Here is a 139149-nt window from a genome sequence, read left to right on the forward strand (position 1 = left end):
TCCCCTTCAATAAAGGCAGCAATCTAGGAGTTTATAAATGGTGAATACTTGTGAGCTATTATTAACCTCTTGCCGACCGCGCATAGCCGAATGACGGCTTCACCGCGGCCGGCCAGTTCTGAGTGGACGTCATATGACGTCCTCCCAGAACGCGCTCTCCTGCGCGCCCCAGGGGACGCGCACCCGGCGATCTCCGTGATCACTGTGTCCTACGGACACAGCTGATCACGTGATGTGGTGAAAGGCCGATCCCACCGGCCTTTTACCACGTGATCAGCGGTGTCCAATAACACGCTGATCACAGGGAAATGCAAGTGCCGGTTCTCGGCTGCACTTTCCTCACGCTGTCAGATCGTGAGGAAAGTACTGCCGAGAACCGGCAGTTGTCAGAGCGGGGATCGGTACCGATCATCAGGGCACTGATGATCAGTGCCCTGATGATCGGTGCCCAGCAGTGACACCCGCAAGTTCCGCCCAGAAGTGCGCCCACTAGCCCCGCCCACCCGTTCCCAGCAGTGCCCCCACCTGTGCCCAGCAGTGCACCCACCTGTGCCACGCTGCAGTGCCACCTACATGTGCCCAGCAGTGCCACCCACCTGTGCCCACCCACCTGTGCCCACCAGTGCCACCCACCTGTGCCCACCAGTGCCACCCACCTGTGCCCACCCACCAGTGCTGCCCACCAGTGCCACCCACCAGTGCAGCCCAGCAGTGCTGCCAGTCAGTGCCACCAGTCAGTGCCCAGGGGTTGTGCCAGTCAGTGCCCAGGGGTTGTGCCAGTCAGTGCCGCCAGTCAGTGCCCAGAAGTGATGCCAGTCAGTGCCGTCTATCAGTACCCATCATCAGTGCCGCCTATCAGTGCTGCATATCAGTGCCGCCTATCCGTGACCCCTAATTAGTGCTGTCTATCAGTGCCGCCTATCCGTGCCACCTCATTAGTACTGCCTATCAGTGCCCTTTAGTGCTGCCTATCAGTGCCCATCAGTGCCGCCTATCAGTGCCCATCAGTGCCACCTCATCAACGCAAATCAGTGAAGGAGAAAAAATACCTGTTTGAAAAATTTTATAAAAGAAACAAATAAACTTTTTTTTTTTTTTTTAATTTTTTGCACATTTTTAATTTATAGCGCAAAAAGTAAAGCGCCCAGTGGTGATTAAATACCACCAAAAGAAAGCTCTATTTGTGAGAAAAAAATGATCAAAATTTCATATGGGTACAATGTTGCATGACCGCGCAATTGTCAATCAAAGTGCGGCAGCGCTGAAAGCTGAAAATTGGCCTGGTAAGGAAGGGGGTATAAGTGCTCGGTAGGCAAGTGGTTAATGAGGCATTCAGTGGGTGGTATAAATATATCTGCTGATTTAATGTGCTAGGTGCGCTGGCTCTTGCACAGACTCACTTGCTGGTGTATATACAATGTTATAAATATAAAGTGCCGCGCTCCTATTTGCTTATATATATATATCTTGATCCTAGGGGTATATGAATTAATATATGAAGCAATCTATCAATCACTGTGACTAGTGCATAAAATTAATCAATATTAAATAATAATCAATCACTAGTGAATCACTATAACCGGTGAATCAAATACATAAACAGCCTACATATTTGTGACTGATAACAATCAATCCTTAATTAGATGTGATTAAAAAATTAAATATAAATCAACACAATTTTTAAATTCCGTGCCCCTCTGATCTGCTGTGATCACTCCATCTATATAGTGCAACAGCATACATATAAGTGCAAGTGCAAATGCATATAATATATAAAACAATAAAAAAGTCTTTGAAATAAGTGCAATGTGCAGGTGGGTTCCTTAATCCCTCTCGCCGAGTGCTTAGTGGTCTCCCTATGCGCTCACCTTAATATTTGCCTGAATAAATTCAGGCAAATACACTTTTAATCCTTCCAGGATTGATGGGATGATACTCTTGTATAGGCTGTTCCAGAAGGTAGGTATGGATTTAGAGGGATTCTCCTGTGCTCTCCTCTTTCCCTTTTGCAGCTGCTCATGAATGAACTTCCTGACCAGCTCTCTAGGATTCTCCTACTTCCCCTCCTGGGGTCACCACCTTCTCCAATCCTCCTTTCACCAGCATATGGAATGTGGGTCAATTTAGAGAGAGAAGAAAAAAGACTATGGTGCCTTATCCTTGTGTATAAAGGAAATTTATTGCTGCCAGTTGCGGTATTACACGGCTTTAATGTGATCCAGGACAGCCTTGATGGTTACACACAGTAATACTCTGCCTCTGTAGTGCTGTCTGCCTCCGTCTGCACTGGAATCACCGAGCCTCTCCGATGCAACATCGTGACGTCAGAGCCCCTCCCCTACGCGTTGCGTCACAGGGTCACGTGACTTCATCAGGGGGAAATGATTGGAGGCAGACAGCACTACAGAGGCAGAGGCAGAGTATTACTGTGTGTAACCATCAAGGCTGTCCTGGATCACATTAAAGCCGTGTAATACCGTAACTGGCAGCAATAAATTTCCTTTATACACAAGGATAAGGCACCATAGTCTTTTTTCTTCTCTCTCTAAATTGACCCACATTCCATATGCTGGTGAAAGGAGGATTGGAGAAGGTGGTGACCCCAGGAGGGGAAGTAGGAGAATCCTAGAGAGCTGGTCAGGAAGTTCATTCATGAGCAGCTGCAAAAGGGAAAGAGGAGAGCACAGGAGAATCCCTCTAAATCCATACCTACCTTCTGGAACAGCCTATACAAGAGTATCATCCCATCAATCCTGGAAGGATTAAAAGTGTATTTGCCTGAATTTATTCAGGCAAATATTAAGGTGAGCGCATAGGGAGACCACTAAGCACTCGGCGAGAGGGATTAAGGAACCCACCTGCACATTGCACTTATTTCAAAGACTTTTTTATTGTTTTATATATTATATGCATTTGCACTTGCACTTATATGTATGCTGTTGCACTATATAGATGGAGTGATCACAGCAGATCAGAGGGGCACGGAATTTAAAAATTGTGTTGATTTATATTTAATTTTTTAATCACATCTAATTAAGGATTGATTGTTATCAGTCACAAATATGTAGGCTGTTTATGTATTTGATTCACCGGTTATAGTGATTCACTAGTGATTGATTATTATTTAATATTGATTAATTTTATGCACTAGTCACAGTGATTGATAGATTGCTTCATATATTAATTCATATACCCCTAGGATCAAGATATATATATATAAGCAAATAGGAGCGCGGCACTTTATATTTATAACAATCTAGGAGTTTACTTGGGTATGGTGGTTACTCAAACTGAGGAGGGTGAGAGCAGACTTCAGCAGAAGTATGTCCCTTTAGTGTGAGATTTGACTGGTGGAACTTTGTGTAGAACAGGCCGGAGGTAATATGATTTTACTTTTTTCCAGTTCCTACCAATCAGGCCACAGAATCTATTAGGGCTGATATACTGTGTGTGATACTTCAATGGGCTTCTGGTGTAGATAGGCCGCAGCACTGATTGGGCTACAGAGACTGTGTCTCTATGTGGCAGTCTGTATTGTAAGAATCCTGGACTTTAGTAACCGGCAACAACAACTATGGAACCTGTATCACATGGTGGTGTGGTGTGGGTTAGGAACTCTCTCACCAGTCCTTTGAGGTAGTGGTGTGAAATGATGTCCTTGTTGCTGGGGGGCCCCTTTTCTGGCTGTCTTCCCATGGAGATAGTGGTGCCGATGACTCGATACACCTACATGCAGGATGGACTATCCTGCCTCTCTGAACAATCAACAATCTGGAAATTCCCTTCTCCATCCTCTGATTCAGTCTGATCCAGCCTGAGGCCTCCTGGATCGGCACTCTGTTCTCACACGCACCCTGCCTCTCTTCTCCTCTCCTCCTGGGCTCTTCTCCTTTTATACACTCCAGCCCCTTTACTCACTGACTTGGGATCTGTAGTTCTATGTCAGCTGAACTGAATGGAGAAATCCTGCTTGCAGCATACAAGTCCCAGCATTCTCAGCGTTCCTGTACAATTTCCGGTGTCAGCTGAACTGCAGAGCACAGCCATCTTGTGGCCATTTAACAATCTGCAATTAGTAACAATGCAGTGTGTTACATACATAAAAAACTCCAGTGGTGATCAAATACCACCAAAAGAAAGCTTCATTTGTGTGAAAACATTATATAAATTTAATTTGGGTTCAGTGTTGCATGACCGAGCAATTTGCCGTTAAAGTAGTTCAGTGCTGAACAGCAAAAAATAACCTGGTCATAAAGAGGTAATACCTTCTGGAGGTCAAGTGGTTAAACTGTGTGTTAGGTTCTTTACTGTTAGAGTGGTAAAGATGTGGAACTCCCTTCCACAGTTGGGGTGTCAGCGGGGAGTGTAGATACATTCACAAACCTTTTAGATGTGTTTCTTAGGGAACACAATGTAAGGGATATGGAAGAGGATGGTGCCATAGACACGCAGATACACACAATGCAGCTGAACTGGAGGGACGGGTGTCTTTAGTCAACCTTACCGACTATGTAACCATTTATCATTCCTTGTCTGCAGATCTAAAACTCATCAAAACCAGTTCAGAGACCAAACAATCCCAACAGAGAAAAGGGGATTTCTGATCCAGCAGACCAAGAGAGTTCTGGGGTCTAAACACTAAACAGTCTAAAGTAAACGTGTTCCCGTGGGGGGCGGTAATTCTTAAGGTATAACTAAAGGTAAAACTTTTTTTTTTAGGTTTAGATTAGAGAGGAATTAGAGCATCTGTCAGTTTTTATTGCGGTTTGTGCCCCCATTTGTCCCGGTGACCATTATAACCAAGAGTGAAAGAGAGCCCCAAATTTTGGGTTGACATCAGAACACTAATAGAGGGTAAATCCTCCAATGGGGAAACTAGTTCTGGTGACACCAGAATTCCCTCACTTTTGGTGGGGATTTCCTCTCACTTGTTTTGGCTATGGGACAGGAAGTGAAGGGAAATATCCCCAATGGGACACAGATGGCAAAAACAACTGACAGAGGTTATAACCCTCCCTTACTCTATCCAAAATGAAACAAGTGGTTTGTCTTTAGTTACACTTTAAATGTCCAGCAACCCTCCTATTCCCCCCTCACATCCACATCCTATTATTGTGTGACCAATACCATCCAAATCATTCTTACTTTCATTTCCCAAAGTTATCTGTCTACAAGGAGACCTGTATAGATCACATGATGGCACCAATGAGGATGGAGGAGGACCGGAGTCACATGACTGAGAAGATACTAAACCTCACCCTGGAGATCATCTACCTGCTGACCGGAGAGGTGAGGAGGATTCTGGGAGGTCACATGACATCACTCTCATCTCTAATAATAAAACACAGACCTGACCGGAGAGGTGAGGAGGATTCTGGGAGGTCACATGACATCACTCTCATCTCTATTAATAAAACACAGACCTGACCGGAGAGGTGAGGAGGATTCTGGGAGGTCACATGACATCACTCTTATCTCTATTAATAAAACACAGACCTGACCGGAGAGGTGAGGAGGATTCTGGGAGGTCACATGACATCACTCTCATCTCTATTAATAAAACACAGACCTGACCGGAGAGGTGAGGAGGATTCTGGGAGGTCACATGACATCACTCTTATCTCTATTAATAAAACACCAACCTGACCGGAGAGGTGAGGAGGATTCTGGGAGGTCACATGACATCACTCCTATCTTTATTATTAATACACAGACCTGACCGGAGAGGTGAGGAGGATTCTGGGAGTCTAACATGATATTCCTATTGGTTCCTCAATACAGAGATTTCCTCTTCTGAAGTCAGGTGATCATATGACCATCACAGTGCCTCCATGTGACTCCCTAAACCCTGAGAGACACAACATGCAGAAGATTCTAGAAGTCACCAAGAAGATGATGGAGCTGCTGACAGGAGAGGTGAGCGGTGCCGGGAATTCTGGGACATTCTCCAGTAACAGACAAGGGATGTGTCTGGATGGTGACTGTATCATTGTGTGTGTCAGGTTCCTATAAGGTGTCAGGGTGTCACTGTCTATTTCTCCATGGAGGAGTGGGAGTATTTAGAAGGACACAAGGATCTCTACAAGGACGTCATGATGGACAATCAGCCGCCCCTCACATCACCGGGTAAGAGGAGACTTTATTGTAAAGGAGATAGCAGTACGGAGGATCCACCTAGATCCCCCATCATCTGATAAACACATAGAAACAATGGATTCAGTCAGTGTGTGTGTTTCCTACAGATGGATCCAGTCATGGGAACCCACCAGAGAGATGTCCCCGTCCTCTGTATTCCCGGGATTCCACACAGGAAGGTCACACCATCCCTCACCATCATCAGGTAGATGAGGAACAATCACTGATAGTATCATTAGGATCTGTACATTATCTGCATTGTTACCATTGATGTCATTTTATTATATATTCAGAGTGGAAACCTGAGAGAATTTGAGGTTGAAGAAGAAGAGGCGTATGTGAGGGATGATCAGCAGTCTATGGAGGAGGATGGAATAACGGGGACATTTATAGAGGAGGACACTCCTACAGAGATCAGCACAGGTGGGTCATGAACACTAAATCCATTCCTCCACCCATACTGCTCACTGATTGGTCCAGAGTAGGGCGGGGACTGGGTGATATCAGCCTGTAATCCCCTGGTCACTTTCCTGAGCTGTGTTCCCCGTCCTGTATTCCTGGATTTCTCTCGGATAATCTTCCTTCTCTGTGCTGCAGACACAATTTATGTATCTAGACTGGATTTATGGAGGTTCTGGGGTTCAGCTTCCAGAAAAATGTTGATTCATAAGCTCTGCTCAACCTCTTTTTTGTTCCCCCCATTTCCTAGCAGCTGGACATTTTATATGGGATGATGTGATTGGAGCACAGACTTTTACATGGTGATAATAATGTGATAACATCCTCCAACTTTGCACCCTTAAACAGAAAGTGATAATGAGGGAGGAGTCAATACCCCAATGATGGTGGTCTTCAGGATCAGTCCAGTCTTCATCTTGGTTGTTCTCCCCCCATCCTCACTCTCTGACCTCTGGTGGGGCTCAGCCCCGCTGTTCTTCATAACTAAATCATGGAGTAAATAAGGAAGTGCAGTACTTCTTGTGTTGGGAAGATGGCGATGAGTGATAGAGGGGGTGGGGCCCCTCGTCCTATAATCCCCTCATCACTGTCCCTCCTATAAAAGACAGTTCTGGTTGTTTCCTCACTCTCTGACTAAGGTCCATGAATAAAGAAATGACCTGGTAGGAGATCAGAGGAGCCATTTCCTAGTTCCCTTGAGGGTGGAATTGTAAGCTCCTCAGAGACCAAGCTGCCTGATGTGGGCGGAGTCCTGGTTTGGGGGAACCAATCCGCTCCTGTCTAGTAATCCTCTTTGTCTTTGTATTTTAGTCCATGGCCGGGAGATGAGGAAAACCTCCGAGGATTGTCTCACTTTGTCTCCAGACTGGAAAGTAGAAGATAAGGACATCACACAGTATAGTCCAGGAGAAAACCCGGCTCCCTCCAATGTCCATCCGGCACCACCCAGTGTAGATGGACCATCGGATTCCTCGTATCCTAAGGAACCTCAGACTGTGCGGGACCGGGCCGGCCTTCCAACAGGGAAGAGCTTCTCCTGTCCTGAGTGCGGGAAGAGGTTCCATTCTAAATCCAAACTTAATGTGCATAAAAGATCTCACACAGGGGAGAAGCCATATTCCTGTCCTGAGTGCGGGAAATGTTTTTCAGTGAAGTCCAATCTTTACAGACATCAGGGATCCCACACAGGTGGGAAAATATATTCCTGTCTTGAGTGTGAGAAATGTTTTCTACAGAAGTCTGATCTTTACAGACATCAGAGATCTCATACGGGGGAGAAGCCATATTCCTGTGCTGAGTGTGGGAAATGTTTTTCACAGAAGTCCAATCTTGACACACATCAGAGATCTCACACGGGAGAGAAGCCGTTTTCCTGCCCTGAGTGTGGGAAATGTTTTCCACACAAGTCCCATCTTTACACACATCACAGATCCCACACAGGAGAGAAGCCATATTCCTGTCCTGAGTGCGGGAAATGTTTTTCACGAAGGTCCAGTCTTTACAACCATCAAAGATGTCACACGAGGGAGAAGCCACTTTCCTATCCTGAGTGAGGGAAATGTTCCTCACTGAAGTCCTGTCTTCCTGTACATCAGGGGTCCCACACAACCCTGGAGGTGTATTAGTGCCTTGAGTGTGGGAAATATCTTCTAGATGAATGTTGCTGGACATCCCAGCTCTCATGTGGGGAAGAAGCACACCCTGATATACACCTCAGATATACTCCATGGCTAATCTTCATCATGGAAGGAACAGTTCAAAAGGAGATGAGAGGTCCCCAAAGACATGGATGAAGTGTGGGACCGGGTTGGCCATACATATCATGAGGAGAATAAAAATGTCCTGACCTGTCATTGGCTGAGAACATTTTGTGGTGGGAGATTTCACAAACACTTGGAGGTTGGTTTAAAAAAAGAATGAGTTGAACGAATGTGACCGGCGTTCATCCAGCTGTGATGAATATTGGCCATATTTTATTTCATACTCTAATTTTCTTGGCTCTACCTAGTGGCCATAATGCAGTATTGCACTACTTTTACTGATTGAGGTATTTCATGAATAATACCTCATTATGGTCACTAGATGGAGCTGACGGTCATAGGAAATCAATGTGTTACATTACAGCCAGAATCTGTAAGGGCTCCATGAATTTGTGTCACATTTGTCCAATTAATTTCTATCAGCAGACCCCTTACTCTCCTTCTTCAGGCATGGATTCATACTAATACACTTCTGACTACAGTAGACATGGAAGGATAGAAGGTGATCTGTATGTAAGTCTTCACCTTGTAATACAATCAGATCTGGTAAACATAAAAAGAAAGGCAAAGCGTTTGTGTATAGATAGAAACACATTAGAAATACATTTTCCCCTTTTTATAAGTGATCACATTCCCTCTGTTCTCAGCTGTATATGGGAAGGAGAAACAACAGCACAATTGACTTCTGTTTACTGGTCTTCCCAGTGAATGGCTGGCTGAGCAGGGGGGTGTCAGGACAAGTCTTATTATTGGAGGAGAGCAGGCTTTGTTTTCAGCATGGATGGAGAACTGACTACGATAGTGACAGGGAAGCAGAGGGACTGGCAGGATCACCGGGGATCTCACACAAAGGAAGCAATACAGAGAGAACTTTAGATTGTACGCCCCTTGAGGGTTAGGGACCTTAGATTGTACGCCCCTTGAGGGTTAGGGACTGATGTGAATGTACAATATATATATAAAGTGCTGTGTAAATTGAGGGCGCTATATAAGTACCTATAATATATATGTAAATAAAAAACAGGAGACGTCTTCATACCAGGACATGGGACAGCCGGCAAAGATCAGGAATATCACATCGACCCCCCCAAGCCATTTCTGACACTTTGTTTCCATGTAGCAATCAGTATTTTTGCTAGAAAATGTCTTTGAACCCGCAGTGCGCATGCGCTGGACCGGGACAGGTTATGTGCTGACCGCGCTCTGCATGTCCTCCACCATCCGAGATAAATGAAGCAAGTGGGGCAGAGGAGGGGTCCTGGAAACAGCAGCACTAGCTGGGGGAACACAAGATGTACAGTCGGTGCTAATGGTGAAAAAGAAGCCCACACAGGAACCTCAGTCAGACCGCCAGTCCCCTCTTCTGCAGCGAACTCCTCCAGCCAAGATGGTGCTGGTACAAAAAGTCACAACACACAGCAGCCCACCACTGCAGCAGCCCTCACCTCCACCACAGACAGCTTCTCAGGAGGACACACTTGGAGACCCATTTTCTTGAGGTTGCCTGTGGGTTTCCCTTTGTATCCCGAACAATTCTTCTGGCAGTTGTGGCTGCAATCTTTCTTGGTCTAACTGACCTTGGCTTGGTATCAAGAGGTACCTGAATTTTCTACTTCTTAGCGGAAATGATGACTGGCATATTCAAGGCTTTGGACATCTTTTTATGTCCTTTTCCATCTTTATAAAGATCCATTACCTTGTTACGCAGGACTTTTGACAGTTCTTTTCTGATCCCCATGGCTCAGTATCTAGCTTGCTCAGTGCTTCCACATAAGAGCTAACAAACTCATTGACTATTTATACACAGACACTATTTGCAAATTAAAAAGCCACAGATGTGGATTTTAGTCTCTAATTGCCATTTTAACCCGTGTGTGTCACCTTGTGTGTCTGTACCAAGGCCCAACATTCTAAAGGGGGAGGGAAACCTCTGATCCGGGGGTGGGGACTTCTGATCCGAGCCATTTGGGTGATTTCTGTTATCATTATGCTTTAAAAAGGAGCCAAACAACTCTGTGATTATAAATGGCTTCATATGATCACTATCCCTAAATAAAAGACAGTTTTTTGGCAGATCAGTCATATTTTCTGTATCAATACCAAATGTCATGATTTCTGCCAGGGTATGTAAACTTGTGAGCACAACTGTGTATACTGTATATGTGTGTTTGTGTGTATATATATATAAAACATGTATATATAATATATAATGCCCAGTACATGACTGCTATAAAATAATGATGTTGATCACTGAAATGAATAATAAAAGTATGAATACAAATAGTAATAAATCCATGATTCAGCTTTACCTGTACATTGTGATCAGAGCATATGGATCTTTTGCTGAGTGATTTGCATTAAATCCATGTTATTAGAGATCGTAAAATGCTTCAGCAACTCTTCAGAACTCTTTCCAAGTGATCAGACGGGTTTAGAGGAATATTATGAGGAAGTATTGTGTTCGATGTGTCAGAATTGTAACAATGGCAGTGGAGAGAGGAACTTCAAACAATCAATCAAGAGCAGAGGCTGCTCAGATGGCGGTGGAATGCACGCCGGTATGTAACCACTAATGGGTGCCTGCTCAATGCGTTCCAGCCGCCATCTTTACTTGTCACTGGAGGGTATATCACAGGAGGTGCAACCGAGAAGCCGCTGAAACCGCCCATATGTACATCCGAACAGACGGAGGGCGGCTGCACACAGCCACAGTCTACTGCTCACTGCGTCGTCACTTGCGGGACGGAGAGCCCAGGAACCAACGCTATCATCCCACAACACAATCGATGGAGGGGCACAGCGTCCACCTTGCACTAGATGGAAGAGTTTATGGATTATGATCCAAAGGAGGAAGGAAAAAAGGGGGAAATTATGCAAATAACTTAAAAAATAAAATAAATGATTAACTAACAATTGATGGACCACAACACTGATAAATTGAATTGATGAATAACGATAATGAAAAATATTGGAAAATATTTAAAATAATGATAAATATATAAATATATATATATATATATATATATATATATAAAAATTGAATAAATGATAGTTAATGACTGAATAAATAAAAATGAATGAATGAATAGAAGGGAATGAAACAGAAACTAGTATATACAGTAAATATGAAAAATAAAGACAAAAATAAAACAGGAAGACCATAATAATAATAAATTAATTAAATAATTAATTAATGAATTTATGATGAATCATAATAAATGATGAATGATAAAAATGAATAAAAGACCAAAAACCGAGAACCTTCCAGGCCTCTATGAATTTTGGGGATAAATGAATAAAGAAATAAGAAAAGACATTGGGCTGGAGATAAATTGTTCATGAAAAGAATGGGTAGATTTCATGTGATGTAACTCCTGTTTAAAACAGATGGAGACTTTTCATGGACTATATCAAGGCATGTGTTTCAAGATCATCATTCAAACCTTTTGGGGATAAAGTATCTAGTGTAAAAATCCAAGAGCTCTCTGTGCTGCAGAGTCTTTGGTGTCTCCTGCCATTGTCCAGATCTTTCGGTATGGCCTCCACCCCAAAGACTCTGATACCACAGTAACTACCTTGGGGGACGTCTTTAAAATGATGGGGGACAGAGCATTTTTTTTTACCATTTTTTGATACTGCTTTTATTTCACTGATGTGAATTCTCAAAGGACAGGAAGTACAGCCTGTATAGAGTAAGCCGCATGGGCAAAAAAGCCATACACAACAAAAGAAGTACTACATTTAATGATCCCAAGTGATCTCGCAGGTGCCACAGTTGGAGACACCACATCTATAATTCCCTTTTTGGTCAAAGAGACCAGACCATGGGCCTGGAACAGATTTAGGGAGGCTCATAGTCTTGAGTAGCCTACTGGGAGCTAGGATACTTCTAAGGTATGAGATTCAGTATGGTTCTGTACGAGATTTAATAATAGATCCTGGGCCATCAAACAGATTCTTTCCAAAAGTTGGAACATTTTCAAAACTGATCCTGCCCTGGGTCACTCACTTCCACAGAAGCCGAGCTTGATCTTTAAGAAACCCAGAGACCTTAGAAATAATTACTTTATTATTAATAATCCTTAATAAGGGCATCAATGTATTTTCCAATTCACTCCAAGGGTCCTTTAATGGCTGAGATGATGGGCCTCCCTGGTGGAATAACCAACCTCTTATGTACCTTGGGGATAATGTAGATAGTGGGGATGTTATAATCCTCCACATGTAGATAACTGTATTCCTTCTTGGTGATAAGGCCCACCTCACATGCCAGGGATAGTTCATGATTAAGGAGCGAGACCACCCTGGGAAAAGGATTCCTCTCTAGTTTACTGTATGTAGAAGTATCTTGAAGCTGCCTTTTGATCTCACATTCATAATCATCCGTAGACATGAACACCACATTACCACCTTTGTCACAAGGTTGGGTGCTTCCTTAAGTTCCCTGAGTGCCTGTCTCTCATGCTGTGAAAGGTTATCAACATCACTTGGTCTCCAATCAAGCTGTGCCAAGTCATGATGAACCAGATCAAGGAATACTCCCAGCCATCGATGTTTCTGGATCTGGGGTATTTTAGTAGATTTTATAGGTAGACAAGCCTGTCTTAACCCCAAATTGCAAGGATCCTCCTCAGTATAGGACTCGGAGGTTACATCCTCCATCAATGAAATGAGATTGTCCATAGCCTCCTGATCCCTATCCTGTAATATAGGGGTAATATACAGGTTGGAACCAGTTCCTTCCTGTCTTCCTTCCTATAGTGACCTCAGGTAGACCTTTCTGGGTGAATTGGAAAATACATTGATGTCCTTATTAAGGATATGGTGATGGCACTTCCTTCATATGTTCAGGACACACAAGATGTACTGTCAAAGATTGCTCAGATTCAGGTACAGCCAGGTACACTTTTGGTGGGTATTGATGTAGAGTCTCTCTATACCTCTATCCCCCATGATTGGGGGATTAGAGCTGTAGCCAATTTCCTAGATAAAAGCTACCCAATGATGGGAGCTCAGAATGAATTCCTTATTGAACTGCTAGAGTTTGGCTTAAATCAAAACATTTTACAATTTCTAGGTACATCATACCATCAAATTTGTGGGACTTCAATGGGAGCCCCCTGGACACCTGCGTATGCGTGCTTGCACCTTGGCTGGTGGGAGGAACAAATTGTTTATTCACCCCCCCTGTACATCGATGATGTCCTCATGCTATGGGAAGGCACTGAGTCGACGCTTCATGTGTTTTTGTCTGAACTCAATAATAACAATCATAATATCAAACTCACCTATACCTTTAACTATAGGGAACCTCGTTCCTTGATCTGTCAGTATGGATTGAGGGTGATGCCCTCCATACTAAAACATATAGGAAATCTACAGCTGTCAACTCCTTGCTCCTCACCTCTAGTCCCCATCCACATTCTCTGATCCGGGGTATCCCCACTGGACAATGTCTGTGTATTTGCAGAAATAGTACCTGTGGTGACGACTATGAACAAGAAGCAGATGGCCTCTATAACAGATTTCAGGAAAGGGGGTATCAACATAGTACTCTTAGACAATCCAAAGTGAAAGCCTCTAAATGTAAGTGGGAAGTTATTACATACATGTACTGACAATTCTGTCTCTCATGATCTGTCTTCTGTGCGTATTATTACCCGGTTTGGGATCCAGTTGGAGGCGGTACGGGAAATTCTTACTAAGCATTGGCACATCCTTACTCAGTCCCCTGAATTATCTCAGATTGTAGGCCCTAGACCCCTTATGGTCACTAAGCGAGCAATGAACCTGAGGGACAATCTAGTTAAATCCGAATTCACACCAACAAACAATTGGCTAACAGATTTAGCTCCACTCATCGGAATGTATCTGTGTGGATGATGTAGTATATGCAGGTATGTTGAACGGACAGACACATTTACTGCTGTCAACAGACAGAAGGTTTATCATATCAAACAATTCATGAACTGTGCCACCACACGTGTGAAATACATGCTCCAGTGTCCTTGTGACAAAATATACATTGGAAAAACAAAACGGCAATCACGTGTACGTATAGGTGAACATTTAGGACGCATTTGTAATAAACATGATCGAACTCCTGTAGGTGAACATTTAGGACGCATTTGTAATAAACACGATCGAACTCCTGTAGGTGAACATTTAGGATGCATTTGTAATAAACATGATCGAACTCCTGTAGGTGAACATTTAGGACGCATTTGTAATAAACATGATCGAATTCCTGTAGGTGAACATTTAGGATGCATTTGTAATAAACACGATCAAACTCATGTAGGTGAACATTTAGGAAGCATTTGTAATAAACACGATCGAACTCCTGTAGGTGAACATTTAGGATGCATTTGTAATAAACATGATCGAACTCCTGTAGGTGAACATTTACGACACATTTGTAATAAACATGATCGAACTCCTGTAGGTGAACATTTAGGATGCATTTGTAATAAACATGATCGAACTCCTGTAGGTGAACATTTACGACACATTTGTAATAAACATGATCGAACTCCTGTAGGTGAACATTTAGGATGCATTTGTAATAAACATGATCGAACTCCTGTAGGTGAACATTTAGGAAGCATTTATAATAAACATGATCGAACTCCTGTAGGTGAACATTTAGGATGCATTTATAATAAACATGATCGAACTCCTGTAGGTGAACATTTAGGATGCATTTGTAATAAACATGATCGAACTCCTGTAGGTGAACATTTAGGATGCATTTGTAATAAACACGATCGAACTCCTGTAGGTGAACATTTAGGAAGCATTTATAATAAACATGATCGAACTCCTGTAGGTGAACATTTAGGATGCATTTGTAATAAACACGATCAAACTCCTGTAGGTGAACATTTAGGACGCATTTGTAATAAACACGATCAAACTCCTGTAGGTGAACATTTAGGATGCATTTGTAGCAAACATGAGCGAACTCCTGTAGGTGAACATTTACGACACATTTGTAATAAACACGATCGAACTCCTGTAGGTGAACATTTAGGATGCATTTGTAATAAACACGATCGAACTCCTGTAGGTGAACATTTAGGAAGCATTTATAATAAACACGATTGAACTCCTGTAGGTGAACATTTAGGATGCATTTGTAATAAACATGATCGAACTCCTGTAGGTGAACATTTAGGAAGCATTTGTAATAAACATGATCGAACTCCTGTAGGTGAACATTTAGGACACATTTGTAATAAACATGATCGAACTCCTGTAGGTGAACATTTAGGAAGCATTTGTAATAAACGTGATCAAACTCCTGTAGGTGAACATTTACGACACATTTGTAATAAACATGATCGAACTCCTGTAGGTGAACATTTAGGATGCATTTGTAATAAACATGATCGAACTCCAATAGCTGAACATTTTGCTAAATTCCACAATTCATCTCCTGTTGGTTTGCATGTGAAGGCCATTTATGCACTCAATTTGCCCAATTGTAGGGGTGACTTTGATACAATTCTTTTACGTAAGGAGAAGGAATTGCTCTTTAAAATTGGATCCCAGCACCTAGTGGCTTAAATACTGAATTCAGTTTACAGGTCTTTCTTGACCCATAACTGTCCTTTTTGCCCCCTACTCACTGCTATAACTCCCATTTGTTAACAATCGGTTATATATGCTGACTATTCCTATCTCTTTCCTGTTTGGCCATTTGGTTCCTCTGGCTCACTATGGCACATACTGTACTTTATATGGGGTTCTAGTTGCCCCTATGTATGGGAATGTTTGCCCCGTTATGTATATTTGAATCCCCTCTTTTTGTTTTAATTATATGATGATTTGTAGCATTTTTGCATTGCTGGAATGACTTTTCTGTAGTGGCCATTTTTCCTGTGTGACGACTGTGTCCCCTATAAATGTCTTCAACAATATGGCCGCTACATCCTGAATAAGCTCACGTGACTCAATGGGTGAAATGCATTGACATCACAGCGTTGTAACGCTCACTTCCTCGCCATCCAGTCCTCCTTGGCGGCTCTACAATCTGACCACACCGGACCATCTGACAGACTCTCCATCCCTGGACAACCACATGGCATGCTCCTGCAGCTCTCATGTTGCAGCAAGTCAAGATCACCATAGATGTCGGTATATGGTTGGCTGAGCGGACATTGTTTTCACATTAAGGCATCAATATATTGGGAACATTCCCCACAATAGCAAATTGCTGAGTTACTTATTGGATGTATTTATCCTTATGGCAGGAAAGCGATTCATTACAGATCTGTACAACAGCTCACCCCCCATCTATTGTATCCTGGATACTGCCAATCATACTGAGATTATGGCCATTTACATCTCCAATCAAGGATGATTTAGTGGACTGTCCTCTATGGGAAGTATATGGGTCTGTCATGCATCTATGGCCTCAACAACCATCAAGGGATTGATCCATGTGGTCTAGTAAATGATAACCGTTTGTCTCCCCATTTCTATATATTGCTTCCGGTTGTTTTATCATTTCCCTCTATTGGGGGTCCATCTACTTGGTTTATAGGAGCAACGGGCTGTATTCCTATCCTTACAATTATCTTTCACACATGTGAGTGTTCTGGACTGCCTTCTATGGATATACCGGGATTCATATACACCTACACAAGGACTGCCTGAGTCTGTTTTATTGTGTTGAAGTTTTTTGATCCTGCCACAATCTACATTTGGCTCCACTGCCTTCTGTGATTACTCTACTTCCAATTTTTTTTTATTATTTTTGATCTCCCTTGATTTCTATGTTTGATGTGGAATGACCCTCTTTGGGTTTCACATTCCCTCATTATATTGGCCAATCTTAGTGCTGTATGTGTGCGTGTGGCGTGGACCCGGGTGCCTAGGTGGGTGTCTCTCTGTATGGCAACGTTGTCATGATTTTATTGTGCTGGGTGGAGGGCAATGTCAGCTTTCTATTGTTGTCATGCCAATTTCACTACAAATTGTGTTTCAAGCCGCAGCTCTGTTCTCTTGAGGACTTCTCTTCCAGTGAGTCCTTTACTCGTGGGTTTCCATTGTTATTTCTGGATTTCACCTCAAACAATAAAGACTTTGAATTCTGCGTTTCACACCTCAGTGTCTGAATTGCATTATTCCCAGAGTACTTTGTATCCGGCGTGATTGTATGGAGGGTGCCGGCATGAAACCGATCTATCCTAACAATGGCCAAAACTCATCACAGCTGGGGGAAGGATCGTCACATTCATTCAACTAAGATTTCTTAAATAGATCTCTAAATAGTTATGAAATCTCTCACCACAAAATGTACTCAGCCAATGAAAGGCAATGACTCCATTTTTATTTTTCTACTGTTATCAATGACCAACAATTTTGGTGTGCCCACAGTGACAGAGTCTGACAGCCCTGCACTAGATGGTCATAGGAAACCACTATATGAAATAAAATACGGACAATATGTGCTGAGCTGAGCAAACACATTTCATATTTATTCCACTCATTTTATAAACATAGACCTCTAAGAATTTGTGAAAGATTACACTGAAAAATGGCTAACCCGGTCCCACACCTTCATCCATGTCTTTGGTGACCTCTGATCTCCTTATGAACTGTTTCTTCCATGATGAAGATCAGCCATGGAGTATATCTGAGGTGTATATCAGGGTGTGCATCTTCCCCACATGAGAGCTGGGATGTCCAGCAACATTCATCTAGAAGACATTTCCCACACTCAAGGCACTAATACACCTCCAGAGTTGTGTGGGACCCCCGATGTACAGGAGGACAGGACTTCAGTGAGGAACATTTCCCTCATCCAAGACAGGAAAGTGGCTTCTCTCCCGTGTGAGACTTCTGATGCTTGTAAAGATGTGATTTCCTTGAAAAAAATTTCCCGCACTCAGGACAGGAAAGTGGCTTTTCCTCTGTGTGCAATCTCTGATGTCTGTGAAGATGTGATTTCCTTGAAAAACATTTCCCGCACTCAAGACAGGAATATGGCTTCTCTCCTGTGTGAGATCTCTGATGTATGTAAAGATTGGACTTTCTTGAAAAACTATTCCCACACTCAGGACAGGAATACGGCTTCTCTCCTGTGTGAGATCTCCGATGTTTGTGAAGACTAGACTTTTCTGAAAAACATTTTCCACATTCAGGACAGGAGTAAGGCTTCTCCCCCGTGTGAGATCTCTGATGTGTGTAAAGATCAGATTTCTGTGAAAAGCATTTCTTGCACTCAGGACATGAATATGGCTTCTCCCCTGTGTGAGACCTCTGATGGATTTGAAGATTGGTCTTTAATGAAAAACATTTCCCGCACTCAGGGCAAGAAAACGGCTTCTCCCCTGTGTGAGATCTCTGATGTCTGTAAAAATTGGACTTACCAGAAAAACATTTCCCACACTCAGGACAGGTATATGGCTTCTCTCCTGTGTGAGATCTCTGATGTATTTGAAGATTGGTCTTTAATGAAAAACATTTCCCGCACTCAAGACAGGAAAATGGCTTCTCACCTGTGTGAGATCTTTTGTGCATGTTAAGATGTGATTTAAAACAGAAACCCTTCCCGCACTCAGTACAGGAAAACCTCTTCTCTGTTGGAAGACCGACCCGGTCCTGCACAGTCTGAGGTTCCTCAGGATACGAGGAATCCGATGGTCCATCTTCACTGGGTGGTGCCGGATGGACATTGGAGGGAGCCGGGTTTTCTCCTGGACTATACTGTGTGATGTCCTCATCTTCTACTTTCCAGTCTGGAGACAAAGTGAGACAATCCTCTGAGGTTTTCCTCATCTCCCGGCCATGGACTAAAATACAAAGACAAAGAGGATTACTAGACAGGAGCTGATTGGTTCCCCCAAACCAGGACTCCGCCCACATCAGGCAGCTTGGTCTCTGAGGAGCTTACAATTCCACCCTCAAGGGAACTAGGAAATGGCTCCTCTGATCTCCTACCAGGTCATTTCTTTATTCATGGACCTTAGTCAGAGAGTGAGGAAACAACCAGAACTGTCTTTTATAGGAGGGACAGCGATGAGGGGATTATAGGACGAGGGTCCCCACCCCCTCTATTACTCATCGCCATCTTCTCTTTTCATGTGACAACACTGAAAAAAACTTTGCTACAATGTGACGTAGTCAGTGTACAGCTTGTATAACATATAAATTTGCTGTCCCCTCAAAATAACTCAATGCAGCCATTAATGTCTAAACCACTGGCAAAAAAAGTGTGCCCACTCCTAAGTAAAAATGTCCAAATTGTGCCGAAAGTGTCAATATTTTGCATGGCCACCATTATTTTCAAGCACTGCCTTAACCCTCTTGGGCAGGTGTGTTAAATTTGTTGTTATCGCTCTCACTCTCTCATACTGGTCACTGGAAGTTCAGCATGGCACCTCATGGCTAAGAAATCTCTGAGTATCTGAAAAAAAGAATTGTTGCTCTACATAAAGATGGCCGAGGCTATAAGAAGATTGCCAAGACCATGAAACTGAGCTGCAGCACGGTGACCAAGACCATACAGCGGTTTAACAGGACAGGTTCCACTCAGAACAGGCCTCGCCATGGTTGACCAAAGAAGTTGCGTGCACGTACTCAGCATCATATCCAGAGGTTGTCTTTGGGAAATAGACGTATGAGTGCTGCCAGCATTGCTGAAGAGGTTGAAGGGGGGGGGGGGGGTCAGCCTGTCAGTGCTCAGACCATACGTCGCACAATGTATCACATTGGTCTTCATGGCTGTCATCCCAGAAGGAAGCCTCTTCTAAAGATGATGCACAAGGAAGCCCACAAACAGTTTGCTGAAGACATGCAGACTAAGGACATGGATTACTGGAACCGTCTCCTGTGGTCTGATGACACCAACATCAACTGATTCGGTTCAGATGGTGTCAGGCGTGTGTGGTGGCAACCAGGTGAGGAGTACAAAGACCACCGTGTCTTGCCTACAGTCAAGCATGGTGGTGGGAGTGTCATGGTCTGGGGCTGCATGAGTGCTGCCGGCACTGGGGGGCTACAGTTCATTGAGGGAACCATGAATGCCAACATGTACTGTGACATACTGAAGCAGAGCATGATCCCCTCCCTTCAGAGTCTGGACTGCAGGGCAGTATTCCAACATTATAACGACCCCAAACACACCTCCAAGACCACCACTGCCTTGCTAAAGAAGCTGAGGGTAAAGGTGATGGACTGGCCAAGCATGTCTCCAGACCTGAACCCTATTGAGCATCTGTGGGGCATCCTCAAATGGAAGGTGGAAGAGAGCAACTCCACCAGCTCAGTGATGTCGTCATGGAGGAGTGGAAGAGGACTCCAATGGCAACCTGTGAAGCTCTGGTGACCTCCATGCCCAAGAGGGTGAAGGCAGTGCTGGAAAATAATGGCACAAAATATTGACACTTTCGGCCCAATTTGGACATTTTTACCTAGGAGTGGGCACACTTTGTTTGCCAGCAGTTTAGATATTAATGGCTGTGTTGAGTTATTTTGAGGGGACAGCAAATTTCCATGTTATACAAGCTGTACACTGACTACGTCACATTGTAGCAAAGTGTCATTTCTTCAGTGTTGTCACATGAAAAGAGAGAATCAAATATTGACACAAATGTGAGGGGGGCTCACTTCTGGGAGATACTGTAGCAGAGGGTGGAGAGAAGTCAGGACTATGGAATGTACAATATATTGTATAAGATACAGCAGATATGACTATATAGTATCAGAATGACGTAATGTACAATATAGAATATATAGTGCAGGGGTCAGGAGTATATAATGTACAACATAGAGAATATAGTGCAGGGGTCAGGAGTATATAATGTACAACATAGAGAATATAGTGCAGGGGTCAGGAGTATGTAATGTACAACATAGAGTATATAGTGCAGGGATCAGGAGTATGTAATGTACAACATAGAGTATATAGTGCAGGGGTCAGGAGTATGTAATGTACAACATATAGTATATAGTGCAGGGGTCAGGAGTATGTAATGTACAACATAGAGTATATAGGGCAGGGGTCAGGACTATGTAATGTACAACATAGAGTATATAGTGCAGGGGTCAGGAGTATGTAATGTACAACATAGAGTATATAGTGCAGGGGTCAGGAGTATGTAATGTACAACATAGAGTATATAGTGCAGGGGTCAGGAGTATGTAATGTACAACATAGAGTATATAGTGCAGGGGTCAGGAGAATGTAATGTACAACATAGAGTATATAGTGCAGGGGTCAGGAGTATGTAATGTACAACATAGAGTATATAGTGCAGGGGTCAGGAGTATGTAATGTACAACAGAGTATATAGTGCAGGGGTCAGGAGTATGTAATGTACAACATAGAGTATATAGTGCAGGGGTCAGGAGAATGTAATGTACAACATGGAGTATATAGTGCAGGGGTCAGGAGTATGTAATGTACAACATAGAGTATATAGTGCAGGGGTCAGGAGTATGTAATGTACAACAGAGTATATAGTGCATAGAGTATATTAGTAATCAGTGGCAGTTTACATTTTTACAAGTTGCAGAGGTCCCACACCGCTGCCTCCCATCTCCTGAGACTGCACTCAGTGACTTGGGACTGAGACTATACAGACATATCCCTCCACCCGCAACAGCCAGCAGACAACAAAGTAACCCTGGGAGAATTGCTCTGTCACAGAGCCTTTTAAATCCAGGATATGGGGAAGAAGACCTCAGGTACATTCCCCAGGTACCTAGGTCATAGAATGCCTATGAAGGAGATCAACATTTTCCTGCCAGCTGAACCCCAGAACCTCCATAAATCCAGTCTAGATACATAAATTGTGTCTGCAGCACAGAGAAGGAAGATTATCCGAGAGAAATCCAGGAATACAGGACGGGGAACACAGCTCAGGAAAGTGACCAGGGGATTACAGGCTGATATCACCCAGTCCCCGCCCTACTCTGGACCAATCAGTGAGCAGTATGGGTGGAGGAATGGATTTAGTGTTCATGACCCACCTGTGCTGATCTCTGTAGGAGTGTCCTCCTCTATAAATGTCCCCGTTATTCCATCCTCCTCCATAGACTGCTGATCATCCCTCACATACGCTTCTTCTTCTTCTGATTTTACCTCAACTTTTATATCTATCGGATCTTCACCCTAAACCAAGAAAAGTAGAGAAAATATCACATGTAAAATAAAAGCTCACACACAAAATCCACACTTCATCTCTATGAATTCATGTTCTAGATTCTCCATCCCACCAACCTTGTAATAGTGAGGGATGGTGTGACCTTCCTGTGTGGAATCCCGGGAATACAGAGGACGGGGACATCTCTCTGGTGGGTTCCTGGTATTAGGTGGCTCCATCATATCCTTGTGTCCTTCTGAAAACTCCTCCATCACTCCATACTCCTCATCCTCCTCTTTATACTCTTCTTTAACATCAATATTATCATCCCCGAGGATTCCACTCTGAAAGATATAATAAAACATTCATTGTAACAAACATGCTGTGTATAAATCACAACTACCAATAATTGTCATCATCTACCTGATGATGGTGAGGGATGGTGTGACCTTCCTGTGTGGAATCCCGGGAATACAGAGGACGGGGACATCTCTCTGGTGGGTTCCCATGACTGGATCCATCTGTAGGAAACACACACACTGACTGAATCCATTGTTTCTATGTGTTTATCAGATGATGGGGGATCTAGGTGGATCCTCCGTACTGCTCTCTCCTTTACAATAAAGTCTCCTCTTACCCGGTGATGTGAGGGGCGGCTGATTGTCCATCATGACGTCCTTGTAGAGATCCTTGTGTCCTTCTAAACCATGTAGGCCAGCTTTGGGAGCAAGATATATTATCATCAACTCCTCCCCCTGAAGGAATTAATCTCAGTATTACCTCCTTTGCTGCCAGATCCAGGAATGTCTCCTCTCTGCTTCCTACTTACTCATGTTTCCCCTGGAACTTCCTGTCTGTACCTGATATCACTTCCTGTCTGTATCTGACATCACTTCCTGTCTGTCTTCCATAGAGACTTCCTGTCTGTACCTGACATCACTTCCTGTCTATACCTGACATCACTTCCTGTCTGTACCTGACATCACTTCCTGTCTTCCATAGAGACTTCCTGTCTGGGTAGAAGTGAGATCCCCACTTTGTGGAGCTCAGAGGAACTGCAGCCCCGAGAAGCGTCTGGTAGTGTGACCCCGGCCTTGTGCTGGGTGTGTATGGACTGTAGATCCTTATAGAGGGGTCACCTCCACTCCCACCAAGGGGGACAGAAATATATGACTCCTCGGGGGAGGGGTTTTGGCCCCTTTGATTTTGCAGTAACATTGATTGCAGATTTAGTCCTGTAGAACATCTGGTATATGGATACAAAGCCCCCCAGCTGGGAGTAAAGGGTGGAAATGGCTGGTGACCCCCAGATTTGGGCAATGATGTCATCACTATAAATGGATAAAACCCGCGCTATGTGTAACAACTCCAAACCTACAAAAACCTTCTAGCGGACTGCTGCTGTAACAAAGGGAAGGATTCCCTGTCATCTAGAAGAGCATTATGTGTCACAGCGCTGTCCTATTGTGTGTGCACAGAAATCATCACAAATACACTACAAATATGTGGAGACATTCAGAGATAAAGAGCTCGGGGCTCCAAATCCTATTCTCTGCACATCCACTGCTTCCACTTTACACCCACTTCATTGGTCTTATGGGGTTTATCAATAAATGAAGGAAACTGAACCGTGTGCAAATCCATCCACAACATAAAGTGCTTTGTGCTCAAGATGCTGCTCCCTGCACATCCACTGCTTCCACTTTACACCCACTTCATTCATCTCATCAGATTTGCTGCTATAGGAAATCATCTCAAATCCTGTGCAAATCCATGGAGACCTCTGCAAGTCCACCGCTTCCACTTTGCATCTACTTCAATCCACTTATTATACTCCAAAAATCCACCAATCAGTGAAAAGTTGATAAGGTGTGAAAGTGCTCCTCCCTCCAAACTGTGTCAGCTGTAGTGTAGCCCCGCCTTCTTCCACCTCTTGTACACGGGATGGTGAGGGCGCCCCCTAGTAGTGCTTCCCCCTCACCACACCAATAGGACTCCCAGCTTTTCAGCTCCCAGAGTCACAAACATCCTTCACACTCTCCTCATCTCCGATGGTAAAGGAACCGGATCCTCCTCGCTCACTCCTGCAAGTCTGCTGCGGGTTCTGTCAGTCTCCCTCCTAGACTCCGCCTCCGACCGCCATTCCAGCAGGAGCTCCGCCTCTAAATACACACTCAGGGAGGAGAGAAAGGGGAACCCGGCATCTTGTGACACCTTTTATTACATGGAAATACGAAAATCAACGGGACTAATGCAATCACATTTACTGCAAAATCAGAGGAGCCAAAATCCCTCCCCCGAGCAGTCAGGCTGCAGGAGATCTGCTGAGACATAGAGAGGGAAATGGGCGCTAATAGGCTGCAGGAGATCTGCTGAGACATAAAGAGGGAAATGAGAGCTAATAGGCTGCAGGAGATCTGCTGAGACATAGAGAGGGAAATGGGAGCTAATAGGCTGCAGGAGGTCCGCTGAGACATAGAGAGGAAAATGGGAGCTAATAGGCTGCAGGAGATCCGCTGAGACATAGAGAGGGAAATGGGTGCTAATAGGCTGCGGGAGATCCGCTGAGACATAGAGAGGGACATGGGAGCTAATAGGCTGCACGAGATCCGCTGAGACATAGAGAGTGAAATGGGAGCTAATAGGCTGCAGGAGATCTGCTGAGACATGAAATGTGTATGAAATGGATGGATGTGCAGACACTCCCAGAAGATGATGTCATTATGAGTGGATTGATATATATTTTTGCATTGTCCCCCCAGAAGGATCAGGTTTGGCGGGATCGCTCTCATTAGCTATACATTTGTATTTTGTGTTCTGTGTTTGTAAGACTTTTCTATATGTAATAAGAGATGTTTGTTGAACAGTTGGTTACATAAGAGTTACATTTATTTCTTCTTCCTTTATTCAGTAATGTTTCATCTCCCGTAGTATCCCTGTAAGGTACATATTATACAGGAAGGGGGATTATGGGATGGATCTCGGGGCTGCAGTTCCTCTGATCTCCACAAGGTGGGGATCTCACCTATACTCACACAGGAAGTCTCTATGGAATGCAGACAGGAAGTTATGTCAGGTACAGATAGGAAGTGATGTCAGATGCAGACAGGAAGTGATGTCAGGCACAGACAGGAAGTGATGTCAGGTACAGACAGGAAGTAAAGAGGAGACGTCTTGTTGGTGGAAGTGGCAGCAGAGGAGGTAATAAGATGTTATGTTCTATTTACACCCAGTAACCCCCGTCATGTCCATCCTCTTCCTCCATAGTCACGTCCGTCCCCTTCCTCCATAGTCACATCCGTCCTCTTCCTCCATAGTCACGTCCGTCCTCTCCCTCCACAGTCACGTCCGTCCTCTTCCTCCACAGTCACGTCCACCCTCTTCCTCCACAGTCACGTCCGTCCTCTTCCTCCACAGTCACGTCCGTCCTCTTCCTCCACAGTCACGTCCGTCCTCTTCCTCCACAGTCACGTCAGTCTTCTTCCTCCACAGTCACGTCCGTCCTCTTCCTCCACAGTCACATCCGTCCTCTTCCTCCATAGTTATGTTCATCCTCATCCTCTTTCTCCATAGTCATGTCTGTCCTCTTCCTCCATAGTCATGTCCTTCCTCTTCCTCCATAGTCACATCCATCCTCTTCCTCCATAGTCATGTCCGTCATCTTCCTCCATAGTCACGTCCGTCCTCTTCCTCCATAGTCACATCCATCCTCTTCCTCCATAGTCACGTCCATCCTCTTCCTCTATAGTCATGTCCATCCTCTTCCTCCATAGTTATGTCTGTTCTCTTCCCCCATAGTCGTGTCTGTCCTCTTCCCCCATAGTCGTGTCCGTCCTCTTCCCCCATAGTCGTGTCCGTCCTCTTCCTCCATAGTCATGTCCGTCCTCTTCCTCCATAGTCATGTCCGTCCTCTTCCTCCATAGTCATGTCCGTCCTCTTCCTCCATAGTCATGTCCGTCCTCTTCCTCCATAGTCACTGTGACGTCTTTTATCTCCAGCAGATGATGATACACACATATATAGTGTGGGAACCCAGATGAACCCCTTCAGGGGCAGAACATTCCCCCACTTCCGGAGCCGGAACATTCTCCTCATTGTGGAGATAAATTCTAGTAATATGGTCCTCTAAACAAACAGCACTGACAATAAATAGACAAGACAAGGACCATCCTGACCATACATGGCCTACAAAGGGCAATGATGACACTACACAGGCAGCCAATGGGCAATCATTACACTATGCAGCCAACACAATGATGGAGTGCCGGGGTCAGGAGTATGGAGCATAGAGCCCCTTACATTGCTGCTCAGGAGGAAGGAAACATTCCTTTGTAACAGAAAATGTATATAAATCTGAGGCTCTTTTAGGAATGTTGGGGGGTTTCAAAAATGAAAGGGGCTTTATAACGACTAAAACATTTCATATGTGTAACATTGCGCTGTTTATCTCCTCTTCCCTTCCCCCGCCTGTCTCCAGCACTGAACCTGGGGACTAGCATGGAGGGGAGAGACCTTGCAGTGTAATGAGAACTGATTGGCTGCTCCTCAGGAAAGGGGAGTGTCCTGCTTATCTTTTCTCCCTTTCACTCCCATTTTTTGCACGTTTAAAAATCATTTTAGGCCTGAAGATGACACAAAACCCCCAAAATATAAATTTTCTGAAAGTAGAGACTTTAGAGAATAAAATAGTGGCAGTTCTAATTTTTTATGTCACAAAATATTATCACAAAGTCTAGGAAATGCTAAATTTCAGTAAAAAATACACTGAAGTTAATTTCAGGGCACAAAAAGCAATAAATGACCCATTTATGTGTAAAAATATAAAAGCCGAGGTTGCAGCGAGTAAATAGATATCCAACATGTCAAACCTTAAGTTGTGTGTGCTGAAATGGTGACAACCTTTAGTCCCCGGTATTATCTATAGGGGACACATTTATAGCCCCTTCTAGGTCATCAGTATAGAGTACGGAGGAGGTCTGCTCCTAGAATTATCCTCTCATTCTGGCGTGACCGGCGATATGTAACGTTTATCACGTGTAGGCCCTCCAGCGTGTGCTCTTACGTTTGGGTTTGCATATATGTGGGGGTGGGGGGGAGGAGTTATGCACTTTAGTTTAACTTTCATTCTTTACAATTAAAAAACACATTTTTACTTAAGGGGACAAAGTCCTCTATGAGATGACTTTTGATGACAGGTTCTCTTTATTGAGACATCCAGGGTCTAAAAGACCCCCAATGTCTCCCCTGTACTCCATTGGATGTAATGTAGTGCACATCGCACCGCATTACATTCTTTGCCGGCCTCGATGGTCGGGAAATCTGTCATAACATCACTTATGGGTCAGGACAAGAAGGGAGTGAACGTGTCCGCTCTCCTCTGTTGTTACTTATCTGGTGTGAGAGGCCAATGGAGAGAGGGCTTCCCTTGCAGTTAAGTTCCAGACTCCCCTGATAGTGGGACAGCAGGAGTCAGGTGCAAAGTTGCACAGGTCACCTGTAGGAGTGCTTGCTGGTGGTCCACCCTGGAGCACAACTGATGCACTGAGATGAGGTCTGCAGACAGGAGGTGCCTGTGCGAGGTATGCAAGCCCTTCCGGGGAACAGAGGATTACTGGATAGCCAGTTCAAAGCCAAGGTCCGGTACTGGGTGGAGATCAGAACAGACGTAGTCAGATGGGATAACTGAAGTCATACACAGAGGAGCAAGAGAGAATATCCGTTAGCCAAGCCGAGGTCAGGTCAGGGTTTAAGCAGAGAAGACAGGTCCAGGAGCAAGCCAAGTCGGTAACAGGAAATCACAGATCACAGTAGCACAGGAACAGGAAATCACAGTTCACAGTAGCACAGGAACAAGGTACCGGGGAGCCAGAGATCAACCACCACCTGAGAGTAGTGCAGGGCTTCCTTATAAAGGCCGTTAGCTGCCAAATTTGAGCCAATGTGAACTGTAGCCATGCAAGGTACTGGAGGGGTATCAGGTCTCCTAACACCTCTGCTGAGGACAGAGCCCTGACAGTGCCCCCCCCAAGGGCAGCCTCCAGATGCCTACTTGGGCCATCTTGTCTGGATATTTGGAGTAGAACTCCTGGAGAAGTCTTGGGGCATGTATGTTGTCTTTGGTTCCCAGGAGCCTTCTTCAGGTGTTATCCCTTCCATTTGATCAAGAACTGAATCTGCCTTCCTCGCTTCTTGCAGTGCAGGATTGATTCTGTCTCGTATTCTGCATCCTCCCCAACTGTTATTGGCGGCGGAGGAGGTTCTACTCTTCCAGGAAATGGATCCTGAACTGCTGTCTTGAGGAGAAAAACATGGAAGACTGGGTGAATCCCATATGATTCGGGAAGAGATAGCTCATATGCCACTGGATTGATTACTCATTGGATCTGAAAGGGCCCAATGTATCTTGGTCCCAACTTCCACGATGGGCAAGGAAGTTTTAGGTTGGCTGTTGATAACCAAGCCTGGTCTCCAACCTGCAGAGAAGGATTTCCCCTCCGTTTCTTGTCATAGTATCTTTTGTAGTCAGTTTGCAATCTTTGTACGGATTCCTGGAGAGCTCAATAGTTGTCCTGTATCCTACTGATTCTGTCCTGAACTGGAGGTACCGAGGTTTCGAGTATGGTATCCGGCAGGCATGACGGGTGGAATCCGTAATTAGCCCAAAATTACTACTGATTCGTAGCGGAATGGACGGAATTATTGTATGCAAATTATGCTAATGGTAATAGAGATGTCCAGTCATCCTGGGAAAAGGCGGAGAGACATCGTAGATATTGTTCCAACGTTTGGTTAGTTTGTTCAGTTTGTCCATTACTTTGAGGGTGGTAGGCCGATGATAGGCAGAGTTCCACTTTCAGGGTTTTACATAAGGCTCTCCAGAACCTGGAGGTAAATTGAACCCCTCGGTCAGACACGATATTGCTGGGCAGTTCGTGTAGCCTAACGATTTCCTTAATAAAAATATGTGCCGTCTCAGGCGCCAACGGAGTTCCTATCATTGGCAGAAAGTGGGCCATCTTGGATAGCCGATCTATCACTACTAGGATGGTAGTAAACCCCTCAGAGGGCAGCAAGTGTACAATAAAGTCCATTGTGATCATTTCCCAGGGATGATTAGGAATGGATAGGGGCCTCAGCAACCCCCATGCCTTGGCTTTGTCTCCCTTGCTACGTAGACATACTGTGCAGGATTTTACTTATGTTCTGCAGTCCTGACTTAAGTTGGGCCACCAAAATGATCGCTGGATCAGGTCCATTGTTTTTCAGCCAGTTGATGGTCGTGGAATGTCTTGAAAACTTGGGATCTTACCTCCTGGGGTACAAAGATCTTATCCTGGTGCCACAGAAAGCCATCCTGCCTTCTTAATGAGTTCTGCTCAGGTTCGGCACACCGTGCAGATGCCTGTTCAATCAAAAGCTTCAGACTGGGCTGAATCAACAAAAAATTTTGGGCCGACAGGATGGTATCGGGGGCAAAGTTTCAACTGAATCTGGGAACATACGTGATAGAGCATCTGCTTTCCTATTCTTGGATCCTGAGCGGTAGGTCATGTGAAAATTGAAGATGGAGAAATATAGGACCCATCTAGCTTGCTGCGGTCTTAGGCGCTTGGCAGATCTTAAATATTCTAGATTCTTATGAACTGTGAAGATCATGATTGAGTGACTAGCTCCTTCCAAAAGGTACCTCCATTCTTTGAACGCCATTTTGATCTCCAAAAGTTCCCTGTTGCCTATGTCGTAGTGCCTTTCAGCTTGGCTTAGTTTCTTAGAGCAAAAAGCTACCAGATGGAGAAGAGCTTTTGGGCCTTGGCTCCTGTAGCTACCTCTGGTGCATCCACCTCCAGGATGAAGGGAAGTGTTGGCTCTGTGGCTCTGGGTGTTGTAATACAGGAGCAGAAGTGAACTGCTTTTTTAACTGCTCAAAGGCTGTCTGTGCTTCTTGGCTCCAGAGAAAATGTGTATGCTGGCTAGTGAGTTGGGTAATGGGGGCTATAATGGTTGAGAAGCCCTTGATGAACGTCCAATAAACGTTGGCAAATGTTGGCTGCCCCTGGAAGCTGCTCAATAGGGCAATCATATAATTGATGAGATGGTAAAGTGTCAGCCTTCTTTTTATCAAATACATCAAGGAAATGGTGGTAGGCAGGGGGAACGGATTGACTGGCATCTGATGTAGGCTGAACTGAGAGGCACACGGGGAAATTGGTGGGTGTGGGAGTGCCACAGTGCTGAATACAGTAATTTGATGGGATGGTGACTTCTTTCTTGAGCCAGTTGATTTGTGGATTGTGAGCTTGCAACCAAGGTATTCCTAGGATGGCTGGAAACATGGGAGATCTCAGGATGTCAAAGCAGATGAATTCCTGATGGACAGAGTCAGTTGTGGCTAGGATGGGAATGGTTTCTTGGGTAACAGGTCTTGAGCTAGGAGCGGTGCCATCTGCTAGGAGTACATTAAACCTTTGTGTTTTAGGATGAAGAGGAATACCTAGGTTCTGGGCAAGGTGGATGTCCAAGAAAAAACTACAGGCTCCCGAATCAATGATTGCCCACAACTTGACTTCCTTTCCAGCCACCTGTAATGACATGGGTAGAACGACATGGGTGGTTAAGGTTCTGGATAACTGGAGATATGAAGGATGAGGCTGGCTGGACTTACTTGGTCGCACTGGGCAGTTGCCTAAGAAATGGCCCATGGCCCTGTGACATAAATGTAAGATTTGAGTAGTTGAGATGTGATCAGTAGAAATATGTCATTGTAAATTTAGTTTCAGTCCATGTTATTAAAGATAAGTGTTCAGTATTCAGTATGAGACATATGTTCACCAATTAGCATCTGAAAGGACAGAGAATGTCAATAAAACGTTGTCACCTATGTAGCCAGAGATTGCCACCTTCTTGAAATCTAAAAGAAGAGCTCCAACCATTTCAGCTTCAGGAAGCAGCAGGAGACCAGGAGAGGGCTCCGCTTTGTCTGCTAGCTGTGATTTATATCCACAGATCAGAGGAATATATTTCATCTCTCATAAAAGATACAATATTAGTTGCAGAGAGATGAAAATACTTCCTTCTGATTGGACACACTGTAAGCTACATCTGCATGTAAAACTGTATTTATAGCCTCTGTAGAATCCCAGAGAAATGCAGAAAACAGGTATATGGCACCTGATTGCAACAGCTGAACAGTGATTGGTACTGTCGCGATCAGATTGATGCGCTGGTGTCGGAAATTCTATCCCTGACTTGGTGATTCAAACCGTTCCTGGTCCAATCAACTTTGGGTACTTCAGTACCCAGAACGTCCTGTGGGCTGGTATAGGGTTGATTGGCCAAGGGCTAATGTCCAGCCTATGTCCATATTTCAATAAATTGAGGACCCTGAGATATGGCAGAGCCATTTCTATGTACAGAGCCATTTCTATTTTACTGGCGAATCACAGACTTTCTCTAACTTGCTCCAGTCACAGGATAACTCTTAGTAAAAGTTTTATTTCTGTTTTTATTACCTTTTATTTTATAGTCAATAGCCAATTGTGTGTCTTTTTGTATTTTCTGTATTATTTGTAACTTTTTATACTTTGTACATATTCTATGCACAGCCCACTTTCAGGATATTAAATCATAAAGTTAATAAGTGATTTCTGGATACTTAAGCTCGGGCTCATATCTCCGGAGAGATTATTGTATTACAGTGTCTATATATGCTCGGTCTAAGTTCATTGCCAATCTGTATGTAATTGCACTGCGTGTTGGCAAATTGCATGCAGATTGTAAAGTAGCAGATCTGCCAGATGGAGATCTGTGTGTGTGGTGGCCCAGCAGACCAGTCTGCCGACAAACTGTTGGATGGTGGCAAGCTACCGTTTGTTGTGTGACTGGTGTGGGGGGGTGTGGACAGTGGAATCGTCATTCACTCCGGGGTTCTAGCTTGTAGGATAGCTGGAGGAATGCTAGAAGTGTGTGCCAATTGCTAGACTGCTCCCCAACCCTTAGATTGCACCAGATTGTATATAAGATTTGTATCTGCCTGTGTGTGGTCAGCCAGCTGGATTGGAGTGGAGTCTCCCTCTAGTAGTGGCCAGATGCAGTGCGGGCTGTGAATGCGTATCATGGCCAGTCTTATATGCTCAAAGTAAGACCCCCTCATCCCTCTTTACCCCAAGTCATGGCCGGACGTGCATACCTCGGTTAGCTAGGCGCCGTGGGCATGTGTGTGCGGTGTGGATCCATGACAGCCCCGCAGTAAAGGCATAGGTTGCCTTGCCGTCTGCGTAATCTTTCCTCTGGAGATAAGGCAGATCGGGGGAAGGCCAATTTGCATGGGTTTTACTTCAGGAGTGCTGATAGGCAGAGAAATAGGGACAGAATCCACTGGTCTTGGAACCCTTGGCAAAGGGTCTGGGTATGTTCAGAATGTCTCTCCTGTAGCCGTTGATCCAATTAGGTAGCGAGTTGAATTAGATTCTCCAAGGAGGAGGGAGCCTCCACCCTAGCTAATTCGTCCTTGAGGGACTCAGACAGACCTAGATGGAACTGGTATTTTAGGGCTGCGTCATTCAACCCGGTATTGGCGGACCATTTGCGGAATTCCACAATGTAGTCCTCCACATGCCGTCGGCCTTGTTGTAGAGCATGAAGGGTGGATTCAGCAGTAGAGGTCCTCTGGGGGTCATCATAAAGAGCTTCCATGGCTTCAAAGAATGTGATCACTGAGTTTAGCGCTGGTTCTTTTTGTTCCAGAAAGCTGTGTGCCCATGACTGAGGTTCGTCAGATAGGAGAGAAATGATGAACCCCACTTTAACTGTCTCAAGTGAGAAGGTCCTGGGTTTCAGTGCAAAATACAACTCACAAGCATACTTGAAGGCTCGGAATTTACGTCGGTCCCCAGGAAGCGTTCCGGAATGGTAACCCTGAGTAGTACCACAGCGGGTGTAACAGTGGAAAGTGAACTGGCTGGTGCCACTGTAGGGATAGGACTAGGCAATGGATTCTGGTCTGCAGAAGTCGCAGCAGTAGTGAGTGAATGAAGATGTCCCTCCAGCTGAAAATATTCCTCCTGCAGATCCTTGACCACTTGCGTAAGTGCCGTCATCTGTTGGCACAGGGCCTCTAATGTGGAAGCACCTCTCTCGGCCTAAGACATAATGGCTGATTGATACTATCACGTACCTGGTGAGAGACGCCAATGGAGAGAGGGCTTCCCTTGCTGCTAAGTTCCAGACTCCCCTGAGAGTGGGACAGCAGGAGTCAGGACCAAAGTGGCACAGGTCACCTGTAGGAGTGCTTATTGGTGGTCCACCCTGGAGCACAGCTGATGCACTGAGATGAGGTCTGCAGACAGGTGGTGCCTGTGCGAGGTATGCAAGACCTTCCGGGGAACAGGATTACTGGATAGCCGGTTGAAAGCCAAGGTCTGGTACTGGGTGGAGATCAGAACAGACATAGTCAGATGGGATAGCCGAGATCATACACAGAGGAGCAAGAGAGAATATCTGTTAGCCAAGCCGAGGTCATGCACAGAGGAGCAAGAGAGAATATCCGTTAGCCAGCAGAGGTCAGGTCAGGGTTTAAGCAGAGAAGACAGGTCCAGGAGCAAGCCGAGTCGGTAACAGGAAATCACAGTAGCACAGGAACAGGAAATAACAGTAGAACAGGAACAAGGTACTGGGGAGCCAAATATCAACCAGCACTTGAGAGTAGTGCAGGGCTTCCTTATAAAGGTCGTTTGCCACCAAATTTGAGCCAATGTGAACTTCTGCGGCCATGCAAGGTACTGGCAGGGTTGCCAGGTCTCCTAACACCTCTGCCAAGGACAGAGCCCTGACATCGGTCCCCTCTACCCTCTGGCACCCGCTGAACTGTGCCCACAGATGGGCAAGCAGAGCCAGAGAAGCATAGTAGGTACAGGAGAGATTCACACACACGGGGTGGCAGAGGCTGGCACCTGAAAGGAGAGCCCTGTGGCTTGCCCACAGCAGGAATAAAGAATAAAAACAATACTTGCCCGGCCCCCAGAACTACATGTCCCGGGCGTCGGGTGATGTAAAGTGAACATCCCTGCATGATGAGCCGACATTGACCTCACAGCACTGCCTCAGAGCAAACTAGTCAAAGGAAGGATCAGATTTATCATTCCTTGTCTGCAGATCTAATACTCATCAAAACCAGTTCAGAGACCAAACAAACCCAACAGAGAAAAGGGCCCCGGAACTCAAAATTGTAGTAAACACTAAACAGCCCAAACAAAATGTGTTCCCATGGGGGGAGTAGTTCTTCACTGTCCAGCAACCCTCCTATTCCCCCCTCACATCCACATCCTATTATTGTGTGACCAATACCATCCAAATCATTCTTACTTTCATTTCCCAAAGTTATCCGTCTACAAGGAGACCTGTATAGATCACATGATGGCACCAATGAGGATGGAGGAGGACCGGAGTCACATGACTGAGAAGATACTAAACCTCACCCTGGAGATCATCTACCTGCTGACCGGAGAGGTGAGGAGGATTCTGGGAGGTCACATGACATCACTCTTATCTCTATTAATAAAACACAGACCTGACCGGAGAGGTGAGGAGGATTCTGGGAGGTCACATGACATCACTCTCATCTCTATTATTAAAACACAGACCTGACCGGAGAGGTGAGGAGGATTCTGGGAGGTCACATGACATCACTCTCATCTCTATTAATAAACCACAGAGCTGACTGGACAGGTGAGGAGGATTCTGGGAGTCTAACATGATATTCCTATTGGTTCCTCAATACAGAGATTTCCTCCTCTGAAGTCAGGTGATCATATGACCATCACAGTGCCTCCATGTGACTCCCTAAACCCTGAGAGACACAACATGCAGAAGATTCTAGAAGTCACCAAGAAGATGATGGAGCTGCTGACAGGAGAGGTGAGCAATGCTGGGAATTCTGGGACATTCTCCAATCACTGATCATTATCAGTATCATTAGGATCTGTACATTATCTGCATTGTTATCATTGATGTCATTTTTATTATATATTCAGAGTGGAAACCTGAGAGATCCTAAAGTTGAGGTTAAAGAAGAGATAAAAGAGGAGGAGGATGAGGATGGGGGGATGGAGGAGTCAGATCTTCTAAGAGAACACAAAGATCTGTACCAGGACACCATGGTGGAGTCATCCAGCTACAGGAACCCACCAGAGAGATATCCCCGTCCTCTGTATTCCCGGGATTCCACACAGGGAGGTCACACCATCCCTCACCATCATCAGGTAGATGAGGAACAATCACTGATAGTATCATTAGGATCTGTACATTATCTGCATTGTTACCATTGATGGGTTTTGTATTATGCATTCAGAGTGGAATCCTCGGGGATGATAATATTGATGTTAAAGAAGAGTATAAAGAGGAGGATGAGGAGTATGGAGTGATGGAGGAGTTTTCAGAAGGACACAAGGATATGATGGAGCCACCTAATACCAGGAACCCACCAGAGAGATGTCCCCGTCCTCTGTATTCCCGGGATTCCACACAGGAAGGTCACACCATCCCTCACCATTACAAGGTTGGTGGGACAGAGCATCTAGAACATGGACTTGTGGAGACAATATTTGGATTTTTCATGTTAGCTTATATTTATATATTATGTGAAATTTCTAATTTTCTTGGTTTAGGGTGAAGATCTGATAGATATAAAAGTTGAGATTAAAGCAGAAGAAGAAGAGGCGTATGTGAGGGATGATCAGCAGTCTATGGAGGAGGATGGAATAACGGGGACATTTATAGAGGAGGACACTCCTACAGAGATCAGCACAGGTGGGTCATGAACACTAAATACACTATGTACTCTATGTTGTACATTACATACTTCTGACCCCTGCACTATATACTCTATATTGTACATTACATACTCCTGACCCCTGCACTATATACTCCATGTTGTACATTCCATAGTCCAGACTCCTGCTTTCCCCCCTCCCCACACTGCTATATATACACATAATATGGATTCTCTTTTGTTACACCCATTTCCTCCCAGCTGGACATTTTATATCGGATGATGTGATTGGAGCACAGACTTTTACATGGTGATAATAATGTGATAACATCCTCCAACTTTGGACCCTTAAACAGAAAGTGATAATGAGGGAGGAGTCAATACCCCAATGTTGGTGGTTATAAGGATCAGTCCAGTCTTCATCTTGGTTGTTCTCCCCCCATCCTCACTCTCTGACCTCTGGTGGGGCTCAGCCCCGCTGTTCTTCATGACTAAATCATGGACTAAATAAGGAAGTGCAGTACTTCTTGTGTTGGGAAGATGGCGATGAGTGATAGAGGGGGTGGGGACCCTCGTCCTATAATTCCCTCATCACTCTCCCTCCTATAAAAGACAGTTCTGGTTGTTTCCTCACTCTCTGACTAAGGTCCATGAATAAAGAAATGACCTGGTAGGAGATCAGAGGAGCCATTTCCTAGTTCTCTTGAGGGTGGAATTGTAAGCTCCTCAGAGACCAAGCTGCCTGATGTGGGCGGAGTCCTGGTTTGGGGGAACCAATCAGCTCCTGTCTAGTAATCCTCTTTATCTTTGTATTTTAGTCCATGGCCGGGAGATGAGGAAAACCTCTGAGGATTGTCTCACTTTGTCTCCAGACTGGAAAGTAGAAGATGAGAACATCACACAGTATAGTCCAGGAGAAAACCCGGCTCCCTCCAATGTCTATCCGGCACCACCCAGTGTAGATGGACCATCGGATTCCTCGTATCCTGAGGAACCTCAGACTGTGCGGGACCGGGCTGGCCTTCCAACAGGGAAGAGCTTCTCCTGTACTGAGTGCGGGAAATGTTTCCAATCTAAATCTGATCTTAATGTGCATAAAAGATCTCACACGGGGGAAAAGCCATATTCCTGTCCTGAGTGTGGGAAATGTTTTTCAAGGAAGTCCAATCTTCACACACATCAGAGATCTCACACGGGGGAAAAGTCGTATTCCTGTCCAGAGTGTTGGAAATGTTTTTCAGTGAAGTCCAATCTTTACACACATCAAAGATCTCACACGGGCGAGAAGCCGTATTCCTGTCCTGAGTGCGGGAAATGTTTTTCAGAGAAGTCTGGTCTTTATAAACATCAGAGATCTCACACGGGGGAGAAGCCATATTCCTGTCTTGAGTGCGGAGAATGTTTTTCAGAGAAGTCCAGTCTTCACAAACATCAGAGATCTCACACGGGCGAGAAGCCGTATTCTTGTCCTGAGTGCGGGAAATGTTTTTCACAGAAGTCCAGTCTTCGTAAACATCAGAGATCTCACACGGGGGAGAAGCCGTATTCCTGTCCTGAGTGTGGAAAATGTTTTTCAGATAAGTCCAATCTTCACAGACATGAGAGATTACACACGGGGGAGAAGCCATTTTCCTGTCCTGAGTGAGGGAAATGTTCCTCATGAAGTCCTGTCTTCCTGTACATCAGGGGTCCCACAAAACCCTGGAGGTATATTAGTGCCTTGAGTGCGGGAAATGTCTTCTAGATGAATGTTGCTGGACATCCCAGCTCTCATGTGGGGAAGAAGCACACCCTGATATACACCTCAGATATACTCCATGGCTGATCTTCATCATGGAAGAAACAGTTCATAAGGAGATCAGAGGTCCCCAAAGACATGGATGAAGTGTGGGACCGGGTTGACCATTGATTGCAGGAGAAGAATAAAAATGTAGTCCTGACCTAGAGCACTGGGCTGACTTTTGGGGTGCAGCCTACAGTAAAGGAAATGTGTATTTTCTCCCCCCTGATGCTGAATGTTCGCCCCTCACACAGAAATGATTGGTCTAACAATGGAATGTTCGGTGTAACACTGAGAGACAGAATACAACAACAAATTCAGCAGAAATGCGTCTAACAAATGATGACTGATCTGCATGTTCATGAGGGAAAGAAGGATTTGATCCCCTATCATTCAGCAGGATTTCTGGCTCCCAGGTGTCTTTCATACAGGTAACAAGCTGAGATTAGAAGCAGTCTCTTAAAGGGAGTTCACAAATGGAAGAAACACAAAACAAGTGTCAGTCTCCCTAGGTCTGGTGCACCATGCAAGATCTCACCTCGTGGAGTGTCAATGATCATGAGAACAGTGAGGAATCATCCCAGAACTACACGTGAGGATCTTGTCAATGATCTCCAGGCAGCTGGGACCACAGTCACCAAGAAAACAATTGGTAACACACTACGCCGACAAGGACTGAAATCCTGCAGTGCCCGCAAGGTCCCTCTGCTCAAGAAAGCACATGTCCAGGCCCGTCTGAAGTCTGCCACTGAACATCTGAATGATGCAGAGGAGGACTGGTGGGAAGTGTTGTGGTCAGATGAGACCAAAATCAAGCTCTTTGGCATTAACACAACTCGCCGTGTTTGGAGGAGGAGGAATGCTGCCTATGACCCCAAGAACACCATCCCAACTGTGAAACATGGTGGTGGAAACATTCTGCTTTGGGGGTATTTTTCTGCTAAGAGGACAGGACAACTGCACCACATCAAGGGGACGATGGACGGGGCAATGTACCCTCAAATCTTGGGTGAGAACCTTCTTCCCTCAGCCAAGGCATTGAAAATGGGTGGTGGATGGGTGTTCCAGCATGACAATGACCAAAAACATACGGCCAAGGCAACAAAGGAGCGGCTCAAGAAGAAGCACATTAAGGTCCTGGAGTGGCCTAGACAGTCTCCAGACCTTAATCCCATTGAAAAATCTGTGGAGGGAGCTGAAAGTTTGAGTTGCCAAACGTCAGCCACCAAACCTTAATGACTTGGAGAGGATCTGCCAAGAGGAGTGGGCCAAAATCCCTTCTGAGATGTGTGCGAATCTGGGGGCCAACTCCAGGATACATCTGACCTGATTGCCAACAAGGGATTGGCCACCAAGTACTAAGTCATGTTTTGTGAAGGGGATCAAATCCTTCTTTCCCTCATGAACATGGAGATCAGTCATCATTTGTTAGACGCATTTCTGCTGAATTTGTTGTTGTATTCTGTCTCTCAGTGTTACACCGAACATTCCATTGTTAGACCGATCATTTCTGTGTGAGGGACGAACATTCCATTGTTAGACCGATCATTCCTGTGTGAGGGGCGAACATTCAGCATCAGCAGGGGAGCAAATACACATTTCCTTCACTGTATATGCTAGAGATGGTCTGCACATAAATGGAAGGGGGTCTGCTGTGCTGGGGGAGGGGTTTATGGGAAGGCTGGATGAGTATATAAACTAGGATGGAGGGGGGAGGGAGAATTCAGTTTTAACGGAGTAGACAGATCAGACGGGGTCAGTACTTGTTGGTGTTACAAACAACCAGTGGAATTGGTACCATTTGTATGAAAATAAAAAATACACAAAATCCTTGTGAACAAGGTGTCGGTGAATGGACAAGGTGTCAGTGAATGAAGGAGGTGTCGGTGAATGTACAAACGTGTAAGTGAATGGACAAGGTGTCGGTGAATGAACAAGGTGTCGGTGAATGAAAGTGTTTGTTCACCAATGCCAGAAGTCCGCCCAGCACAATAGGTGAGTTGGAAGGTTTGGTGCATGAAGAGAACTAGGATTGAATTGGTATTGCTGAATCTTGGCTTCATTCCTCACATGACTGGGCCATTCATATTCCTGGCTAGGTTCTCTTTCGGAGAGACGGGGGAAATAGGAAAGGGGGTGGTGTCTGTCTCTATGTGAGAAGTGATCTCAGAGCGAGTGTGAAAGAGGACCTAGTTGATGGAGAGTGTGATGAGGCTGAAGTATGATGGGTGGAACTGCACATGGGGGGCGGTACTACAAAGGTCATCATTGGAGTTTGTTATAGGCCTCCCAGTGTTAATGAGGAGGTGGAGACTCAGCTCCTCCCACAGATGGAAAGGGCTGGGACAGTGATAATAATGGGGGATGGTAACTACCCGGAAAGTGACTGGAGTAATGGTACTGCGGGTCTAAACACAAAACAACCCCTCCTGCCCTCTATGGCCCAGAACAAGGGTGGATAGATGGACCCGAACTTGAAGAAATTCCCCACCAAGGCATCAAAGGTTGTGCGGCTCTAAACAAGGCTGGGGAAGTCCCACCAATACTGGAAAGTGAAACAAAAAGCGCACCAACCTTGCGCATTACCTCAGTAAAATGTGATTTTATTGGATGTGAAAATATCCTCACAAACAGAGAAGTATAAGAAGCGTGTAAAGTCCTTAGTGAGACTTGACCAATCAGAGACCAGCCGAGTCTAAACACGAGGGAAGGTTCTCAGAGTCAGGCTGACGCGTTTCGAAGGGAGTCCCTTCTTCATCAGAGCTGACTTGGCAATGACAGCCCTCTTCAATATATACCCTGGGACAGAGGTTGGACCCTCCCACTTGGGTTGGGCAGTCCCGGGAAAGGAGGCGGGACAAAGGTGACATCACAACATGCTCACACAAGTAACAATACATTAAACATCAAAAGGTATAGTAAGAGACATTAGAAACATTCACCGGCATTAAAGCTGTAAGAAACGCAGGGCAGTGTAATATATACATGAGGAGGTCATATAGTCTGTGTATATATATATATCCCCATATAATAAATAATGACATATTGGGAATGCTGCATTGGGGTTCATGGGGATAATATTGTTGGATCAGCAGAATGTATAAAAAGTAAAAATGAATGAATTGAATACATAATTCCTTTGGATAAAAGCCTGCTGGTTCCTCAATTGTTGGCTTCTTTCCATGGAGATAAATGTGAACACAAAGTAAGTATACACATACATTTCAATGGCAGCCAGAATGTCCTTGCTTTGTGTGGGCTGTCAGTGGGGTCATTGGGCAGATCTTTGTCTTTAGATGTATGGAGTATTCATGAGTAGTGTTACTATACTGGCAGCAGAGGGAGATCAAGTGCTGCCATTGCCAAATATGGCTTCTGGAGGTGAATTGGAATGCACGCCAATAGGTGCGTGGCTATGGGGGCGTATGCGCAATGAGGTGGTGGCACACCGGAGTAGTCATGGAGATGGGCCTCCGACGGGCCATCGCACATGCGCAGTGAGGCGACGGCACACTGGAGTAGTCATGGAGATGGGCCTCCAATGGGCTATCGTACATGTGCAGTGAGGCGACGGCACGCTGGAGTAGTCATGGAGATGGGCCTCCAATGGGCTATCGTACATGTGCAGTGAGGCGACGGCACGCTGGAGTAGTCATGGTGATGGGCCTCCGACGGGCTGTCGCACATGCGCAGTGGGGCAGCGGCACGCTGGAGTAGTCATGGAGATGGGCCTCCGACGGGCTATCGCACATGCGCAGTGAGGCAGCGGCACGCTGGAGTAGTCATGGAGATGGGCCTCCAATGGGCTATCGTACATGTGCAGTGAGGAGACGGCAGGCTGGAGTAGTCATGGAGATGGGCCTCCAATGGGCTATCATACATGTGCAGTGAGGAGACGGCAGGCTGGAGTAGTCATGGAGATGGGCCTCCGAAGGGCTATCGCACATGCGAGCCAAAGTCAGCTTATCATTTACCTAGTGGAGTGCACTCCGGACATCCCGGAAGGATGGCTGTGAGATGTGTTCCAGCCGTGGCTGTAAAGTTGGACATCTCCCTACAACTCTTGGGACAGATAGCCTGCATGTGACCTCGCTGTCCCCATCTACAGCATCAAGTCTGGGGTGCGCTTCCTTTATGTCTCCACCTGTTTTCCAAACCAAGAGATCCCCCCCTAATCCTTGGGGTGTTGGTGGGATTGACCTGAGCCTTTACATAGTTAACAGGGTAGATCCGTGATGAATTTGCATCTTGCATCAAGCCTGTCCCAGACTTGTGTTCTACTCCTAGAGCTCTGGGTCACACTCCTTAGAAACAGACTATTAAATTCTCACAGGTCATTCCCTTGGAGAATGTCAACAGAAAGTCCTGCCATTACCCCAACAGAAGTAATTCCCTGTAGAATTCACCTCACAGGGATCAATGATGGTCAGGAAAGCACCTGTATCACAGAAACCAATGACTTTTTGTACATCTATGCAGAGCTCCTGTAACTGCTGCTGCCTTATCTTGGGGTAAGTGGCTGGACTCCATAAACTCCTAGAAGGGCACCAGTTGTTGTTGGAAGCATCAATTCACTTTAAGATGGTGAAAGGCTCTTTCCTTCTGGCACCAGAGTTACACTGGGATCAGGGCAGGTGTTTTGATTCCGGGGAGGGTGAAGTTCCTTGGGCATCTAGCCTGGAGATGCCTGGGTTGTCCACATCTGTAGCATGGATGGTCCAAGGGTGACACAGAGGGCTGGGGTTGGAGTGGCATTTCTTCAGAAGCTTGGTACATATCCACATAGTGCACCAGCTTGGGAGAGGTGGACCTCAGAGTCTTTTTCTAACAGGGCAGCTGGCCTGGCAGTGACCGGTTTGTCCGCAGCCAAAGCAGAGTCTCTCTGTAGAGATAATGTTAGTGGATCAAATTATCCTCCCAGCACAAGTGTGTCCCTAAGCCAACCGCTTCCATACCCCAAAGTGATGTCCTGCTGGAAAGAGCATTAATACCCATGTGGCCCTCAGATGAAAAGCCATCCCATGGATACTTTTGTAGTTTTGCTGCTGAACTGGGACATGTACTTTGCAGAGGCATGTTGAGGCCTCTTGCTGGTACATGTTTGGAAGGGGCAGGGGTTATAACAAAGGGCAGAAGTATTTTTTTGTGTGTTGTTTGTTGAAGCACAGACAGCATTGTGTCCTGTAGCTGGATAAAGCCAGATGGGCCAGCAGCAGGTTTGGATGCTTAAGGCTTGGCTGAACTCAAAGGACAATATAATAACCCTATGCTGGCAGAAAGGGTCAGACGTTTCTGAGTTTACTTCTGTGATGGATACACCGGACTGAGGGCTGCATGTCTTCCTAGAAAGAGGTTACCTGGTGCACAGAGTTGCTGAGACAGATAGCTTCCTGGACACTGGGACTCTGCTCTACTCTCTGATCTTCTGGAAACGTCTGTCTGTGTGGTCTGAATGCTACGGTCAGGACACGCAGCCTTCTGAGGACCCGTGATGTGCATATGAAGAACCTCTGCCCACCAGACCTCCTGTTCCCTGCCAAGCTGCCTGGACTTCTGTTGACTGGTGAGTCCCTGAATCTATGTTGTGTCTATTGCTGCTCATCCCTCATAGTGCCTGGACTCTGGACTAAGTGGCTGCTGGATCCAATTGCTGCAGTTTGCCAGTCTGTACCCTTGATGTGCCATACCATGCTGCCCTGGTCTCTGCCCTGTGCTTGAAACACCCCACTTGTCTGTCCAGTTCCCTATACTGTGCTGACTTAGCCCCTTGTCTGTCCAGATCGCTGCCCTGTGCTGGACTCAACCACTTGTCTGCCCAGATTCCTGCCCTGTGCTGGACTCAACCACTTGTCTGCCCGGATCCCTGCCCTGTGCTGGACTCAACCACTTGTCTGTCCACATCGCTGCCCTGTGCTGGACTCAACCACCTGTCTGCCCAGATCCCTGCCCTGTGCTGGACTCCACCACTTGTCTGCCCAGATGCCTGCCCTGTGCTGGACTCAACCACTTGTCTGCCCAGATCCCTGCCCTGTGCTGGACTCAACCACTTGTCTGTCCAGATCCCTGCCACTTGTCTGCCCAGATCCCTGCCCTGTGCTGGACTCAACCACTTGTCTGCCCAGATCCCTGCCACTTGTCTGCCCAGATCCCTGCCCTGTGCTGGACTCAACCACTTGTCTGCCCAGATCCCTGCCCTGTGCTGGACTCAACCACTTGTCTGCCCAGATCCCTGCCCTGTGCTGGACTCAACCACTTGTCTGCCCGGATCCCTGCTGTATCAGCTGGATTTGACCCTTGCTATATCCTACACTGGTCGGCGTAGATCACTGCCTTGTGTGCTGGACTTAACCACTGCTATGCTGTATTCACCCTGTGGGCTGGGTACATTCCCCTTGCCATACCGTCTGGTGGCCTGGTGTACTGGTTCTCCATTTTGCTTGGCCATCCTACATGGACTATCTATGTGGTATTACATTGCTACCTGGTGGACTATTTTGTTGTGCTGTCTTGTTATCCGTACTGTGCCCTCACATTCCCCAATATACCCCGTATGTCGGGTTTTGTGTGATCTGCTCTGTGTGCTCTCTCTCTGCACTTCTAGTTTATCACTAGTGATGGGCTGAACACCCCCCGGTTCAGTTCATGGTAGAACATTCGAACAGACCAAAAGTTTGCCGCCAACATCGAACCTATGGGACTCGAACGTGAAAATTCAAAAATGCCCATTTTGAAGGATTATATGCTAGGTGTTAGCAATAAAAGTGGTATGGGGACTCGGGTACTGCCCTGATGGACATGAATCAGTGGGAAAAAAATTCTAATAGTACAGTTTTTAAAGGGGCAGTCATTTCTCATTGCTTAAAGTAAAAAAAAAAAAAAATATTCATTTAAATATCATGCCTGGGGGTCCCTTAAACTACCTGCAAAGTTGCACATCTGTACAATGTATAGAACCTGCTGCAGCAGGACTGACACCGTAACCCTTCAGAGTTATTCTTGACAAGTGCAGGATTGGACCCGGCTCTAAAAATTCTAATTATATGTAATGCACCTCTCATACAGGTATAGAAAAATGTGGCCTTCAGTGTTGATGGTGCCTGAACACTGTATCCCCTCACAGTTACTATTGCTGGGTGCAGTCATGGGCCCTGCAGTTAAAAACGTAAAAATTATAGAAAAATTATCCAGGATTGATTCATGTTGATAAATGTCAGCTGGTCAGCGGAGTCTGTGGACAGACGCACTCTTATTCATCACAAAACCTCCAGTAGCACTGAATGTCCATTCAGAAAGCACACTGGATGCAGGACAGGCCAGTACCTTGATGGCATATTGAGCAAGTTCTGGCCAATGATCCATCCTCAAGACCCAGTAACCCAGTGGATGCTCAGTTGGAAAGGTCTCCAAGTCTGTTCTTGCCCCTAGATAATCCTGCACCATATGATGCAGACCCTGCCGATGGGTGCTTAAACCTAACAGCCCTGGGCGCTGAGGACTAAAGAACTGTTTAAAGGCATCGGTCAGCTGGCCGCCTTCTCCACCGCTCTTCCTTTGACAGAATGAAGCCTCAGAAACACGTTGTCCAGGAAATGGTGACCTCCCAGTGTCTGGAAAGGTGTTACACAATTTCAAGGCATCCTCAGGATGTTTCATCCTCTGCTCCCTCTGGGAAGACTGGATGAGCTCTGCACCTTGACCCTTGTAACGTGGATCAAGAAGGGTTGCCAACCAGTATTGATCCCTCTTCTTGATAACACACATCCTCAGGTCCTTACACAGACTTTGCAGAATCAGGGAGCCCATGCAGTGTAAGTTTGAGGAGGCAGGAGATTCTGAGTCCTCTGGGTGACTGAGGATGACATTGTCAGGAACTACCTCCTCCCAGACATGTACTACTCCTGGCTGGGTTCTGGGGACTGAAAAGTGTCCCTTGAAGACTGCTCTATGTGATCCCCTACTTCCATGCTGCTGCAATCCTCCTCCTCCACTTCCTCCTCCTTCTGTGTGTTCTGCGGCCCCACAGGAATGGTTTCTGCATAAAGGGGGCCTTGAGAGGACAGGAAATCCTCCTCTTCCTCCCGATGTTCTGCCTCCAGTGCCCTGTCCATGATTCCATGCAGCGTGTGCTCCAGCAGGATGAGTACAGGGATAGGGTCACTGATACATGCAGTGTCACAGCTCATCATCCTTGTGGCCTCCTCACATGGTGACAGGACAGCGCATGCATCCATTATTAGCAGCCACTGGTGAGGTGAGAAGAAGCCAAGTTCCCCTGAGCCTGTCCTTGTGCCATTCTCACACAGGTACTCATTGATGGTCCTCTGCTGCGTGTGCAGCCACTGCCGTGTTACCAAAGTGGAGTTCCACCGAGTGGACATGTCACAAATGAGGTGGTTGGTGGGCAGATTGAATTCCTGTTGAATTTCTGCCAGCTGAACACTGGCCGTGTATGACTGCAGGGAATGGCCAGACTTTTCTGGCCTGCCTCAGAACATCTTGAAAATTCAGGACGTGTACCAAGCATGGAACATGTACCAAGTGTCCCTGTAAGAAGGCGGAGAGAAGGTTGGTGCCATTGTCACATACAACCATTCCTGGCTCAAGCTGCCATGGCATCAACCACCTCTGAGCATGCCCCTGCGGAGCTGACAGAATCTCTGGCCCCGTGTGGCTCTTGTCTGTTAGACAGACCAGCTGAAGCACCACATGGGATCTTTTAGCCTGACTGCTTATGTAGTCCCTTGGATGCTTACGGAGCACTGCTGGTTCAGAGGACAATTCAGCAGAAGAGGCCATAGAGGAAGAGGAGGGGGTGGAGCAGACAGATGTGGCAGAATCACCACTAATCTGATCCCCCTGAAGGAGATCTGCTGAGACATCAAAAGGGAAATGGGAGCTAATAGGCTGCAGGAGATCCGCTGAGACATAGAGAGGGAAAAGGGTGCTAATAGGCTGCAGGAGATCCACTGAGACATAGAGAGGGAAATGGGCACTAATAGGCTGCAGGAGTGTGCACAGGGTGTTATGAATGTGTCTGATTACACCCTAATCACCCCGTTCACATTGGCATTTTTGCTGTCTGTGGCGGTGGGGGTGTGGCAGGCGCAGCACCCTTTGGTGCCTAGTGCGCTGTGGCATTAGAAAAATGATGCAATTGCTGTTTCTTTGTTTGATTAGACTGACTTTACTCTGTAATTCCTCCAATGCCGCTCTATGGATGCAGTAGGTTTAAAGAGCACACCGAATACTTTAGTTAACTTCTTTAATAACTTCAATCTTCTTCATATAACGGCTTACAATGGCTTGTTTTGTTTCATATTACAATGGTTTAATTCGTATTACATTGGGTTGATTCAATATCTTATCTCAATAGGTTCAATAGATTTGATAAATTTGTTCTGTATATTTCAATAGATTGATAAATTCACTTGGATTTATAAATTCGTTAGATTACTCTACAGTGACTTGATTCATAAGTTCGTAAGTTTGGTGGAACTACAAGTAAACACATACAACAGTTTTACACACAGATCTACCAGCACTGTTAAACAACAGAGGAACACACAAGTGCATTAAATACCTATTTGGCCTGCTCTGCCTCCATAAAGCTCTTCTGATTGGAACTTTGTCTGTTTCCTCTTCTGTCTGGTGAGCATGTGTCTCTAGAACAGCGTTTTTCAACCACTGTGCCGCGGCACACTAGTGTGCCGTGAGATATTGTCTGGTGTGCAGTGGGAAAAATTGCAATTTCATCCGTAACATAGACCTTTTAATCCGGCCCGCGGAGCGTGATACTGTCAGGATGATCTGTCCCCCTCGACGTATCTGCGCATGTGCCGGAGATCGCCGATCGGCTGCTAATGCCTGAAACTGGCATATGCGCAGATACGTCGAGGGGGACAGATCCTCATAGGAGACAGATTTTCATGCTACACCGGAACGGCGCGGGAAGACGGCGAGAGGAACGCGCGGAGCAAAGGTAAGTGAATTGACACAGGGGGGGCTTGGGGACTTAATATGGGGGATGAATTAATATGGGGGATGAATTACTATGGGGGATGAATTACTATATGGGGGATGAATTACTATGGGGGATGAATTACTATGGGGGATGAATTACTATATGGGGGATGAATTACTATGGGGGATGAATTACTATATGGGGGATGAATTACTATGGGGGATGAATTACTATATGGGGGATGAATTACTATGGGGGATGAATTACTATATGGGGGATGAATTACTATAGGGGGGATGAATTACTATGGGGGATGAATTACTATGGGGGATGAATTACTATATGGGGGATTAATTACTATGGGGATGAATTACTATGGGGGATGAATTACTATGGGGGATGAATTACTATATGGGGGATGAATTACTATGGGGGATGAATTACTATATGGGGGATGAATTACTATGGGGGATGAATTACTATATGGGGGATGAATTACTATGGGGGATGAATTACTATATGGGGGATGAATTACTATGGGGGATGAATTACTATGGGGGATGAATTACTATATGGGGGATTAATTACTATGGGGGATGAATTACTATATGGGGGATGAATTATTATGCTTACTATGGGGGAATATTACTATACTTACTATGGATGACACATACACATCATTCATCTACTCTTGGTCCGGCCCCCGGGTCCAATTATAAAATACTTTATTATTTCATAATAAAGTAATTATAAAATAATTTCTTTGTGTTTGATTCCTATTCAAGAGAATTACTTTATATATAGTCAATATAGGCACAGAGGTAAATTTTTTTAACATTTTCTAATGGTGGTGTGCCTCGTGATTTTTTTCATGAAAAAAGTGTGCCTTTGCACAAAAAAGGTTGAAAAACACTGCTCTAGAAAATCCTAGCAGGGAGTTTTACACAGGCATAGATGTGAAACTGGCTGGGATTGGTTAAGGCTCTGTACAGTGTGAGGCTGTCTGTGATTGGCTCACCTTATACTAACTCTTAAAGGCATATTTTCCTTTTCTGCTTCTGCTAACACAATGAATATATAAATGTCATATAACAATCAAAGACATAAATCACAGCAATGATTCTGCTTTTGGCTTTAACATATGTACATATATACTGTACTGAGGTTATTGGCAGGTTTGGTATACACATATATGTGAACCATATTAGCAACCTAGGACTGGTCTTAGCTGGCCAGCTACAGGGGGGATGGGAAAGATCCTCCAATGAGCAGCTGATAAGTGTGGAATATTTGTCCTTCACTCTGAATCTGCAGGCAGGGAGATCACGTGTCGGGGGAGGGGATCAGAAACATCTCCTCTGTGAATGGCAGAGGGCCTCCATGTATGTATGAAGATTGGATTGTCTGTGTCCCACCAATCATTAACAGAGGAAACATCTCTGGAAGTGGAAACCTCCGGAAAGAGGGAAAGTCAACAGAAATGTTGGCCTATCAGATGCGGGTAAATACTCTAAGCCACACCTCTTTTCCTTAGATAAGGGGGTTTTGGATATAAAAGGGGAGGGGCTCTCAGACAAGGACTGACGCTGGACGGTGCACACGGATCTTCACAGACACTCATCTGATCCTCATCTCCACTCTCCACCAATCCAGACTCTCCATACCAGAACAGATTCTATGGGGAGCAGCCATTGGGAATCCTCGGGGGCGGTCCTATCATCCACCACAGCTCCCCTCACCTGGTAAAGTATAAATGAATCTCTCCTCTGTGAAATGTCATCTCATTTCTGAATCTGAGGGAGTTTGGACCTTCATAGTTTGTCTGATAGACATTTGGGGTTCAGTCCTCTTCCAAGGTGTCATCTCCACTCCACATCTCCAAGTCATGGAGTGGGGCAGAGTCAGTGGGAGGCGTCATCTAGACTCCATCCTGGTATTCTGCTGCAGAGACTGGAAGGTGACGGACTGATTGGGGGACCTTGTTGTCTACCAGTAGAGTCTGAATGAAGAATAGGGAACCTAAAAATTGTCCTGGGCAGGAAGGGGGTAAAAGTGCCCGGAATTGAAGGGGTTAAAGGGCAAATATGACAAGAAAACATTCAAAATGCTGAACACAGCACAAGGCCGTGATCACACCTTGAGACATTTCTCATGGCTGCAGTTCCTCTGAGCTCCACATGGTGGTGATCTCACTTATACTAAACAGGAAGTCTCTGTGGAAGACAGGAAGTGATGTCAGCTACAGACAGGAAATTCCATGTGGCACAAAGAAGAGGAGACATTGCTGGAAGTGGCAACAGAGGAGGTAATAAGATGTTATTTCCTATTTACACCCATTAACCCCCCATCACGTCCGTCCTCTGCCTCCATAGTCACGTCCGTCCTCTGCCTCCATAGTCACGTCCGTCCTCTTCCTCCATAGTCATGTCCGTCCTCTTCCTCCATAGTCACTGTGACGTCTTTTATCTCCAACAGATGATGATACACACATATATAGTGTGGGAACCCAGATGAACCCCTTCAGGGGCAGAACATTCCCCCACTTCCGGGGCCGGAACATTCTCCTCATTGTGGAGATACATTCTAGTAATATGGTCCTCTAAACAAACAGCACTGACAATAAATAGACAAGACAAGGACCATCCTGACCATACATGGCCTACAAAGGACAATGATGACACTACACAGGCAGCCAATGGGCAATCATTACACTATGCAGCCAACACAATGATGGAGTGCCGGGGTCAGGAGTATGGAGCATAGAGCCCCTTACATTGCTGCTCAGGAGGAAGAAAACATTCCCCAGCCGGCCATGAAGAATATGTTCCATCATTGGTGTCAGAGGGAGGGAAATACTGAGGGGTCTGAGGGAAGTAGAGGAGGTGAGGGGCTGTGAGGGTTTAGTAAAGCTGAAAGACTTTAGGGCCTCTGAAGGGGGAATCTGGGACCTTTTAAGGGGTAATCAGGCTGCAGGGCTTTGGGGGGAATAGGGGGCTGGAGGGCTCAGGGGACTCGGAGGGAGGGGAGGTCTCTGGGTCTGTGGTGCCCCCCCACCTGTACTTATTTTTCCGACCTTACAGAACCGGCAATCTTAACCATCTTATTGTCTCACTGGTCATGTGATATGTTCTGGAATATCAAGTAACATAGAGAAGGACATTCCTTCACTCAGTGAGCACTTGTTCTTAGAGGAGTCCTGATTCAGCTGCAAACCAGAAACAAAACAAACCCAACAGAGAAAAGGGGATTTCTGATCCAACAGGACAAGAGGGTTCCAGGTCCTTCAAGATGTAACAAACACTAAACAGTCCAATGTAAATATCTTCCCATGGGGGGAGTAGTCCTTACATGTCCATCAACCCTCCTATTCCCCCCTCACATCCACATCCTATTATTGTGTGACCAATACCATCCAAATCATTCTTACTTTCATTTCCCAAAGTTATCCGTCTACAAAGAGACCTGTATAGATCACATGATGGCACCAATGAGGATGGAGGCGGACCGGAGTCACATGACTGAGAAGATACTAAACCTCACCCTGGAAATCATCTACCTGCTGACCGGAGAGGTGAGGAGGATTCTGGGAGGTCACATGACATCACTCTTATCTCTATTAATAAAACACAGACCTGACCAAAGAGGTGAGGAGGATTCTGGGAGGTCACATGACATTACTTCTATCTCTATTAATAAAACACAGACCTGACCAGAGAGGTGAGGAGGATTCTGGGAGGTCACATGACATCACTCTCATCTCTATTAATAAAACACAGACCTGACCGGAGAGGTGAGGAGGATTCTGGGAGGTCACATGACATCACTCTTATCTCTATTAATAAAACAGGCCTGACCGGAGAGGTGAGGAGGATTCTGGGAGTCTAACATGATATTCCTATTGGTTCCTCAATACAGAGATTTCCTCTTCTGAAGTCAGGTGATCATATGACCATCACAGTGCCTCCATGTGACTCCCTAAACCCTGAGAGACACAACATGCAGAAGATTCTAGAAGTCACCAAGAAGATGATGGAGCTGCTGACAGGAGAGGTGAGCGGTGCCGGGAATTCTGGGACATTCTCCAGTAACAGACAAGGGATGTGTCTGGATGGTGACTGTATCATTGTGTGTGTCAGGTTCCTATAAGGTGTCAGGGTGTCACTGTCTATTTCTCCATGGAGGAGTGGGAGTATTTAGAAGGACACAAGGATCTCTACAAGGACGTCATGATGGACAATCAGCCGCCCCTCACATCACCGGGTAAGAGGAGACTTTATTGTAAAGGAGAGAGCAGTACGGAGGATCCACCTAGATCCCCCATCATCTGATAAACACATAGAAACAATGGATTCAGTCAGTGTGTGTGTTTCCTACAGATGGATCCAGTCATGGGAACCCACCAGAGAGATGTCCCCGTCCTCTGTATTCCCGGGATTCCACACAGGAAGGTCACACCATCCCTCACCATCATCAGGTAGATGATGACAATTATTGGTAGTTGTGATTTATACACAGCATGTTTGTTACAATGAATGTTTTATTATATCTTTCAGAGTGGAATCCTCGGGGATGATAATATTGATGTTAAAGAAGAGTATAAAGAGGAGGATGAGGAGTATGGAGTGATGGAGGAGTTTTCAGAAGGACACAAGGATATGATGGAGCCACCAAATACCAGGAACCCACCAGAGAGATGTCCCCGTCCTCTGTATTCCCGGGATTCCACACAGGAAGGTCACACCATCCCTCATCATTGCAAGGTTGGTGGGATGGAACATCTAGAACATGGACTTGTGGAGACAATGGATTTTGTGTGTGATGTCACAATCATAAATCTTACATTTTTCAGATGATATTTTCTCTCATTTCCTTGATTTAGAGTGGAGATCCAATCGATATAGAATTTGAGGTGAAAGCAGAAGAAGAAGAGGCGTATGTGAGGGATGATCAGCAGTCTATGGAGGAGGATGGAATAACGGGGACATTTATAGAGGAGGACACTCCTACAGAGATCAGCACAGGTGGGTCATGAACACTAAATCCATTCCTCCACCCATACTGCTCACTGATTGGTCCAGAGTAGGGCGGGGACTGGGTGATATCAGCCTGTAATCCCCTGGTCACTTTCCTGAGCTGTGTTCCCCGTCCTGTATTCCTGGATTTCTCTTCCAGGGGACCTTCTCTGTTATCTGCTGGCTGTGCCGGGTGGAGGGATATGTCTGTAGTGTCTCAGCCCCAAGTCACTGAGTGCAGTCTCAGGAGATGGGAGGCAGCGGTGTGGGACCTACATAGTTACATAGTTAGTCTGGCTGAAAAAAGACATTCCATCTAGTTGTACCATTAAAAATAAAAGTTATAATCCGACACCCACAGCTGATCCACCAGAAGGCAAAAATCCAGCAAAGCACGATCCGATCTCCTCCTGCAGGGGAAAAAATTCCTTCCTGACCCCCCGAGAGGCAATCGGATATTCCCTGGATCAACTTTCCCTATAAATGTTATATCCAGTTATATTCTGTGTATCCAAGAAAGAATCCAGGACTTTCCTACAGCAACCCCCCCTTATGTATTATACATGGAGATCATATCCCCCCCTTATGTATTATACATGGAGATCATATCCCCCCTTATGTATTATACATGGAGATCATATCCCCCCTTATGTATTATACATATAGATCATATCCCCCCTTATGTATTATACATGGAGATCATATCCCCCTTATGTATTATACATGGAGATCATATCCCCCCTTATGTATTATACATGGATATCATATCCCCCTTATGTATTATACATGGAGATCATATCCCCCCCTTATGTATTATACATGGTGATCATATCCCCCCTTATGTATTATACATGGAGATCATATCCCCCCCTTATGTATTATACATGGAGATCATATCCCCCTTATGTATTATACATGGAGATCATATCCCCCTTATGTATTATACATGGAGATCATATCCCCCCCTTATGTATTATACATGGAGATCATATCCCCCCTTATGTGTTATACATGGAGATCATATCCCCCTTATGTATTATACATGGAGATCATATCCCCCCTTATGTATTATACATGGAGATCATATCCCCCCCTCATGTATTATACATGGAGATCATATCCCCCTTATGTATTATACATGGAGATCATATCCCCCTTATGTATTATACATGGAGATCATATCCCCCCTTTATGTATTATACATGGAGATCATATCCCCCCCTTATGTATTATACATGGAGATCATATCCCCCCTTATGTATTATACATGGAGATCATATCCCTCCTTATGTATTATACATGGAGATCATATCCCCCCCTTATGTATTATACATGGAGATCATATCCCCCTTATGTATTATACATGGAGATCATATCCCCCCTTATGTATTATACATGGAGATCATATCCCCCTTATGTATTATACATGGAGATCATATCCCCCCCTTATGTATTATACATGGTGATCATATCCCCCCCTTATGTATTATACATGGAGATCATATCCCCCCTTATGTATTATACATGGAGATCATATCCCCCTTATGTATTATACATGGAGATCATATCCCCCCTTATGTGTTATACATGGAGATCATATCCCCCTTATGTATTATACATGGAGATCATATCCCCCCTTATGTATTATACATGGAGATCATATCCCCCCTTATGTATTATACATGGAGATCATATCCCCCCTTATGTATTATACATGGAGATCATATCCCCCCTTATGTATTATACATGGAGATCATATCCCCCTTATGTATTATACATGGAGATCATATCCCCCTTATGTATTATACATGGAGATCATATCCTCCCCTTATGTATTATACATGGAGATCATATCACCCCTTATGTATTATACATGGAGATCATATCCCCCCCTTATGTATTATACATGGCGATCATATCCCCCTTATGTATTATACATTTAGATCATATCCCCCTTATGTATTATACATGGAGATCATATCCCCCCCTTATGTATTATACATGGAGATCATATCCCCCCTTATGTGTTATACATGGAGATCATATCCCCCTTATGTATTATACATGGAGATCATATCCCCCCTTATGTATTATACATGGAGATCATATCCCCCCCTCATGTATTATACATGGAGATCATATCCCCCTTATGTATTATACATGGAGATCATATCCCCCTTATGTATTATACATGGAGATCATATCCCCCCCTTATGTATTATACATGGAGATCATATCCCCCCTTATGTATTATACATGGAGATCATATCCCTCCTTATGTATTATACATGGAGATCATATCCCCCCCTTATGTATTATACATGGAGATCATATCCCCCTTATGTATTATACATGGAGATCATACCCCCCTTGTGTATTATACATGGAGATCATACCCCCCCTTATATATTATACATGGTGATCATATCCCCCCCTTATGTATTATACATGGAGATCATATCCCCCCTTATGTGTTATACATGGAGATCATATCCCCCTTATGTATTATACATGGAGATCATATCCCCCTTATGTATTATACATGGAGATCATATCCCCCCTTATGTATTATACATGGAGATCATATCCCCCCCTTATGTATTATACATGGAGATCATATCCCCCCCTTATGTATTATACATGGAGATCATATCCCCCCCTTATGTATTATACATGGAGATCATATCCCCCCTTATGTGTTATACATGGAGATCATATCCCCCTTATGTATTCTACATGGAGATCATATCCCCCCTTATGTATTATACATGGAGATCATATCCCCCCTTATGTATTATACATGGAGATCATATCCCCCCTTATGTATTATACATGGAGATCATATCCCCCTTATGTATTATACATGGAGATCATATCCCCCTTATGTATTATACATGGAGATCATATCCCCCTTATGTATTATACATGGAGATCATATCCCCCCTTATGTATTATACATGGAGATCATATCCCCCCTTATGTATTATACATGGAGATCATATCCCCCCTTATGTATTATACATGGAGATCATATCCCCCCTTATGTATTATACATGGAGATCATATCCCCCCTTATGTATTATACATGGAGATCATATCCCCCCCTTATGTATTATACATGGAGATCATATCCCCCCTTAATCTCCTCTTCTCAGTAGAGAATACATTCAGTTCCTCTAATCTTTCCTCATAGCTGATCTCCTCCATGCCTCGTATCAGTTTGGTTGCCCTTCTCTGTACTTCCTCCAGTTCCCCAATGTTCTTTTTGTGAATTGGAGCTCAAAACTGAACTGCATATTCCAGATGAGGTCTTACTAATTATTTGTACCCGGGGGGGGGGAGGGGGGGTGATATCTCTCTCTCTGGAGTCTATACCTCTCCTAATACAAGAGAGGATTTTGCTCGCTTTAGAACCCGCAGCTTTTCATTGCTGCCATTATTAAGCTTGTGATCTACTAGAACCCCCAGATCCTTCTCCACCACTGACCCCCCCCCCAGATCCTTCTCCACCATTGCCCCCCCCCCCCAGATCCTTCTCCACCATTGACCCCCCCCAGATCCTTCTCCACCATTGACCCCCCCCAGATCCTTCTCCACCAATGACCCCTACCACTCCAGATCCTTCTCGACCATTCTCCCCCAGATCCTTCACCATTGACCCTCACAGAGCCTTCTCCACCATTGAACCCTCAAGATCCTTCTCCACCATTGACCCCCCCAGATACTTTTCCACCATTGACCCCCCATATCCCTCTCCCCCATTGAACCCCTTCAGATCCTTCACCATTGACCTCCCCTGATCCTTCTCCACAATTGATCCCCCCAGATCCTTCTCCACCATTGACCCCCCCAGTTGTACCCCCCTAGTATGTATGATGCATATTCTTAGCCCCCCCAAGTGCAGAACCTTACATTTATCACCATTATCCCTCATTGGCCCCATAGCCCCCCAATTACACAGAGCATTGAGGTCGGCTTGTAAGTTGGAGACATCCTGTAAGGACGTTATTCCCCGGCACAGCTTGGTGTCATCTGCAAAGACTGGAATGGGATTTATAATCTCACACCCCATATTGTTTATATATATATTAATAAGTAAGGGTCCCAACACTGAACCTTGGGGTACCCCACTAATAACACTGAACCTTGGGGTACCCCACTGATAACACTGATCCCTGGCGTACCCGACTAATCACACTGAACCTTGGGGTACCCCACTAATCACACTGAACCTTGGGGTACCCCACTAATCACACTGAACCTTGGGGTACCCCACTAATAACACTGAACCCTGGGGTACCCCACTAATAACACTGAACCCTGGGGTACCCCACTAATAACACTGAACCCTGGGGTACCCGACTAATCACACTGAACCTTGGGGTACCCCACTAATAACACTGAACCCTGGGGTACCCCACTAATAACACTGAACCCTGGGGTACCCCACTAATAACACTGAACCCTGGGGTACCCCACTAATAACACTGAACCCTGGGGTACCCGACTAATCACACTGAACCCTGGGGTACCCGACTAATCACACTGAACCCTGGGGTACCCCACTAATAACACTGAACCCTGGGGTACCCGACTAATCACACTGAACCCTGGGGTACCCCACTAATAACACTGAACCTTGGGATACACCACTGATGACACTGAACTTTGGGGTCCCCCACTAATAGAACTGAGCCTTGGAGTACCCCACTAATAACACTGAACTCTTGGGTACCCCACTGACACCCCCAGAGTATGAATCATTAACCACTACTCTCTGAATACGATCTTTTATCCAGTTTTCTATCCATTTACATTCAGATTTTTCCAGTCCGTAGACTTTACCTTACATATTAGCCATCCCTCTGTCCACGTATACCACGTCCACCGCCACCCCTCTGTCCATGTATACCACGTCCACCACCACCCCTCTGTCCAAGTATACCACGTCCACCGCCACCCCTCTGTCCAAGTATACCACGTCCACCACCACCCCTCTGTCCAAGTATACCATGTCCACTGCCACTCCACTGTCCAAGTATACCACGTCCACTCCTCTGTCCGAATATACCATGTCCCCCGCCACCTCTCTGTCCATGTATACCACATCCACCGCTACCCCTCTGTCCAAGTATACCATGTCCACCCCCACCCCTCTGACCACGTATACCACGTCCACCGCCTCCCCTCCGTCCAAGTATACCATGTCCACCGCCACTCCTCCGTCCAAGTATACCACGTCCACAGCCACCCCTCTGTCCAAGTGTACCACGTCCACAGCCACCCCTCTGTCCAAGTATAGCATGTCCACAGCCACCCCTCTGTCCAAGTGTACCACGTCCACAGCCACCCCTCTGTCCAAGTATAGCATGTCCACAGCCACCCCTCTGTCCAAGTATAGCATGTCCACAGCCACCCCTCTGTCCAAGTATAGCATGTCCACAGCCACCCCTCTGTCCAAGTGTACCACTTCAACAGCCACCCCTCTGTCCAAGTGTACCACGTCCACAGCCACCCCTCTGTCCAAGTGTACCACGTCCACCGCCACCCCTCGGTCCAAGTGTAGCACGTCCACCACCACCCCTCTTTCCAAGTGTAGCACGTCTACCGCCACCCCTCTGTCCAAGTGTACCACGTCTACCGCCACCCCTCTGTCCAAGTGTACCACGTCCACCGCCACCCCTCTGTCCAAGTGTAGCACGTCTACCGCCACCCCTCTGTCCAAGTGTAGCACGTCTACCGCCACCCCTCTTTCCAAGTGTAGCACGTCTACCGCCACCCCTCTGTCCAAGTGTACCACATCCACCGCCACCCCTCTGTCCAAGTATACCACGTCCACCGCCACCCCTCTGTCCACGTGTACCACGTCCACCGCCACCCCTCTGTCCACGTGTACCATGTCCACCGCCTCCCCTCCGTCCAAGTGTACCACGTCCACAGCCACCCCTCCGTCCAAGTGTACCGCGTCCACAGCCACCCCTCTGTCCAAGTGTACCACATCCACCGCCACCCCTCTGTCCAAGTATATCACGTCCACCGCTACCCCTCTGTCCAAGTATACCATGTCCACCGCCACCCCTCTGACCACGTATACCACGTCCACAGCCACCCCTCTGTCCAAGTATAGCATGTCCACAGCCACCCCTCCGTCCAAGTATAGCATGTCCACAGCCACCCCTCTGTCCAAGTGTACCACATCCACCGCCACCCCTCTGTCCAAGTATATCACATCCACCGCTACCCCTCTGTCCAAGTATACCATGTCCACCGCTACCCCTCTGTCCAAGTGTACCACGTCCACAGCCACCCCTCTGTCCAAGTATAGCATGTCCACAGCCACCCCTCTGTCCAAGTGTACCACGTCCACCGCCACCCCTCTTTCCAAGTGTAGCACGTCTACCGCCACCCCTCTGTCCAAGTATACCACGTCCACCGCCACCCCTCTGTCCAAGTGTACCACGTCCACCGCCACCCCTCTGTCCACGTGTACCACGTCCACCGCCTCCCCTCTGTCCAAGTGTACCACGTCCACCGCCACCCCTCTGTCCAAGTGTACCACGTCCACCGCCACCCCTCTGTCCAAGTATACCACGTCCACCGCCACCCCTCTGTCCACGTGTACCACGTCCACCGCCACCCCTCTGTCCACGTGTACCACGTCCACCGCCTCCCCTCTGTCCAAGTGTACCACGTCCACAGCCACCCCTCCGTCCAAGTGTACCACGTCCACCGCCACCCCTCCGTCCAAGTGTACCACGTCCACCGCCACCCCTCTGTCCAAGTGTACCACGTCCACCGCCACCCCTCTGTCCAAGTGTACCACGTCCACCGCCACCCCTCTGTCCAAGTGTAGCACGTGCACCGCCACCCCTCTGTCCAATTGTACCACGTCCACCGCCACCCCTCTGTCCAATTGTACCACGTCCACCGTCACCCCTCTGTCCAAGTGTACCACGTTCTAAGCCACCCCTCTGTCCAAGGATTTGGTCACCTCCAATCTAACCTGTTTCATGATGGTTTAATCCCAGATCACCTCTACATGTTGTCTACAGTAAACATTTAAGCTTCCACTGATTACAGAATACTAATACTGTGAGTCCTGACCCCTTATACTATATAACTTGTACATTACATACTCCTGACCCCTGCACTATATACTCTATGTTGTACATTACATACTCCTGACCCCTGCACTATATACTCTATGTTGTACATTACATACTCCTGACCCCTGCACTATATACTCTATGTTGTACATTACATACTCCTGACCCCTGCACTATATACTGTATGCTGTACATTACATACTCCTGACCCCTGCACTATATACTCCATGTTGTACATTACATACTCCTGACCCCTGCACTATATACTCTATGTTGTACATTACATACTCCTGACCCCTGCACTATATACTGTATGCTGTACATTACATACTCCTGACCCCTGCACTATATACTCCATGTTGTACATTACATACTCCTGACCCCTGCACTATATACTCTATGTTGTGTATTACATACTCCTGACCCCTGCACTATATACTCTATGTTGTAGATTACATACTCCTGACCCCTGCACTATATACTCTGTTGTACATTCCATACTCCTGACCCTTATACTATATAACTTGTACATTACATACTCCTGACCCCTTCACTATATACTCTGTTGTACATTACATACTCCTGACCCCTGCACTATATACTCTATGTTGTACATTACATACTCCTGACCCCTGCACTATATACTCTATGCTGTACATTACATACTCCTGACCCCTGCACTATATACTCTATGTTGTACATTACATACTCCTGACCCCTGCACTATATACTCTATGTTGTACATTACATACTCCTGACCCCTGCACTATATACTGTATGCTGTACATTACATACTCCTGACCCCTGCACTATATACTCCATGTTGTACATTACATACTCCTGACCCCTGCACTATATACTCTATGTTGTGTATTACATACTCCTGACCCCTGCACTATATACTCTATGTTGTAGATTACATACTCCTGACCCCTGCACTATATACTCTGTTGTACATTCCATACTCCTGACCCTGCACTATATACTCTGTTGTACATTACATACTCCTGACCCCTGGACTATATACTCTGTTGTACATTACATACTCCTGACCCTGCACTATATACTCTATGTTGTACATTACATACTCCTGACCCCTGCACTATACATTCGGTTGTACATTACATCCTCCTGACCCCTGCACTATATAGTCTATGTTGTACATTATATACTCCTGACCCCTGCACTATATACTCTGTTGTACATTACATACTCCTGACCCCTGCACTATATACGCTATGCTGTACATTAGCTACTCCTGACCCCTGGACTATATACTCTGTTGTACATTACATACTCCTGACCCTGCACTATATACTCTATGTTGTACATTACATACTCCTGACCCCTGCACTATATACTGTATGTTGTACATTACATACTCCTGACCCCTGCACTATATACTGTATGTTGTACATTACATACTCCTGACCCCTGCACTATATACTCTGTTGTACATTACATACTCCTGACCCCTGCACTATATACTCTGTTGTACATTACATACTTCTGACCCCTGCACTATATACTCTATGTTGTACATTACATCCTCCTGACCCCTGCACTATATACTCTGTTGTACATTACATACTCCTGACCGCTGCACTATATACTCTATGTTGTACATTACATACTCCTGACCCCTGCACTATATACTCTATGTTGTACATTACATACTCCTAACCCCTGCACTATATACTCCATGTTGTACATTACATACTCCTGACTTCTGCTCTCCCCCCACTTCTATATTTACACATAATATGGATTCTCTTTTGTTCCCCCCATTTCCTACCATTTGGACATTTTATATCGGATGATGTGATTGGAGCACAGACTTTTACATGGTGATAATAATGTGATAACATCCTCCAATTTTGGACCCTTAAACAGAAAGTGATAATGAGGGAGGAGTCAATACCCCAATGATGGTGGTCTTCAGGATCAGTCCAGTCTTCATCTTGGTTGTTCTCCCCCATCCTCACTCTCTGACCTCTGGTGGGGCTCAGCCCCGCTGTTCTTCATGACTAAATCATGGACTAAATAAGGAAGTGCAGTACTTCTTGTGTTGGGAAGATGGCGATGAGTGATAGAGGGGGTGGGGACCCTCGTCCTATAATCCCCTCATCACTGTCCCTCCTATAAAATACAGTTCTGGTTGTTTCCTCACTCTCTGACTAAGGTCCATGAATAAAGAAATGACCTGGTAGGAGATCAGAGGAGCCATTTCCTAGTTCCCTTGATGGTGGAATTGTAAGCTCCTCAGAGACCAAGCTGCCTGATGTGGGCGGAGTCCTGGTTTGGGGGAACCAATCGGCTCCTGTCTAGTAATCCTCTTTGTCTTTGTATTTTAGTCCATGGCCGGGAGATGAGGAAAACCTCAGAGGATTGTCTCACTTTGTCTCCAGACTGGAAAGTAGATGATGAGGACATCACACAGTATAGTCCAGGAGAAAACCCGGCTCCCTCCAATGTCCATCCGGCACCACCCAGTGTAGATGGACCATCGGATTCCTCGTATCCTGAGGAACCTCAGACTGTGCGGGACCGGGCCGGCCTTCCAACAGGGAAGAGGTTCTTCTGTACTGAGTGCGGGAAGGGGTTCTGTTCTAAGTACAATCTTAATGTACATAAAAGATCTCACACGGGAGAGAAGCCATATTTCTGTTCGGAGTGCGGGAAATGTTTTTCACATATGTCCAATCTTTACACACATCGGAGATCTCACACAGGTGATAAGTCGTATTTCTGTCCTGAGTGTGGGAAATGTTTTTCACACAAGTCCCATCTTTACAGACATCAGAGATCTCACACGGGGGAGAAGCCGTATTCCTGTCCTGAGTGCGGCAAATGTTTTTCACGGAAGTCCAATCTTTACACACATCAGAGATCTCACACGGGGGAGAAGCCATATTCCTGTCCTGAGTGTGGGAAATGTTTTTCATACAAGTCCTATCTTTACATACATCAGAGATCTCACACAGGGGAGAAGCCGTATTCCTGTCCTGAGTGCGGGAAATGTTTTTCACGGAAGTCCAATCTTTACACACATCAGAGATCTCACACAGGGGAGAAGCCGTATTCCTGTCCTGAGTGCGGAAAATGTTTTTCACAGAATTCCGATCTTTACATACATCAGAGATCTCACACGGGGGAGAAGCCATATTCCTGTCCTGAGTGTGGAAAATGTTTTTCACGGAAGTTCCATCTTTCCAAACATCAGAGATCTCACACGGGGCAGAAGCCACTTTCCTGTCCTGAGTGAGGGAAATGTTCCTCGCTGAAGTCCTGTCTTCCTGTACATCAGGGGTCCCACAACACCCTGGAGGTGTTTTAGTGTCCTGAGTGTGGGAAATGTCTTCTAGATGAATGTTGCTGGACATCCCAGCTCTCATGTGGGGAAGAAGCACACCCTGATATACTCCATGGCTGATCTTCATCATAGAAGAAACAGTTCATAAGGAGATGAGGCCCCCAAAGACATGGATGAAGTGCAGTAAATGTCGGGGTGCAGAGTGGTCAGTAGATCCTGGAAATGAAGGACACAACTTCAGCCCTTCTTGGGTGTCGGAGTTGCGTTTCCTGATAATGATATAGCGGGTTACAGAGCTAGAAGCCGGGAGAGCCCAGATCTCGTTATCGGGGAACTTTACACAGACAACAAGAACTTCTGAAGTTGATGTCCTTCATTTCAAGGCTCTACAGAACAGTGGTGACCCCGAAGCATCTCTCTGTCTTCAGTCCATCCTTCTCCCATCCCCCAACAGGAGGGAAGGAGAACTCCGCCCCAAACTAGGGGGGAACTTTCCTCTCATTATTTCCCTTGGCTTTTGTGTGGGTTTGTGTGGTTGGAGGAGTGCGGCACGAGATGGAACACAGCTTGTTGTTCTATGTCTACATATGGGGTCTGGGTAGAGGGGATCCACCGGAAAATATTTCTACTCTTTGATTTTGTGCAAATCGTTTCTGTTTTCACTTTGAAGGTCGGTATTATGTGTGGTTTGTAAAAGGGATTGGCCCAATAGATACCGCCCCACTTAGAGAATAGATGAACTAATATGACCAGCATTCATTCAGCCATGTCACATGTTGGTCTTTTCATACAGTGATTTCCTATGATCATTGGCTCAAACTAGTGGCAATAATGTGGTATTAAACTGTTTTTCTTGATTGAGGTATTTTGGAAGTAATACATTATTATGGCCACTAGAGGGAGCTGACGATTATAGGAAATCACTGAGTTTATTAAAATATGGCCAGAATTTGTCACAGCTGGACACATGCTTGTTACACTCCCCCAATATATTTTTTGCATAGTCCCCTTAGTTTACTATGTTAGGGGTAATTTCGTACAAAGACCTGAGATCATACATTTTCAAACATTGAAGATATAAATTACATAAAACCACAGAATTAAACCAACCATTGATTTAAAACCAAAAATACCTCATTTGGCCATTAGATGACGCTAAGTATCCTAGCAATTAGCACCATCTAGTGTCCAAAGTGTCAGGGAACACCTGAACAATTGATTTAGCTGACTAAATCAATTGTTCAGGTGTTCCCTGACACTTTTGGACACTAGATGGTGCTAATTGCTAGGATACTTAGCGTCATCTAAAGGCCAAATGAGGTATTTTTGGTTTTAATCACAGTGTCTCCAATACAAAAAATGATTTATAAAAATAACTTAATCTGAAAAATTCTTTAAGAACTCAAACAAGATCTGTGTAGGTATAGACTGCAGAGTATGAAAATCAATATTTATTTACATAAGTCACTTACAAACACCATAAACAATAGTCAGATTGTGATTTACACTGACACTAAGATGTTTCTGTAAAAATTCTAAAATAGAGTGAATTAAATTCAATAATTAGTCTCCCTGTAAACATCGTAACCAATAAAAACGGACAATAATCTGTCTCCTGCAGAAGGAATAAACTATGCAGAATAGTCCACCAGTATGGCCTAAGAACAGGAACATTTTTATAAATGACTGAACTTGAAGTGATGTTATCATGGGGAGAGTTATTAGGTTACAAAGGAATGTGGCAATTGACTTACTAGTCTAAGCAAGCAAACTCAACAGAAAATATACAATTACCCTCCAAGTATCAGGTCATCTTTTTGGAGAACTGATGATCAGACTCAAAGATGGCTGCCAATTAATGGTTGGGATTGAGCTTCCACAAAATGGTGTCTTTTCTTCAGTTGATGAGTGTCTTTAGATGATCTGAGTGTGAGATGATGTCTACCTTCCAGATGGCTGTGTAGATGGTCCTCCCTCTGTGAGTGTTCCTGCCGGTTTTATCTAGTTATGACTTATACACTCATCAAATCTGAATAAACCTGACCAGGAGGTGGAACCTCCTCTGTGATTGGGGAATCTGATTATCTAACCCATGTTTACTCAAGTATTACCTCCCATGGCCACTGGGTGTCATCCTTGGATAAGAATTGTCTGGTCTGAGTTTATTTGGGGTCAGAAGTAACTAATCTGTGATCAGGAAAAATGAATATTTCACTATAACAGATTGGCCCTTGTGAAATCTATAGAATGCCTTGGAGAGTAGATATTATTCCTCATTTACAATCATTACGTTTTGGTGTAACAGTGATTAAATGGAGAATTGTAACTATCAGGAGGTTGGATTACATAAAGCAATTAGAATAATAGTTGTACACACAGAGGAGAGATAATAAAATAATAATTTGTATACTGATCTACTGATTGATTACGGCTTTGGTAGCATGCATACAATATTCCTAACAATACCGATAAACTCCAACACACTAAATATATATCATGGGATTACAAATCAGCAAACATACCATAATATACGTCCTACATTCTTATGAGACAATCTGGTATTTTATCCCCATCACGTCTTTTCATATAGCATGAATTATATGGAAACAGGGAGGTTCCTTTTTGTACCTTTTCACCAAAACGAAATGAGTCTCAGCAGTGTTACTGGAGTCACCTTGTTACATAGTTACAGAGTTCATCTGGATGGAAAAAAGACACCAATCCATCCAGTCCAACCAACAGAAAAAACAAAAATGTATGCAGTAAGTAGTACAAGCGCCTAAGTATATAGGTAACAAGCTGCTATGCACAAAAAAGGTACCAATATCACCCTAGGAAATAGCAATGTATATATAAAGTGCAGCGCTTGATGTTAAAACCAATGTGTGTAAAGAAATGAAAATAAATCCTTATTAAATTGTAAATATATATAAATAAAAGTTCAAAAGCCGAAGAAGATAGTCCAGCAAATCAATATAAAGATATAAGTGCTCAGGTGACTTAGAGATCCGGTACCCGTGTGGTAATGATAAGGCAATGCGCACTCACTGGACGCGCCTAATAAATGCGGTTTTGTGTATAAATAATCCAGATGTCATCTGATAGTGGGTGGTCCTCCCTCTGTTGGGTATGAGGCTGATGGTCCTCTTCCACTAGGGGTCCCCCTATGAGCTCCTGGTAGGTGGTATCCCTCTGGTTAGGCTGGGTAGCAGTAATCCATCCCAGGAGTGTGTCTGTGGACTAAAGTACTCCCCCTTCTCGCCAGAGATTCTGGGCAGCAGCACGCAAATGTCATCACAGCTGGCTTTCCACTCTAATGCAAGGTGGATCCGTTTACCCTGAGTTTATTCTTGATCCAGTGCTGTGCTCTGCTGCATCTCTTCTTTCTTTTCCCTGGTCCCACTAGAGCAGTGGTCTCCAAACTTATTGGTTGATGGGTGGAGGGAAGGGAAACATAAAAAACAAAACACACAAATAGAACAATACATGAGGAAATGCACATCTTACTGTAAAGGTCTCAGTAATCTATAAACAGAAGAATCCAGAAAAGAACTCTCACAGATCTGCAGCTTTGTAGAGTTAGCATTCATAATACACGGCTCAAAAAATGAAAGAAAGACTTATTAATCAGAGTCTAGCATCAAGTCAATGAGACTCCTGAGATACTGATCTGGTCAGTGAAGTCGCAGAGGGGGCTGTTAATCAGTTTCAGCTGCTTTGGTGTTAATGAAATTATCAACAGGTGCACTAGATGGGCAACAATGAGACAACCCTCAAAACAGGAATTTACAGGTGGAAGCTACTGACATTTTTTTCCCTACTCATCTTTACTGACTGTTCTTCACTAGTTTTTCTTTTGGCTAGGGTCAGTGTCACTACTGGTAGCATGAGGTCATACCTGGACCATACAGAGGTTGCACAGGTAGTCCAACTCCTCCACGATGGCACATCAATACATGCCATTGCCAGAAGGTTTGCTGTGTCTCCCAGCAAGAGCATGGAGGAGATTCCAGGAGACAAGAGCATGGAGGAGATTCCAGGAGACAAGAGCATGGAGGAGATTCCAGGAGACGAGCATGGAAGAGATTCCAGGAGACAAGAGCATGGAGGAGATTCCAGGAGACAGGCAGTTATTCTAGGAGAGCTGGAAAGGGTCATAGAAGTTCCTTAACCCACCAGCAGAACTGTATCTGCTCCTTTGTGCAAGGAGGAACTTCATGAGGGTGGCCTGAGGGCCCAACATCCTCTAGTGGGCCCTGTGCTCACTACCCGGCACCATAGAGCTGGATTGACATTTGCCATTGAACACCAGAATTGGCAGGTCCAACACTAGTGCCCTGTGCTTTTCACAGATGAGAGCAAGTTCCCCCTGAGCACATGTGACAGACATGAAAGGGTTTGGAGAAGCCATGGAGAATGTTCTGCTGCCTTTAACATCATTCAGCATGACAGTTTTGGTGGTGGGTCACTGATGGTCTGGGGAGGCATATTCATGGAGGGACGCACAGACCTCTACAGGCTAGACAATGGCACCCTGACTGCCATTAGGTATTGGGATGAAATCTTTGGACCCATTTTCAGACCCTACACTGGTGCAGTGGGTCCTGGGTTCCTCCTGGTGCAGTGGGTCCTGGGTTCCTCCTGGTGCATTGGGTCCTTGGTTCCTCCTGGTGCACGACAATACCCGGCCTCATGTGGCAAATGTGTGCAGGCAGTTTCTGAAGGATGAAGGAATTAATACCACTGAATGGCCCCCATTCTGGCCTGACCTAAATCCAATAGAACACCTGTGGGATGTCATGTTTAGATTCATCCAAGCTGCCCGGTTGCACTTTAGACTGTCCAGGAGCACAGTGATGAAATCCCCCAGGACACCATCCGTGGTCTCATTAGGAGCATGCCCCAACATTGTCAGGCATGCATGCAAGCATATGGGGGCCATACAATCTACCGAGGACCATTCTGAGTTGCTGCAATTAAATTTCGGTAAAATGGACTCGCCTGCTGCATCATTTTTTCTTGATTTTTGGGGTGCCTTTGAATTCAGTTCTCTGTAGGTTGATCATTTTCATTTCCATAAAACAATGGGGCATCCTTACATTCCTAACACATTACCCCCTCCATGTCAGTATAGATATCCAGCAGGAGATTTTTCCTCATTGAGATCTGATGGGTTTTCAAAGTGTTCCTTTCATTTTTTGGAGCAGTGCGTAACATAAATGTAAGGGTTGGGTAGCTGAGATGTGAGGTGATCAGTAGAAATATGTAATTGTGAATCTAGTTTTATTCCATGTTATTACAGATAAGTGTTCAGTATTCGGTCAGAGACATATGTTCACCAATTAGCATCTGAAAGGACAGAGCAGCTTCTAGGGTAGAGGTGTCACCTGGATGCCAATACAATGTTGTCACCTATGTAGCCAGAGTTTGCCACCTTCTTGAACCTAGAAGAAGAATCCTAGTCATTTCGGCTACAAGAGTCAGCAGGAGACCTTGAGAAGGCTCTGAAGTGTCTGTCAGCTTTGATTTATATCCACAAATCAAAGGAATGTATTTCATCTCATAAAAGCTAGAATATTTGTTGCAGAGAGATGAAAATACTTCCTTCTGATTGGACACACTGTAGGCTACATCTGCATGTAAAACTGTATTTGTAGCCCCTGTGAAATCCCAGAGAAACACAGGAAACAGTTCTATGGTGCCTGATTGCAACAGCTGAATAGCGATTGGTTCTGTTGTGTTCGGACTAACACACTGGTGTCGGAAATTCTATCCCTGACCAAGTGATCCAAACCATTCCTGGCCCATTCAGCTCTGGGCACTTCAGAACCCAGAACATCCAATGGGCTGCTACAGGAACACCCCCCAGGGTTGATTGGCCAAGGGCTAATGTGCAGCCCACATCCATATTTCAATAAATTGAGTACCCTGAGATATGGACGGGGTGATTTGTACGGAGCCGGTTCCATGTGACTGGTGAATCGTGGACTTTCTCTGACTTGCTCCAGTCTCAGGATAAATCTTGGTAAAAGTTTTATTTCTGTTTTTATTCCCTTTTATTTTATTGTGAATAGCCAAATGTGTGTCTTTTTGTATTTTCTGCAACTTTTTTTCTTTGTACATATTTAATACACTTCCCACTTTTGGGATATTAAATCATAAAATGAATAAGTGACTTCTGTGTACTAAGCTCGGGCTCATATCTCCGGAGAGATTGTTGTATTGTAGAGTCTATGTGCTCGGTCTACGTTCATTGCCAATCTGTATGCAATTGTACTGTGTGTTGGCAGATTGCCTGCAGATTGTAACATAGATCTGCCAGACGGAGATCTGTGTGTGTGTGGTGGCCCAGTAGACCAGTCTGTGGACAAACTGTTGGGTGGTGGCAAGCTACCATGTGTTGTGTGTCTAATGTGGGGGTCTGTGGACAGTGGAAGAGTGATTAACACCGGGGTTCTAGCTTGTAGGATAGCTGGAGGAATCCTAGAAGGGTGTGCCAATTGCTAGACTGCTCCTCAATCCTTAGCGTGCACCAGATTGTATATAAGATTCATATCTGCCTGTGTGTGGTCAGCCAGCTGGATTGGAGTGGAGTCTCCCTCCAGTGGTGGCCAGAGGTAGTGCAGGCTGTGAAAGGGTATCCTGACCAGTCTTATATGCTGAAAGTCCCCCTCATTCCCTCTTTACCCCAAGTCACGGGCGGACCATGCCTTGGTTAGCTAGTCGTCGGGCATGCATTTTATCCGTGACACAGTGTATAATCCATGATGTGGGACTTCTCTTGTCCTCATTACATTGGAGGACAGAAACTCTTCCATTGTGACATTTATTCCCGAGCTCTCCCAGAATCCCTCAGCTTGGAATAATGGTCCCTGTGTCTGCAGAAACGTAGAGAATACTTCCATATACCGCGTCTCTTCATCTTGTTCATCCTTCTCGTTGGTAGAACAATGACATCTCAGCTAGACTAGAGGATGTGGGGACCACCACGGGATTATTTGGTGTTTGTAATCACCTCCCCCCCTTGTTCCTGCACTGAGGGGTCCCGGCTTCCATTCCTTCTCTATACACAGAACTAAATACTTCAGTTGGGGAAAAGTGTGTCCCTTGCGGGACTTGAGACCTGAAAATGACCCTTGTCTATTATTTGGTATAATAACTCCCATGGTTCAACCCGGGGAAACGATGAAAATATGATCTTCCTCATAGAAATTCTAACAAAAGGCAACATTTTCCATTTTAAGTCAAAAATCATTTTAAATTGTTCCCCATTCACACAGAAGGAATGTACATGCTTTGTCACTGAGCGGATTGCTATACAAATGTTTTTATGAATAGACCCCTAAATGTAAGGAGATATAATATATTCTATTGTATTATATTATGTTATGTTAAATTATATAAAGACGGGAAGTATGGAGCAGATAAATGAACAGACCTCCTAGTAATGTCATTACCAGGCTGCAGCTAGGGGGAGCTCTAATGTTTGAAGTGTTCCCACAGGAGAGTGATTCCTTCTAGCTCACATATATTTTTTGTATGTCTAGTAAAATTGGACTTTTGAGGTAGAAGATTATACATTGTAGCGCCCTCCTAGTTCAGCCAGGGGGATCTACACCCTAATGGTTGGTCAGAAGCTGCTTAGCAGCTCAGGTGTGATAGCCAGAGGGGTCACAATGTGGTCAGGGGGGCTGAGATGAATATATAGGTAGTGCAGCGCTAGACAATAATATCACAGAGACAAATATAATGGAATAATACAAATAAACTGATGTGAGCACATATAGAAAACTCTTACAAGGATGTGATAGAAACACATAAGTGTATAGAAGTAAATAGAACCCCAATATTCCAGATGGCCTATAAAGTGCAATAGTCCTTGTGTCCCTCAATACATGCTACATGGGGGCATAAACCCCTTCATAGTGTGTGGCATGCACAACACAATAATAAAGTGTCCTTAATGGAAAAATCAATTCATGATAATAATTATGATCTTCATGCCGGTGTGCAACCAATCAGTGACAATCCTCAGTGGCTGGGGTGCCCCCTCACCTTCCTGCCCCGGCCCCACAGGGCCAATGAGCCTTGCAGTATTGCTGTTCCACAGGAAAGCTTCCTTGTTAGTAGTAATGTTGGGACTCTCTCCTGTACCGGGGTCTCCCCTGAACTCTCCTGCTTCTCAGGGCCAATGACCTTCCAAACTCGTCCCCAATGAAGTAAGAAAATCCGATATAGTGTGAAACCTTTTATTGTTAATATATAAAGACTTGGATCTACTCACATCTGTAGATGTTTTCACAGCATTAGTTCCACTACAGCATGGGTGTACTGCATGTGTGGATATATCCGGGTGCACCAAGATGGCGTCGATGCTGGATATGACGTCATTGCGCTGCCGCTCGAGCTCCTCCTACTGGCGTATCTCTGACTGATAAATGTCCTCTGTCATCTCACACAGACCTGTCAGAGCAGCACTCATGCTTTCCATAGCTAATTCTGGCATCTCCAGCTGTTCTCTAATAGCTCTGGTCTCAGTATTTAGCAACCCCATGTCCTTAGAGGTCCTCTCCAGTATATCATCAATAATGTTTGTGTAATTATTTATCATGAGTGTTATTCCCCATCCCGTGTAGGTAGGGAACCATGACCACACCTTATTCCCCATCCCGTGTAGGTAGGGAACCATGACCACACCTTATCACCCATCCCGTGTAGGTAGGGAACCATGACCACACCTTATCACCCATCCCGTGTAGGTAGGGAACCATGACCACACCTTATTCCCCATCCCGTGTAGGTAGGGAACCATGACCACACCTTATTCCCCATCCCGTGTAGGTAGGGAACCATGACCACACCTTATTCCCCATCCCGTGTAGGTAGGGAACCATGACCACACCTTATTCCCCATCCCGTGTAGGTAGGGAACCATGACCAAACCTTATCACTCATCCCGTGTAGGTAGGGAACCATGACCACACCTTATTCCCCATCCCGTGTAGGTAGGGAACCATGACCACACCTTATCACCCATCCCGTGTAGGTAGGGAACCATGACCACACCTTATTCCCCATCCCGTGTAGGTAGGGAACCATGACCACACCTTATCACCCATCCAGTGCAGGTAGGGAACCATGACCACACCTTATTCCCCATCCCGTGTAGGTAGGGAACCATGACCACACCTTATCACCCATCCAGTGCAGGTAGGGAACCATGACCACACCTTATTCCCCATCCCATGTAGGTAGGGAACCATGACCACACCTTATCACCCATCCCGTGTAGGTAGGGAACCATGACCACACCTTATTCCCCATCCCGTGTAGGTAGGGAACCATGACCACACCTTATTCCCCATCCCGTGTAGGTAGGGAACCATGACCACACCTTATCACCCAGCCAGTGCCATTAGTACAGTGTCAGTATATAGAATGTTTCACTGATCACTGTATTCCTGCCACTAGTGACATCACATAGTGTCAGGGTCAGTAAGCCCCTCCCAGCCAGGGTCAGCTGGCGTTAGATTGGCCGCACACTGTGGCACTCACGCTATAGGTCGCTGATCACCGCCATTACTAGTATAGTGTTTGTATGGATCAATATATTGATCATGAACAGAACTATACTAGTGCCGGCTTTGTATAGTGTCCCCAATACTCAGTGTTAGCCGGATCGGCCCGGTCACTGCCAGCACTAGTGTTCAGCCCCTCCACTGTTCTTCACAGAAGATTTGTACCAATTGTGGGCCAAGGCAATTTATACACCACAATACATGGCCGCCCCCCAAATTCAGCTCTTGTCACACAATTCACATGGAACTCTATCACCGTTTATGAAATTAAAACATTTCTGGGCCGAACCCCCAACATGGACATTACAGAAAAGAATGAATTGCAGTCATATTGGTCCGCAGACCCGATTCATCGTATGTCCGTGTTCTCTGCTGGTACATATATGTCCAACATGGACCAGCAATGTACTGGAACGTCGCTGGACTTGGACTGGTTATACCGGGAGGATGCTTGCAGCTACAGGCATCATTCTAGTGCTGGTTTATTAGCTGGTGGTCGGCTTTCATGTAAAAGTAATCCTAGTGGCCAATTAGCTGCACAATTGTGTTTACAAACAGCGAGATGGGACATTATTTTACATGATTTCCTATAGCAGCAAATCTGATGAGATGAATGAAGTGGGTGTAAAGTGGAAGCAGTGGATGTGCAGGGAGCAGCATCTTGAGCACAAAGCACTTTATGTTGTGGATGGATTTGCACACGGTTCAGTTTCCTTCATTTATTGATAAACCCCATAAGACCAATGAAGTGGGTGTAAAGTGGAAGCAGTGGATGTGCAGAGAATAGGATTTGGAGCCCCGAGCTCTTTATCTCTGAATGTCTCCACATATTTGTAGTGTATTTGTGATGATTTCTGTGCACACACAATAGGACAGCGCTGTGACACATAATGCTCTTCTAGATGACAGGGAATCCTTCCCTTTGTTACAGCAGCAGTCCGCTAGAAGGTTTTTGTAGGTTTGGAGTTGTTACACATAGCGCGGGTTTTATCCATTTATAGTGATGACATCATTGCCCAAATCTGGGGGTCACCAGCCATTTCCACCCTTTACTCCCAGCTGGGGGGCTTTGTATCCATATACCAGATGTTCTACAGGACTAAATCTGCAATCAATGTTACTGCAAAATCAAAGGGGCCAAAACCCCTCCCCCGAGGAGTCATATATTTCTGTCCCCCTTGGTGGGAGTGGAGGTGACCCCTCTATAAGGATCTACAGTCCATACACACCCAGCACAAGGCCGGGGTCACACTACCAAACGCTTCTCGGGGCTGCAGTTCCTCTGAGCTCCACAAGGTGGGGATCTCACTTCTACCCAGACAGGAAGTCTCTATGGAAGACAGACAGGAAGTGATGTCAGACAGGAAGTGATGTCAGGTACAGACAGGACTTTCCATGTGGTACAAGGTGACATTCCTGGATCTGGCAGCAGAGGAGGTAATATGTAGATTATCCCCTTCAGGGGAGGAGTTGATGATAATATATTTGCTCCCAAAGCTGGCCTACATGGTTCAGTTTTATCGTTCAGCCAGCGGGATGACCATAAACCCTGAAGTGATTCCCCCATCCACACATTGGAGGTGGATGGGGGAATCCTCCCCGCTGCACTCTTGTATTCTGACAATGGAGGGACTCCTCCGCTCTCAGAATACACAGATCAGCACTGAAGCTATTGGCTGCAGCCGCTGGGGGAGTGGCTTTTATCCGGCAGTGGCCACACATGGATGGAAATGTGAGCGATCCCTGCTGAACCAGCTGAATTTCCATGGATCTATGGTCACCTTCAGTGACTTCCTCCCCTCCCCCTCATCTCCTTCATGATGGAAGTCATGCTGAGATCATCTCCCATTGGCTGAGCAATATTCTCATTTGTCTCTCAGCTCCTTCTTGCTATTCCTCGTCCTGCCTGTTGTTTCCTTGGATTGATTTTCTGTGTAGTGACCCCGGCTTGGTCTCTTGGATGCGCTCGTCTGTTGCTTGCCCTGACCTTTCTCCTGATTCCTGGATCTCCTCCTCATCTCTCTTCCATATCCTCTTACACAGCTTTTCTCCACACCTGCAGTGACCCTGGGGGGAGGAAACTTGGCACCAGCACGCCGCCAAATCCATCCCCACCATTAGGGGCTCTGGAGACAATTGTCTGCAATTTACACTCCGTTCCTCCGCACATCACCTGATCACATGACAGCTTACTTCCACAGATTCCGGACAGATTTCTGGATGGTAAAGGTCAAAGGTCACTCTTCAGTTTAGGAGAGGTAGGACGCACCCAGGAACTAGGATTTGGTTTGCATGGGAGCCTCATATAGAGGACCCCTCAAATCTCCCCATCCAAATGTCCCTCCATCCAGAGTCTATACGTCCTATGACATCACACTGACCTCAAAGCTCCTCCTCCCAATGTCCATCTATCCAGAGTCAGAGAATCCTATGACATCACACTGACCTCACAGCTCCTCCTCCCAATGTCCCTCCATTCGGAGTCAGAGAATCCTATGACATCACACTGACCTCACAGCTCCTCCTCCCAATGTCCCTCCATCCGGAGTCAGAGAATCCTATGACATCACACTGACCTCACAGCTCCTCCTCCCAATGTCCCTCCATCCAGAGTCAGAGAATCCTATGACATCACACTGACCTCACAGCTCCTCCTCCCAATGTCCCTCCATCCAGAGTCAGAGAATCCTATGACATCACACTGACCTCACAGCTCCTCCTCCCAATGTCCCTCCATCCGGAGTCAGAGAATCCTATGACCTCACACTGACCTCACAGCTCCTCCTCCCAATGTCCCTCCATCTGGATTTTTTCTGATGCTCTTAGGATGTGGGGCCCCTTGGTATCCTCACATGTAAAGTGGGACTGTTGGTCCTGCGTTGTATGTAATGACATCAGAATGCTGCAACAAGCCTATACCCTGCGTAGTGTGGGGGTCCTGTGGGGGGGAATTATACCTCAGCCTGAAGTGGGGCTTTAATAAAATGGAGACCTGAATGGAGAGGTGAGGAGGATTCTGGGAATATCATTTGATGTGACTATTTGTGTTCAGATGTAGAGTTTTCCTCCTGTGAAGTCTGGAGATCATATGACATCACATTGCCTCCACCTCCCTCCCTGATAGAAGAGAGAAAGAAGAAGAAGATTCTAGAAGTCACCAGAGAGATCACTGAGCTGCTGACAGGAGAGGTGAGCGGTGCCGGGAATTCTGGGACATTCTCCAGTAACAGACAAGGGATGTGTCTGGATGGTGACTGTATCATTGTGTGTGTCAGGTTCCTATAAGGTGTCAGGGTGTCACTGTCTATTTCTCCATGGAGGAGTGGGAGTATTTAGAAGGACACAAGGATCTCTACAAGGACGTCATGATGGACAATCAGCCGCCCCTCACATCACCGGGTAAGAGGAGACTTTATTGTAAAGGAGAGAGCAGTACGGAGGATCCACCTAGATCCCCCATCATCTGATAAACACATAGAAACAATGGATTCAGTCAATGTGTGTGTTTCCTACAGATGGATCCAGTCATGGGAACCCACCAGAGAGATGTCCCCGTCCTCTGTATTCCCGGGATTCCACACAGGAAGGTCACACCATCCCTCACCATCATCAGGTAGATGAGGAACAATCACTGATAGTATCATTAGGATCTGTACATTATCTGCATTGTTACCATTGATGGCATTTTTATTATATATTCAGAGTGGAAACCTGAGAGATCCTAAAGTTGAGGTTAAAGAAGAGATAAAAGAGGAGGAGGATGAGGATGGGGGGATGGAGGAGTCAGAGCTTCTAAAAGAACACAAAGATCTGTACCAGGACACCATGGTGGAGTCATCCAGCTACAGGAACCCACCAGAGAGATGTCCCCGTCCTCTGTATTCCCGGGATTCCACACAGGAAGGTCACACCATCCCTCACTATTACAAGGTTGGTGGGATGGAGCATCTAGAACATGGACTCATGGAGACAATGTGTGGATTTTGTGTGTGATGTCACAATCATAAATCTTACATTTTACAGATGATATTTTCTGTCATTTCCTTGATTTAGAGTGGAGATCCAATCGATATAGAATTTGAGGTGAAAGCAGAAGAAGAAGAGGCGTATGTGAGGGATGATCAGCAGTCTATGGAGGAGGATGGAATAACGGGGACATTTATAGAGGAGGACACTCCTACAGAGATCAGCACAGGTGGGTCATGAACACTAAATCCATTCCTCCACCCATACTGCTCACTGATTGGTCCAGAGTAGGGCGGGGACTGGGTGATATCAGCCTGTAATCCCCTGGTCACTTTCCTGAGCTGTGTTCCCCGTCCTGTATTCCTGGATTTCTCTCGGATAATCTTCCTTCTCTGTGCTGCAGACACAATTTATGTCTCTAGACTGGATTTATGGAGGTTCTGGGGTTCAGCTGGCAGGAAAATGTTGATTTTTACTCTAAGCATTGCATAATGTAGGCACCCAGGACATGTGACTGGGGTCTCCTGCCTTGTGCCTGACTCCTCCAGGGGACCTTCTCTGCTATCTGCTGGCTGTGCCGGGTGGAGGGATATGTCTGTAGTGTCTCAGACCCAAGTCACTGAGTGCAGTCTCAGGAGATGGGAGGCAAGCAACCCTTTAAGGACCTTTAATTACTGAATAACAATATCATAAGTCCTGACCATTAGACTATATATTCTGTGTTGTACATTACATACTCCTGACCCCTGCACTATATACTCTATATTGTACATTACATACTCCTGACCCCTGCACTATATACTCCATGTTGTACATTACATACTCCTGACCCCTGCACTATATACTTTGTTGTACATTACATACTCCTGACCCCTGCACTATATACTCTATGTTGTACATTACATTCTCCTGACCCCTGCACTATATACTCTGTGTTGTACATTACATCCTCCTGATCCCTGCACTATATACTCTATGTTGTAAATTACATAATTCTGATACTATATAGTCCAGGGATGTTAAAATTAAAAAAAAACTCCTTGACCACGGACTAAATTGGTCTCCAATCTACTTGTCCCTCATGACAATCTACTTGTCCAGATAAAAAAATAAAATGTAACCCAAACCGTATTGAAATCTGAGGAGCTTATAGGAATGTCGGTTATACAATCAAAAGGGGGTTTATGGCAATTTAAATGTGTAATATTTTTAACATTGCGCTCTATATCTCCTCCTCCCCTCCCTGACTGTCTCCAGCCCCGCCCCATGGGACTAGCAGGGAGGAGAGAGACCTTTTAGTATAACGAGCACTGATTGGCTGCTCCTCAGGAAAGGGGAGTGTCCGGCTTATTCTTTATCCCTTTCACTTCCAGAGCCGTTTTTGTGTTTTTTCTTCACAAGTTTAAAAAATCATTTTACTCCTGAAGATGACAAACCCCCAAACATGAGATATTTTCTGAAAGCTGAGACCCCGGAGAATAGAATACTGGTAGTTTCAATGTTTATGTTGTATGATATTACCACAAAAGTTGAGTAAAAATACAAGTAAGTTCTTTTTAGGGCACAAAAAAGCAATAAATGACCTATATTTTGTAAAATATGAAAGACGAGATTGCAGCGAGTAATTAGATATCCAGCTTGTCAGACCTGAAATTTGTGCGCACTCGTGAAATGGTGAACTTCAGTGCCCTATATTATCTATAGGTGACCCTTTCAAAGCCCCTCACAGGCCATCAGTATAGAGTACGGAGGAGGTCTGGTGCTAGAATTATCGCTCTCATTCTGGTGTTCGCGGTGATATGTAACGTGTATCGCAATCAACGTTTTCATGTGTAGGCGCTCCAGCGTGTGCTCTTACATTTTTTTACGTGCGTGTATGCGGGGGGGGGGCTATGTTTTTTTTCTTGAAGGGATGTTATGTGCTTGGCTGTAACTTTAAATTTTTTACAATTAATAAAAACTACTTTGATGACAGGTTCTCTTTATTGAGACATCCAAGGTCTGAAAGACCCCCAATGTCTCCCCTGTACTCCCCTGGATGTAATGCACTGCGCACCGCACTGCATTGCATTCTTTGCCGGCCTCTATGGCTGGGAAATCTCTTAACCAGCACCCAGAAGTGACATCATAATGTCACTTCTGGGTCAGGATAAGAAAGGGAGGGGAGCAGATGTGTCTGATCTCCCCCCCAACCAATGGCAGTGAACTGGTCCTGGGCCGGAAGATGGGCAAGTGGAGCCTGGGAGACAATAGGTGGGGGGAGGTTCATGGGGGGGGGGTGGGAGGCTAGTATTATAGGATGTGTGGAAGCTATCGGCGGCAGCTCTGCCACCCAAATACTTTCACCTGACAGGTGAGCCCTGCTGCTTGCCAACAGCAGGGCTAAGGGTTAAACAAAACTACCTGTCTGGCTCCCGGAACTACATATCCCAGCATTGGGAGATACAATTTAATTCCTGTAGTCTTATCAATTGTATCTTATACAATATGTTGTATGTTACCTCCTCCTGACCCCTGCACTATATACTCTGTTTACAATACATCCTCCTGACCCCTGCACTATATACTCTGTTTACAATACATACTCCTGACCCCTGCACTATATACTCTATGTTGTACATTACATACTCCTGACCCCTGCACTATATACGCTATGTTGTATGTTACATACTCCTGACCCCTGCACTATATACGCTATGTTGTACGTTACATACTCCTGACCCCTGCACTATATACTCTATGTTGTACATTACATCCTCCTGAACCCTGCACTATATACTCTATGTTGTACATTACATAGTCCTGACCCCTGCACTATATACTCTGTGTTGTACATTACATACTCCTGACCCCTGCACTATATACTCTATGTTGTACATTACATACTCCTGACCCCTGCACTATACACTCTATGTTGTACATTACATACTCCTGACCCCTGCACTATATACTCTATGTTGTACATTACATACTCCTGACCCCTGCACTATACACTCTATGTTGTACATTACATACTCCTGACCCCTGCACTATATACTCCATGTTGTACATTACATACTCCTGACCCCTGCACTATATACTCCATGTTGTACATTACATACTCCTGACCCCTGCACTATATACTCTATGTTGTACATTACATACTCCTGACCCCTGCACTATATACTCCATGTTGTACATTACATACTCCTGACCCTTGCACTATATACTCTATGTTGTACATTACATAGTCCTGACCCCTGCACTATATACTCTGTGTTGTACATTACATACTCCTGACCCCTGCACTATATACTCTATGTTGTACATTACATACTCCTGACCCCTGCACTATACACTCTATGTTGTACATTACATACTTCTGACCCCTGCACTATATACTCTATGTTGTACATTACATACTCCTGACCCTTGCACTATACACTCTATGTTGTACATTACATACTCCTGACCCCTGCACTATATACTCCATGTTGTACATTACATACTCCTGACCCCTGCACTATATACTCCATGTTGTACATTACATACTCCTGACCCCTGCACTATATACTCTATGTTGTACATTACATACTCCTGACCCCTGCACTATATACTCTGTTGTACATTACATACTCCTGACCCCTGCACTATATACTCTATGTTGTACATTACATACTCCTGACCCCTGCACTATATACTCTATATTGTACATTACATACTCCTGACCCCTGCACTATATACTCCATGTTGTACATTACATACTCCTGACCCCTGCACTATATACTCTATGTTGTACATTACATACTCCTGACCCCTGCACTATATACTCTGTTGTACACTCCATAGTCCTGACCCCTTGTGACAGAACGCAGGCAGGACAGAACACACAGAGCAGATGATAAACACACAAAGCTTTATTGAAAGATGACAGTCACACAATTGGGGTCTGAAGGTAGCGTCCCAGTACCCAGTGTGGGGAAAGAGCAGGGATGGGGGCCCAAAACAATTGTAATCCGGCCCCAGGGGGGGCAAAGTTGGAGTCTCTGGTAAATTGTAATCCAGACAGGGAAAAGGAAAGGGGGAGAGTTCATGGACAGTCCATAGAGGGATATAAACAGGGGTGCAGACACTCCTGGCTCACAGCAGATGACAGCGGGGGGGCGACCCTTCTCGGCACACAGCAGAGGGTCCACACAGCAGGTGCTAGTCCTGATACTCCAGCCCACAGCAACACAAGAAATCCTGGCCCCGCAGTATTTGGCAGTATAGCAGCAGGTACTCCTCCTGAGCCCCGAGTATTACCAGAGTGTTCAGCGGGTGATAGTCCCCAATCTCCCTGGTCTATTGCAGAGCGCTCAGCGGGTAATAATCCTCTGTTCCCTGGTGTATTGCAGAGCGCTCAGCGGGTAATAATCCTCTATTCCCTGTGTATTGCAGAGCGCTCAGCGTGTAATAATCCTCTATTCCCTGTGTATTGCAGAGCGCTCAGCGTGTAATAATCCTCTATTCCCTGGTGTATTGCAGAGCGCTCAGCGTGTAATAATCCTCTATTCCCTGGTGTATTGCAGAGCGCTCAGCGTGTAATAATCCTCTATTCCCTGGTGTATTGCAGAGCGCTCAGCGTGTAATAATCCTCTGTTCCTGGTGTATTGCAGAGCGCTCAGCAGGTAATAATCCTCTATTCCCTTTGTATTGCAGAGCGCTCAGCGTGTAATAATCCTCTATTCCCTTTGTATTGCAGAGCGCTCAGCGTGTAATAATCCTCTGTTCCTGGTGTATTGCAGAGCGCTCAGCGTGTAATAATCCTCTGTTCCCTGGTGTATTGCAGAGCGCTCAGCGGGTAATAATCCTCTATTCCCTGTGTATTGCAGAGCGCTCAGCGTGTAATAATCCTCTATTCCCTGTGTATTGCAGAGCGCTCAGCGTGTAATAATCCTCTATTCCCTGTGTATTGCAGAGCGCTCAGCGTGTAATAATCCTCTATTCCCTGTGTATTGCAGAGCGCTCAGCGTGTAATAATCCTCTATTCCCTGGTGTATTGCAGAGCGCTCAGCGTGTAATAATCCTCTATTCCCTGGTGTATTGCAGAGCGCTCAGCGTGTAATAATCCTCTATTCCCTGGTGTATTGCAGAGCGCTCAGCGTGTAATAATCCTCTATTCCCTGTGTATTGCAGAGCGCTCAGCGGGTAATAATCCTCTATTCCCTGGTGTATTGCAGAGCGCTCAGCGTGTAATAATCCTCTATTCCCTGGTGTATTGCAGAGCGCTCAGCGTGTAATAATCCTCTATTCCCTGGTGTATTGCAGAGCGCTCAGCAGGTAATAATCCTCTATTCCCTGGTGTATTGCAGAGCGCTCAGCGTGTAATAATCCTCTATTCCCTGGTGTATTGCAGAGCGCTCAGCGTGTAATAATCCTCTATTCCCTTTGTATTGCAGAGCGCTCAGCGTGTAATAATCCTCTATTCCCTGATGTATTGCAGAGCGCTCAGCGTGTAATAATCCTCTGTTCCTGGTGTATTGCAGAGCGCTCAGCGTGTAATAATCCTCTGTTCCCTGGTGTATTGCAGAGCGCTCAGCGGGTAATAATCCTCTGTTCCTGGTGTATTGCAGAGCGCTCAGCGTGTAATAATCCTCTGTTCCCTGGTGTATTGCAGAGCGCTCAGCGGGTAATAATCCTCTGTTCCTGGTGTATTGCAGAGCGCTCAGCGTGTAATAATCCTCTGTTCCCTGGTGTATTGCAGAGCGCTCAGCGGGTAATAATCCTCTATTCCCTGGTGTATTGCAGAGCGCTCAGCGGGTAATAATCCTCTATTCCCTGGTGTATTGCAGAGCGCTCAGCGTGTAATAATCCTCTATTCCCTGGTGTATTGCAGAGCGCTCAGCGTGTAATAATCCTCTGTTCCCTGGTGTATTGCAGAGCGCTCAGCGTGTAATAATCCTCTGTTCCTGGTGTATTGCAGAGCGCTCAGCGTGTAATAATCCTCTGTTCCTGGTGTATTGCAGAGCGCTCAGCGTGTAATAATCCTCTATTCCCTTTGTATTGCAGAGCGCTCAGCGTGTAATAATCCTCTATTCCCTTTGTATTGCAGAGCGCTCAGCGTGTAATAATCCTCTGTTCCTGGTGTATTGCAGAGCGCTCAGCATGTAATAATCCTCTGTTCCCTGGTGTATTGCAGAGCGCTCAGCGTGTAATAATCCTCTATTCCCTTTGTATTGCAGAGCGCTCAGCGGGTAATAATCCTCTGTTCCCTGATGTATTGCAGAGCGCTCAGCGGGTAATAATCCTCTGTTCCTGGTGTATTGCAGAGCGCTCAGCGGGTAATAATGCTCTATTCCCTGGTGTATTGCAGAGCGCTCAGCGTGTAATAATCCTCTATTCCCTGGTGTATTGCAGAGCGCTCAGCGTGTAATAATCCTCTGTTCCTGGTGTATTGCAGAGCGCTCAGCGGGTAATAATCCTCTGTTCCCTGGTGTATTGCAGAGCGCTCAGCGGGTAATAATCCTCTATTCCCTGGTGTATTGCAGAGCGCTCAGCGGGTAATAATCCTCTGTTCCCTGGTGTATTGCAGAGCGCTCAGCGGGTAATAATCCTCTATTCCCTGGTGTATTGCAGAGTGGCTGCGGGGGGTCTAACCTCAGCATAGACCTCCCAGCAGCTGGCAGCGGACAGAACAACCAGGAGAGCCCTGCATCAGCCTGCTTAAGGCTTTGTATAATGCTCCCTGTTGTCCTGGCAACGTTGGGTGGCGTGCCTCTTTGCCCGGCAATGAGGCATGCCCCCTTGACACGGGCCGTGCTCTCAAGAGCGTGGCCTTTGTCTCCAGTGGGTGCAGGTGCGGGAAACCTTATGCCTCCCTGCACCCGCCGGGGGGGCACGTGGCGTCAAGCCGGCGCCCCTGTCCTGGAACCTCCCAGTGGGAGGTCACCCCTCTCCAGGCTGTATGACCAGGAGAGGTGTGAATCTCGCCGCAGGGGGGTCATCTTCCTCCCACCCGAGTGCGCGGGGTTGGGGGGAAGATGACCCTGGCAGGGTGTGAGAAGTAACACTTCTCATCCTGTGTGGCCCGGCTTCAAGGGGCCGTGACAGGATGAGAAGGGGGGGTGTAGTGACACAGGACATGGGCACTAGGAGGGGAGGTGGGGGGAAGCTTCTGCAGGCACACCGTGACAACTCCTCCCCCTCCATTTCACAAGTGCCGGCAAGGGAGACCCGACCTGGTCCCCTTGAAGGCACTTGTGGGCCCTAAATTATCTATTGTGGGTCTTGCTGGCAGGACAGCCCGTCTATACTGAATGGTGAAGTTGTAGGGCTGAAGGGCGAGGCTCCATCTTAGGAGGTGCCCATTGTCCCTGGATACTCTATTTAACCATGTGAGGGGGTTGTGATCTGTGACAATGGTGGACTCCCGGCTGTACAAGTAGGTTGCAATTTAGCTCCCAGACTATGGCCAGGCACTCTTTTTCTACGGTGGTGTAAGCGACTTCCCTGTCTAGCAGTTTGCTGCTGAGGAAGGCAACGGGGTGTTCCTCCCCAGCCTCATTTACTTGGCTGAGAACAGCCCCTAGGCCGTAGATGGAGGCGTCGGTCTGCACCAGGAAGTATCTGCAGTGTTCAGGGGCAGCCAGGACTGGGTTGCTTGCCAGGGCCGACTTGAGGTCATGGAAGGCGTAGTCACACGCCAAGGTCCAGTTCACTATTCTAGGGCTGTTCTTCCGGGTCAGGTTGGTCAGGGGTTGGGCCACGGAGCTAAAATTAGCTTCAAATTTATGATAGTAACTGGCAGTACCAAGAAACACCATCACTTGTTTCTTAGTCTGGGGAGTTGGCCAGTCATGGATGACTTGGACCTTGGCAGGCTTGGGTTTCAGTTTCCCCCCCCTACTCTGTGTCCGAGGTACTTTACCTCAGCCATTTCTAGCTGCCATTTGTCCAGCCTCACCGTCAGCCCGGCCCCTCATATATGCTATCCAGGATGGTCCCCACATGTAACAGGTGCTCCTCCCACTGTCACTGAAGATGGCCATGTCATCTAGGTAGGCGGACGCAAACTCTTAGCATCCCTCTAGTAGCTGGTCCACGACCCGTTGAAAGGTGGCGAGGGCGTTTTTCATGCCAAAGGGCACAATGAGGAATTTGTACAGGCTGAACGGGGTAATGAAGGCGGAGCGCTCAGTGATCTCCCTGGTGAGGGCGATCTGCCAGTAGCCCTTACTGAGATCCAGGGAGCTGACGCACTGAGCCCCAGCGAGACGGTCTAGCAGGTCGTCAATTTGGGGCATGGGGTAGGCCTCACTGATGGTGTAGTCATTCAGTCTCCTGTAGTCAATGCAAAAGCGGGTGCTCCTGTCCTTTTTTGGCACCAGCACCACCGGGAGGCCCAGGGACTGCTTGAGGGCCGGATGATGCCCAGCTGGAGCATCTCCGAGAGCTCTGCCCAGATGGCCATCTTCACGGATTCGGGGACTTGGTAGGGGGCCTGCTGGATGGGTTTTTGACCGTGGGTCTCCACATGGTGGAGGGCTAATCCAGTGTGGCCCGGGGCGGCCAAGAAGGTGACAGGCCATTCCACTAGCACGGCCCACATTTGAGTCGTTTGGCAGGGGCTCAGCCAAGCCTCTGTGGAAATTTGGTGGGTGATGGCTTCGGTGGCTTGTAGGAGGTTGGGCAGGGCCCCCTCTTTGGCCTCCCCCATGGAGGTGGGGCAAATGGCTAGCACAGGCAGGGTCCTATCATGATACTCTTTCAGCATGTTGATGTGGACCGTGCGCTGCTGGCGGTTCTGGGCATCGAGGCTAATGACATAGCTGGTCTCCTCTATTTTACGAAGGACCTTGTAGGGTCCTTCCCAGGTGTTCTGGAGCTTATTCTGGGGGTGGGGGACTATCTTAAGGACCTGTTGGCCCTCGGCGAACTCACGTCCGCGCACCCTGCAGACGTACCACGCTTTCTGGTGAGTCTGGGCCACGGCAGCCAGGCGGGTTAGTCGTTCCTGCAACTTGAGTACGTAGGGGATGACCGGGGTACCCGTGTCCTCTATTTTTCCCGGAGCAGGGACAGGGGACCTCGGACCTTCTGCCCGTATAGGAGTTGAAAGGAGGAAAACCCCGTTGACTCCTGCAGTACCTCCCGGTATGCAAACAGCAGATGAGGGAGGAGCCTCTTCCAGTCCACCTCCCCATCAACAAAGGACCTCAGCATGCCCTTCAGGGTCCCATTAAAGCGCTCACAGAGGGCATTGGTCTGGGGATTATTGGGCGTGGTCCTGATTGCCCGTACCCCACACGTGCACCATAGGGATTGGACTACCGTCGGACATAAACTGGGTACCCTGGTCAGTCAAGATCTCACTGGGGAAGCCTACCTGGGCAAAAACAGTGACCAGAGCCTCTGCCACCTTAGGGGCAGAGATTCTGGACAGGGTGACTGCCTCTTGGCAGCAGGTTGCGTAATCCACTACCGTGAGGATGTATTTTTTCCCCAACTTACTGGGGCGGGCCAGGGGTCCTATGATGTCTATGGCTACTCTCTGAAAGGGCTCCTCAATGATGGGCAGGGGAAGGAGTGGGGTTCTGGGGTGGTCCCCAGGGTGTCCCTTCCTTTGGCAGGTGTCACAGGTCCGGCAGAAGTGAGCAACTGACTGCGAGATGCTCGGCCAATAAAAGGCTTGGGTTAGTCGCTTCTCTGTCCTCCTTTTCCCTAGGTGGCCAGCCAACGGAATGTCATGGGCGATCTGGAGCAGCGGGAAACTAAACAGTCTGGGCATGACCAGTTGTTTGGGGGCAGCATGAGGCTGGCCCGGGTGGCTTGGGCCCTCCCAGTGGTACAGCAGCCCCTGCTCCCACCAAAGCTGGTCCCCCCTTCTAACTGTCCCGCATCTGCCTGGGCCCTAAACCGGGCCAAGTTGGGTCTGCATCTAGCTCCTTCTTAAAAGTTTCCAGGTGCCAGGCCAGGGTGGTGTCTAGGTCAGGTGTGGGGGCACTCACCGGGTCCATGAAGGGGGGTCCCGTGGTAGTCTCGTCCTTGGGAAGACCTCGACCTGCTTGGCTCCTGGTCACAGCCCCAACATACTGGCACTGCAGCTCCCCTAGATCGTTTCCGAGCAGGAACATCCGCCGGCAATGTTGCTCTCCGAATCCATAATCAAGGTGTACGGACGCCATGGGAAAATGCTGTCTGGCTCCTCCCACCAGTTCGATGGAGAATCCAGGGCTGGGTTGTATGGCTTCCGGCCTTATCATGCAGGGGTTTGCTATGGTAAGGAAGGCCCCCATATCCCTGAAGCCGGTGGCGGGATACCCATGCACGGCCTGCAGGTGGCACTGCCTCTGCGCAGGGTAGGATGCTCCTGGGGGATGATGGCTTCTGGAGTGGTCATCCATTCACTGGGGCGTGGGCTCTTCTGCTGGGTTCAGTTCCAGGTAGTTGATGGGGCGGTTGAAGCAACGGCCTCTGGGGTTTGGGTAGTTGGCCTGGATGTGCCCCAGTTGGTTGCATCCATAGCATCGATGATCCAGGGGCGGTCCCATGAGTGGAGGCCGATAGGGAGGCCCCACGGGGTTTGCTGCAGCGGGCAGGGGGGCCACCCTGGCAGGTGTGGTGGCAGGATTGAGGGGTGGCCGGACAGGGGGCGAGGCCTTCGGTGGCTCAGTGGCTTGTTTCTTCCAATGGGGCTTGATGGCGAGGACCTCGTTGACCAGGGCAACGGTCTTCACGAGGGTGGCAGGGGCTCTTTCTCTCACCTATCCTTGCACCTCTGCAGGACATTGGGTATAAAATTGTTCTTTCAGGAAGGCCTGGATAATTTCCTCTGCGGTGCGGGCATGTTCCCCCTCCAGCCACTGCCGGCAGGACTGTAACATTTTATGAGCGTACATCTTGTAGGATGGCTCGGTGTGGCAGGGAAGGTCTTGGAAATGGGCTCGGTGGGTCTCTGGGGTCACCGCATAGTGCTCCAGCACGGTCTGTTTGACCCATGCATAATCTCTGTTTTCTTGGGAATCCAGCGTACTGTAGGTGGCGGCTGCACCCCCTTCTAGCAGGCCCACGAGGTGCCATAGCCAATCTGTTTGCGGCACCTCCATGAGTTGACACAAATATTCAAAGTCTTGGAAGAACCCCTCCACATCCCCGGTGGCTTCATTAAAAGGCTTGAAATCTTTTCAAGTGACCCGGGGAGGGGGAGGAGGAGACCCCACGGTTCTGGGGCTGGGAGGGAAACTCAGATCTCAGTGGCTCCCTCGGCTCTCTCTCTCGTGGCCCCTCCGGATAGCCTCCCTCTTGTCATCTACAGTGGCCTCTGCTTCCAGGATGGTCATTTCCTCCTCCAACCGAGCAATCCAGGGACTTTTGGGTCCTTGTGTGTGGGGGAGGCCGGGGAGGGTCGGTTCTCCTCCCTTGCTTGAGTGTCTTGGGGGTCAGCCTCCTCAATGGGCGTGATCAGGTCTTCCTTGGATAAGCAAAAAGAGATGTCATACACTCAACATATTGATAGCAGTTATTAGAAGGCATTCATAGAACATCGCATTATAAAGTCGGCATGAGTAAGTAATGGAGAAAGTAGTACATGTGAGTGATGGGCAGATAGATTATGTAGGTGAGGGGATAATAGACGCCAATACAGAGTATGTGATCGTAGAGGAAGATGAAGATGACATTTGCCAGTAAATAATGTTAGGTGATTTAGATGTCACAGATGACATTTGCGATCCACCAACAACCTACCAGAAGAGAGCGATAAAAGAAGTGTCTGTGGACTTGGGATCTGGGATTAGATAAGAAGGTAAGAGAAGGGGAAAACAAGAGGAAAATAGAGGAGAAAGGAGGTATTACCCGGGGACCTGGTTAGGTTAGATTAGAGAGAGAGAGATGAGGAGGAAGGTGGAGGAGAAAGGAGGTATTACCCGGGGACCTAGTTAGGTTAGATTAGAGAGAGAGATGAGGAGGAAGGTGGAGGAGAAAGGAGGTATTACCCGGGGACCTAGTTAGGTTAGATTAGAGAGAGAGAGATGAGGAGGAAGGTGGAGGAGAAAGGAGGTATTACCCGGGGACCTAGTTAGGTTAGATTAGAGAGAGAGAGATGAGGAGGAAGGTAGAGGGGAGAGGAGAGGGAAGCCAGTGTTTACGGGTTCCACCGTGAGTAATGTAGTGGAAATGTCATGTTGCAGTTGCTTAAGGTAGATCTATGTTGTAAATATGGTGTCTGGTGGGTATATGATCCTTAGATAAGAGGTTAGACATAAGGTCATGGCATTGATGAAAATGGAGGTAGAAATGAGATGCATGGGAGAAAAGGGTGAGGACAAAGGAGAAACAAGATTGCATTATAACAGCTCGTCAGTCAAAATCTATATCAATTAAGTTAGTAGACAGTGACTCCAATATTGCCGGGACCGATGGAGTTTTCATTGGATGGTTTATTAAGTGGGGATTCTAGAGATAAAATGCCTGTTCCTGTGCGAATAGAGATCCCGTAATGTAGGATTCCCATTTACGGAAATAAGAGGACTCCTTTGAGGAGGTCAGAGAGGTGATTAGGTTGAGTCTGTCGAGGCGTAGGAGAGAGTGAAGCTCCTGCTTGACGTCCGTCAAGGTTGGAGGGCAGTTGGAGACCCATTTCCAAAGAATGGCCCCTCTTGCTATTAGAAGTGTTGTGGATATCCACGGCTTGTTTCTGAAAGATGACATTTGAGAAGAGAAGAGGCCAATGGCTGGCTGTTCCAAATGGCATAAGGTGAGTGGTAATGGGTTCATGGGTAGTTGGATGGTAGTGATTATGGTTATGAAGTTGACCACTTGTTTCCAAAATGTGGAAATAGCCGAGCATAGCCAGAATCTGTGTGGCAATCATGGTTTTTGACTGCCACAGAGAGGGCAAGTAGATAGAGCTGGATCAGTTTTTGAGTAGAGACAGGGCATATAGGCACGGTGGATAATCTTGAGTTGTTGTTCCTGCCAGAATTCATTGTGGTTGAAGACACATGTGGAGTTGTAACCTGACAGTAGATGGTCAGCTGTGAATGCATTTTCGAAATCTTTGACCCAGGATTTCACAGCCTTGAATGTCTCAAAAGGTTTGGCATACAATAGATTTAGAGGTCTGTATATGTTCGATATTTTATATTTTTAAGAGGTCGCCAAGGCCACGATGAATGTAGATTGAAATCTTGTAGACCTTGTAGGCGCCAAAGTGTTGACAAAGTTTCTTACTTGAAGCATGTAAAAAAGTGGTGTGTTGGTAGACCGTAGGTGTGTAGGACAGTATTAAGAGGTTTTGGGGAACCCGTAGTGGTGTCATATAAGTGCTGTACCAAAGTTAGGTCTTGAATCTTCCAAGTATCATAAGCTTCATATATTTGAGGGGGAATAAAGGAAGGGTTATGATGGATAGGAAGGATACAAGAAAGACACGGAGATACCCCCAGTTTACACCTGACTTCCCTCCATGTAATAAGGGTGTCGCCAATGAGTAGATTATGTTTTAGATGAGGTGGGAGAGAATTAACATTGGAATGTAGTAAGGCCGATAGATCGTAGGGATGCGCTAGTGCAGATTCAATGTGATGGTTGGAATAATTGGAAGAATGGGTGAGCCAGTCCAGGCATATACGGAGTAGACATGAGAGATTATAGGCTCGGACGTTTAGAAGACTGGATCCTCCCTCGCTTTGCGGCAAAAATAATTTGGCAAGTGCTATACGGGGATGTTTACCTTTCCATAAACAATTTGTGATTGCTTGATATAGCCTTGTTATGTCGCTGTGTCTAAGTAGGAGAGGTATGGTCTGGAGTGGGTAGAGAAGTTTCAGGAAACTCACCATCTTAAAGAGGTGTGATCTGCCCAGGAGTGAGAGTGGTAGATCTTTCCACATTTCCAGTTCCCCAATAATTTTAGTGACCATGGGCGCATAATTTAGCTCATAAAGAGATGAAGCTAGTTTCCCTATCTTGATGCCTAGATAAGTGATATACTTGGTGGCAATTTTAAAGCTCGAATTCTGCGTCCACACCAGGAGGCGAGAGTGAAATAATGGAAGCACTTCACTTTTAGAGACGTTTATACAGAGCCCTGAACAAAGGTGAAAGGATGAAAAAATCTGTTGAATGTATGGGAGATCGAGAGATGGCCACGAGGTAAAGATTAGTATGTCGTCTGTAAACAAGGCAAGCCTCAACTCCTGTTGTCCTATTGTGATACCATGAAGGTCAGAGTGAAATAATAGGAAGCGTGCTAGTGGTTCAAGGGCCAAGTTAAAAAGTAGAGGGGATAGAGGACAACCCTGTCTGGTGCCCTTGTGAAGTTTGATGGGGTTAGATGTGTGTCCTGCTGCTAAGACCTGGGCTGTAGGGGATGAATACATGGCTTGGATCAGATGCAGAAAAGGGCCCTCGAATCCAAACTTCCATAGTGCTAGGAAGAGCCATTCGAAGTTGATGTCAAATGCCTTTTCGGCGTCTAGTGAGATGATTGCTGCGTCTAGATTTGCGTCATTAGAAGCCTGACTCAGGGCAGATGTCACCTTGGGAATATTTGAAGCCACAGAACGGCCCTGTATAAACCCAGCTTGTGATGGATGGATAAGAGTAGGTAAGATAATTGCTAGGCGAGAGGCGATAATCTTTGACAGGAGTTTTGCGTTGAGATTCAGAAGGGATATTGGCCGATATGATCCAGGTTCCGTCGCATCTTTGTCTTTTTTGGCAATCAATTTAATGTGGGCTTGAAAGCCTGAGAGAAGGTAACCCCTCCCTCCTGAATGGCTTGGCATACCAATTGTAGGGTAGGAGAAAGGGTTTCAGCCATGGGTTTGTAGAATTCGGCTGTATAGCCATTTGGCCCCGGGGCTTTACCAATCATTAGTGATTTAATGGCTAAGGATATATCTGCCTGAGTGATGGGAGGGTTCAAGGCTTGTAGTGCGGTTGGGTCTAACTGTGGCAGTGGAATAAGATGTAGGAAGGAAGTGGCCTTAGCCTTGTCTATAGGGTCCGAGCCATATAGAGTTTGGTAGTAATTTTCTAGAATGGAGATAATGTCTGTAGGGTCACATTTTAGTGTTCCCTGCGTATCCCTCAAAGATGTAAAGAGGGTAGGTGTAAATGGTTCTCTACATAACTGGGCTAGCAGCTTGCCCGGCTTGTTGCCGAATTTATGAAATAGTAGGTCACTGTGGGATTGGTGTGTAGCTTCCTGAGCTGCTGCCCATGTGTCAAAGTATTTTTTGGCCTCTGACCATGCTTTCCTGTTTTCATGGGAGTTGAGACTTGCCAAGTCTTTTTGCGCCTGTCTTAGGCGGGGGCTGGCGTCTTTGAAATTTCAGAGGAGGTTTTTCTTGTAAGTGGAAGTAAACCCAATGATTGTACCTCGTAGTACCGCTTTGCCTGTCTCCTAAAAAAGATCAGGGTTAGTTTGGTGCTCTGCATTTGTGCTGCAGAACTCACTCCAGGCAGTATTTAGTATCCATAATAGATGCTGATTGTTTGCCAGGAAAGAAGGGAATCGCCATGTATGCGAGTGTTGGTTGTTCTGTGGGTGTTGTATAAATATGGAGATCGGGGAATGGTCGGAAATCACTGTTGTGTATTTCGGAGTCTTTGATGTTTTGTAATAGGATGTGGTTAACAAAGAAGTAATCTTTCCTGGACAGGTTATGGTGGACGGGGGAAAAGAAGGTAAATTCTCTTCCTTCTGGATGAGTTAGACGCCATACATCTGTGAGTTGCAGTGCTTCTGTGAAGTTGTTCAGTAGTGTGTGTGTGTTGATGAGGGGGAGGGGAGGAAGGAATGGCCAATTTGGGTTAGAGGGTTTTGATTTATCTTCTTGCACGTTCATAAATTGGTTGAAATCCCCTCCCAACACCAATGGAAGATGTAAAAAATGTGATAAATTTGAGGACAGATCTTGGACGAATGGCTTAGGTGAGGAGTTTGGGGCATATATGTCAACCAATACCAGTGGGGAAGAGTCTATTTGCTGTGTGCAGCGACATAACGTCCTTCCTCATCTGTAGCTATGTTTATGTCAGGGGTGAGGCGTTTATGTATGAGGATGATTACTCCTGCTTTGCCACCGGGCGAGGATGATCCTAGCACCTGTCCCAACCACAACTTTTACATTCGTGTGAAATTGGTTTGTTTTAAGTGAGTTTCTTGAAGAAACTCAAAATCTGTTTTCATACGTTTAAGATGATGGACGGCCATGCGTTTATGGGGTGTTCTCAATCCCTTAACGTTCCATGATACTACTCGAGTCATGGGTGTGTGAGTATGAAGGTGCTCAGACAAGAATTAGAATCTTCCCTATGGGGCAGCGGTTCTGCAACCTCATCACTATGGTCCCTATTTTCTCATTGCCTTATAATAGAGTAGGGCGTAGTGGGGTCTCCGGCTAAATGTGAAATAGAGAGAAGGAAGGAAGGAAAAGGAGAGAATGGGGGGAAAACAGATAACAGGGGGACCCAACAGGGGTCTATTGTAAAAGTAACAATAAACTGCATAGGCATCGTGAACTTCATCGTATTCCGTATGTTGTCTCCTATCTTTGGCCTGCATTACCGGAAATGAAAGGGTGTAAATCCTGTACCAGGGGGTTGTGTAATTAGGTACAGAGAGAGGAGGGCCCCCGTTAGTGGCACGGGTCACCATTGCTAGATGGGTCAGCTCACCCTATTATTAACAGCAGCGCAGCAGCCAAGGATCATATTAAGGCATTACAGTCATCAATATAAAGCAAGGTAAGAACAAGAATGTGAGAACATGAGAGTCATCAGAACATCTCAACTGATGAAGTACTATATGCAACATAGAAATACTTCAATATAAGTAATTAACAACTCACAAAAGGTAGTCGAATGAGGTGGGTGTCGACCATCAGGATGGTTTCTGCTTTGCCGAGGTATAATTGACACGTTGGCACTTTGGTGGCTTCTCTGGTCTCATGGGCCGGGGTCTCATGGGGAATGTTGTGGCTGTGGAGGGTCCATGACATCAGATTGTTTTGAAAGTACTGTAGGGCCTCCTCTGGGTGCATGAATGATTTGGGTCCCCCTGCGGGCGTAGTGAAGCGGAGTGTGGCAGGGTAGGCTAGAGTGAATTTGACCCCTTTTTGAAATAGTGTGGTGCAGATTTGTTGGAATGCGTTTCTTTTGCGGGATACTTCTTGCGAGTAGTCAGTGAACAGCAGTAACTTATGCCCATCTAGCTGTAAGGACCGAGAACATTGAAACGCATTGAGTATAGCTGCCCGCTCCGCGTAGTTGAGATATTTGACAATTATTGGGCGCTGCGTACGTCTGTCATTTGAGGTGCACCTAAGCGGTTTGCCCTTTCGACCTGGCAGGGTGCCGTGATGCCCAATATCACAGGAATGAGTTTAGAGCAGATATGGGATAAGAGACCCGAATTGTAGGATTCTGGGAGGCCTACGACACGCAAATTGTTCCTGCGGGAGCGGTTTTCTAGGTCATCCAGTATATTCTGTTGCTCACGTTTGGATTGTGTAGCACTCGCCTGCATGGCTTGAACTTCATCCTCTAAGTTGGACAGTCGATGTTCAGCTTCTGTTATGTGTTTGGCGTTGTCCCCCAGGTCACTTCTAAGCTGTTCTATGCCCTGTGTCACTGCTCTGTCTACTGCCTGAGTAATGGTGGGTAGCAGCAGAGAAGCCACAGCCTGTGCAATCTTTTCATATTGGTCTGTGGGACTACTGACATCAGCATGTCCTGTTGATGGAGTGTGGGGCGGCTGTGCCTCTCTACTACCTGTTCCGGGGTCTGGCTCTGTGTCCATGTTATCCATCCTAGCAGTGGAGCTGCTGTCATTGTGGAAGTATTTATTTGAAGGTTTAATGCTGCTGCCAGCAGTGTGATCGGCGGCCATCTTGGATGCTGCAGGGGGAGACCTGTCCCTCAAGGCTCGAGGAGCGGGATCGGGACTGGGTGTCGCCGGTCTCATGTAACGATCCATGATGGATCAGGTAGGGTGTTTTCCAGGGGCACTCCCATGCCTTTTATCTCTGTGCTCTGGTGCAGGAGTCAGTATTTCTAAGCTTGTAAGCCCGGAGCAACAGGAAGCCATCCCTACCTCATGCGGCGCCAGAACCGGAAGTCATCAGCCTTCTTAAGGCTTTGCAGTATGCTCCTGGTTGTCCTGGCAACGTCAGGCGGCGTGCCTCATTGCCTGGGCAACGAGGCATGCCCCTTTGACACAGGCCACACTCTCAAGAGTGTGGCCTTTGTCTCAAGTGGGTGCAGGCGAGGGAAACCACGTGCCCGCACCTGCCGCGGGGGGAATGCGGCGTCAAGCCGGAGGCCCTGTCCTGGGACCTCCCGGTGGGAGATCACCCCTCTCCAGGCCATATGGCTAGGGGAGGTGTGAATCTCGCCACAGGGGTCATCTTCCTCCTGCCCGGCTGCGCCAGTTGGGGGTAAGATGACCAAGGCTGGGTGTGAGAAGAAACACTTCTCGTCCTGTGTGGTCCGGCTTCAAAGGGCAGTGACAGGATGAGAAGGGGGGTGTAGTGACACAGGACACAGGCACTAGAAGGAGGGGTGTGGGGAAAGCTTCTACAGGCACACCCCTGCACTATATACTCTATGTTGTACATTACATACTCCTGACCCCTGCACTATATACTCTATGTTGTACATTACATACTCCTGACCCCTGCACTATACACTCTATGTTGTACATTACATACTCCTGACCCCTGCACTATATACTCTGTTGTACATTACATACTCCTGACCCCTGCACTATATACTCTATGTTGTACATTACATACTCCTGACCCCTGCACTATATACTCTATGCTGTACATTACATACTCCTGACCCCTGCACTATATACTCTATATTGTACATTACATACTCCTGACCCCTGCACTATATACTCTGTTGTACATTACATACTCCTGACCCCTGCACTATATACTCTATGCTGTACATTACATACTCCTGACCCCTGCACTATATACTCTATATTGTACATTACATACTCCTGACCCCTGCACTATATACTCTATGTTGTACATTACATCCTCCTGACCCCTGCACTATATACTCTATGTTGTACATTGCATTCTCCTGACCCCTGCACTATATACTCTGTTGTACATTACATACTCCTGACCCCTGCACTATATACTCTATGTTGTACATTACATACTCCTGACCCCTGCACTATATACTCTGTTGTACATTACATACTCCTGACCCCTGCACTATATACTCTATGTTGTACATTACATACTCCTGACCCCTGCACTATATACTCTATATTGTACATTACATACTCCTGACCCCTGCACTATATACTCTGTGTTGTACATTACATACTCCTGACCCCTGCACTATATACTCTATGTTGTACATTACATACTCCTGACCCCTGCACTATATACTCTATGTTGTACATTACATACTCCTGACCCCTGCACTATATACTCTATGTTGTACATTACATACTCCTGACCCCTGCACTATATACTCTATGTTGTACATTACATACTCCTGACCCCTGCACTATATACTCTATGTTGTACATTACATACTCCTGACCCCTGCACTATATACTCTGTTGTACATTACATACTCCTGACCCCTGCACTATATACTCTGTGCTGTACTTTACATAGTCCTGACTTCTGCTCTCCCCCCTCCCCCACTGCTATATATACACACATAATGTGGATTCTCTTTTGTTCCCCCATTTCCTACCAGCTGGACATTTTATATCGGATGATGTGATTGGAGCACAGACTTTTACATGGTGATAATAATGTGATAACATCCTCCAACTTTGGACCCTTAAACAGAAAGTGATAATGAGGGAGGAGTCAATACCCCAATGATGGTGGTCTTCAGGATCAGTCCAGTCTTCATCTTGGTTGTTCTCCCCCCATCCTCACTCTCTGACCTCTGGTGGGGCTCAGCCCCGCTGTTCTTCATGACTAAATCATGGAGTAAATAAGGAAGTGCAGTACTTCTTGTGTTGGGAAGATGGCGATGAGTGATAGAGGGGGTGGGGACCCTCGTCCTATAATCCCCTCATCACTGTCCCTCCTATAAAAGACAGTTCTGGTTGTTTCCTCACTCTCTGACTAAGGTCCATGAATAAAGAAATGACCTGGTAGGAGATCAGAGGAGCCATTTCCTAGTTCCCTTGAGGGTGGAATTGTAAGCTCCTCAGAGCCCAAGCTGCCTGATGTGGGCGGAGTCCTGGTTTGGGGGAACCAATCAGCTGCTGTCTAGTAATCCTCTTTGTCTTTTAGTCCATAGCCGGGAGATGAGGAAAACCTCCGAGGATTGTCTCACTTTGTCTCCAGACTGGAAAGTAGAAGATGAGGACATCACACAGTATAGTCCAGGAGAAAACCCGGCTCTCTCCAATGTCCATCCGGCACCACCCAGTGTAGATGGACCATCGGATTCCTCGTATCCTGAGGAACCTCAGACTGTGCGGGACCGGGCCGGCCTTCCAACAGGGAAGAGCTTCTCCTGTACTGAGTGGCAGAAGAGCTTCTGTTCTAAATTCCGTCTTAATCAGCATAAAAGATCTCATACGGGGGAGAAGCCATATTCCTGTCCTGAGTGCGGGAAATGTTTTTCACAGAAGTCCAATCTTTACACACATCAGAGATCTCACACAGGGGAAAAGCAGTATTCCTGTTCTGAGTGTGGGAAAGGGTTTTCAGACAAGTCTAGTCTTCATATACATCAGAGATCTCACACAGGGGAGAAGCCATATTCCTGTCCTGAGTGTCGGAAATGTTTTTCACAGAAGTCCAATCTTTACACACATCAGAGATCTCACACAGGGGAAAAGCCGTATTCCTGTTCTGAGTGTGGGAAATGTTTTTTAGTGAAGTCCTATCTTTCCACACATCAGAGATCTCACACGGGGGAGAAGCCGTATTCGTGTCCTGAGTGCAGGAAATGTTTTTCAGACAAGTCTAGTCTTCATACACATCAGAGATCTCACACAGGGGAGAAGCCATATTCCTGTCCTGAGTGTGGGAAATGTTTTTCACAGAAGTCCAATCTTTACACACATCAGAGATCTCACACAGGGGAAAAGCCGTATTCCTGTCCTGAGTGTGGGAAATGTTTTTCACATAAGTACCATCTTTCCACACATCAGAGATCGCACACAAAGGAGAAGCCATATTTATGTCCCGAGTGCGGGAAATGTTTTTCACAGAAGTCCAGTCTTTACACACATCAGAGAACTCACACGGGGGAGAAGCCTTATTCCTGTTCCGAGTGCAGGAAATGTTTTTCAGAGGAGTCCAGTCTTTATAAACATCAGAGAACTCACACAGGGGAGAAGCCATTTTCCTGTCCTGAGTGCGGGAAATGTTTTGCACATATGTCAAATCTTTCCAGTCATCAGAGATCTCACACGGGGGAGAAGCCATATTCCTGTCCTGAGTGCAGAAAATGTTATTCACAGAAGTCCCATCTTTCCAGACATCAGAGATCTCACGCAGGGGAGAAGCCACTTTCCTATCCTGAGTGAGGGGAATGTTTGTCACTGAAGTCCTGTCTTCCTGTACATCAGGGATCCCACACAACCCTGGAGGTTTATTAGTGCCTTGAGTGCGGGAAATGTCTTCTAGATGAATGTTGCTGGACATCCCAGCTCTCATGTGGGGAAGAAGCACCCCCTGATATACACCTCAGATATACTCCATGGCTGATCTTCATCATGGAAGAAACAGTTCATAAGGAGATCAGAGGTCCCCAAAGACATGGATGAAGTGTGGGATCGGGTTGGTCATTGATGGTAGGAGAAGAATAAAAATGGAGTTCTGACCTGTGATTGGCTGAGTACATTTTGTGGCGGGAGGTTTCACAAATACTTGGATGTCTATGGAGAACAATGTTGAACGGATGTGACCAGCATTCTCCAGCTGGGAGGAGTTTTGGCCGTATTTTATTTCTTATGATCATTGGCTCCATCTAGTGGCCATAATATCATATTGGCTAGTTTTACTGATGGAGATATTTCAGAAAAACCACCTCATTGTGGCCACTAGATGGAGCCGGCGATCATAGGAAATCACTGTGTTACTTAATATAGGGCCAGATGTTGTCACAGCTGGAGGAATGATTGTCTCATTGGTCCAATGAATGTTCTATAAATAGAGCCCTTGGTTTCCTTCATCAGACACAGCTCCATACTAATCCCTGAGGTCACACTCCCGCACTCTGAGGTCACACACCCGCACTCTGAGTCCTGGACACACTGAAGGAGATCAGGGAAAGTGGATGGAGTCCTTGTAAAACAACACATTCTGTTAAACAGAGAAATGAAAGCAAAACATTTGTGTATATATATATATATATATACAGTGGGGATCGAAAGTTTGGGCACCCCAGCTAAAAATATGTATTAATGTGCATAAAGAAGCCAAGGAAAGATGGAAAAATCTCCAAAAGGCATCAAATTACAGATTAGACATTCTTATAATATGTCAACAAAAGTTAGATTTTATTTCCATCATTTACACTTTCAAAATAACAGAAAACAAAAAAATGGCGTCTGCAAAAGTTTGGGCACCCTGCAGAATTTATAGCATGCACTGCCCCCTCTGCCAAGCTGAGACCTGCCAGTGTCATGGATTGTTGTCAATCATCGTCTGGGAAGACCAGGTGATGTCAATCTCAAAGGTTTTAAATGCCCAGACTCATCTGACCTTGCCCCAACAATCAGCACCATGGGTTCTTCTAAGCAGTTGTCTAGAAAACTGAAACTGAAAATATTTGACGCTCACAAAGCTGGAGAAGGCTATAAGAAGATAGCAAAGCGTTTTCAGATGTCAATATCCTCTGTTCGGAATGTAATTAAGAAGTGGCAGTCATCAGGAACTGTGGAAGTTAAAGCAAGATCTGGAAGACCAAGAAAAATATCAGACAGAACAGCTCGCAGGATTGTGAGAAAAACAATTCAAAACCCACGTTTGACTGCACGATCCCTCCAGAAAGATCTGGCAGACACTGGAGTTGTGGTCACTATTCCACTATAAAGAGATACTTGTACAAATATGGTCTTCATGGAAGAGTCATCAGAAGAAAACCTCTTCTACGTCCTCACCACAAAAATCAGCGTTTGAACTTTGCAAATGAACATATAGACAAGCCTGATGCATTTTGGAAACAAGTTCTGTGGACCGATGAGGTTAAAATTGAACTTTTTGTCCGGAATGAGCAAAGGTACGTTTGGAAAAGAAGGGGCACAGAATGTAATGAAAAGAACCTCTGTCCAACTGTGAAGCATGGGGTTGGATCAATCATGCTTTGGGGTTGTGTTGCAGCCAGTGGCACAGGGAACATCTCACGAGTAGAAGGAAAAATGGATTCAACAAAATTTCAGCAAATTTTGGATGGTAACTTGATGCCATCTGTGAAAAAGCTGAAGTTAAAGAGAGGATGGCTTCTACAAATGGATAATGATCCTAAACACACCTGGAAATCCACGGGGGATTACATCAAGAGGCGTAAACTGAAGGTTTTGCCATGGCCTTCACAATCTCCTGACCTCAACATCATTGAAAGTCTATGGATAGACCTTAAAAGAGCCGTGCGTGACAGACAGCCCAGAAATCTCAAAGAACTGGAAGACTTTTGTAAGGAAGAATGGGCAAAGATACCTCAAACAAGAATTGGAAGACTCTTGGCTGGCTACAAAAAGCGTTTACAAGCTGTGATACTTGCCAAAGGGGGCAGTACAAGATATTAACTCTGCAGGGTGCCCAAACTTTTGCAGACGCCATTTTTTTGTTTTCTGTTATTTTGAAAGTGTAAATGATGGAAATAAAATCTAACTTTTGTTGACATATTATAAGAACGTCTAATCTGTAATTTGATGCCTTTTGGAGATTTTTCCATCTTTCCTTGGCTTCTTTATGCACATTAATACACATTTTTAGCTGGGGTGCCCAAACTTTCGATCCCCACTGTATATATTATAAATGATTTCCTCCTTTTCCTATAAGTGATCACATGACCTCTGTTCTCAGCTGCATAGAGAACTGGGGAGGAGAAACAGTAGCTCACTTGTCTTCTGTTCACTGGTCTTCCCAGTGAATAGCTGTGCAGGGAGGGGGGATCTCAGGACAAGTCTGATGATTGGAGGAGAGCAGACTGAGCTCCCAGCACAGCTAGAGCACTGACCACAATGAGCTCTCATGCCTAGTGTGGTCAGTTTTAATAGGAAGTCAAAGGGACTGGCAGGATCACCGGGGATCTCACACAAAGGAAGCAATACAGAGAGAGGAGGAGACGTCTTCATACCAGGACATGGGACAGCCGGCACAGATCAGGAATAGGATATGTTGGAGGAACATATTATTTGAAGGAGAAGATCAGGCAAAGCTCTTTTGTCTGTACTTCTCCTGTGGATCAGAGGAGTGCAGTTCATTCTGAACTCTTGTGACCCATTTTCAGGTGAAGCCCGCTGTCAGCTGATGTCACTCAGCTGGTCCAGGCTGGAGAAAGATCCCGACATCAGAGTCTGGACCAGCCGCTCCCTCCCCCTCCACAGCCCAGTGAGTGTGGGGGGGCAGGGCAGAGAGCGGTGACTGACAGTCATCACTCTCTGCTCAGAACGGCTGTGAGAACTCATGGTCAGCAATGGATAGACTCTTTGGCCTTTCTGCTGCTTTCACCTGGTGGTCTGTCCTGCAAATAGTTTTAGCTGCTCCCCATCACACAAGTTCTCTGGCACATGTAGCGGTTGGCCATTATCTGCTAACCATTTGGCTGTCCCAAGGGAGCTTAGAATTCTCAGTGGACTCTGTGGGCAAGGCTAACGTTCCCCAATATGGGAACACACAATATTGCAGCTTGTTCTCTAAGTGTCGGCTAGCTTTTGTCTTTTTGGGGTGCTGATTTTGGCCAAGACTCCTGCATGGAACACTCACCCCCCCAGAGACTGACACTGCTGTGCAAATATGTTCCCTGTGCTACTTCATTGACACACACTATACAAGAAGTGTGTAATATCCAGGACACCAGGCGTGACACCAGGACACAACTTACACACAGTAAGCCTGCCAAGGAATGCTAGAGACACAGAAAAGGTGGGAGAATAAGAAGAAGGCCTTCTGTTGTTTGGACTATCATTATGCTGGACTAACTGGACCCAGACTAAGTTTGCTTTACACCCCGTGTAACATCTTGCCCCGAGATTGGTTGGGGAGCATAGGATCTTTAGCTGCCTGATTCTAGACGTGTGTGCCTATGGAATTTATGTGCCCAGTGGACACTTGTTCCTCACTTCATTCCCTCCCCACCTCTTGTTGTCAAAACACTGACATGTGAATGAGCAACAAGTTGGATCCAAGTGGTATGTGGTGAGCAGATAGACAATTTGCCCATTAGGGCCCCTTCATTTCTGGGGGACATTGTATGTAACTGGTCTCATCCATAACTGATAGTCCTTCCAAGAGCAGCTTTCAAGTCATGTGACTTCTGTGTAATGCCAATCCCAACTAGAGATGAGGTGATGGGAGACATCTTGACAGAGTTGGACCACAGGATCCCCCACACATTGTCTACTTGACTGCACCCCCTTTTGGCAGTCTACACAACTACACTCCACCAAGCTATGTAGAAGTCCCTGGATGGAATGAAGAGCTACTCCAAACGTGAACAATGTAACGTGAATGGAGTGTTCTGTGTAAAGTGTTGCAGCATTTCACAAGAGGAAGCAAACCAAGATTGGGAGTAGCTGCAGACAGCAAGCAGACAACTTCAATCTTTATGTATCCCAGTGTAACGGAGGAAAGGCAGGACAGAATACACAGTGTGGATAGCAGACACACAAAGCTTTATTGAGACAAACAGACGGCAGTCCTTCAATACGGGGGGTGGCAGAGAGGGTGGATTTGCCACTAAAGGGTAACGGGGCCCCACCCACTTATAGTCCACTAGGAGAGCCAAGGGGGTGTCCCTGTAATAGGGGTAGTCCGACACAGGAAGGGGTGCGAAGAGTCACCACCGCAACAGTTCAGGTAACACAGTGGGGAAGCAGGTACTCACGGATCCAACAGGGTGCCTGGTCTCCCAGGGGTAGAAGCAGAATGCAGGTACCTGTGGAGTCCGGATCAGGCGGGTGGCCTCTGGCTCTGGCAGACGGGCTGTGGTAGTCTCTCCCCCTTCTGTGGGGTCTCTTGCAATCGCAGGCAAGCTTTCTCTGGTTGTCTCTTCCCTCCTGTGGGGTCTCTGTGAGGCTGGGGTAGGCTTGCAGAGTCTATTCACAAGGGTCTCGCCGAAGCTTGAGATCCTTTGCAGACTACACACCAGAATGAATAGGAGCTCCAGCATCCACCTCTTAAACTGCTGCAGGACGCTCCCCGGTGGCCTTGGTAACCGGGAGGGGGAAGGGAACACTAGACCCCAGGGAGAATCAGGCTGGTGACAGGGACATCCTGGGGGCAGGGATGCTGTCTGCATAGATGAAAAGCAGGTTGGGAGGTGTGCAGAGAGCTCCCAGCCAGCTGGCCGGGAGGGAGGGGGGCCAGAGTAAATTGATATGGCCATTTGGCCTAGTGACACGGGACAATTGGAACAATACAGAGCAGGACGCTGAGGGCATGTGATACAAGGCATTAATAAGGGGATTAATAATTGGCAGGCTCCCATACCGTGACACCCAGCTTAGGATTGAAGGAGCTGGTTTACCTCTCGGAAACATGCAATCCTATCTGCTACAGTCCTAAAGCTGGACTTGCCAGAAAAGACTTTGTTTGGACATTACCAGAAATTCCAGGTAAGCAAGATTGTCCAGTGCAGCTGGAGCTAGCAGAGTCCTGCAATGCTTTAGGGACATGCAGATCAGCTCCAACTGCAATGAAGAAGATTGCCGACCTGCAAAGGCTGAAGAAGGCCACAACACAGGGCACTGTCCAAGAGAAATAGAACATTTATTACCAACAATCAATAGAAAACTATAAAACATCATAAAAAATTGTAACTGAACTAAAATTGCTGCCTGAAATAGTCTCCAAGGCTGGGCTGGTCCTCGTCTGGTTCCACCTCCAGGGCTTGCTCCAGGGCCGGGATCCAGCGGCACATCCAGCCCAGGAGGCCACGAATGTCAGGATCGGGGAACAATGTAGAAAAAGCCAAACAAAATATATTATCTGTAATAAAAAAGGAGACAGACTTGCTTCACACAACAACAGCATGCAATGCTTGTCTACCTTTGTCCATTATCCTGAAAGCACTCTATGCTGTTGTCACCTCATAATTGGAACACAGAACTTACATTTCTTGCCTGGATGATATCATGGCCCAAGGAGTGAGCTTGGAATCCTTAGTCCTAGATTACCCGCTTCCCACCCGCAATGTACTGTGGCCAGGCGGCAGCTACAGGCAAAGCAATGTACTTGTACGTCACTCTGGCTGTACTAACACAGGAGGCACATCACACACCCGAGCCAGCACACAGCGCTCCCCTCCCCCCAACTGCTGTGTCTGGTGGATACAGCAGAATGAAGATCCCAGTGATTGTGACCCAGTGATCATGTGATCTCTAGGTGATCACAATGTAAGCAGTTATTATGAATCAATCTCATTCATAACAGCTCTGCTTCTCCTCCTAGTGAGCTGTGATTGGCCCACAGCTGTCACATGATACATGGGGCCAATCACAGCATCCTATGAGCCAATCACAGATCACTATCTTGAGCTGTCAAAAATCTAACTCACTGATGACAGTTGATGAATGAGTTCGGTTCTGACAGCAAGCTTTGCATTGCTGGAGAAATCACCATTATTTCTACAGCAAAGAAAAGTGTGGGAAAAAAATCCCTGATCACCCCCCTCCCCCCACAGTAGTACAATGGTTACTATGGTAACATCCTACTATTCTGATACAAGTATTAAAAAAAAGTTAAATACCATATTGAGAATTTTGTTTTAAAATGTTTTTAAGGTTTTTTTTTAAACTACTTGCCAACCACTTACCCACATTTTGTGGGCGAGCAGCAGCTCTTGGCAAAGTGGCGTAATCTGCATCACTTCCTGTTTTGGGGTGTCAATGCGCCTGCACCCCCCACTGCCCCCCCGGTCAGTCCAGGGATAGAAGAGAGAACACGGCACCGAGTAAAAGCACCACTACATTGTACACACGTTAGATTAGCACATTTAACCCTTTGATGGCCCCGTCACCCAGCCAGTGCCATTAGTACAGTGTCAGTATATAGAATGTTTCACTGATCTCTGTATTCCTGCCACTAGTGACATCACATAGTGTCAGGGTCAGTAAGCCCCTCCCAGCCAGGGTCAGCTGGCGTTAGATTGGCCACACACTGTGGCACTCACGCTATAGGTCGCTGATCACCACCATTACTAGTATAGTGTTTGTACGGATCAATATATTGATCATGAACAGAACTATACTAGTGCCGGCTTTGTATAGTGTCCCCAATACTCAGTGTTAGCCGGATCGGCCCGGTCACTGCCAGCACTAGTGTTCAGCCCCTCCACTGTTCTTCACAGAAGATTTGTACCAATTGTGGGCCAAGGCAATTTATACACCACAATACATGGCGACACCCAAATTCAGCTCTTGTCACACAATTCACATGGAACTCTATCACCGTTTATGAAATTAAAACTTTTTTGGGCCGAAACCCTCAACATGGACATTACAGAAAAGAATGAATTGCAGTCATATTGGTCCTCAGACCCGATTCATCGTATGTCCGTGTTCTCTGCTGGTACATATATGTCCAACATGGACCAGCAATGTACTGGAACGTCGCTGGACTTGGAGTGGTTATACCGGGAGGATGCTTGCAGCTACAGGCACCATTCTAGTGCTGGTTTATTAGCTGGAGGGCGGCTTTCATGTAAAAGTAATCCTAGTGGCCAATTAGCTGCAGAATTGTGTTTACGAGCAGCGAGATGGGACATTATTATAAATGACTTCCTATAGCAGCAAATCTGATGAGATGAATGAAGTGGGTGTAAAGTGGAAGCAGTGGATGTGCAGGGAGCAGCATCTTGAGCACAAAGCCCTTTATGTTGTGGATGGATTTGCACACGGTTCAGTTTCCTTCATTTATCGATAAACCCCATAAGACCAATGAAGTGGGTGTAAAGTGGAAGCAGTGGATGTGCAGAGAATAGGATTTGGAGCCCCGAGCTCTTTATCTCTGAATGTCTCCACATATTTGTAGTGTATTTGTGATGATTTCTGTGCACACACAATAGGACAGCGCTGTGACACATAATGCTCTTCTAGATGACAGGGAATCCTTCCCTTTGTTACAGCAGCAGTCCGCTAGAAGGTTTTTGTAGGTTTGGAGTTGTTACACATAGCGCGGGTTTTATCCATTTATAGTGATGACATCATTGCCCAAATCTGGGGGTCACCAGCCATTTCCACCCTTTACTCCCAGCTGGGGGGCTTTGTATCCATATACCAGATGTTCTACAGGACTAAATCTGCAATCAATGTTACTGCAAAATCAAAGGGGCCAAAACCCCTCCCCCGAGCAGTCATATATTTCTGTCCCCCTTGGTGGGAGTGGAGGTGACCCCTCTATAAGGATCTACAGTCCATACACACCCAGCACAAGACCGGGGTCACACTACCAGACGCTTCTCGGGGCTGCAGTTCCTCTGAGCTCCACAAGGTGGGGATCTCACTTCTACCCAGACAGGAAGTCTCTATGGAAGACAGACAGGAAGTGATGTCAGGTACAGACAGGAAGTGATGTCAGGTACAGGCAAGAAGTGATGTAAGGTACAGACAGGAAGTTCCATGAATCAGGAAGTAGAGAGGAGACATTCCTGGATCTGGCTGCAGAGGAGGTAATACGTAGATGAACCCCTTCAGGGGGAGGAGTTGATGATAATATATTTGCTCCCAAAGCTGGCCTACATGGTTCAGTTTTATCGTTCAGCCAGCGGGATGACCATAAAACCTGAAGTGATTCCCCCATCCACACATTGGAGGTGGATGGGGGAATCCTCCCCGATGCACTCTTGTATTCTGATAATGGGGGGACTCCTCCGCTCTCAGAATACACAGATCAGCACTGAAGCTATTGGCTGCAGCCGCTGGGGGAGTGTCTTTTATCCGGCAGTGGCCACACATGGATGGAAATGTGAGCGATCCCTGCTGAACCAGCTGAATTTCCATGGATCTATGGTCACCTTCAGTGACTTCCTCCCCTCCCCCTCATCTCCTTCATGATGGAAGTCATGCTGAGATCATCTCCCATTGGCTGAGCAATATTCTCATTTGTCTCTCAGCTCCTTCTTGCTATTCCTCGTCCTGCCTGTTGTTGCTGTCTGAAGTGGGGCTTCACTAAAATACAGACCTGAATGGAGAGGTGAGGAGGATTCTGGGAATATCATTTGATGTGACTCTTTGTGTTCAGATGTAGAGTTTTCCTCCTGTGAAGTCTGGAGATCATATGACATCACATTGCCTCCACCTCCCTCCCTGATAGAAGAGAGAAAGAAGAAGAAGATTCTAGAAGTCACCAGAGAGATCACTGAGCTGCTGACAGGAGAGGTGAGCGGTGCCGGGAATTCTGGGACATTCTCCAGTAACAGACAAGGGATGTGTCTGGATGGTGACTGTATCATTGTGTGTGTCAGGTTCCTATAAGGTGTCAGGGTGTCACTGTCTATTTCTCCATGGAGGAGTGGGAGTATTTAGAAGGACACAAGGATCTCTACAAGGACGTCATGATGGACAATCAGCCGCCCCTCACATCACCGGGTAAGAGGAGACTTTATTGTAAAGGAGAGAGCAGTACGGAGGATCCACCTAGATCCCCCATCATCTGATAAACACATAGAAACAATGGATTCAGTCAGTGTGTGTGTTTCCTACAGATGGATCCAGTCATGGGAACCCACCAGAGAGATGTCCCCGTCCTCTGTATTCCCGGGATTCCACACAGGAAGGTCACACCATCCCTCACCATCATCAGGTAGATGAGGAACAATCACTGATAGTATCATTAGGATCTGTACATTATCTGCATTGTTACCATTGATGGCATTTTTATTATATATTCAGAGTGGAAACCTGAGAGATCCTAAAGTTGAGGTTAAAGAAGAGATAAAAGAGGAGGAGGATGAGGATGGGGTGATGGAGGAGTCAGAGCTTCTAAGAGAACACAAAGATCTGTACCAGGACACCATGGTGGAGTCATCCAGCTACAGGAACCCACCAGAGAGATGTCCCCGTCCTCTGTATTCCCAGGATTCTACAAAGGAAGGTCACACCATCCCTCACCATCATCAGGTAGATGATTGACAATTATTGGTAGTTGTGATTTATACACAGCATGTTTGTTACAATGAATGTTTTATTATATCTTTCAGAGTGGAATCCTCGGGGATGATAATATTGATGTTAAAGAAGAGTATAAAGAGGAGGATGAGGAGTATGGAGTGATGGAGGAGTTTTCAGAAGGACACAAGGATATGATGGAGCCACCTAATACCAGGAACCCACCAGAGAGATGTCCCCGTCCTCTGTATTCCTGGGATTCCACACAGGAAGGTCACACCATCCCTCACTGTTACAAGGTTGGTGGGATGGAGCATCTAGAACATGAACTCATGGAGACAATGTGTGGATTTTGTGTGTGATGTCACAATCATAAATCTTACATTTTACAGATGATATTTTCTCTCATTTCCTTGGTTTAGAGTGGAGATCCAATCGATATAGAATTTGAGGTGAAAGCAGAAGAAGAAGAGGCGTATGTGAGGGATGATCAGCAGTCTATGGAGGAGGATGGAATAACGGGGACATTTATAGAGGAGGACACTCCTACAGAGATCAGCACAGGTGGGTCATGAACACTAAATCCATTCCTCCACCCATACTGCTCACTGATTGGTCCAGAGTAGGGCGGGGACTGGGTGATATCAGCCTGTAATCCCCTGGTCACTTTCCTGAGCTGTGTTCCCCGTCCTGTATTCCTGGATTTCTCTCGGATAATCTTCCTTCTCTGTGCTGCAGACACAATTTATGTATCTAGACTGGATTTATGGAGGTTCTGGGGTTCAGCTGGCAGAAAAATGTTTATTTTCACCATAGACGTTACTAGACCTAGGCACCTGGGGTGTATGCTTTTGATCTCCTGCACCATGTCCGGGTCTAGTAAGATCTCTGACAGAACAATTCTCCCAGGGTTCCTTGCTCTGTGGTCTGCTGGCTGTGCCGGGTGGAGGGATATGTCTGTAGTGTCTCAGACCCAAGTCACTGAGTGCAGTCTCAGGAGATGGGAGGCAGCGGTGTGGGATCTCTGCAACTTGTCTACAGTAAACATTTAATCTTCCACTGATTGATGAATAATAATATTATGAGCCCTGACCCTTACACTGTATAATCTATGTTGTACATTACATACTCTTGACCCCTGCATTATATACTCTATGTTGTACATTACATCCTCCTGACCCCTGCACTATATACTCTATGTTGTACATTCCATACTCCTGACCCCTGCACTATATACTCTATGTTGTACATTACATACTCCTGACCCCTGCACTATATACTCTATGTTGTACATTACATACTCCTGACCCCTGCACTATATACTCTGTTGTACATTACATACTCCTGACCCCTGCACTACATTCTCTGTGTTGTACATTCCATAGTCCTGACTTCTGCTCTCCCCCCTCCCCCCACTGCTATATATACACATAATATGTATTCTCTTTTGTTACACCCATTTCCTTCTAGCTGGACATTTTATATCGGATGATGTGATTGGAGCACAGACTTTTACATGGTGATAATAATGTGATAACATCCTCCAACTTTGGACCCTTAAACAGAAAGTGATAATGAGGGAGGAGTCAATACCCCAATGATGGTGGTCTTCAGGATCAGTCCAGTCTTCATCTTGGTGGTTCTCCCCCCATCCTCACTCTCTGACCTCTGGTGGGGCTCAGCCCCGCTGTTCTTCATGACTAAATCATGGACTAAATAAGGAAGTGCAGTACTTCTTGTGTTGGGAAGATGGCGATGAGTGATAGAGGGGGTGGGGACCCTCGTCCTATAATCCCCTCATCACTGTCCCTCCTATAAAAGACAGTTCTGGTTGTTTCCTCACTCTCTGACTAAGGTCCATGAATAAAGAAATGACCTGGTAGGAGATCAGAGGAGCCATTTCCTAGTTCCCTTGAGGGTGGAATGGTAAGCTCCTCAGAGACCAAGCTGCCTGATGTGGGTGGAGTCCTGGTTTGGGGGAACCAATCAGCTCCTGTCTAGTAATCCTCTTTGTCTTTGTATTTTAGTCCATGGCCGGGAGATGAGGAAAACCTCTGAGGATTGTCTCACTTTGTCTCCAGAGTGGAAAGTAGAAGATGAGGACATCACACAGTATAGTCCAGGAAAAAACCCGGCTCCCTCCAATGTCCATCCGGCATCACCCAGTGTAGCTGGACCATCGGATTCCTCGTATCCTGAGGAACCTCAGACTGTGCGGGACCGGGCCAGCCTTCCAACAGGGAAGAGCTTCACCTGTACTGAGTGCGGGAAATGTTTCCATTGTAATTCCAATCTTAATAGGCATAAAAGATCTCACACAGGAGAGAAGCCATATTCCTGTCCTGAGTGTGGGAAATGTTTCCATTCTAAATCTCATCTTAATTTGCATAAAAGATCTCACACAAGGGAGAAGCCGTATTCCTGTCCTGAGTGTGGGAAATGTTTTTCACAAAAATCCAGTCTTAACACACATCAGAGATCTCACACGGGGGAGAAGCCGTATTCCTGTCCTGAGTGCGGGAAATGTTTTTCACAAAAATCCAGTCTTTACACACATCAGAGATCTCACACGGGGGAGAAGCCGTATTCCTGTCCTGAGTGTGGGAAATGTTTTTCAGTGAAGTCCAGTCTTTACACACATCAGAGATCTCACACGGGGGAAAAGCCACATTCCTGCTCTGAATGTGGTAAATGTTTTACACTGAAGTATTATCTTTACATACACCAGAAATCTCACACGGGGGAGAAGCCATATTCCTGTCCTGAGTGTGGGAAATGTTTTTCAGTGAAGTCCAGGCTTTACAAACATCAGAGATCTCATACAGGGGAAAAGCCATATTCCTGTCCTGAGTGCCGGAAATGCTTTTCAGCTAAGTCCATTCTTCATAAACATCAGAGATCTCACATGGGGCAGAAGCTGTAGTCTTGTCCTGTAGTTGCGGGAAATGTTTTTCACGGAAGTCTAGTCTTCACACACATCATAAATTTCACACGGGGTGAAAGCCGTATTACTGTTCTGAGTGTGGGAAATGTTTTTCAGAGAATTCCAATCTTCACACACATATCAGAGATCTCACACGGGGGAGAAGCCGTATTCCTGTCCTGAGTGCGGGAAATGTTTTTCAGTGAAGTCCCAACTTAAACTACATTAGAGATTGCACACAGGGGAAAAGCCATATTCCTGTTCTGAGTGTGGAAAATGTTTTTCACAGAAGTCTAGTCTTTACAGACATCAAATATCTCACACAGGGGAGAAGCCACTTTCCTGTCCTGAGTGAGGAAATGTTCCTCACTGAAGTCCTGTCTTCCTGTACATCAGGGGTCAAGCATGTGTCATGGGTCACTCGGATGATGTCCCCAGGTGGCTCCGCCTCTTACATATTTGAGAGCTGTCAACCAGGCTTAGAGCACAGGTCTGGGCAGCCATCGTCGGGAACAAAACCTTTTTTCTTTTTGTGGGTCGCCGGTGGCGGGTTTCGTGATTGACGTTGGATCTACTTCGGGGGACATTCTTTTAGATTCTTCTTTTATTAAAGGACTTCTCAAATACCATGTCCTGTCTTTTTTTATGTTACATTTTTGCTTTTTTTGTGAATGAGTAGCAGTACCATGTACCCCATACTCATTCACAAAGGGGGGGCTGGAATCTGGTGGCCCCCTTGATAAAGGGGGCTTCCAGATTCTGATAAGCCCCCTGCCCGCAGACCCCAAAAACCGCCGGCCAGGGTTATCAGGAAGAGGCTCTTGTCCCCATCAACATGGGGATAAGGTGCTTTGGGGGGAGCCCCCCTACCCCAAAGCACCCCCCCATGTTGAGGGCATGTGGCCTGGTATGGTTCAGGAGGGGCGGAGCGCTTGCTCAACCCCCCTTTTCCTGACCTGCCGGGCTGCTTGCTCGGATAAGGGTTTGGTATGGATTTGGGGGGCCCCATGCCATTTTTTTTGTTTTGTCATGAGGTTATCCCTTACGATCTATACCAGACCTGAGTGGCTTGGTGTGGATGGGAGGGGGGACCCCATGCCGTTTTTTATTTATTATGGTGCTGGTTTTTGAATGTAATTCTCCCTTTTATTTTCTTCACTATAGCTCAGAAATTCACCTGTCACTTCCCCCAGCTAAAAGAGAAAGTTTTCTTGGAGTTTATATCCCTAAAGGAAACAATGTTTACTTTGAGTTTATTAAAAGATACAAAGTTTTCTGTAACTTCGGGGAAAGTGACTTCTAAGCTTGTGAACTATAGTGAAGAAAAAAAAAAGGCGGCATTTGCATTTAAAAATCAGCGCCGACATACACTTTGTATTGTGTAAACTGAGGCATTATTTTCAATGGATTTTCATTCGTAAACTGAAAATTCCGTTAACCGAGGCGTTGGTACACCGAGGTACGCCTGTATTAGTATTGCAATCCTTTGTATTGGGATACATAGAACCAACATACATCTGAATTGGCAACATAGTACAACATTTGTGTCACATTGGAGATATCTGGCTAGTTACACTGACCTTGCCCAGGGACCTAGGATTGATTCACACCACAGAAATACAGGCAGGATTAGTGTTCAACAGCTCTGTGGATTAGTGGTTATCACTGCTGCCTCACAACGCTAGGGTTGTTGGTTTCAATCCCAACCACAGCAATGAATTTGCATAATCTTCGTGTGACTACCCTAACATACATGTGCAGGTGGCAGCATCTTTGCTTTCTGTTTAAATGATCCCTAGAATGTGAAATAGAATGAGGCCTTGTCTGTTCAATCACCTTTAAAGTAGCACCTTACGTGAATGTCAAATGATGGGATGAGATAAGGGCCTGGACTAATAATTGATTGGATAATGCTGGTTTGCACTCCACCCCCTTTTAGGAAGGTTTGTTAAACCATGAGAAGAGTGAGCGAGAGAGAGAAAAGGATTAAAAAAATTAATAAAATAATGGCATGGAGTCCCCCCCCAATCCATAACAGACCCTTATCTGAGCATGCAGATACCGCATGCCTTCAAAGATTTATTTCCTTTGTTGAATTGCCTGCTTGGTTCAAACTAGATGTGATTTAAAATTGTGCTTTTTGTTGGCAATTTCACCGTGTTTTCTGTAGATTTACCAATGAGTTATTGCGTTTTCAATTGTGTTTTGCACTGCGATTTCTATTGTAGTCTATATGTAAAATCACTACAAAATGCTGAAAAAGTTAGACGAGAACTACTTTTGAAATTGTGCTGCAGCAAATCGCTTACGTTAAGACACTCAGATCCACATTCATTAGATCGGATATCAGGTACAATTTCAATTCCAAAATCGCACCTGAAATTGTGCACCCTGGATGCGACTTGGCATGCAATTTGCATGACATGCGACTTGCAAATCGTATGCCAAGTCGCACCCTTTTGTCTGCTATTAGAGCAGTCACATGGGTGCGTTTCCGACACTGATTTCTAAAGTAGTACATGTACTACTTTTGTGGTAATTTGCATAGATATCTGTGTCAGATGTCTTGCAAATCGCAGGGAAATCAGCATCTTAAATCGGCTTTGATGTGACCGCGGTGTAAGGCCTTTTTATGTTTGATTTCCTGAGTGTTTTCCGATTTATGGGAAATGCTGCATACTAGCAAAAGTGAATTGACATTTTCAGTATTGCATGCGAGATGTGGTCATGTGACTGCCTTAACTCATGTGATAATCTGCAGTGAATTGTGCCCATAGGGCCAAGAAATATTACCAATAGGGTTCCCTTTCACATCCCTGTTCAATGTTCTGTTGTATGCTGCACAGATACACGTCACTGTGGCTTTCTTTCTGACTCTGATTTGTGGGGCCTGTATACCAAGGGTTACCGCAGGTGGGAAGAGGATTCATCAGGTGCAAACACTTTCTCTGACCAAATGAATGACAGTGGTTGGTGTGGCCTACCTTATATAAAGAGATGCAGTTGTGTGCTGATTTTTGCCTTGTACAGGCACATTATTTTCTGCAAGTCCTTGTCTGTGGTGGTTTGAGGAGGAAGAGATATTGTAGTGAATTGCCCCAGGCCACACTCACGCTGTGTTGGGGGGGGAGAGATATTGTAGTGAATTGCCCCCAGGCCACACTCACGCTGTGTTTTGATGTGGGCTGTAAATGTTTTGCATGTTCTTCCTTCTAAGGTGTGTTTGTGTGTTATTGTACAATGATTGTGTTTATTATCTTTGCATTGTAATCCTAACACATGTCCATTGCTCTGCTCTTCCAAGTTTGCTTTATTTAGAATGAAATGCAGTTTTCAGACAAAAATGGTGAGAAATGTATGTGTGGGGGATTTGGGGAGGGGGGAGGTGTTTTTATTTTGGCACGTATGTATTTTTATGTTGATATTTCAATCTGCAGCTTGTTTTGTGAATAAGGCCAAGTGATTCATATTAACCGTTTGTTTCCTGCTGTAACCTGTGAAAGCACAGTTCATTAGAAGTATCATCTTTTAGATTGTAAGCTCTTATGAGCAGGACCGTTCTATTTTAGCAACATCAATCCTGTGGGGGTTTTTTTTATCACAAAGATATTGAATGTAGCTTTTTGTTGCTGTCCAAATAAATGTGGAATGTGTATTTGATCAATAAACATTTGGACTATGTATTTTTGGGGGGGATTATTTCATGTTCTAGTTGAATGTTGCACAGTGGCTAAATGGTTAGCACTTCCACCTGGCAGTACTAGGGTCATTGGTTTGAATCCCAGCCATGGCACCTTCTGCCTGGAGTTTGCATGTTCTCCCTGTGCCTGTGTGGGTTTCCTCCGGGTACTCCGGTTTCCTCCCACACTCCAAACACATGCTGGTAGGTTAATTGGCTCTTGTCTAAATTGTTCCTTAGTATGTGTATGTATGAATGTAAGTTAGGGACCATAGATTGTACGCCCCTTGAGTACCCCGGTTTCCTTGCACACTCTAAAGACATGCTGGTAAGTTAATTGGATCCTGTAAAAATTGGCCCTAGTATATGTATGAATGTAAGTTAGGGCTCTTAGTACGCCCCTTGAGGGTTAGGGACTGATGTGAATTTACCACATCTATATGTAAAGCGCTGTGTAAATTACCAGCGCTATATAAGTATCTGAAATGTACTAGCAGCCATAACACTTATTTTTGCTAGCTATATAATATGCCCAAATCTTCCTTGTTAGAGCGCACATGTGCAAGTATGTCCAAACTAACAAACCAAAAGCCCTCTATTGCACGACAAGACATTGTTATGTACCAATGAATAGGTCCTGTTCAAGGTGCAGCTAGCTATTCTTTTTCTACAATCCGCTTAACAGTAATAAATTGGGCCCCCAATTTATGTTGACTTTGGGCCTTTACTGGCAAATATATATTCACCAATGTCATATACACAGTAGAGCTGCAAGCATACATTCACCAATGTCATATACACAGTATAGCTGCAAGCATACGTTCACCAATGTCATATACACAGTATAGCTGCAAGCATACGTTCACCAATGTCATATACACAGTATAGCTGCAAGCATACATTCACCAATGTCATATACACAGTAGAGCTGCAAGCATACGTTCACCAATGTCATATACACAGTATAGCTGCAAGCATACGTTCACCAATGTCATATACACAGTATAGCTGCAAGCATACATTCACCAATGTCATATACACAGTAGAGCTGCAAGCATACATTCACCAATGTCATATACACAGTATAGCTGCAAGCATACATTCACCAATGCCAAATCCACAATAGAACTGCAAACATATATTTGTGAATGTCATATACACAATGGAGCCGCATGTAAAATTGCTATGGTGCACAAATAAACGCCAAGACGACTGTTGGAGAAGGCGCTAGAGCAGCTGTCATACTGGAAATACGTCATGACGTTGGCGGAAGGACGTTTGCACACACCCGGAAGTGTTAGTGGATGGGAGTGTTAGTGGATGGGAGTGTAGTTAGGAGAGTTTAGTGGTCATTTACAAGTCTATTTTTTAGTTTTGTGAATTGTTCTTTTGTTGAATTCCAGACCACATGTGGACATGGCGAGATCGCTGTTCTCCACCGAGGAGCTGATCCTCATTTGCTGGGGAAACATTACTAATAATTGTATTTTCAGTTGAAAACATGTCCAATTCCTAGATCCATTGAGGTACATAGCAGAGGTTCAAGGTTCTTCCTAACTATACAGGTGGCTCCAGCCACATAAACAACCCCCTCATTCATACTGTACAGGACAGAGGACCTGTGTGAATGGGGTATTTTTTACTTTTTTTCCTCAGCTCATTAATTTCAATGGGCTGCCTGACGTGTGGGAACATGCAGAAATACTGCAGGCATGTTATTGTAAAAGTGTGTTGCACCTAACCGCACAGTAGTGTGGTGCCATGCGTTTTGGTGGCTGTGAATGCCTCTGTGTTTACTAGACATGTGGAGGTGCAATTACGTTTTCATCATGATACCTGCGCAGATCTGCAGAGGGCATTGCATTTCTTTGCTGTGCTGGACAATGTGTGCTTTTGCATGCGTTTCTGCACCACCAATGGTGTGAACAAGTCCTAAGGGTCAGTTCACACTATAGAAACAGTCTAGATGTGTTCCAGATGCGTGTTTGCATGCACTTTTTTGATGCATGTTTAGCGTGTTCCAGTGCAGTTTGGATGCGTTTTTGACGTGTTCCAGTGCATTTTTTATGCATTCCAGTTAATTTTTCCCCCTCTTTTTTTCTTAAACTTAATTAGGGACATGTGCGTTTTACCGCGTTCCAGTACAGTTCTATGCATAAACAATGCAGCCTGTTTGACTTTTTTGACAGCACCTCCAACGCACTGGAACTGCAAGCGCTGATGTGAACTATGACATTGACAACCATATAACCTTCTTTCTGTGCGTTTTGGATGAAAAAAAGCAACTGAAACACATGTAGTGTGAACTGACTCTAAAGGTTATTAGAGGTCAGGGAACGGGACTGACCAGGAATTGTGAATTCAATCAGACTAGTGGTGAGATGGGGGGGTGGGGGAGGGGAACAGGTGATGATGGGGGGAGGGGAACAGGTGATGATGGGGGGGGACAGGTGATGATGGGGGGACAGGTGATGACAGGGGGTGGGGGAGGGGAACAGGTGATGATGGGGGGAGGGGAACAGGTGATGATGGGGGGAGGGGGAATAGGTGATGACAAGGGGGTGGGGGAGATGAACAGGTGATGACAGGGGGGTGGGGGAGGGGAACAGGTGATGACAGGAGGGTGGGGGAGGGAACAGGTGATGACAGGAGGGTGGGGGAGGGAACAGGTGATGACAGGGGGGGTGGGGGAGGGAACAGGTGATGACAGGGGGGGTGGGGGAGGGAACAGGTGATGACGGGGGGGTGGGGGGGAACAGGTGATGACGGGGGTGGGGTAGGGAACAGGTGATGACTGGGGGGGTGGGGGAGGGAACAGGTGATGACGGGGAGGTGGGGGAGATGAACAGGTGATGACAGGGGGGTGGGGGAGGGGAACAGGTGATGACTGGGGGGGTGGGGGAGGGAACAGGTGATGACAGGGGGGGTGGGGGAGGGAACAGGTGATGACAGGGGGGGTGGGGGAGGGGACAAGTTGTATAAGGAGAGAGGTTTAAGCGCTCGTTCACACGTGACTTTATTTCTAACTCTTGCCATACGCCCCTATAGCATTGGACAGGTGTCTGGGAAGCGTTTTTTATGCTCCTCAAATGCTCCCCAAACGCCCTATGTGCGGTTTTGAGGCATGTGATAAGCAATTACCAAGAGTTAAAACTGCACCACAAATGCCTGTAATGAAGTTAAATGGTATTGACGCTCCGAAAATTCCTCGCAACTGCACCGCAAACGTCTGCCAGGCATTCGAGGAGCTGCACCATAGACTTAAATGCGAGGCTTCAACTCCTCCTGACTCGACATGAGGCGCCAGTTTTGCCGTGACGCAATGCTAACGCTTCAGTGTGAACAGCGCTGTGTGCTGCCATCTGCAGAATTTTCATAGGCATTTGAGAAGTGTAAAAAATGCTTCCCAAACGCCTGTCTGAAGCCTGCTGACAAAGCTAGTGTGAACTCAGCCTTAGAGAAGATAAAGTTGTAATGAAATATAAACAGAAGGAAAATTGAAAGTTTCAAACTTGTCAGAAGAACAGGACACAGCGGATTTTGACTTGCCTGATTTTCCCGGCAATGATGGGGAAATCGGCCGATCGTTTTACCGATAAAAAAATCTGCGCATGAGCCATGTCATGCAAGACGAAGAAAAAGAAGAAGAATTCTAGTCCGCTATTATATTTTATATGAACCATTGGTGCTAATGTTGGCCTATTGAACGATCGATTTTTCGTTTTAAAAAAACAGCTGGTTTTTGACCCGTCTATGGCCTGCATAAGACCAGAAACTCTGACATATACTAGGCCCAATTAACCGAACAGCATGTCTTTGGAGTGTTGGCAGAAACACACCCGTGCAGAGAAAGCATGCAAACTGAGATGCAGACAGGTGCAGCCATGACTGGGATTAGAACCCATGACCCCAGTGCAGTAAGTTCTGAGTTCTAACCACTCAGCCACTGAGGGATATGGAGTTTGAGCTGCAATGTAGAATAGTTACATTGTTTACAAATAATGATAAAGCGAGCGCTGGTAAAATTATATACAGGTGAAACTCGAAAAATTAGAATATGGTGCAAAAGTTGATTTATTTCAGCAATGCAACTTAAAAGGTGAAACTAATATATGAGATAGACTCATTACATGCAAAGCAAGATAGTTCAAGCCGTGATTTGTCATCATTGTGATGATTATGGCTTACAGCTCATGAAAACCCCAAATCCACAATCTCAGAAAATGAGAATATTCCATGCAATCAATAAAACACGGATTGTACATAGAACAATATCGGACCTCTGAAAAGTAGAAGCTGCATATGTACTCAGTACTTGGTTTGGGCCCCTTTTGCAGCAATTACTGCCTCAATGCGGCGTGGCATGGAAGCTATCAGCCTGTGGCACTGCTGAGGTGTTATGGAAGACCAGGATGCTTCAATAGCGGCCTTCAGCTTTTCTGCATTGTTCGGTCTCATGTCTCTCATCTTTCTCTTGGCAATGCCCCATAGATTCTCTATGGGGTTCAGGTCAGGCGAGTTTGCTGGCCAATCAAGCACAGTAATCCCACGGTCATTGAACCAGGTTTTGGTGCTTTTTGAAGTGTGGGCGGAGCCAAGTCCTGCTGGAAAATGAAGTCAGCCTCCCCATAAAGCTCGTCTGCGGAAGGAAGCATGAAGTGCTCCAAAATCTCCTGGTAGACGGCTGCGTTGACCCTGGACTTAATGAAGCACAGTGGACCAACACCAGCAGATGACATGGCTCCCCAAATCCACACAGACTGTGGAAACTTCACACTGGACTTCAAGCATCTTGCAGTGAGTTTCACCTGTAGACTACTAAAATGGTATTACACAAGATGAATATAAATCTAGGTATAGATATGAAGGTAGCAGCACTCAGGGTATTGGCAACAGTCCCAGAATAGAAATATGTTAAAGTAATGGTGTATTGCTATAAATGCATGTTATCAATCATCAACGCATGTAAAATCAAAAAAATACAATAATGATGTAAACTGGTAAATGGTGATAAAAACGTTCATCTAATCATTCCTGAATAATGGAATGTCCTTCATGTGAGAGTACCAACTCAGAGAGTGCCTATGAATGGCACATGTGGTACTTGTTTGCATGTTTTTGATTTTACATCCGTTTATGATTGATAACATGCATTTATAGCGCTGCACCATTACTTTAACATAGAATAGTTACATGATTAAAGAGAAGGAAGATATATCATTATATTGGGAAATTAGAACTAGACATTCCCAATTATTTGAGATATAAGTGTGAAAATGTTTGACATTCGAAAAAAGAATGTATGACATTCATTAGGAAATGAAACAGCAACCCAAAATATATATAGGTGTACTTTTTACTTTAAATTATAAGTATTCTCACATGCAAACAGAAAAACGCCAACGGGGACAAAGCCTGCGCTTGTGCGCCACCTAGCAAACATATCCGGTATTGCACCTAAAAATGTGCCAGACGTGATTCCACATTTACTAACAGGAAAGAGTCTACAAAGTAGACGCTTTTCAATGAGTTTGCGAGACGCCTTTCAGAAGACTGACAGGTCTAGAGTGTTTGAATTGAGTCTGCCTGAATGTTCAGCGTCTGCTGGTAGACTCAATTCTTAGTAAATCAGGGCCTCTATGTCCAAGGCACTTCTTATATATGTTTAAAAAGAGCCAACCCACTAAACAGTTACTTCCTAATTCAGTGTGAGCTAAATAAGTAAAAGCCTTTTTTGTAAATCTTCTTTACTTGTAACTCTTACTGTGACGTTATCTTCAAACCTCTTAGATGACAGAATACATGATACTGTTACAATGGACTGTTATGTGAGCTACACATACATGAGCTACACATGCATGACCTACACATGCATGAGCTACACATGCATGAGCTACACCTACATGAGCTACACATACATGGGCTACACCTACATGAGCTACACCTACATGAGCTACACCTACATGAGCTAAACCTACACATACATGAGCTACACATACATGAGCTACACCTACATGAGCTACACCTGCATGAGCTACACATACATGAGCTATACATACATGAGCTACACATGCATGAGCTACACATACATGAGCTACACATGCATGAGCTACACATAACTTACTCTTTTACAACTTTCAACATAAAGACAATAATCACCCACTATACGTATCACACACGATTGTTAACTGATTAATGAACTATATGAAATAATTATCTATCTATATTATGGATCAGACATGATTTTCTTTATAAAGACATATTCTCTCTTTGCTTCTACTGCATTCCAATATCTTATTACATTCCGGTATCTATTCCTAAGAGCAGCTTATGACCTGCTGCCTCTTAGACATGGACATGCCATGGTTCATATGACCTGCTGCCTCTTAGACATGGACATGCCATGGTTCATATGACCTGCTGCCTCTTAGACATGGACATGCCATGGTTCATATGACCTGCTGCCTCTTAGACATGGACATTTCATGGTTCATATGACCTGCTGCCTCTTAGACATGGACATACCATGGTTCATATGACCTGCTGCCTCTTAGACATGGACATTTCATGGTTCATATGACCTGCTACCTCTTAGACATGGACATTTCATGGTTCATCTTGAACACCTGTTTTTCAAAGCCTTTCACACACGCAAAGTTAAACTTACACTAGCTGAGTGACTTTCCTTGTCATGTAGGGGAGACAGAGATATGAAAGAATACAGACGTCTGTTATAGCTGAATTAATTGTTCTACAAGGGGGAGGGCGCGGCTGGTCCAGACTCTGATGTCGGGATCTTTCCCCAGCCTGGACCGGCTGAGTGACGTCAGCTGACAGCGGGCTTCACCTGAAAACGGGTCACAGGAGATCAGAATGAACTGCACTCCTCTGATCCACAGAAGTACAGACAAAAGAGCTTTGCCTGAACTTCTCCTTCAAAGAATATGTTCCTCCAACATGTCCTATTCCTGATCTGTGCCGGCTGTCCCATGTCCTGGTATGAAGACGTCTCCTCTTCTCTCTGTATTGCTTCCTTTGTGTGAGATCCCCGGTGATCCTGCCAGTCACTCTGATTTCCTATTAAAACTCAGCGTGGTCAGTTCTGTAGCTGTGCTGGGAGCTCAGCCTGCTCTCCTCCAATCATCAGACTTGTCCTGACATCCCCTTCCCTGCACAGCCATTCACAGGGAAGACCAGTGAACTGAAGACAAGTGATCACATGAACAGTAGTAAGGAAGATGTCACTTCCTGATATCATTGCTTACTACTAGTGAAATCTGTGAATGATCACCGAGGTCACATGGTACAGGGCTATTCCCAACAGACTTGTACCATGTGACAAGCTGTGACCAATCAAAGCTCTCATAGTATTTCTCAATGGCTGCAGAAATGCAGCTGGAGAGAAGGAGAAATTATTGCTTTTACAGCCTTTATGGGTATAAAAAACATAAATAATATGATAAAAACATAAAAATGTAAAAAAAATTTTGAAAAATTATAATTTTTGGTTATAAACTAATTTTTTTTTTTTTTTACTAAAAAGATATCTGAATACATTCTGGCCAAGATTTTTGAAGAAAGATTATTTATTTGCAAAATTTTATAAGAAACATTTTTTTGGACATTTTCATTTATATATCAAAAAAATAAAAATTCCAGCAGTGAATAAATACTACCAAAATAAAGTTTTATGGGTCTCACAGTGCGGGAGTGTGACCTCAGAGTGGCGGAGTATGACTTCAGAGTGGCGGAGCGTGACCTCAGAGTGCCGGAGCATGACCTCAGAGTGCCGGAGCATGACCTCAGAGTGCCGGAGCATGACCTCAGAGTGCCGGAGCATGACCTCAGAGTGCCGGAGCATGACCTCAGAGTGCTGGAGTATGACCTCAGGTCAGGGGCGGACTGAGCATTTGGAAACTCAGGCACTGCCCGAGGGCCCGGGGTCAGTAGGGGGCCCCAGGAGATGCCTCTGGTACCTTTTTCATAGGCTTTTTTGAGTTTGGGCAAGGACACAGGGGCCCCATGATCCCCTATTGCCCAGGGGCCCCATGAGTTGTCAGTCCACTCCTGTCTCAGGGATTAGTATGGAGCTGTGTCTGATGAAGGAAAACAAGGGCTCTATTTAGAGAACATTCATTGGACCAATGAGACAATCATTCCTCCAGCTGTGACAACATCAGGCCATATGTTAAGTAACACAGTGATTTCCTATGATCGCCGGCTCCATCTAGTGACCATAATGGGGATTTTTTCTGAAATTTCTCAATCAGCAAAAACTAGTGCAATACCACATTATGACCACTAGATGGAGCTAAAAAATTGATGTATGAAAAAATATGGCCAATATTCATCATGGCTGGGCGACTGTTGGTCACATTTATTCAACTATCTTTTTCTTAAAACAGACCTCCAACTGTTTGTGAAATCTCCCACCACAAAATGTACTCACAATGTGCCAATCACAGGGCAGGACTCCATTTTTATTCTTCTCCTGCCATCAATAGCCAACCCGGTCCCACACTTCATCCATGTCTTTGGATGATCTCTGATCTCCTTATGAACTGTTTCTTCCATGATGAAGATCAGCCATGGAGTATATCTGAGGTGTATATCAGGGTGTGCTTCTTCCCCACATGAGAGCTGGGATGTCCAGCAACATTCATCTAGAAGACATTTCCCGCACTCAAGGCACTAATACACCTCCAGGGTTGTGTGGGACCCCTGATGTACAGGAGGACAGGACTGAAGTGGGGAACATTTCCTCATTCAGGACAGGAAAGTGGCTTCTTCCCCGTGTGAGATCTCTGATGTCTGGAAAGATGGGACTTCTGGGAAAAACATTTCCCGCACTCAGGACAGGAAAACGGCTTCTCCCCTGTGTGAGATCTCTGATGTGTGGAAAGATCAGACTTCTGGGAAAAACATTTCCCGCACACAGAACAGGAATACGGCTTCTCCCCCGTGTGAGATCTCTGATGTCTGTGAAGACTGAACTTTCCTGAAAAACATTTCCCGCACTCAGGACAGAAATACAGCTTCTCTCCCGTGTGAGTTCTCTGATGTGTGTAAAGATAGGACTTGTCTAAAAAACATTTCCCGCACTCAGGACAGGAATGTGACTTCTCCCCCATGTGAGTTCTTTGATGTGTGTAAAGTGTGGACTTGACTGAAAAACATTTCCCGCACTCAGGACAAGAATATGGCTTCTCCCCCGTATGAGTTCTTTTATGCCTATTAAAATTGTTTTTAGAACTGAAACATTTCCTGCACTCAGGACAGGAATACGACTTCTCCCCCGTGTGAGATTTCTTATGTGTGTAAAGAACAGACCTGTCTGAAAAACATTTCCCGCACTCAGGACAGGAATACGGCTTCTCCCCCGTGTGAGATCTCTGATGTGTGTGCAGACTGGACTTGTCTGAAAAACATTTCCCACACTCAAGACAGGAATATGGCTTCTCCCCCGTGTGAGTTCTTTTATGCCTATTAAGACTGTTTTTAGAACTGAAACATTTCCCGCACTCAGTACAGGAATATGGCTTCTCCCCCGTGTGAGATTTCTGATGTTTGTAAAGAATGGACTTGACTGAAAAACATTTCCCGCACTCAGGACAGGAATACGGCTTCTCCCCCTTGTGCAATCTCTGATGTGCGTAAAGACTGGACTTGACTGCATACCATTTCCCACACTCAGTACAGGAGAAGCTCTTCCCTGTTGGAAGGCCGGCCCGGTCCCACACAGTCTGAGGTTCCTCACGATGCGAGGAATCCGATGGTCCATCTACACTGGGTGGTGCCGGATGGACATTGGAGGGAGCCGGGTTTTCTCCTGGACTATACTGTGTGATGTCCTCATCTTCTACTTTCCAGTCTGGAGACAAAGTGAGACAATCCTCGGAGGTTTTCCTCATCTCCCGGCCATGGACTAAAATACAAAGACAAAGAGGATTACTAGACAGGAGCTGATTGGTTCCCCCAAACCAGGACTCCGCCCACATCAGGCAACTTGGTGTCTGAGGAGCTTACAATTCCACCCTCAAGGGAACTAGGAAATGGCTCCTCTGATCTCCTACCAGGTCATTTCTTTATTCATGGACCTTAGTCAGAGAGTGAGGAAACAACCAGAACTGTCTTTTATAGGAGGGACAGTGATGAGGGGATTATAGGACGAGGGTCCCCACCCCCTCTATCACTCATCGCCATCTTCCCAACACAAGAAGTACTGCACTTCCTTATTTACTCCATGATTTAGTCATGAAGAACAGCGGGGCTGAGCCCCACCAGAGGTCAGAGAGTGAGGATGGGGAGAGAACAACCAAGATGAAGACTGGACTGATCCTGAAGACCACCATCATTGGGGTATTGACTCCTCCCTCATTATCACTTTCTGTTTAAGGGTCCAAAGTTGGAGAATGTTATCATATTATTATCACCATGTAAAAGTCTGTGCTCCAATCACATCATCCGATATAAAATGTCCAGCTGGGAGGAAATGGAGGGAACAAAAGAGAATCCATATTATGTGTATATATAGCAGTGGGGGGAGGGGGGAGAGCAGAAGTCAGGAGTATGTAATGTACAACATAGTATATAGTGCAGGGGTCAGGAGTATGTAATGTACAACATAGAGTATATAGTGCAGGGGTCAGGAGTATGTAATGTACAACATAGAGTATATAGTGCAGGGGTCAGGAGTATGTAATGTACAACATAGAGTATATAGTGCAGGGGACAGGAGTATGTAATGTACAACATAGAGTATATAGTGCAGGGGACAGGAGTATGTAATGTACAACAGAGTATATAGTGCAGGGGTCAGGAGTATGTAATGTACAACATAGAGTATATAGTGCAGGGGTCAGGAGGAGTATGTCATGCACAACATAGAGTATATAGTACAGGGGTCAGGAGTATGTAATGTACAACATAGAGTATATAGTGCATGAGTCAGGAGTATGTAATGTACAACAGAATATATAGTGCAGGTGTCAGGTACCGACTGGCGGTAACTCTAGAGATCCACAGGCTGGGATTCCCCAGGGCGTGGAGTCTAAGCCTCAGTCTGCTTGTTCACCAGAGCCCCTGATGGTGGGGATGGACTTGGAGCAGGCTGAGACCCGGTCGTGGCCCCTGAGTACACCCAGCTGTGGTAGAGGTAAATGCCAGTGGTATGTAGCGGATAAGAGCCTGCTGTGAAGGGGCAGAGCAGAACCGGGCAATAGCGGATGGATCCGTGCAGGATGGATGGACGGATGACACTGTGGAGAGATAGCGAACTCAGGCATGCCAGGTCAGTAACAGTGAAGGCGAAACAGTACAGAGCAGTAGGCAGAGAGTAATCGGGTCACAAGCCAGGTTCAGCAGCAGGAGGTCAGGTTATCAGGAACAGGCAGAAGAGAAGTCAAGACGGGTCAGGGCAGGAGACGGTCAACAGCAATTAGGGCCAGGCTAGGTTGGCAACAAGGCAATCTCAGGAACAGAATGAGCAGGAACAACAGGAAGACCATACGGCAATTTGAGCATTGCAAGGGATCGGTTTAAATAGTGCGCCTTGCACTGTCATTGGTGCCAGGCGCACGTCCGTGTGTGCGAATGCGCATGCGCGACCGTGATTGTTGCCACGGTCGTCTATGATCTAGCGCCCGCATGCTGGTGCGCATTGAGATCCCTGACAGCAGGGGTCAGGAGTATGTAATGTACAACAAAGAGAATATAGTGCAGGGGTCAGGAGTATGTAATGTACAACGAAGAGAATATAGTGCAGGGGTCAGGAGTGTGTAATGTACAACATAGATTATATAGTGCAGGGGTCAGGAGTATGTAATGTACAACATAGAGTATATAGTGCAGGGGTCAGGAGTATGTAATGTATAACATAGAGTATATAGTGCAGGGGTCAGGAGTATGTAATGTACAACAGACTATATAGTGAAGGGGTAAGGAGGATGTAATGTACAAGATAGAGTATATAGTGCAGGGGTCAGGAGTATGTAATGTACAATGAAGAGAATATAGTGCAGGGGTCAGGAGTGTGTAATGTACAACATAGATTATATAGTGCAGGGGTCAGGAGTATGTAATGTACAACAGACTATATAGTGAAGGGGTAAGGAGGATGTAATGTACAACATAGAGTATGTAGTGCAGGGGTCAGGAGTATATAATGTACAACAGAGTATATAGTGCAAGGGTCAGGAGTATATAATGTACAACATAGAGTATATAGTGCAGGGGTCAGGAGTATGTAATGTACAACATAGAGTATATAGTGCAGGGGTCAGGAGTATGTAATGTACAACATAGAGTATATAGTGCAGGGGTCAGGAGTATGTAATGTACAACAGAGTATATAGTGCAGGGGTCTGGAGTATGTAATGTACAACATAGAGTATATAGTGCAGGGGTCAGGAGGATGTAATGTACAACATAGAGTATATAGTGCAGGGGTCAGGAGTATGTAATGTACAACATAGAGTATATAGTGCAGGGGTCAGGAGTACGTAATGTACAACATAGAGTATATAGTGCAGGGGTCAGGAGTACGTAATGTACAACATAGAGTATATAGTGCAGGGATCAGGAGTACGTAATGTACAACATAGAGTATATAGTGCAGGGGTCAGGAGTATGTAATGTACAACATAGAGTATATAGTGCAGGGGTCAGGAGTATGTAATGTACAATATAGAGTATATAGTGCAGGGGTCAGGAGTATGTAATGTACAACATAGAGTATATAGTGCAGGGGTCAGGAGTATGTAATGTACAACATAGAGTATATAGTGCAGGGGCCAGGAGGATGTAATGTACAAGTTATATAGTATAAGGGTCAGGACTCTCAGTATTAGTATTCTGTAATCAGTGGAAGCTTAAATTTGTACTGTAGACAACATGTAGAGGTGAGTTGGGATTAAACCATCATGAAAAAGGTTAGATTGGAGGTTACCAAATCCTTGGACAGAGGGGTGGCGTTGGACGTGGTATACTTGGACAGAGGGGTGGCGGTAAACGTGGTATACTTGGACAGAGGGGTGGCTGTGGACGAGGTATACTTGAACACAACGGTGGTGGTAGACGTGGTATACTTGGACACAGGGGTGGAGATGGACGTGGTATACATGGACACAGGGGTGGAGGCGGGCGTGGTATACTTGGACACAGGGGTGGCGGCGGGCGTGGTATACTTGGACACAGGGGTGGCGGCGGGCGTGGTATACTTGGACACAGGGGTGGCGGCGGGCGTGGTATACTTGGACACAGGGGTGGCGGCGGGCGTGGTATACTTGGACACAGGGGTGGCGGCGGGCGTGGTATACTTGGACACAGGGGTGGCGGCGGGCGTGGTATACTTGGACACAGGGGTGGCGGTGGGCGTGGTATACTTGGACACAGGGGTGGCGGTGGTATACTTGGACACAGGGGGGGCGGTGGGCGTGGTATACTTGGACAGAGGCGTGGCGGTGGACATGGTATACTTGGACAGAGGGGTGGCGGTGAACGTGGTATACTTGGACAGAGGGGTGGCGGTGGACATTGTATACTTGGACAGAGGGGTGGCGGTGGACGTTGTATACTTTGACAGAGGGGTGGCGGTGGACGTTGTATGCTTGGACAGAGGGGTGGCGGTGGACGTGGTATACTTGGACAGAGGGGTGGCGGTGGACGTGGTATACTTGGACAGAGGGGTGGCGGTGGACATTGTATACTTGGACAGAGGGGTGGCGGTGGATGTGGTATACTTGGACAGAGGGGTGGCGGTGGACGTGGTATACTTGGACAGAGGGGTGGCGGTGGACGTGGTATACTTGGACAGAGGGGTGGCGGTGGACGTGGTATACTTGGACAGAGGGGTGGCGGTGGACGTGGTATACTTGGACAGAGCGGTGGTGGGGGACTTGGTATACTTGGACAGAGGGGTGGCGGTGGACGTGGTATACTTGGACAGAGGGGTGGCAGTGGACGTGGTATACTTGGACAGAGGGGTGGCGGTGGACGTGGTATACTTGGACAGAGGGGTGGTGGGGGATGTGGTATACTTGGACAGAGGGGTGGCAGTGGACGTGGTATTGTCAGTAACCCGGATATGAGCAGAGATGTGTGGACTGACATAGGGAACACCAGGCTTCAGGAGTAATGAAAACAATACAATTTATTTGTGAGACACCAATATACAACGCACAGTGCAAGAACAATTAGATACCAAACACTTCACCCAATATAAACATGAACAGCAACAAGAGTAGTCAGGCCAGCCGGGGTCATACACAGGAGATCAACCATGGGATGCAGAGAAAGACGGGACACAGAGCAGGTAATAGGTAGCAGGGCAACGGTTTATCAGGTAACGGGGTAGCAGAGGGAAACAGAAAAAAAACCCAAAGGCACTGATCGCAGGCCTGGTTGCTGTTTAAATACGCCTCCTGCAACCAGCCTCAGGTGATGACTTGATTGCAGGAGGTAAGATCCTGGCTGCTGAAAAGGCACCTGCTGGTACGTCCTGGTACTGCAACCAGCGGTGAGTCCTTTCCTGACAGGTATACTTGGACAAAGGGGTGGCAGTGGACGTGGTATGCTTGGACAGGAGTGGGCGGTGGTATACTTGGACAGAGGGGTGGCGGTAAACGTGGTATACTTGGACAGAGGGGTGGTGGTGGACGTGGTATACTTGGACAGAGGGGTGGTGGTGGATGTGGTATACTTGGACAGAGGGGTGGTGGTGGATGTGGTATACTTGGACAGAGGGGTGGCGGTGGACGTGGTATACTTGGACAGAGGGGTGGCGGTGGACGTGGTATACTTGGACACAGTTCCCCACACATGGCTAATGTGTAAGGTAAAGTCTATGGGCTGGAAAAATCTGAATATAAATGGATAGAAAACTGGATAAAAGATCGTATTCAGAGAGTAGTGGTTAATGATTCATACTCTGAATGGTCTGGGGGTGTCAGTGGGGTACCCCAAGGTTCAGTGTTATTAGTGGGGTACCCCAAGGTTCAGTGTTATTAGTGGGGTACCCCAAGGTTCAGTGTTATTAGTGGGGTACCCCAAGGTTCAGTGTGATTAGTGGGGTACCCCAAGGTTCAGTGTTATTAGTGGGGTACACCAGGGTTCAGTGTTATTAGTGGGGTACACCAGGGTTCAGTGTTATTAGTGGGGTACCCCAAGGTTCAGGGTTATTAGTGGGGTACCCCAAGGTTCAGTGTGATTAGTGGGGTACCCCAAGGTTCAGTGTTATTAGTGGGGTACCCCAAGGTTCAGTGTTATTAGTGGGGTACCCCAGGGTTCAGTGTGATTAGTGGGGTACCCCAAAGTTCAGTGTTATTAGTGGGGTACCCCAGGGTTCAGTGTTATTAGTGGGGTACCCCAAGGTTCAGTGTTATTAGTGGGGTACCCCAAGGTTCAGTGTTATTAGTGGGGTACCCCAGGGTTCAGTGTTATTAGTGGGGTACCCCTAGGTTCAGTGTTATTAGTGGGGTACCCCAGGGTTCAGTGTTATTAGTGGGGTACCCCAGGGTTCAGTGTTGGGACCCTTACTTATTAATATATATATAAACAATATGGGGTGTGAGATTATAAATCCCATTCCAGTCTTTGCAGATGACACCAAGCTGTCCGGGGAATAACGTCCTTACAGGATGTCTCCAACTTACAAGCCGACCTCAATGCTCTGTGTAATTGGGGGGACTATGGGGCCAATGAGGGCTAATGGTGATAAATGTAAGGCTCTGCACTTGGGGCTAAGAATATGCATCATACATACTAGGGGGGTACAACTGAGGGGTCAATGGTGGAGAAGGATATGGGGGGACAATGGTGGAGAAAGATTTGGGGGGACAATGGTGGAGAAGGATCTGGGGGCAATTGTGGAGAAGGATCTGGATGGGTCAATGGTAAAGGATCGGGGGGGGGTCAATGGTGGAGAAGGATCTGGGGGTTCTGGTCAATTACCAGCCTAATAATGGAATGCAATGTAAAGCTGCGTGTTCTAAAGTGAACAAAATCCTCTCTTGTATTAGGAGAGGTATAGACTCCAGAGAGAGAGATATCACCCCCCCCCACCCCCCCACCCCCCCCCGGTACAAATCATTACTAATACCTCATCTGGAATATGCAGTTCAGTTTTGGGCTACAATTCACAAAAAGAACATTGGGGAACTGGAGGAAGTACAGAGAAGGGCAACCAAACTGATACGAGGCATGGAGGAGATCAGCTATGAGGAAAGATTAGAGGAACTGAATGTATTCTCTACTGAGAAGAGGAGATTAAGGGGGGATATGATCTCCATGTATAATACATAAGGGGGGATATGATCTCCATGTATAATACATAAGGGGGGATATGATCTCCATGTATAATACATAAGGGGGGATATGATCTCCATGTATAATACATAAGGGGGGATATGATCTCCATGTATAATACATAAGGGGGGATATGATCTCCATGTATAATACATAAGGGGGGATATGATCTCCATGTATAATACATAAGGGGGGATATGATCTCCATGTATAATACATAAGGGGGGATATGATCTCCATGTATAATACATAAGGGGGATATGATCTCCATGTATAATACATAAGGGGGGATATGATCTCCATGTATAATACATAAGGGGGGATATGATCTCCATGTATAATACATAAGGGGGGATATGATCACCATTTATAATACATAAGGGGGATATGATCACCATGTATAATACATAAGGGGGGATATGATCTCCATGTATAATACATAAGGGGGGGGGGATATGATCTCCATGTATAATACATAAGGGGGGGATATGATCTCCATGTATAATACATAAGGGGGATATGATCTCCATGTATAATACATAAGGGGGGGATATGATCTCCATGTATAATACATAAGGGGGGGATATGATCTCCATGTATAATACATAAGGGGGGGGATATGATCTCCATGTATAATACATAAGGGGGATATGATCTCCATGTATAATACATAAGGGGGATATGATCTCCATGTATAATACATAAGGGGGATATGATCTCCATGTATAATACATAAGGGGGGATATGATCTCCATGTATAATACATAAGGGGGGATATGATCTCCATGTATAATACATAAGGGGGATATGATCTCCATGTATAAAACATAAGGGGGGATATGATCTCCATGTATAATACATAAGGGGGGGATATGATCTCCATGTATAATACATAAGGGGGGGATATGATCTCCATGTATAATACATAAGGGGGATATGATCTCCATGTATAATACATAAGGGGGATATGATCTCCATGTATAATACATAAGGGGGATATGATCTCCATGTATAATACATAAGGGGGGATATGATCTCCATGTATAATACATAAGGGGGATATGATCTCCATGTATAATACATAAGGGGGATATGATCTCCATGTATAATACATAAGGGGGGGATATGATCTCCATGTATAATACATAAGGGGGGGATATGATCTCCATGTATAATACATAAGGGGGGGATATGATCTCCATGTATAATACATAAGGGGGGATATGATCTCCATGTATAATACATAAGGGGGATATGATCTCCGTGTATAATACATAAGGGGGGATATGATCTCCATGTATAATACATAAGGGGGGATATGATCTCCATGTATAATACATAAGGGGGGATATGATCTCCATGCATAATACATAAGGGGGATATGATCTCCATGTATAATACATAAGGGGGGGATATGATCTCCATGTATAATACATAAGGGGGATATGATCTCCATGTATAATACATAAGGGGAATATGATCTCCATGTATAATACATAAGGGGGATATGATCTCCATGTATAATACATAAGGGGGGATATGATCTCCATGTATAATACATAAGGGGGGGATATGATCTCCATGTATAATACATAAGGGGGGATATGATCTCCATGTATAATACATAAGGGGGGATATGATCTCCATGCATAATACATAAGGGGGATATGATCTCCATGTATAATACATAAGGGGGGATATGATCTCCATGTATAATACATAAGGGGGGATATGATCTCCATGTATAATACATAAGGGGGGATATGATCTCCATGTATAATACATAAGGGGGGGATATGATCTCCATGTATAATACATAAGGGGGGATATGATCTCCATGTATAATACATAAGGGGGGATATGATCTCCATGTATAATACATAAGGGGGATATGATCTCCATGTATAATACATAAGGGGGATATGATCTCCATGTATAATACATAAGGGGGGATATGATCTCCATGTATAATACATAAGGGGGGGGTTGCTGTAGGAAAGTCCTGGATTCTTTCTTGGATACACAGAATATAACTGGATATAAGATTTATAGGGAAAGTTGATCCAGAGAATATCCGATTGCCTCTCGGGGGGTCAGGAAGGAATTTTTTCCCCTGCAGGAGGAGATCGGATCGTGCTTTGCTGGGTTTTTGCCTTCTGGTGGATCAGCTGTGGGTGTAGGATTATAACTTTTATTTTTAATGGTACAACTAGATGGAATGTCTTTTTTCAGCCAGACTAACTATGTAACTATGTAGGTCCCACACCGCTGCCTCCCATCTCCTGAGACTGCACTCAGTGACTTGGGTCTGAGACACTACAGACATATCCCTCCACCCGGCACAGCCAGCAGACAACAGAGAAGGTCCCCTGGAGGAGTCAGGCACAAGGCAGGAGACCCCAGTCACATGTCCTGGGTGCCTACATTATGCAATGCTTATAGGAAAAATCAACATTTTGCTGCCAGCTGATCCCCAGAACCTCCATAAATCCAGTCTAGATACATAAATTGTGTCTGCAGCACAGAGAAGGAAGATTATCCGAGAGAAATCCAGGAATACAGGACGGGGAACACAGCTCAGGAAAGTGACCAGGGGATTACAGGCTGATATCACCCAGTCCCTGCCCTACTCTGGACCAATCAGTGAGCAGTATGGGTGGAGGAATGGATTTAGTGTTCATGACCCACCTGTGCTGATCTCTGTAGGAGTGTCCTCCTCTATAAATGTCCCTGTTATTCCATCCTCCTCCATAGACTGCTGATCATCCCTCACATACGCCTCTTCTTCTTCTGCTTTCACCTCAAATTCTATATCGATTGGATCTCCACTCTAAATCAAGAAAATGAGAGAGAATATCATCTGTAAAATATAAGGTCACATAAAATATCCACACATTGTCTCTACAAGTCCATGTTCTAGATGCTCCATCCCACCAACCTTGCAATGGGGAGGGATGGTGTGATCTTCCTGTGTGGAATCCCGGGAATACAGAGGATAGGGACATCTCTCTGGTGGGTTCCTGGTATTAGGTGGCTCCATCATCTCCTTGTGTCCTTCTGAAAACTCCTCCATCACTCCATATTCCTCATCCTCCTCTTTATACTCTTCTTTAACATCAATATTATCATCCCCGAGGATTCCACTCTGAAAGATATAATAAAACATTCATTGTAACAAACATGCTGTGTATAAATCACAACTACCAATAATTGTCATCATCTACCTGATGATGGTGAGGGATGGTGTGACCTTCCTGTGTGGAATCCCGGGAATACAGAGGACGGGGACATCTCTCTGGTGGGTTCCCATGACTGGATCCATCTGTAGGAAACACACACACTGACTGAATCCATTGTTTCTATGTGTTTATCAGATGATGGGGGATCTAGGTGGATCCTCCGTACTGCTCTCTCCTTTACAATAAAGTCTCCTCTTACCCGGTGATGTGAGGGGCGGCTGATTGTCCATCATGACGTCCTTGTAGAGGTCCTTGTGTCCTTCTAAATATTGATGTGTATCATCATCTGCTGGAGATAAAAGACGTCACAGTGACTATGGAGGAAGAGGACGGACATGACTATGGAGGAAGAGGACAGACATGATGGGGGTTACTGGGTGTAAATAGAACATAACATTACCTCCTCTGCTGCCACGTCTCCAATCTCCTTCACACAGCATGAAACTTCCTGTCTTTATTCCAGATGACTTCCTGTCTGTACCTGGCATCACTTCCTGTCTGTACCTGACATCACTTCCTGTCTGTATTCCATAGAGAAGTCCTTTCTGGGGAGAAATGAGATCACCATCTTGTGGAGTTCAGAGGAACTGCAGCCCTGAGACATGTCCCCTAATAACCATTCCTGCATTGTATCTACCTTACAGAGATACCAGGGGAGTTCTAAAATAACTAAAAAAGTAAGAAACAATAAACCTAACTCTTATGCAACAAACTGTTTAAATAATATATTTTACTACAGATAGAAACGTCTTAAAGACACAGAACACAAGATACAAACAAAATATATATAATAACAGATACCTCCAAAACAAATCAATTTTCTTCCCAGGTATCTTCACTGCCCCAATAGAAGGCAGGTACATCTTTAGTGCCATCTAGACTGGCTACGAAGATGAAAAGATTGAAGCTGTGCTCTCCAAATCCAACTTGGGCATTGCCAGGGTGGACTCTGAGGGCTACCAACCAGAAGGCCTGGAGAAGAAGCCCCTCATAGAAAACAAGACCACCACCAGCTCACTTGGGGTCCTTAATATTTTTCTACAGCTGAGTGCGGGTGACACCGTCTGCATTGACCTGGTGACCGGAAAGTTGGCCCATTCTGATGAGCCTCTGACAGTGTTCAGTGGCATCTTCCTGTACGAGGGGGAAGTGGACTTCTAGGGGGACTCAAACTACTTAACCTGTTGATTTTTTTGTACAATAAGAAGGGCGAAACCTCTCCATGGTGAATTTTGAGTCATTTTTCTGTTGTTAATATTATCTGGGGCCAGAAGAGTAATGAGTGAGTGTCTGAGGACAATCCTGGAAGATAAGAAAATATTTACCCACCAAGGGACATCTTCCTGGATGAGGGGCCCGGCAGCCATCTTGTATAAACTTCCGCTCAGCAAGCCTATGAATGCACCTCACAGATCCAGCTATCCCCATTATAAAACCACTTAGCTTTTCAACAGTACCAATGTTATCCCAGCACAAAGTCACCGACACAAATAAACAATCTTTATTGTATAAGACAAGATATATCAATGATGTGACTGGACAGACGAGTTACAGGGAGTCAGTTGTGTTGTGTTTATTAAATGGGGTCAGATCAGACCTCCGTCCACAATCAAAGGTGTCTGTTCCATTTTAACACACAATACATGACAATGATTTGTATCCTGGTGAATGGGTGTGTGTGTGTGGGGGGGTGTCCGGGGTTGTGGCCAGCTTACTACTCAAGGTGTAACCATAGAGATAGGCTGGGCCAAGCAGATTTAAATTACAAATGGAAACCAAAACATTAATTGTGGATAGAGTGGGGAAGGATTAGAACTCCTATCAGGTTTTTACTATCTGGGGCTCTTTTGAGAGATTTTCCTACACTTCCTGTCCTCCTGACAACAATCTACCAATCAGGAAGTCAGGGGAGCTCTACAAGGAGCAGACAGGAATAAAAATCTGACAGGGGCTCTAGCTTTCTTCTAAGCTACTAATGTATTTTCCTTTCTTGTCCATTGTGGGACACAGGAGGCAGGTTATACTACCACCTATGGGCAGGGTCATCTTTGCCCTGCTTGGTTTTGGGTGGAGCATGCTCATCGATGTCCGGAGACCAGGTGGAGATTGCAGTCATGTGAAAAGTCAAACACTAAGGCAGTTCCCCGACTTGGAGATGAACCTTCACTGAGTGCAGTACTTAAAGCGCAGAGTTCCTCTGAAAAGTGACTTTTCATATGACACTATATTCTGTATCTTGGATGTTGCGTTAGGAGGGACGTGCTGAGCCTGTGCCCACTCCACCAGCCCAGTGTACCTCTGTTACCTCACTCCCAGTAACAGAATGGAGTCCCACCATGCACCTAGCATGGACCTCATGCATGCTCCTTCCTTCCCATACCTCATGACCAGGTCATAGATCTCTGTAATGTGGGTTTGGATCTTGTTTCTATTAGATGCTAATCGCTAGAGAGGGAGCCAAACAATGACCCCCTCGCTACCAGAGGACATGTCACCTCACCAGGTGTCGCAAATGTGCGCACCAGAGACTGACGCAGTCTGCCATTTTGTTAAGAGTAGCCATGTTATTCCCTCATTCTTCCCCCCCTCACTCTAAGAGGCACAGTGACAGATGTGTGTGTGTTAAAAGTGTCACAGGCCAGATCCCAGCAGGGAGCCACAAGGTGCCCCACTGTCCCAAGAACCTGTGCCATTTCCCACCTTGGAAGAGATAAGACAAGCTTTCTCAGGAGTTGAAAGAGATTCTGACCTAATGAACCTAATGCAGTGTAGGTGAAAGAATCAGATAACACTCAAAATCCATTTTTCCCCTATGTCTCATATCTTGAAATATAAGAAACTTACATAAAAACCAGACATACCGTCAGATTGGTTAGGAGGAGCCGAACAGTTTGATGGGTCACTCGACACATCTCGCATACACAGGAAAGCAGAAAAATATATCTTGTGAACCGTTCAGCATAGAATTACTTAATTCATATCTAATCAATCCTCAGACTTATCTGCATAATAATCTACCCATGGGTTGAATGTCACTTGGGAAGTTATGGGAAGCTATGGGCCAAAATATGAGTTATGAAAGATTTTGGCTCTGGCTTAGGCCTACGCCCAGATGTTCCCTCCCAAACAGGGTATTGGTCCTTTGACTTCAGCAACACCCCCTGCTGGGAACTACAAATTAGGCTGTCAAGCCTAAGATTAGTTAAGTGGAAGAAGTCTCCCATCAATGCCACCTGGGTAGAAAGTGCCCTCTTGCTCTGAAACTTGGATCTGCTAACCCAGGACTTTGGCAAGTACCTTAACCCTTTCGCCTCTCTCTGATATCTTTTTGCTGTGCTATGGTTCTTTGTATATGTATATATATATATATATATATATATATATATATATATATATCTTAGTTACTTCTTGTTTCTGTAAATATTTTTATTGCACCCGTTTGACCTTTTAGTAATAAATCTTTCTTTCTGAAAGTGTTGAACTGTTTCTATAGCTCTGTATTGCACTTTACGAATCCCTGCCTCTAAAGAGAATGCTACTGTTTGTTTAACCCTCTGTATAACAGGCCTGTGTTATGATCATTTTATACAGACAATTATCTCAATCATTATAGTGTTTTAGCTGAGATCACCGAGTTTCCTCTTTCTCTGACAAAATGGAGGTGGTGGCAGAGTGAAGGGTTAATTGCGTAATTAACCTGACCCAGTAACAATCACTCAGGCTGCCGGTACATCGATCTGTGATCTATTAGCTGTAAAAATCGTTGTGCAGGGTGCAGTTGGGTGTGGCATTGTTACGCATGTCACATCGCGGTTTTAGATTGGCTAGTCCTTTGGTCACAAGTTTGGGTGAGAAGGTCTGGGGTCTGATGCCGCGATCGTGACATATTGTACGTCGTGATCGTGGGATTGTCGTATGTTGGTGGTGGCGATCTTGCGATTGTGACACCAGGTACCACACCTAACAATTGGTTGCTTGTAGCTTGTTCCTTCACTTGGTTACCCATAGCAACTACACTCCTCTCCTGGTCTTGCCGAGTTAACCCTTTTATAACAATGTTACTTTATAACCCACAGTGCAATACAATTTAGATGCACCAAAACCAACATTATTCACCCCTTTGAATACCTTCAGAGCAGGATCCTTCACTGAATGGGTTGCAGTGTACAGTTCAATATGAACAACATTTTTCCCCCTAGCTCTAACTATAGTAATGTGGCTGCCGAGGCATACCTCTGTGAGGCAAGAGTCCATGGCGTTGTTCATGGCTTGATGTCTCCAAAAGTCCCAGTGTCTTCAATGGGCTGCAGGGCTTGCACCAAAATGCCTGGGAACTGAGTTACAATAGTATTGGACACAAGCAAACAGAAAACCTATAAGCCAGTCCCTGTGTAACCCCTTCTGCTCCCAGCAAGCTTCAGTTTTTTGCTATTATCTTAAGTGGTTGGATGCTTCAGCTCTGAAGAAAAAAGTCTACTTATTTCTTTGCTAGCTTTCTAACTTTGTGGAATTTTCTTCTTGGTGACAGCAATCAAGGTTCCTTGGTGAGCTCAATCAAGGTTCCTTGGTGACATCAATCATTCAAGTTTTCTTGGTGACACCAATCAAGGTTTCTTGGTAACATCAATCAAGGTTCCTTGGTGACATCAGTCACTCAAGGTTCCTTGGTGACTTCAACCAATCAAGGTTCCTTGGTGCCATCAATAAATCAAGGTTCTTTGGTGATCTTAGTCAATCAAGGTTCCTTGGTGACATCAATCAAGGTTCCTTGGTGACATCAATCAAGGTTCCTTGGTGACCTCAATTAAGATTTCTTGCTGACCTTAATC

At 45.8% G+C, this 139149-nt stretch overlaps 4 protein-coding genes across 4 annotated transcripts; 3 read left to right on the plus strand and 1 right to left on the minus strand.

The window, feature by feature from the left end:
* The first annotated feature begins 7306 nt into the window (after window positions 1-7306).
* LOC149450574 (uncharacterized) lies at window positions 7307-64525 on the plus strand. The gene is made up of 4 exons (XM_089691702.1): window positions 7307-8129; window positions 37039-37838; window positions 49271-49457; window positions 62503-64525. The coding sequence occupies exons 1-4, from the start codon at window positions 7332-7334 to the stop codon at window positions 63337-63339; spliced, it is 2622 nt and encodes an 873-aa protein (XP_089547828.1). The 5' UTR covers window positions 7307-7331; the 3' UTR covers window positions 63340-64525.
* LOC149450575 (uncharacterized) lies at window positions 17670-19254 on the minus strand. The gene has a single exon (XM_089691730.1). It carries the CDS (start codon window positions 19227-19229, stop codon window positions 18162-18164), a length of 1068 nt encoding a protein of 355 aa, XP_089547856.1. The 5' UTR covers window positions 19230-19254; the 3' UTR covers window positions 17670-18161.
* Window positions 50185-52149, plus strand: LOC149450576 (uncharacterized). Its single transcript, XM_089691736.1, has 3 exons — window positions 50185-50261; window positions 51399-51527; window positions 51872-52149. Exons 1-3 carry the CDS (start codon window positions 50214-50216, stop codon window positions 52100-52102), a joined length of 408 nt encoding a protein of 135 aa, XP_089547862.1. The 5' UTR covers window positions 50185-50213; the 3' UTR covers window positions 52103-52149.
* A 45683-nt stretch (window positions 64526-110208) lies between the features above and the next one.
* LOC149450577 (uncharacterized) lies at window positions 110209-112297 on the plus strand. Its single transcript, XM_089691733.1, has one exon. It carries the CDS (start codon window positions 110219-110221, stop codon window positions 111098-111100), a length of 882 nt encoding a protein of 293 aa, XP_089547859.1. The 5' UTR covers window positions 110209-110218; the 3' UTR covers window positions 111101-112297.
* Window positions 112298-139149: the final 26852 nt, after the last annotated feature.

Source organism: Staurois parvus, unplaced genomic scaffold (genome assembly GCF_062004578.1).
Source record: "Staurois parvus isolate SC_StPar_1 unplaced genomic scaffold, SC_StPar_1.0 ptg000570l, whole genome shotgun sequence".
NCBI classification, from domain to species: Eukaryota; Metazoa; Chordata; class Amphibia; order Anura; family Ranidae; genus Staurois; species Staurois parvus.

Coding starts and splice junctions, on each gene's coding strand:
- LOC149450576 (XM_089691736.1), top strand. CDS start 50,214: ATGTGGCACAAAGAAGAGGAGACATTGCTGGAAGTGGCAACAGAGGAG. Junction 50,262..51,398: donor TGGAAGTGGCAACAGAGGAG/GTAATAAGATGT, acceptor CATTTCCCAAAG/TTATCCGTCTACAAAGAGAC. Junction 51,528..51,871: donor TCTACCTGCTGACCGGAGAG/GTGAGGAGGATT, acceptor TCCTCAATACAG/AGATTTCCTCTTCTGAAGTC.
- LOC149450575 (XM_089691730.1), bottom strand. CDS start 19,229: ATGTGGGCGGAGTCCTGGTTTGGGGGAACCAATCAGCTCCTGTCTAGT.
- LOC149450577 (XM_089691733.1), top strand. CDS start 110,219: ATGAGGAAAACCTCTGAGGATTGTCTCACTTTGTCTCCAGAGTGGAAA.
- LOC149450574 (XM_089691702.1), top strand. CDS start 7,332: ATGTGGGCGGAGTCCTGGTTTGGGGGAACCAATCCGCTCCTGTCTAGT. Junction 8,130..37,038: donor GTCACACGAGGGAGAAGCCA/CTTTCCTATCCT, acceptor ATTTTAGTCCAT/GGCCGGGAGATGAGGAAAAC. Junction 49,458..62,502: donor TGTTGGCCTATCAGATGCGG/GTAAATACTCTA, acceptor GTAGATGATGAG/GACATCACACAGTATAGTCC.